Genomic DNA, 144179 nt, shown 5'->3' with positions numbered 1-144179 from the left:
AGTTGACTTTGAGACCCACCGCCCTGGCAGTGTCCTTGTTCTCAGGTTCCTAGAACAATTCCTTAGGAACTGAAAATGCATGGAAGTAACAGGAGGTTACACCTTCAGTGCTGCATGGGAAGCAGGTGGGGAAATCTGCAATTCAGATGATATGACCTCATTTTGCAGACCGGGGAACTTGGTACTAACTACATTTGTTTGATGTGAGAATATCAGTTATACACCTGCCCCAAGTTTTTTTCCCCTCGCAGACTCTATCATAACCCTGGTTATAGTTCACAAGAATCCATAGCTTGGTACATACACAGTGGGCCACAGATGCTGAAGGATGGTAATGAGGAAGTTGCTGACGGAAGCAGCCCACACCCTTCTTCATTGCCTTGTCCTTGGTGCTGACGTCGTAAGAAAAGCAGTGCCTCTTCATCTTGTTACTCCCTGTTTTGACTTCAGGAATTAATGGTATTTCTTTGCTTAACTTACAGAAATTAATGTTGTTTACACTGGTGGGAGAAAATGAATGCTGTTGCATTGTTATGAAACACAAAGAAAGGATAAGAAATTTGTGGTTTGTAATCAAGAACATATCTTCTGATGAGTTAGACTTACCCACTTTTAGCTAGTTTTCTGCGAGACTGATCAGTGGGTTACAGCTGAAGGAAAGGAACCAAAAATTATGGTCACTTGACTGAGGCATGGCAAAGCTGCAAACCGGGTGGAATGTACTGGTGAAACAAACCCATGGTGGGGTTTCTTTGTTCTCAGCATTCAGTCTGGGCCTCCCTTCATAATTTGCCTCTTAAGCATCTTAGAATCAGTTCTGTTTGTACCTAGACCTACTCTTATGACTCAGTTACTACGGTTTTACTATTTGATGTCTCTCTAATTGCCTCCCTTTCTGGGTTCAACCCTGATCTGTCTCAGGTACTTGCAACAGATTTTGCAACATCCGAAGCCTTCATTCTTGATGTTGTTGGGCCAGCACTCAGCAGGCAATGTCATAAAAAAATCCCTTAACAACACAGTCCTCTGTTTCAAATTACTAGAATATACACATCTTGTCTGTTCCTTACGCTGCTTCTTCCACCAGCCCACCCAAATGATGGCCTTTTTGAAGTGGCATTCTATCAGTCAAATCTCAGTGCCTTCACTGAACAAATGTTCACTTCACACTCGTGGTCCTTGCTGACTGTTGGTTGACTGGGCTCTGCTCTACTTTACTTCCAAACTCAGGGCATCAGAGCAGCCACTGTCTACAATATTGTCAGTAGCTGTGGCCAAGGGGAAAATAATGTAGAAAAGTATGGGCCAGCCCTGTCACCACCTGTCACATTTCTTTGGCCCAAGCATGTCATAAGATCATGCCTACTTCAAAGAGGCAGAGACATGTAATCACATCTCTGCCCAGAAGGAGAAATGGGAGATATTCGGGAAACACACAGGAAATCCTGTTTAGGGCATTATGATAATAGTTTATCCAAAAAAACACGAAGAATTACAAGAAAAATAGCTAAAAGGAGGAAGACACATTTCTGAAATGCAGCACTTGAAAGTGAGAGACCATCAAGCAACCCCAAAGATGATGTGAGGGGTAACTAGGTGAGTGTGCATGTGACCTTGGGATAGAGGGTTAAATACTTAGGGCCCCCGTTAGGACTTTGTCTGCATAATTAACACTTAAATTTAGAGCCAAAGAGTAACACTGCTGGATGCAATGAGAAGACAAGTTTGAAACTCCCACTAATAGATGGTTTAATGGGGGCCCAGAGAAGGGACGTTCCCCCCACCGCTCGCCAATATCACATTATGAGTAAGAAGCAGAACTAAAAACAGAACCCGGTTCTGTTTCTGGATCCAGTGGTCTTTATGTCACATAGTAGCAGTTGTCTGAATTTATTGATTCTAAGGAAAGTTTGAAAAAGTAGGTTCTCTTCTTTCCAACTTTAACAGCTGTGGACTCAGAATACGTGAACTTTAAACAGATTTACTTCCAAGTGTTCTTTCGGATGCTGCTCTTTGGCTGAGGACACTATCCAATTTCTAATAGGATTTAGAATTCCTTGCTCATGCCTTCTAAATGTTAATTGCTGGTGTAGGTTTTTTTCCCCTCTGTTTTGTTTAATGGATGAATTAGGTTTTATCAACATTCTAGTAATGTCTTGTAAAAATATAGGTTTAGGATACATAATCCGGCAGCTTGTGAGAAAATTATTTGCAGGGGAAATAAATTCTCTGCAATCAGAAGACAGGATTAGTCAGGCTTGATCTGCTAAATTGAATCAGGCAGTTATATAGCGTCAGATGTTCCCGGCATTGACCTTTTTAATGAGAAATGGGTCTATAAGATCTGTTTTACTCCTCCGTAAAATATTTTATGAATTTGAACAAAGCTTTCCATCACTTAGATCCTATCAGGAGCTGAAGATGGGTTAGGCTGAGACCAAGTAAAATGAGCTTCTGATGGCCTGGTCAGGTGAAACATGTCTAATTTGTTAACTTGCTGACCATCTTTCTTCCCTAAGCCAAAAGGATCAAAAGACCAGACACTGGTGAATAACTCTTATACAGAGAAGAAAAAGACCAAAGCAGCCCAGCCGAAGCTCTTTGGAGAAAATCTCATAAAGTATGCAGTCTCTCCTGCTGTGGGGGGAACAGAGCATCTGGGCCTCTTGGCTTTCAGGTCACATTGGCAACTCCATCCTTAAACGCAGCTCCGGGGCCTGACAACTGGGGTTGACTAGTTAAGTGGGTCTTAAGTTCCATCTTTAAAATCACCCAGCTGTTCTCTTCCCTCAAAAATAAAACCAACCCAGCTGGTAGGTGGGAGTTTCCCCACTGTGACCCGGGAAGCTGAGGTCCGGAGACAGGTGTGGATGGGAAAAGTGGAGGGGAAGAGGGAGCAGGGAGGGGGCAGCAGGGCCCTGAACCTTCTCCTGGTCTGCTGAAGCCCCGGGGTGGGGCTGTCCTGGAGCGGGCCATCCTGAGTTGTTATTTGGGAAGGAAGCTTCTTTCTTGCCATGCTCTGCAAATGGGTGGGAACGGAGGGACAGTGTGTAATAGGACCATTGAATGTTTGAGCTGGAAGAGGTCTTACGGGCTAATCATTTCTGAAATGATGAAGCCGAGGTCCACAGGGGGACATGCTTGGCCTATGGACACAACTGGAGTCTATTTATTCCAGCTCCACCGAGATCTCTTCTTTGTCAAGCAACACAAGAGACTTTGGGATAGATGCATATGATCTAGACCCTGGCATTAAAGACTGGCAGTATCTTCTGGGAGACAATATACTCATATACATGAGATATAATAAACACTGTTGATAAGCATGGAAGACCTTACTGCAATACCACAGAATATGCTGAATGCACCTGAATAAGTTACTTAACCTCTCTGTTTCTTTGGTGCAACTTCTATAAGAGATTAAACATTCACACACACACACACACACACACACACACACATACAGGTAGCAAACAACAGAATTAAATATAAAAATGTAATGTTCAGAGAACATCTGCTCCTGGCCCTGTGGGTGGGGAGAGGGAAAGACTGTGATGTGCTTTTGTCCTTTCCCAATGTGGCGGCTCACGGGTCAGAGACAGAACACTGAGGTTCTACTGAGGCATTTACTCTCCTCCTTTGTCCTCAAAACAGGGTCCTTCTTTGACCATCCATCTTTGGGGTCTTATCTTTGATGTAGCTTCAATGGATTCCCTTGGAATATACCCTCATCCTGCCTTTCCCCAAGACTTGATAAAGAAGTGTGTTGCTCTCGCTCTCTGAACGTCCAAGGTGACAGTGTAACTCCTCTGGCTCTTTGCAGCACTGATCACTCTGCTAAAGAAGACCTGGCTCCTCTGCCTTGTCCTCCCCGTCGGAGGCGTTTCTTGGTCTAGCATTGTACACAGTGAAATCAAACTCGGAGGATGACCACTGCCGCTTAGCACAGGAAAAACAGTTGCAGGGTATGGAAGAGAGGCGAAGCGCTTCTCTTCTCTTCCAGGCTGGACAGCGGAGAGAAGCTGATTATCCGTACATCCATGGGCTTCACATGCCTGAGCTCACTGATAACACTGTCTGTGCTGCCGGACCCAGGGAAGTCCCCCAGTTGGCTGAGTCCTAGGGATGGAGGTTTTTGCTGGCTTATAGACATCCCGATTGTCCTCTGGAGCAATTTCAAGGCATCACTTACAAGTTAGGCTTAATAGGATATGGCGAGAAGGGATTCCTGCTGGTCCACGCCCTGGTTGCAGGCAGCACCACACCCCAGGCCACGTCTCTCAGTGCACACAGCTCTGCAGACTTGTTGCTCTGAGAAGGAGCAGGAGGAACCCAGACAGCTGCTGAGTGTGATCCCCAGAGTGGGGACAAGAAGATCATTGTAGAGACCTGTGAACGCGTGATGTGTCTGTAGCCATCCTGCTTCAAAACTCCAACAGGAGCCAACCTGGCCGCACTCCAGAGCAAGGGGGAATGGGACGCAGAGATGTTCTTGATGAGCGGAGTCGGGAGGCACCCGTCTGTAGGTTCCATGTCCCGTGTCTGACCACTCTCATAGGTACTCGTTTCAATTCCAGAAACGTGATTTGGGACCAACTCTGTCCAAGAAACAGTGCTGGGGTGATGAACAGGACGTACTCCCCTGACAACAGGGGCCTATCGTCCATCACTTCCCTGCTTCTAGCTCAAAAAGTCCATATTCTGAGACTGATGTTTGTCCTAGAAAAACGTTCATGACAGTTTCCTCACTGGGAAGTCTCAGGTGGTCTCGGCACCGATGGAAGCTCTTTTGTCTCCTGCCAGTTCTTTTCTGCCCAACCTGCTTCTGTCCTTATTGTCACTTTTTCAACTTGTAATTTTTTCCCTGCCTAACCAATTTCTGTGATTAAAGAAAATATTTGTTTTACTGTCCAGCTGGAAATTTGACCACAAAGTTTTCCTTGCGTTTATACCTTGATTCATATTGCTTCAATTGTTTTTATTGCTGTTCTTAAATTTTTACTCAGGGCATTATTTCAATAATAAGGTAAAAAAATATTCCTGATTGACAGGAACATAGAACGACACATGTGTATCAAATATTAACGTTGACCATGTTTGCTTCAGCTGTTTTTATAAAAGATGGAATGTTACAGAGTCGAGACTCTCTACCTCCATCTAAAGTTTACACTATTTCTTGCCTTGAAATTGACCTGTAATTAATAGAGGAATAGCGGGGTGGGCCTTTGCCTCCTCAATAGAAGCACAAGAGGCTTTTTTCTGGTTAATCTGGAGGCTCTCGGGGAATTTCCCTCTTCTCCTTCAGTGGCCATGCCTTGAGAGGAACAAAGACAAGGACTCCAATTCTTTCTAAGAAAAAAAATTCATTTCTATAATAATGCTTCACTCCAAACAGGGGACTCCAGAGGGCAAACTGGTCGTTAAAAGGTCAATGCCTAACCCCTTTTAATAAAAGTTGAGCATTTAGTATGTGTTACTTTTCTAAGAGTTTAACAGGCGATCTCTCATTTAATCCTTACGATGGCTTTTTGAGAGAGTGAAGAAATTAGGGAGTACAGATGTTCTTTGCCCAGAGCTCCGCATGCAGGATGTGGTGGGCTGGAATTCAGTCCAGGCGTTCATCAGAAATGGGACTGTTAATGGCAGATTTCTGTGCGTCCCTGAATGTAGTCGTATGGGTAGTTCTCTTTACAGTGATGTGACTTGATGGGCCGTGTGAAGGTCACCTGCCCTTAGTTTTCTCCCTTCCACAAGGGTAGTGATGGTTCAAATCTACTCTACTGGTTTCCTAGGGCTCCCACACAGTAGCACAATCTTGGCAGCTTAAAACACATTTATTCTACCATGGTCCTGGAGGGTAGAGGTTTGAAATCAAGATATCAGCAGGACACACTTTTGAAGGCTCTGGGGACTTGCTTGCCTCTTCTGCCCTTTGATGACCCCTGGTTTTCTTTGACTTAGAGCAGCATCACTCAGTCTCTGTCTCTGTCTTCACATGACCATCTTCCCTGGATTCTTTCCTCTTATAAGATGTCAGTCATTGGATTTAGGGCCACCCTAAATCTAGGATGATTTTACCTTGAGGTACTTGGCTGATTGTATCTGCCAAGACCTAATTTCCAAATAAGGGCATAGGGTGTTACACTTATCACTTGAGATTTATTCTTTTGGGTTTAGAATGGCTCTGTCCATACTCCTATTTTAACAACCAAATTCTCCCTTTGTGTGGATGTGTTTTGGGGTTTGTTCTGGGACTACAGCAACTCAGGAGTCCTAGAAGAAGACAGGAAGTGAGGATGAGACACAGCAAGAGCAGATGAGAGGGAGGGAATTGAACACGAATTTCAGTTTATCTATAGTTTGGATAAAGGTTTTGTTGAGAGTATATTCTCCTGAGAAGCCTTCACAGAAGGAAATAGGAGAGGCAGTCAGCCACTTGGTGTAACCTCTGTCTACCAGTTTGCTAACATGAGTTCTAAATTGCACTGGATCCTGTGTAATTTTTTGAAACAGTATTCCAAAGTACAGATTGTAAATCTCACTTGCAATGATGAAAACGACTCCTAATTGCATAGAAAGCAAATTGCCAGCAGCAAAGCATTTCATAGTCGTCAAGTCCACTGCCCCCTCGTCTTATGGAACGTGTAAATTGTCTCTATTACTATTAAACCCAAAAGATGTCAATTTGTAGACTCCATCTGGCCCTCTCCATGAATATTTTTTGGAGCATTTGAGGAAAAGCACTGCTTAATGACTAAGAAAGGAAAGTATTGAACAGGAGACCAAAACCATATCCCACTGAGATCTCGGTGACTGAAGGCCAGTCTTTTATGTCTCATTGCCTCAGTCTCTCCATGAACCAATTTACCTCCCAGGGAGTCTGTGAATATTACAGACACACATTTAGACAAAAGCAGGCAACCTCAGGGCCAGGAACACGTAGGGAGCTCTGTGTGTAATTGTGTGCCTCGAAGTGCAGTGTGTGCTGTGCTGGGAGGTGTTACCTTCTTCCTGAACAGGCAGGGATTTGTACACGTCTAAGAAGCAGGCCTTTGGTACCAAAATCATCCCCCTGTTGTGTAAGAAGAGCCCCCAGAGCTGGCATTTGAAAGCGTCAAACTGGAAAAAGTACTGTACTAAGTCTGCAAGTGTTCTGAGCACCTCAATTTTAAATTGATGAAGATGATGCCGAGTTAAACGACTTGCCCAAGGTCAACAATTGCATTATGTGATTTAGATTAGAATGGAAAGCCTTGCATTAAATTGCTCATCTAGCACTCATTCTTGTATTCTACCTTCAAAATAAACCCCAAATCCAATCACTTCCCACCATCTGTATCACTACTGGCCTGTCCCAAGACATCATTCTTCTTGCCAGAGTTTTTACAATAGCCTTTTAGTAGTTCTCACCTTTTTTCTACCTTTGTTCACCCTCCAGCCTCTAATCAACCTAGCAGTCTGAGTTACCCCTTTAAACTGTTGGGTTATGGGCTTCTATGCTCAGAACCTTCAGTGGCTTTTCACCTTACCCAGAGCAAAAGCCAGAGTTTATTAAATGGTCTGCAATGCTTTACACAAGGCATTCCTTTTCTCTGCTTTGTTCACTTCAGTCCAGCCATCCAACCTCCTTTCTATTCTTCAAAAATGCCCCAAATGCTCTTATTTCAGGACCTGTGCATTTACCATTCCCTCTGCCTTTTTTTAAGGCAGCCTCAAGTCTTGCTCCATCATTTCCTGAAGGTCTCGGGTCTTCCTTCACAACCTTCATAAAATAGCACCTCTTATACCATTAATCCTTATCCCTCTTACCCTGAATCATTGCTATCTATAGTATTTATTGCTTCAGGATGTAATATGGTGTTATTTTTCATTGCCTGTATCTCTCTAAAAGATGTGAGTTTCATGAGGGAGAGTTTAGGACTGTTTTTCCAGCTCTGTATCCCCAGTTCCTAGAAAAGTGCCTACCATGTATTGGGAATTTAATAACCTGTTAGCTAACTGAATGACCCCAGTTTTTTGCACCTAATGGGAAATGATAGTAATGCCTCTGCCTTACTTTCCTTAGGGTTCTGTGTGTGGGGAGGGTGCACGGCCGGGTCATGGGAGCCCTAGAAATGAAAGTGCTGTGTAAACTATAAAGCACTGAACACCCATGTGAGATGTGTTATTATTTCCAGCCTGTGGTCTCAGGTGATTCTACAGCAGAACATGGCCTTGAATTCAAGAGAGTGGGGTGGCATTCCCCTGGATAACTTTGGAATACACTTTGTATTACGAGCTCATTTAAATCTTAGAATCTGTGGATTTGAAAAGAATTTAAAAGTTAAAATAAGTCTAACTTATTGGATATTTCAATTTGTTTCAGCACATTCCTGACAACTCACCTCTGACTGAATGCTCCAGGTGATTAGGGGGTTCGTCCGCTCTTCTTTAAGGTGACCCCTTCTGGTGATAAGTATTTTAGTTGCTAGAACGTTCTTATCTGTAATAAGTTGATACCTGCTTTTTTGTGACATCCACACAGTAATTCCCTTCCCCTTTAACCCCTGCTACTGAATCCATGTTGAAATCTTCTATTCTGACCCTCCCAGGTTTCTCTCTCAGCCGTCTTTATCCATTCAACTTAGGACATACCTCTCCCCCCACTAGAAATCTGGGGACCGCTGCTGTCTGAATACACCAGACCCTTATGACAAGAATGGCAATGATGATTTAAGCTACAGTTCAGGAAAAACGTCTGCCAGCTGCTTCCCACCAGGGTTCCCATTAGCTTGTCATTTCCTTGTGCTATTTTACTGCTTCCATGACAGGGACGTGCCACCTCTCAGACATTTCCTCCAGGTCCCCATTTTGTCTCTCCTCAAGTGCTCCCAGTTGTAAGCACTTACTTTCTTGCTGACTTCTTTGCCCTGATGCTCCCCCAGCCCCCCTCTCTTTATCTGCAGGAGGAGAAATTGTTGTTCACCTCCTGCCAAAGTGCCCTGGTCCCCCTGTGGTTGTCCTGGCTCTGACACTCTCTGACTGTGTGACCTTGAGCAAGTCATGGCTTCTTCCTGTGACTAACTGTTTCCTTAGGTTTTTCCCCAGATCTGAAATGTTGAAGATTCTGAGTGAACCCTTGTTCTAAAAATTAGAATGAAAAAAATGCTTAGACTCAAAGCTAGTTAAGAACTTAATTGAATAATTATTTATTGAGCACCCATCAGGGGCCATATATGGTTCTAGACACCAATGTGGGTACAGCACAGTCCTGGACCTGCTTTCATACCAATTAGTCTTCACAGTAAAATAGATAAGATGTGTGTGAAACAAGAAGCTCATTAATTTGGGAGTTAAATCCTACTTGGAGAGATCAAAAAGGGACAAGTGACAGAAAACTGTTGGTTGTCTATATTGGAAACTGGGATTTCGTATTCATTTGTTATGACAAGGCTTACTGGTGAAAGGCTTGGAATTTAGAAGTCAGTGTGCCCAGTTCTGAAACTTAGTCTCCTTTTCACTAGATGGTGGAAAAAGGCATATTATTTAATCTCTCTATTCCTCAGTTTCTTTATTTGAAGATAGACATGATGAGACTACTCTATAGATTAGTAGTGTATACAGCGTCCTGAGCCAAAAGCCTGTATGTGGTGTGTGTTCATTACGTGATTGTTCTTACCACTCCCATTGGTGTCCTTAATTTCTTACAGAGTCTGTGTTATGTTTCCTTTGATATTTGTTTCCCTTTTCTACTCATGTTCTCATGTTTCTAGTGTTTCAGCCAATCCTTACTATCTCAATGCCTTGAAGTTCTAAGATGCTTTCAGAATACTGAAAAAAAAAAGTTTCAGCACATGGCTTGACAATCTGGAAGATTTGTGGTAAAGTTGGTTGTGTCATGAGCTTGGGGATGGAGGTGTAAGTCCCAAGATATCATGGTATCTTAGGGTGATTTAAATGATATCAGTAGAAAAAAAGTCAATTCCCCATAAAAGTTATATCCTTTTGTTAAAAAAAATTGTATTAAACAGCAGCAGGAACTTCCTTTATATTTCAGGCAGAAACATTGAGTTGGATAACTGTGGTCAGGACTCTTTGGTGAGGAGTCAGAGATTTTTCTCCTTTTATGATTGATGATACATTACCAAAGAATATAATGAAAATGCCCTAATGCCAGGTGCATGTTACTTAAGGCCCTGAGTATGGCATCTACTGCTTTTGTTGAAGGAAGGAAAGAGTAACCAAAAAATTCAGACTTAGACACATGTAACAGCCTTCTAGTCAACGGTGTGTACACCAGAAATGAAACATCTGTTCCTGGCTGTTGGTCTTTCTTGTTTGAAGATCATAGTGCTTTCACCCAGCTTCTAGCCTTTCTTTGTCTCAGGGTGAGAAGAAAAAGCCTCATTGTTTAGTCTCCCCCACTTACCTATCCACAGTTACACTAGGAATGTGGGTTGATAACAGGGTTAAAACCTTCCTGAAAGAACTCTATACGTCCACTCATGTTGGTTGGGGGTTGGTGTGGAATCTCTTCCAGGTACCACTAAGTCCCTACTGATAATGATAATGATCAGTACTGCAGGCAAAGTAGTTTTCAGCACCGAGGAGCGCTCCCACTGAGGTAATTGCAATGAAACAAAACTTTATTCTTATCTTGAACAGTGTAGATCTATCCTATTGGAATCTACTTCTTGGGTTTATGTATTTGCTGGCTTATTCACCAAATATTTATTAAGTGCCTACTAATTGCCAGGAATAATGCTACACACTATAGATAGGATGGTTAACATGGCATGTGCCATCTTGTCCTGTGGTGCTCTGGACCTCAAAGGACAAGCACTCTCAAAGTAGTCTGTAATCTTTGAGGGTCAGGTGGCAAACAGTTCCTTAAAAGTGGAGTCATTTCAATACTTAATGGCTACTCATTTGAAGTCTCATAGAAAGGGTTTTTATATCTTTTGGCCACTTATCAATATAACCATTAAGTCTCTTACATGTTCAAACAGCTATGATGATGAATATGAAGAAGAGTGAAGTCATAAAAACCCAGGCAGAGGCTACTGTACAGTGTCACTTCCACCATATTCTATTGGCACAAGAAGCTCTCAACTCTGCTCAGAATCAAGAGACGGGGACAAAGACCTGACATATTGATGTGACCTTGAGTGGAAAGATCACATTATAGACAAGCATGTAGCATGGGGTGTATTGTGGCCATATTTTGAAAATATGTACTCTCTCAGTTCATTTTATCCTCCTATAATAGGTCCTAATGTATTTAAATTTACAAAAGATAAACCTGAGGCTGAGGCTACTCTAAATGGAAAGTATGTGCACCACAAAGTTGACAAATACTGTCTATAAATACAAGTTTATTTTTTGTTTTGATTTGTTTTAGTACTAGTTTACCAGAATGCCATTGGACCATGACGGGTAAGATTCTTTGCCTTATTGGGGTGACATGACTCCCACTTGAGAGAAGTATAGATAGAGCAGTATAAATATAAATGGTAAAGTATTACTGGATATATAGGAAAACTACAAATGGGGCGATAATAAATTGACTTTTAAGATGTTTGAAGACCTTTTTCTTTGGATCAATAATGTGGTTGGTTTTATACAAGTTAGTTACAATTGTGGTGAAGTTGGAAAAATATACAATAAAGCAATAGCTATGTCCTGAAAAATCTCAGGAAGGACTGAAAGTCCCTAGAGGGCAAGATTGGGATGTCAACTGAAGATGATGTTGACATTTTGTGAATCATCTAGACGCCGTGAAGGAAGATGAAGTGTCTCGGTATCCTGTCTGGGTTAGATCTAATACACGTTTCTCAAGCTTCCTGTAGAGTCAGCGTTCTTGGGGGCTGGCCCATACCAAGTGAACATGAGTAATATTTTGTTCAGAGTCTCAGGATACATCAAGATGTTTTCTAGGTACATAATTACGTAGTAGTCTAAAAGGTCAAAGAATGCATCATTCATGAAATGCTGAAATCTCTATACTGTATTACTGAAACTGTACACGATGTGGTGTATCTAAGGGGACCATACTGTCTACACATTTCTGTCTTCCTATAAGTTTCCTCCATTTTCTAAAACAGATTATACACTTTAAATATATTTAGGTGTAAATGATAGTTATTTTTTAAATACATTTTTTTTCTAGTACGTTGAGGATTAGGCTGTTGAATAGACTGAATATCCAGAAGTTGTTAGGAAAAAGTGAAGCTCTACACCATTTAAACAAATAAATTTAGACCTCTATGAAGAGAGATCATGTCCATAGTTAATATTTTTGCCTATGAAATCTCAACATGCCCTGGTCTTGACTCTTAGAATGAATACATATCTTTCTATAGGATACGCATTTTGGGGTACGAGGTCAGCAGTGTGCAGTGTGCACAGTGTGAGCAGCAGGTTCCTAGTCTAGAGGGGCTAAACATAGTCTTAAAGTCAACGGTACTTCTTGGGAAGGATTCGTGCAGTTTTTCATAATTGTTACCTCGTGTATCTAGAGTAGATTCAACAACTGCTAACATCAGTAATTAACATCTTCTCCTCCTCCATTTCCTCCATCTCTCCCTTTTCTGCACCCTCCTACCATTTATTCTTTTGCTGAAGCATTTAAAAATAAATTACAGACATTATGATACTTTATCCCTAAATATGTCTTACATGTCCTAAGAATAGGAACCTTACCCAACTAATTATATTACCATTACCACACCTTAAGGAAATTAATAACAACATCTCAGAATCATCTAATATCCAGTCCACACTCAAATTTCTCCAATTGTCTTTCTAGAAAAGTCTTAGAGTTTTTGAAAAATAAAATCTAATCAAGGACAGTAGAATTTGATGTCCTTGTTGATTATCACAGTTGAGAACATAGGATAAAAATTTAAGGACATGCAACCAATCATATATTGTGGGTTGGATTTAAACTGACTGGCTTCAAGGCCCTTATTCAGTTCATGCTGTTGTAGGAGACATCCAGGGTTTACAAGAGAGGGAGAGAGATTGAAAGAGGAGAGAGGGAGGTTGAGAGAGGGAGAGGTTGAGGGAGGGACAGACAGAGAGATTGAGAGAGGGAAAGGGAAAGAGATATTGAGAGAAGGAGGGAAGAGAGAAAGAGAAAGAGATTGATTGGCTGATCAATTGATTGATAGAGAGAGGGAAAGACAGACGGGCCAGCTATACCTGGAGGTCAAATCTTGGTTATACTTTTAGGAAAGCTTTGGGCAAGAGAAAATTAGTTGGCCATGATCTTCTATTGGTTCAGACAGAATATAGGCTATAGGTTTAGCCCATGTTGAAAGAAGACAAAAAGAGTTACAAACAAACAACATGAGTGAGGATCCCCAATTAGCTTCAGTCTTGCAGAGACATGAAGGAAACGCAAACGCTTGCTTTGGGTACTTCAGGACTTTCTCAGTTCTCTCTGTCCTAGGATGGCTCCTTCTTAGACCTTAAATGGCCAGAGTGTGTCATTGCCTTATAATCCGGAAGAAGGGATGACAGAGTTTTCTATCTGGGAGACCCCTGTTGGTGTCTGACTCACCAGTGAGGTCCCACTGGATAACTTGGGGCTTTCACCAGCTTTGTGGTGATGAATTTTTCTAATTTTACAGAGTCCTAGTTGTTGTCTATGTCTCCATAATTTGAGAGCCCTTAGGAGTACTTTCCAAATTCTGAATAATTAAGCTATTTTTCAGAGTTCTCGCATCTCTTAGGATACCCTTGTTGTGTTTCTTTGGTTTGAATAAGAGATATCGATCTTCTAAGTGATGTGGACTTGGTCCACCGTTTGTGCCAAGGCAGTTACTTGGTTATATGCCTACAAGTCAAACATGACTTAGGGTCTGACATGCATCACAGGGCAGCTTAAACTCCACTGGTGAAGCCGTACTTCCACCTACAGATTTTCAAAGCATGCAAATTAATTTCTTCCAGAATTAAGCCTGTTATCAAGCCCCAAAGTCCTGTCTCAGTATTCATCTCTCAGCGTATAATCTCAAAAAGATCGTCTTGATTCCTGAAACCGTCCATGAGAAATTATAGTATTTCACAGTGATTTGTATTTCATGCGAGCTTATTAATACAGATTATGTAAGAGGCAATGCCTTCATCACAGGCCTGTGATATTTAACATTCTGATTTTTAAGCCCTGACATCTGCCCTGTGATTGGATGAAGACTCAGAATTCCGTTGGTCTGAAGTGATGTTTTGGGGCAAACAGAATCTGGGTACTGTTGCTCCTCTGTGAAGTTAGAATTGACTCTCTTCATTGTGATGGTGACGCTGGTAATCTGCTATACTTCTCAATATTAGAGACTGAAGTGAGAAAATTGTGTTAGTAGTTCTGCAAAAATGAAGAGTATTTCACTCCCTACACCACAATATCAACCTCCCAAGATAATGCAAATGTAAAATTACGCCACAATTACTAAATAACAAATAACCTAATTTAGTTCTACTAGGCACAGAAATTTTGAGCTGTTAGTTGCTATGATGGAGCTCTGTGTTGATTTTGACCCCTCTAAGGCATATCTGTCCCTATTATTTGACAGTCCCATCAGTTTGTATTGAAAAGAGGTGTCAGCATTCAGATAACTGCAGTGATGAAAGAGTTAACAGAACTGGAAGTGGAGGAAGTGAGAGGCTGGCGGCAGATGGTGTTGTCAAATAGAGGTATAATTGCATTTTAAAAAATCCCTTCAAAATAGTTTCTCAAGCTTACTTAGATGACATTTAGCAGGCTCTGGAAATCACTTAAATGGGTACAGAAATAAAAGAATTACAGAGGAAAATGTCACCATCTGAATGTGTCTTGAGTCTTATTGAGTCAAGACATCTGAGACTCCTGTTAATACTTAGCAACTATTTACAGCCCACACAATAGAATGTGTCATGTGTATCATTGTTGCATTAAGTTGAGCTCATTTTGTGGGGAAGGTCTTTTGTGGCAGTCTAGAGAATGTAATGGAGTTAGTGCTCTAAAATATGAAGTCTGTGGGAAAAGAAAACATATAAATTATCTTAAATTCAAATAGAGAAAAAACTCACTGGAGTTTTTAGAGAAAGGTAATTAATGCCTCTGAAAACCACTGGAAAAATAGGATCCTTTTTAAAAATTTTTATAGTTTGTCACTACTACTGAATATGGCACAGTAAGAAGGAAGTGTAAAGTGCTTTTATAACATTTAGAAGCATTGCAAATATCAGTGGGGAATATGATTTTTTTTTGTCAGGTGAGGGTATTGGATAATGAGAGACCTGAGAAGTACACGAGAAAATTTAGAGCTGGGACAAATGTGCAATTATTAAATTTAACTTCTTGTTTTACAGGTAAGGAAAATGAAGCCCAAACAAGAGCCCGAGCTGAAACTCTTATCTGATTTCAAGGATATCAACCCTTTGTAGTCATTCAAAATCTGAAAGATGTCACGGTCGAATAGATCTATATGAACCAGTTATCTTGCTTCCAATCATGAATATAAGCCAACCCCAGCGAAATCCTTGGTGGTGCAGAAGGTGGTACTGATGGGGGCATAATTTGGCATCAAGTCCTGGCTCTATTCTTTATTCTTTATTAACTTAAATGAAGTTACTTGTCTGACCTTGTTTCTTTTGGTCAGGTGTACAATTATTACCATGGCCTAAAAGCTTTCTTGCAATGGCAGAATTACAGTAAATGCTGAAGAGGGCATGGTTTTACCTCCAAACTCTTGGGACCACATTTTTGATTCTCCAGTTGGAGCTTGTCACAGGTTACATACAGTATTCTCACTCATCACTAAAATGTTTTTTTAATATCCTGGATCAATTAGATCATAAATAGCACAGGTCCTTACATGAGCGCCTGAGCAAACTGAAGAACTTTTTCTCCTCTTATGACTTTGGTTCCCTAAATCTCATCCACTTGAAAATTTTACACGTGCGAATTATTGAGCCACATTCCAGACCTACTGGATCAGAAACCCTAAGGGTAGGGAGCATCAGAAACTGTTGAAACAAACTCTCCAGATGATTCTGATGTGTGCTAAAGTTTGAAAATCACTGTTCTAGAGCACAACGTTGTCAACTCTTGGTATCATCTGAAAAACAGATCAGAGAAACATGCCCAGATGTGTTAAATTTTGCAGCCATAACCCAAAGTGCTGTATTATAACTGTAGCATGTGCAGGGAGCCACTCGTCCTTCTCTTGAGAGTATATTTCTTGACATCGACCTGATCATCCCCCGAGAGAGTCTGGTGAAATGTCAGGCCCCTGTATTTTCGCTGGATCATCTCCTACCTGCTGGCATGTGTGTATTGGACCAAGTCACTTAGGGGACTGTTAGCTTCAGTTTATTGAGCATCTCTCAGCATGAATTTATCACATTATTGGACAAATCTAATGTCCTGTGGGGATGAAAAGATGATCGAGACCCCCACGAACTAAACTGTGGCACAGAATCAGGTAGCTGACATAACCCTGAAGATAGTAAGGGGGGGTACACCTTCTGTCTTTCCCATGGGAAGTCACCTGTGGTTACTTGCCGCGTTCTGTCACCCATTACATCATCCAACCTACCTTGCCCTTAGAAGATAAGTGATGGTACTTGGCCTTGATTGCACAGGGATTTCCTCTGAAATAAAAAAGCCAGCATTAATTGTGATGACTTCTCCCAGCATTCCTGGCATATAGGAAATCATTTTGAAGAGCCTTGTGGTCTCCACAATAAAGTATTTTTCAATGCATTGTTGGGAAAAAAATCCTTCTGGGTCCTCTTAGGGAATGTAAGAGAAACATGAGTGGCTTACACAGGATAAATTCACACCAACATTCCTATCTCTCTGAATTCTGCATTCTTCTTGTGTATTGTGTATTAAGGAATTTATGGCATTTCAACTTCATTTACCCTGGGCTACTACTAAATCCAGGTTTTGGTTAACCAACTAAGCAAATTATTAGAATCACTCCCAGTTATTTATGCCAACACGTCGAATCCAGCATCTGATAACTGCACCAATATTGCGGCGTTCACCTCAATTGCAAATCAACTTTCTACTACTTTGTCTTGTGTCTTCAGAATCTATTCCCATACATGTTCTCCAGGTTTTAAGTGATAATAGTCTACAAGTTTCTTTCTATGACTAAACCTTTCCTCTAGGGTCTGATTTTTGGCATATCCCTGTGTCTTCCTAATTGTCTGCAGCTATTATGGCGCATTTGGGTCGAGCCTGGTGAGAACTGCATCACTTCTGTAAGATGATGCCACAGCCTGGGTTGTTACAGGGTCTTCAAGGAAGAAACCCCTGAAATGGCAGGGGGAATAAAAGGCTTCTACCAAGGGGAGTCCTGGTAGCTGTGCAGTGTCAGAGTATATTGAGGGTCATCTGTATACTCCCATAGTCCCCCCTCCCAGTCTCTGTATTGCATTCTTTCCTACCAATATTTTAATTTCCTTAAAGAGACCTGATGAATTCATCTGACATTTTTCACCAACCTGCAGGATCAAACACTGAGAGATTTTTCAACTGTCTTAACCCTGCAGCTGTAAGAGATGTGAGATTATTTTAGTACAGCCATAGAGAGTTCCTGGGTTTGGGGGTTTTTGTTTTTTTTTTTTTTTTTTTTTGGCCTGTACCTTAAGTCAAGAATTTAATATTTTGCACTTTCATGATATTTAAGTTGTCCAATACGGTTAGCAACATACCTCTCCCCCACAATTCTACAGTCCTTGAATTTCTGAAGCTCTTCATTTTTTAAAAGCTAGAGGCCATGTGGTTTTTCTAAGCCTTGTCTTCAATGGACACATCATTCCAAGGGACCACAGGAGATAACTTCCTTTTCTGCACTGCATACCATGAGCAGCCAGCTTTACAGATCATTTCCCTGAGGCCCTATTTTCCCTTTTCCCTGAGGCCCTTTTGCCTGTATCGATCAGGTTTCTTAACTGCAAGCATCATAAGTCAATAATACGCTAACTTAAGCCTAACTAAATATATAACTAAAATATACTAGGCAATCCATAGAAACTCTCGAAGGTTCAGGAAACCAGGCTTGGCAGCCACAGTTAGGAATAGTGTAAAAATTATATTATTGTTCTGGATGCAGCACTTGCCCCGTAGTGTATAAGACAAGCGAAATCTGTACTATGAAAATCAGGTAACAGACAAGGATGCTGAATGCTGTCTTTATAAATGTTTTCAACATGGCTGCTTTGTGTTTTGGGAGCTTAATTAAAATCACCCCCTTTGGTTCACAAAGGCTACGTTGGCTGCATATCATGTCACTGTGCTATTTAGTCATTCAACAAATTGTGTGTTTGCTATTTCCTGTCTTTCTCCTTTAGACTCTCGTAAGGAATTGAGGGAGAAACACACAGGACAGTGCTCACTAGTTGCCCTGTAATCCAAAGTACAGAGGAAGAGGGACCCTAGCATTTACTGAGCATGCATTAGGAGCTTTGGGGACATTACAGACATTCCCATTTACTCCTCTCAGTAGCTCTACTGGATAGCTATTATCACCATTTGAAAGAAAATGGAGTCTCAAAGGGTTAAGTTAACTCGCTCGAGATCACAGTTAGGAAAGGGAAAAGTTCAGTTCTTGCCAGGCTTAGGTCATGATTTAAGGACGAGACAGATCTCAAGAGCTAGAAGAGCCAAGGCAGAGGAAATAACGTGGGATTTGAGAATTTGGCCCTAAATCAAAAGATTCTGACTTCAAAGGAGCTATTGGCAGAAAACCTGAGTAGATTGTGTTTAAGTTGTCAAGACTAGCATGAATCCAGACCTGGAATATTGGCTGCCCCTCTTATCACTGAACTTCCTAAAAGATGAAAACAACCCATGGCTCAGGAACCAAGGCCAGGCCAGCCATCTGGACATGTCCTCTTGTGAAATGAGCTGGCCACAGAATCCTGTCCTCACAGGTACCCCCAGATCCTTCTAGTCCAGAGTGGCTCATAATAGCCAACCATCTCACTATTTCTAGACCCAACTTGCTAGTGGTTTGATTGGTCTGGCTTAAGTGGATTTCCTCAGAGCTCTAGCATTGATCCTGCATGTGACTGAAAGCCCAGTGGACGACTGTGATGTGTCCTGCAAAAGCCAGGGTCTGGTAGGGGGCAGCAGCCCCATTTCTCATGAAAGAAACACAGGTGCTCTGGTCAGAGGTAGACAGTGTCAGTAGGTGGATTGGAGTGATTTGTGGGCTGAGCATCGCAGAGTCGTCGTGATGATGGTGGTTAGTGGTCACAGTCGTGCTGGTGGTCACGGCAGGGGTAGGGGTGGCATCTGGGAAGTGTGTATGAGAGGTCTTACCAGAGTGATGACTTTGATGCTGTAATAAAATCCCTAGAGAAAATTTCCTTAAATAATGACATCAGAGTGACTTAGCATTTACTGGACAGAGAACTCTCTTTTCTTTGGATTTAAGGGCTACGGTAATGAGAGCACACTTCCCTCTAGGACAATTATGAGTGAGAAAAATCCTGCTGTCTGTCTATGATAAATCAACTAAACAGCTTTAAAATTCTTACATCTTGTCAGCCAATCTGTGTCTTTCAAACAAACTTTTGTACTTTACAGGAGATAAAGTAAAACTCTTTATTGTATTATATTTCCTAATTTTAGTTATACATGCCTATAGGTTTATATTCATATTGATATATTCATATGTAGTCACAGGGCTGCAACCTTACACCCAGATTCGGGGTTCTTGGTCTGGGGTGCTGTTGCATTTGCCTGTGAAACACTGTGTAGGATTTAGTGCAGTGAGTGCATCTTCATTTGCATTTTGTGCCGCTATGACAGGCACATGGAATTTGAAAGAGAACATTCTTAGAGTCTTCAGTTTCCTCCCCCTATTCTGGGAATCGAACAACCAACAGTGCCATTGTTCTGAGATTGGAAGGGAACTGGGAAGCATGGGGTTTATAACTTAAATCTTGGCTTTGCCTTTTAGTAGCTGTGTCACCTTGAGTAAGAAATACAACCACATGGCTCAGTCTCTTCATCAGTAAAATGGGGTTAATAATCCTTCCTAAATGAGTCTGGATACTGCCTAGCATGGTGTCTGGCATGGAGCAAGGATTATGATAAAACACCTGAACAGGACGGAATCTTAGAGTCAATAATGGACCGACCTCATTCTGCAGGTGAAGAGTCTGAGGCCCAGAGGTATAAAACGACTTACCCAGAGTTTTTACCCAACTAGTGATCGAGCTTGGACTCAGCTACAAATAACTAGATTTCCATGAACCTCCAAGAAAAAGAAATCAGTGTTTTATTGTCAGGAGGTAGATGAAGTAAGGCAAAATGAAAGGTATTTCTCTTTACACATCCGGTGTTGGAAGAATATTCTGTAATATTAGCGAGCTTCCCAAGTCAGAAGTCCCCATCTGGATATTGGAGTATTTATTTATTACTTGATATCTGAGCTCTGCTCTAGAATTTTCAGTTAGCAATCAACTTAGGAATTTTAGAAAGCCCGAGTTGGCTTTTTTTTTTTTTAAATTTATTGAGGTGTAATTTACATACCATAAAATTCATCTCTTTTAAGTGTGCCATTCAAAGGTTTTTTAGGAAGTATATTAAGTTGTGCTATTCTCATCATAATCCAGTTTTAGGACATTTTCTTTAACCTGTTAAGATCCCTTGGACCTGCTGGTGGTTTACACTTCTCACCCCCAGCCCCAGGCAACTACTCATTTACTTTTCTGATCATTTCATGTAGATGAATTTATGTCACCTGTGGCCTTTTGTGTCCGGCTTCTTCTAGCATAATATTTTTGAGGTCGTCATGTTATGACAGGTACCATGTTTTGCTTCTCTTTGGTGAATCTGTGTTGACTTTCAATGTAAGTTCCACTGATAACATGGCAAATTTGGGGGGCTGGGGGCAAGAAATCATTTCCGCTCCCCAAATTCATCACCAGAGAAGCCCAATTCTTCAGAGTTACCTGAAGCGCAGTTTCCCACAGGGAATTCACCGAGGGTGAGTCCTCTGGCCCTCTTCCCAGGCTGCGGGGAGGAAATGTTTACATCCTTGTCTCTGATGATTATACCACTAAGTGGCTGGAAAATTGCCCAAGCAGGAGGCGGCAGCTCAGATTCCAGCAGGTTAATAACAGCCCTGAAGTACACATTAGTGAGCGGACAGTGATGCACCTGCCATTGAACTTGGGAGTTTGGGGGAAGGCGTGAACCCTCACGGGGATTGTGAGGGTTGTGAAATGGGTTGTGTGAGAGCCACAGCTAGGGGTGACCCTGGCAGGGGGAAGGTGTGTTTTCTGCCTTTTCTGGTTGTGGGCACAAATACTAGTGGAGAGTAGTTCCGCACACAGGTTTGGAAGTCAGGCAGAAACGGGCTGACCGTGTGGCTTTGGGCAGACGGTGAAGCCTCCTAGAGCCCGTGTTTCCTCATTTATAATGGAGTATATACTCTATACCTTATAGAGCTGTGAAAATCAAATACGATGATGAGACAAAATGCTCAGTAGGATTCTAGCCCCTTGAAAATATGAATTTTTAACTCCTTGACATCAGAGAGTCAAATCTATTCTAGTGTTTTGTCGGCTCCCTTTCTAAGTGTCTTGAAACTAAATTTATCTGGGATGAATCCAGTCCTACTCTTCTGAAATAATAAAAAAAAATATTCAGGAGTTTAATAGAAACAGTTTTACCTTAGAAATAATAAACTAGTCGGCTTTCTTCAATCCCTCCCTTTTCCTTGCCCTCACTCATCTTCCCTCTTTCCTTCCCTCCCTGCTGTCTTTCCCCATAATGTAACTGAAATCGTAAGTCAAATTCTAACTACTGATGTATTTATGGTATTCATTTTAGATTATTAAGTGTTTTTATAAGTTGACTGCATGTGATGCTCACAGCAGTGGGGGAGAGAGCCATCAGCATCGCCCCCATCTCAGCACGGGAGGTGACGGGGCTGCCCCAAGTCCCACCGCTCACAGATGGTGGGTCCCGCGGGTAGTAAGAGATGCTGGGAATTAGGTGTTGTATTCGTTTTCCTGGGCTAATGTAGCAAAGCACTACAAACCAGGTGGCTTAAAGCAACAAAAATTAATGGTCTCATATTTCTTGGAGGCTGGAGGTCTGTAATCAAAGTGTTGGCTGGGTTGATTCCTCCTAACCTGGGAGAGAATCTGTTCCATTTCTTTCTCCCACTTCTGACAGTTGCTGGCCATCCTTCATGTTCCTTGGTTGTAACTCCGTCCCTCCAGCCTCTGTCTTCCTTCCTGAGGCGTTCTTCGTGTGTGTGTGTGTGTGTGTGTGTGTGTGTGTGTGTGTGTGTGTGTGTGTGTGTGTGTCTTCTGTTTCTGTGTCTGAGCCACCCTTCGTCTTTGCCCTATAAAAACGCAAGTCATTAGATTTAGGGTCCACTTTATCCAGGATGGCCTCATCTTAACTAATTATATCTGCAAAGATATTATTTCCAAGTAAGGACACATTCTGAGGTTCCAGGTGGGCATGCATTTTTTGGGGAGGGAGGAGGGACACTATTCAATTCCCTACTGATTTGGAAATATAGTTCTCAGTCTAACATGAGAGATGAGCGTGTAAATGATGATCATTAATGTAAAGTTCAATCAGTATGTTAGAAAGTAAGAACGGCAAGGGAGGGGATTCTGGGCAGAGGCCACTGGGTCCTGAGTCGCTGCCTCCTTCAGGCCCCATAGAGAAACTGACAAGGAAGATGCAAAGAAAACACCAGATGCATTTTGAGAAATGGAAGACCTTATATGTTTACCAGAGGGGTAGAAAATAGTGGTACATTTTGGAAGATTTCAGTGACTTGACTAATAAACCATTGGGAGATGACCTTCTTTGACTTGTTCATTTACTCAAGAGCTGGGTGGAGTCAGGAAGAAAGGAGATTAAATGAACTCAGCTGGTTTACCCAGCAGAAGGGAGAGGGGAGGAGAGGGAGGGAAGGTGGGGCAGGGAAAGACAGGTTGTCACCTGAGACAATGGGTTTACACTTGACCTCCCTGAAGGAGAACACAATTTGACCTTCCAAAACAGAGAAGGTGGCGGCAGCTGTCAGATAGAATAGAGGTCATATGATAAAAGTCCCCAACAGGCGTATTATATAAAGGTAAAATTCCAATGAAATATCATCTAAAGATTTTCAATCACTGAGACCACAGAATGAGAGTGGGGAGAGGCTCATTAACCTGCAGGACTGTTCCCCTGGGGCCCAGCCTGGGTGTGCATTTGTCCGTTCTCTGCTCGCTGAGCCCAAGAGGTCAAACCCCAGAGCTCTTCCTGTCTCCAGCATTTCCTCCTGGCCCTTTGCATCTTCCTTGCGCCTTTTGGCACTTCATTCATTTCTATAGCACATGTGGAGCATCTGTTTGCTCACCACTTAAGAAAGTGAACTTAGACACAGTGCCTGGTTCCCAGATAGTTCACCGTATTTGGCACAAGGCAGACACGTCTCTCTCTCTTTCCTTCAGGTACCACTGGTCGCTATTTGGAAGGTCAGGAAAATTGCTTCTATTATAAAGCTCCCACCACCCAAACTCCATGACACTCACACACAGATTTTTATCATAATATTGGCATCTGTGTCCTTTTTTATCTTTTAATAAATTATAAATATGTAGTAAAAATACTTCGGCATCAGAGAAATCTCGTCAAGCCATAGACTCGATATTTATTAGCTGTGTGACCTTGACCTCTGTGATCCTTATTTCCCTTAAGGATAAGATGATAGGGCTGTTCTGAGGATTAAACTAGAACAGCACAATGCAGCAGTGAAAAAGGCGCCCATTCCTTCCTCTTTGTCCTCCTGGAGAGAGGGACATTTTGCCCATTTTCTTTCCTTTCCAGCGCCTTCATCTGAGCCTTACACATGAGAAGCTCAGAGCAAAAAAGTCCTTGTTGAGTAAAACAAATGAGTAAATTGAATGAATGAATGAGTCAGTGAAGGAATGAAAGCCTGTCTCCCTTTCTCAGGGGCAGAACAAACAGAGGAGCACAGTCAGACTTGGGAACTTGGGCAGAGAGCAGAGATAAAGAGGGCTTTCCACGGTGGGGTCTCGAAAGACACACTGCAGGTGAACCCAGGAGAGAGAGCTCGATCTGGAATGTGAGTTAGTGCCGTCCATCAGGCTACAAGAGCGCCATTGCCAGACCCGACTGGGACACAGTCTGTTGAAAGGTGAAATAGGCAGGTGGTCTGACTCTGTCTCCTTGTCTAGGGCTCCAGCTCCTTCCGGCTGCTTGGTGGGTGCCAAGCCTTCCCTTCTGGGTGAGCCTCACTGTTCCTCGCTCACACCAACCCCTCCTTCCAGTACCATCCTTCAGCTCAGGCCAAAGGGGCATCTGCCAAGGGCTCTCCACTTAAGAGAGCTCCACAAAAATACAAAATTAAAAAACAAAAACAAAACCAAAAAACAAGAAATAAAGAACGTTGTCATTACTGTCATTCAAGATCCAGCAAAACCCATAGTTCTAAACATCCATTCGCTGACAATCTTTGTTCAGGCTCCAGGGGAAAGTTTTCCCCATGTCTCTTGCACCCTATCTTCCAAACAAAAGGGGACCACAAAGGAATATTTGAAGGCTTATTGGTTGTGATGTGGCTGGTGTCATAGCCATTTTGGCAGGAAGGAGGATTTGAGCAGAGGTGTGTAGGTAAGAGAAAAGACAAATTAATTTGTCAAATCTTTCAGTGTGAATGCAACAAATTCTTGCATAATGAGCTCTCATTTCCAAGGAGTGCCAAGTGCTCTAATCCAGAGATCTAGAAGTACTTAAGGATTGCCACAGTATCCTTGACAGTTGCACACGATGGAGAAGAAAACGCTTTACAATAATGGGCAATTTATATTTTAAAGCTGTTTTAAAGTAGTTTTGGTGTAATGTGCATGAAGCACTGATCTTTACATTACTCTGTGGGCTGAGATATTGCTTTAAGTTACAGTGAAAATGATATGTCACAGTGAATTGTATATTGAAATTAAAATATTTTTGCCATAGGGGATTTATCCCTGTGATCTGTCCAACATTTAAATATGGTACGTCTGAGTCACTGTTCATTTCTGAATCCAAGTGTTGCTCTGAAACTGGCAAGGTCAGTAGCAGAAGGTCAGAAGCAGAGTTTGTACATGCGTGACCCTGGGAGCAAGTGCCTCCTTAAATTTTGCACCTATGAGTCTTATTTGTCTCATCCCAGTCCTGGCTCTGCTGAAAAGGGCTAGCTAGTGAGTATTTCCTGTGTTGCAGTCCATTCAGTCCAATCCCAAGTATTCACCTCTGCCAGCGTAGCATGAAAGCACCCCACACAGTGTGTAAATGGGGTATGGCTGTGTTCCCATAAAATCTTATTCACAAAAGCGTGCAACTGGCCTACCTTGGCCCATGAGTTATAGTTTTCTGATTCCTGGTTTAAACAACAGAACTTTCCTTTTTCATGCCACTTTGGGTCATTGGTTTCTTCCCCACATTTCCTTCCGAGACCCAGGTGGATGGAGCTGTGATCACCTTGAATAATTGGTTGCTACTCTGCTAGAGGAAAGGAAAGGGCTTTTTACTTGTCTTAGCAATTTGGGTGCTTAGGGCCAGAAGGGACACACACGTTATTTCAGCTCACAATTCATTGGCCAGACCTAGTTCTGGATCCTCACCCTCGATACCCCGAAGAGGCCATAGGAGATATGATAAAGGTTCAAATTGGGTATTGTAAGAGTACAGAAGGGGAGAGAAAATCTAATTAGTGAGTTTAGGGAAGGATTCAGAGAAGTTACATTTGTTCTGGGCTCCCAAGCTTAGGTGTGTTTCACAAACCTACCTTGAAATTAATATAGACAATAGAACATGTTTGGTGTATGTGTTTCAATTAGAGTTAATATAGTGTTCTCTCTTAGATGTATTTATATATGTGTGTATATGTATCCCCATATTTTATTTACAAACTATATATGTCTCTATATCTTAAGGGGTTTTTTGTAGGCGGTATGTATGTAGTTGGGTGCTGCATTTTTATTCATTCTGAAAATTTGTCTTTTAACTATGTTTCAACATTTAAAGTTATTATTGACATAGATGATAAATCATCTTGTTAGTTTTTTCCTATTTGTTCCATCTGATCTTTTTGTTGCCTTTTTATCTTTTTCTGTCTGCTTTTAATTAATAGATTTTTTTTGTAATTCTCCTATCTTTGATATTAGCCTATTACTGACACTTGTTTCAAAAATTTTTAGTAATTTCCCCGGGGTATATAGCATATGTCTTTAATTATCTACAGCCTGTCTTTAAATGATATTATACCACCTCACATGTAGTGTAATAACCTTGAATTATTTTACTTCCAATTGTCCATTTTCCTAATTTTTATTGCTCTGGTCATGTATTTCATTTCTGTACATTCTATATAAAATACATCATATGCCCCAGTACATTGCTGTTATTTTTTTACCATAAAAATCTTTTAAAGTGAATAAAAATATGAAAAATGGGTCTTTAATATTTACCTACTTTTGAAATATTTACAATAATTTTAATATTTTTCAGTAGACTCCTGTTTCTATAGTGCATTCTCCACGTAATAAATTCTCTAAAATTTTATTTGTGAAAATATCTTTAAAAACTTTTTTAAAAACTTAAGTGAATTTTGTAAAGATATTTTCACTGACCTAGGAATTCTGTCAGCAGTGGTGTAACGGTGTTACACCGTGGTCTTATAGCTTGCATACATTTTGACAAGAAGTCTACTCTATTCTAATTTTCACATTTATTTATTTTGTGCTTGAAATTCTCTTGGCTGCCTTTAAAGGTATCTTTTTATCTTTTATCTTTGGTTTTTAGTAGGTAGAATATGAAGCATTTTAAGTTTCTGTTTTTTGTTTGACTCGATATTTATCTGAATTGTGGTTCCCTGGGATTCTAGAAAACGTTTAACTATGATTCCTTCAAATATTTATTCACTTTCCTTCTCTCCTCTTGGAATTCCAATTATGCACGTGTTTGGTGTTGCCCTTCCCCACTTAGCTACTGGGCTCTGCTTTCCTCCCACACTCTATTTTCTCTTTCTTTTTCCTCAAAGAAGGTCTCTCTATGAGCCTGACCTTCCTCTGGCAGTAGACTGCTCTTTGTTGTTGCTTTGAACTTGTTAGCCTGGCGGTTGAAGCCAGGCATCTTCTTGGTTATCTTGGTTCAGCCTCCGCCTCAATTGGACCCTGTGTCTGGGTCTTAGGAGTGAGCCTTTCTCCATGATCCTACCTCTCCCCAAGAAGTAAGGGATCTGAGCTCAGGATGGCTTCTTACCTGTGTCCTACTCTTTACCTGCATCTGCAACTGGTCTTCAACTATCTTGGGGCCAAAGTGTTTGGTTCTCTTCCTCCAGCAGCTTAAAGCTTTTGTTTCTGAAGGGAGAAGGGTGCAAGCAGGGTTTTCTTTGACTTTACTAGAGCAATGGTTCTTCCCTTCCCTGAGGCTCCCACTGAGGCTAAGGTGTTCCTACTTTGCTTCCAGTCTTTTTCATGAGCCCCCAGTGGAGATCTGTAGAATAGAGCCTGAGAGTGAGTGACAACTCACATTGTGTTTGTGGCTTCCCAAACCCAGCATTTCTAAACCTTCACACTATTCCACATTCAGCATCTAACAGTTCATTAAAAATGTCAGCCAGTTTCTTTGTATCCACTTATATGCTGGCCCCATCTCCCTCTTAGGCTCTGCCACAGATAAACCACTGTCTGTCTTTCCTAGTATTCAGGCTAACTGGCTACCCTGCAATGCAAGCTATTTGATGGACTCAAGGAAATTTTTGACCTTACAGATTAAGTTGATCTTTCTTTTTGATATAGTAGGAATAATGTTTTTTCTAACTCTATAGATCCTAGTCAGAAATCTCTGTTTTGGAATGGCCTCTACTTTCTTTGGAGATTGTTTTCTGCTTTAAACATCTTGGGCAATATTGGTTGAGAATGAGATCACTTTCTACAGGTTCACGATAATATCTAGTTTATAACAAGAAACTGAGCTGTCATTATGCTGTGAATTTATATGAGGTTACTTTGTCAAATGATTTCTAAGCGTCTTTGATTGAGTGCTGTTAAAACAAAAACCTCTTTCTTAGATGTCTGAAGACTCAGGCATGATCCTGTCTCTGCCGTTTTTTGGCTTAGTGACTGTTGAGAGCAACACTGGACCTCTTTGGTTCTCAGCTTCCTCTCTGTAAGATGAAGATGCCGAGCTAGTGATTTCTACTCGAAGGCCAATGATGCTGTATTAATCTCCTTTATCCACGTAATTGTAGAACAGGTATTATTGTCCTCACTTAGAAAAGAAACAACTCAAGAAGCAGCCAATGTCAATGTGCTTTGGCACTGGGTTGTAAGGACAGCAAAGTACTGAATGGTGGAGCTTCCACTGGGTCTTGAAAGAGAGTGGGGTTAGACCAAAACAAGGAGTAAGTGCTATGTTTTCAGCTTACAGAATTCTAATCCAGAATTGCATCGTCTCTGTCTCTTGCAGAAAGCCCAATTTAACGACACTTAAATACGCTGTGTAAGTCACATGCTGTTGAGTATATAACTCAAGGTATTTTAGTAATCATTGTGTGTATGTGCATTCGAAGATGGAGAGGGAGACAGGCAGAACCCCAGATACACACACACACACATACACAGGTACTGGCTATTCAGGAGCTGTGGATTAGGGTACATCCAAGTGCCTAAAGATTTGGAATGAGATCTGAGGTCTCTCAGCTTAAGCACCAGTGTCCTTTACCGGGTCACACTCCTTCTGTAGGAGTTGCTGCTCCCATTGTGGAGTGGTTTTAAAGAATCAGTGCCTTCTGACTCAAGAACTTTTTCAAGGTTAGAGTTCATGTCCTCTAAAGCTATCTTTATTGCAGGGCAGGAAATTTAACATGAAAGCAACTCTCCTGTTTAGAATCATATTTCTTAGACTATGGACCTCTTTTATTTTTTAATCCACTGGTTCTGAATAAGAGAGGTCATCTCACTAGCCACATGGAAAATACAAGAAAGGATTTTTGACCAATGTTAGAATGTTAGTCCCATTTTGAAACTCCTGTAATACATACACATTACTCAAGTTGTTTAATTTGATAAATTAGTATAAATTGACTTAAGGTATAAATACATTTTTCATACTCCTACCTTTTGCATCCTCAGCAAATAAATGTTAGGAGCATACGCACTCAGTAAATATGTTTTAAAGCTTATTTTTCTTGAGATTTGTAACCTTCTTGAAGATAGGAACAATATTTTTACTTCATTTTAAAATAAATGTCTATGGACCAATGACTGTCCCAAGTATTTTTCTAGACACTGGGAAGCTGAATGAAATACACAGATTCCCTGTCCTCAAGGAGCTAAAGACAAGTGATAAACAAAAGCATTCAAATGGTGATATATTCTTTGAAGAAAAATAAAACAGGGCGAGGGTTCTAGACAGTGAGTGAAGAGGGGTGTGTCTTAAATAAGAAAGACTTCTCTGGACAAGTAACATTTGAACAGAGAACTGATGAACACAGAGGAGCAAGCCATGAAGATCTCTGCAAGTTAGTTTCCATGGTGCTGTTGTACAATTGCACATATAATATATGATAAAATACCGCATTGTGTTGAATTCATGAATATTAATGAGTTTGGGAAGTTTGAGGTGATTGTGCTCTTTCTGTTTGCTCTTAATTAGGGATTGGAGATCATGTGTGATAACAAAGAAACTCAAATTTCCTTTTTCCCGGAAACCAGAGATAATGAAGGTAGAGAATTTGCTTTTTAGGCGGCTGATCTTCTTACCCCAACTCCCAGTGAGCAAGTCTTTTCTTTCGGAAGGATGAGATTACCCAGGAGGTGGAAATACAGCTCCTGATACATTGAATTCAAACGGAAAAAGTAGTCAAATGAAAGAAAAGGGCACAGTCCCAGATAGCATATGAGGTGGGTAGTGTCAAGTGGAAAGTAAAGTCAACAGAAGACTCGCTTTAAAGATGCCCAACAGAAAAAACAGAAACAGCAGCAGCGGTCTCAAAGTTGTGACAGCTAATGTTATGAAAACCAGGATTCAAAGTTAGGGGAGTTATAGTTTAAAGCAGTTAAGGAGAACCAATCAGTGGGAAGGGGGTAATAAAATCAAAGGCATGGCCAGACCTGGCTCTCCGTGGCCCATGGACTGACAATTGCTGTGCTGGTTTCTGGAGTGAGGAGGGAAATTTTTCAATTGAAGTCTAGCAGATTTACAATGGTGTGTTAGTTTCCAGTGTACAGCAAAATGATTCTTTTATATGTATATATATATATATATATATATATGCATATATATTCTTTTTCATATTCCTTTCCATTATGGGTTATTACAAGATATTGAATATAGTTCCTTGTGCTATACAGTAGGACCTTGTTGTTTATCTGTTTTATGTATAGTAGTTAGTATCTGCTAATCCCAAATTCCTAATTTATCTCTTCCCTGACCTTCCCCCTTTGGTAAACATAAGTGTGTTTTCTGTCTGTGAGTCTGTGTCTGTTTTGTAAATAAATTCATTTGTACCATATTTTAGATTTCACACATAAGTGATATCATATGATACTTGTATTTCTTTCTCTGACTTACTTCATTTAGTATGATAATTCCTAGATCCATCTATGTTGCTGCAAATGGCGTTATTTCATTCTTTTTTATGGCTGATTAGTATTCCATTGTATGTATTGTGAGTACACACACACACACACACACACACACACACATCTTTCATATCTTCTTTATCCATTCCTCTTTACATAGACATTTAGGTTGCTTCCATGTCTTGGCTATTGTAAATAATGCTTGCTATGAACACTGGGGTGTAAGTATCTTTTCTAATTCATGTTTCCTCCAGATATATGCCCAGGAGTGGAATTGCTGGATCATATGGTAACTATTTTTATTTTTTTAAGGAACCCCAATACTGTTGTCCATAGTGGCTGCACTAATTTACTTTCCCACCAATGTGTAGGAGGGGTCCCTTTTCTCAACACCCTCTCTGGTGCTTATTGTTTGTGGACTTTTTAATTATGGCTATTCTGACCAGGGTGAGGTGATGCCTCATTATAGTTTTGTTTTGCATTTCTCTGATAATTAGTGATGTTGAGCATCTTTTAAATGTCTATTTAGATCTGCTCATTTTTTTTTATTGGGTTTTGTTGTTGTTGTTGTTAGTAAGCTATTTATATATTTTGGAAATTAAACCCTTACTGGTAGCGTTGTTTGCAAATATTTTCTCCCAGTCTGTAAGTTGTCTTTTCATTTTGTTTATAGTTTTCTTTGCTGTGCAAAAGCTTATAAGTTTGATTAGGTCCTGTTTGTTTATTTTTGCTTTTATTTCTATTGCCTTGAGAGACTGACCTAAGAAAACATTGCTATGATTTATGTCAGAGAATGTTTTGCCTCTGTTCTCCTCTAGGAGATGTATGGTGTACTATTAAAGTCTCTAAGGCATTTTGAGTTTATTTTTGTACATGGTGTGAAGAAGTGTTCTAACTTCATTGATTTACATGCAGCTGTCCAGCTTTCTCAACGCCACTTGCTAAAAGGCTGTCTTTTCTCCATTATACATTTTTGCTTCCTTTGTGGAAGATTAATTGAACATAGGTGTGTGGGTTTATTTCTGGGCTCTCTATTCTGTTCCATTGATCTATATGACTGTTTCTGTACCAATACCATGCTGTTTTGATTACGGTAGTTTTGTAGTATTGTCTGAAGTGTGGGAGGGTTGTGTCTCCAGCTTTTTTTCTTTTTCCTCATGATTGCTTTGGCAATTCTGAGTCTTTTGTGGGATACATTAATATACAAGCTCTTTTAGTTATGAATGTTTTATTTATGGTCATATTATATTAATTATCATTTCATGAAGGAAATAGAGAGTAGCTTAATGGTTAAGAGCACTGACTCAGGAGTCAGACTGCTTGGGTTAGAAGCCTGGCTCTGCCACATCTAGTTATGTGACCTTGGCTTAAGTTTCTCCATCTCTCTATGCCTCCATTTTCCCATCCATAAAACAGGATCGTAATAGCACACATCTCCTAAGATTATAATGAAGATGAAATTAATTAAAATACCTAACACATTTAGATAATATTGGCATTATTTATATTAATCCCTTTTGGTTATGTTCCTATTTAGGAAGCTTAGCATAATATTGGTTAGCAGGATACCTGAGTGTGCTTGGACCTTGTTATCCTTGTTCACTACTTTGACATCTGGGCTGAGAATGACAACTTGCCTGAATCTACCTGCATGTAGTGACTGGATACAAAAAGGGCCTGAGTATAAGCATTTTTTATTTTAAAGAGGGATGACAACAATTGCACAAATAGAATTTCACCATTAACCACTAAAACAGGTCAGTAGTCTCAGGCTACCTAAAGCTTGGAATGATAACGGTGTTACTAAAAATACAATGTAAGCTCTATCAGAAGAAATACTGTGTCTGTCTTGACTGTTGTAACTCAGCATGAGGTTCATTGCAGAACTCAGTAAAGACTGGTTAAAAGAATGAATATAGGTGTATTTTCACCAGTGTACCGAAATTTAGAAACCTTACAGTCACCTTTAACAGAAGCTATTTGTGGCTCCACTGATGTCAGAATGACCTTCAGATCCAGATCTCAAAACATAAGACAAAATCAGTCACATTTAGAACTCAAAATGATCTCAAAACATAAGACAAAATCAGTCACATTTAGAGCTCGAAATGCTATCACCCCAAAGTGCCAGAGGGCCATCACCTGGCTTTGGTCATTCACCTTATTTATCACACTTGGATTGTTACAATTGAATGAACGTTTTATTAAAAGTAGATTGCTCTTCAAATAGAAGAACTGGTCCACAGATGGGTTATTTAATATATTTTGGGCAGTGAAGAGCCTCTTCTAAACTAGGACTCAGATAGCTGTAATTTAAACACTAGGAACATGGGAATGAGGGTGCAGACTTCCAAAGGAGCCACTGGAAATGTGAGGACACTCCTTTGTATCTGCAATTTCTAGAATGTTTGTTAGGAAGTCTGTCATGTTATTACACCTTACACTGCATCTTTGAAAGAATTTTCAGTCCAAAATAGAACCAGAGGGTATAAAATGGAAAATTTCATGCATGTGCCCTCCTTCAGGAGAACAAAACTTAAGGACTGAAAGACTGACTTACAGAAAACTGATGATACTGGAATTTTCTTAGATAATAGGGAGTTGGTCAGGGGTTATCTCATTTCAACCTTGGGAAATTCTGCTATGCTTTCCAGAGGCAGGCACAAAATAATGACCCAGGTCTGACTGGCCCCAGAAAAGAAGCTGAATTGAATTTAGTTTGTATGGCTGGACGGGTTTACTCTGCTCGGGGAATTTCCAAAGCTGGTGACTGTTTGTTTTGAATTTAACGGACTCGAACTCTCCAATCTACATGCCCTGCCCATAAACACAGCCTCCTCCAACCCTCGATGGACCTGCTTGTAGCTTGTTACAATTTGCATGTCCGCAAATTGTAATTCCTCTGCTATTCCCAGGTGAACTCATCTTTTTTGACAATTTAGAGCACGCATCATTTTACCTTTTTATTTAGGTCAATACTCTGAAAAGAACAGATGAAAAAAGGTGTGAATTTGGAGTGAATGAGTGAATCACTGCAAAGCTCTGAGAAACTCTGGGGTTCTTAAGGGAATATTTGTGAATATTGGTGAATTAAACTTCCTTTCAGTGGATATATTACCCAGCTGGAATTATCTTTTAAGTTCCATCCTATGTATTATGTGAGAATGAAGAATTTTACTTCCAACTGAGTTTCCTGTTTCATGATTTAAATGATTTATGAATGAACAGTCTATGTTCAGTCATATTGGCCCTTGGCAGATTGATGGTCTGATCCATTCCCAGGAATTAGATGATCAATTCAATTTTGTAGATCTGATGACCTGATTGATTAGACAGTAAATGATCAGGCCAAGTAGAAATTACCATTTGGCATCAACTAATAAGACAATGGAATCGACCTGAAAATGTTTCATATAGTATTCAGTATAGAAGCTAGCATAATAGTTATTCTCGAGGGCAGCGGTCCTTAAACTCTGAGTGCATCAGGCCGTCTGGATGTCTGACTCAGTGTGACTCTGTAGGTCTGGGTGGTGCTGGAAAATTTGCATTTCTAACAAGTTCTCAGGTGCTGCTGCTGCTGGTTCAGAGATCAGACTTTGAGGACCACGGCTCTTAAAAAAAAAAAAACTCAACTAAAACATAACTTTTTAAAACTAATCAAACAGATAGAAATTACAACTATATTTTTCAAGCAGGAGAGACTTGAACTGGGATTGCATTTAGATATAGGCTGAGGGGTATGAAATATGTAATATTCACACTGCAAATCTTTTTTTAATAAAATATAGTTCGTTTACAATGTTGTGTTAATTTCTGTTGTACAGCAAAGTGATTCAGTCTTACATGTATATATTCCTTTTTTATCATAGGCTATTACATGATATTGAATATAGTTCCCTGTTCTGTACAGTATAAACTTGTTGTTGATCTATTTTATAGACAGTAGTTAATACCCACAAATCCTGTCAGTTTATCTGTCAGTTTAAACTCTCAGTTTATCCCTCCATCAACCCCCTTTCCCCCTCAGTAACCACAAGATTATTTTGTATGTCTGTGAGTCTATTTCTGTTTTGTAAGTAAGTTCATTTGTGTCTTTTTTTTTTTTTTAGATTCCACATATAAGTGATATATGCTATTTTTCTTTCTCTTTCTGGCTTACTTCACTTAATATGACAATCTCCAGGTCCATCTATTTTGCTGCAAATGGCATTATTTTGTTCTTTTTTATGGCTGAGTAGGATTCCATTGTATATATATACCACAACTTCTTTATCCAGTCATCTGTCATTGGACATTTAGTTTGCTTCTATGTCTTGGCTATTGTAAATAGTGCTTCTGTGAACATTGAGGTGCATGTATCTTTTCAAATTGGAGTTTTCCCTAGATATATGCCCAGGAATGGGATTGCTGGATCATATTTTAAGTCTGTTTTTAGTTTTAAAAATAATCTCCATACTGTTCTCCATAGTGGCTGCACCAAACTGCATTCCCACCAACAGTGTAGGAGGGTTCCCTTTTCTCCACACCCTCTCCAGCATTTATCATTTGTGGACTTTTGAATGATGGCCACTCTGACTGGTGTGAAGTGATACCTTGTTGTAGTTTTAATTTGCATTTCTCTATTAATTAGCAGTACTGAGTATTTTTTCATGTGCCTATTGGCCATTTGTATGTCTTCATTGGGGAATTGCTTGTTTAGGTCTTCTGCCTACTTTTTGATTGAGCTATTTTTTTTTTGTTTTGTTTTGTTATTGAGTTATATGAGCTGTGTGTATATTCTGGAAATTCAGCCCTTGTCAAACCACAAATCTTAAATATCAGGTAGCAAAATCTTTCAGCAATCATACCTCCAAACTCTTTCCATAACCAGAAATGCCTGTTGATTGAACATAGAGTACATTTCAAATGATGCCTTTTGGATATTGCAAATTATTAGTAAAGAGAGTTCACTTTTAATAACATAAAATGAGCAATAGTAAGTTTAAGCAATGACATCATGCTTAAATCATGATAATTTGCACACAGCACCCTGATGTGCCATGAGAGGATTTAAAAGGCTTATAAGCTGGTCCTCATTGTCTACAAATCCACAAATGAATGAGAGGAAAATGTTCCCAACATATGGAACAAACAGCAACACCAAGAAGCAGTGCATTATTGGGGCCGTATTGGGTGGCACTGGGAGCATCTATTTCACAGGATACAGAGGGAAGCAGATACTGGGGACTCAAGCGGCCGGGCTTCAGGGCGGAGCTGGCGTTGGCTTTCGCTTAGTGCCATACACCAGTGATACCAAATAAAACCCAGTGCTGAGGAGATCCTGCTGGTGCAACTTCTGCTGCCCCACATTTCTTCGGAGGAATATTCCCAGAGACACGAAGCAGGTTAATTAAGATGCCAACCGCTGCCACAATTTCTGAGCAGATCAACAGGATTTTGGTGTAACTGACTGGGGTTTGTTCCTGCTTGCAAAAGCTGTGTTGATACAACTGGGGCAAAAAGAGTCCAAAAAGACTGTCAGAAGTTAATTAGATCAATTGGCCAAGGCCTTGTCATCTGGGCCCATGACCAGGGAACGGGATAAACCCCATGAATATAAATCTGTACACATATGTAAAAGATGGTGGTTATGACTATGATTAATCATCCATTTTCACATTATCAAAGCATTGAATAAATGAATTATTAGCTGCAAATGGAACACAGGTCAGGAATGTTAGGATGGAAGGGAGAGGTGGGAAATGTTTATCCCAGTGTTAGCGGTTCCTTAGCCACAGCTCTGTCATCACCTGTGATGTTTAAAAAACAGTCCAGATTCCAGGCTCTCCTCCCTAGAGCCTGATTCAGAGTTTATGGAGTGTATCTTAGAAATCTGTCCCTTTCAACCAGTTCACCTAATGATTTGGCTTCGCAGTTGTATTTGGAGAATATTGGTTGAACCACACACACAAGATGTGTAGACAACCCTAGGCAATGCACTGAAAGGACTGAAAAGACTTGCAGGCTAGCCTCTGTCTAGAAGCCCGCAGTCTGGGGAAGGGAACACGCCCAAGTATAGGGAGTGATCAGCAACACTCTGAAGCAGTACATGACTGGGGCCATCCTGGGCGCTACTGAGTCTTGTCGGAGTGGGGACAGAGGAAGGTGCACTGTCCCAGGAACAGATTGTTGAGTAGAAGGTGACCAACTCACTCACTAGACACCACAGTCAAAGCATAGTGGACTGGGGATCTTTAGCCTTTTCTGCAGCAGGGCACAGTGGAACAGTCGCTAGGCTTAGTCTTCTGGATAGCATGTTTTTGATACTCAAGAGTGCCTAGGGGAGGGTCTGACGCAGAGAGGGAGCTCGACACAGATGTCAGGGATAATGAGCAGAGCCAGCCTCGCTGGTCATCAGGCGTTGCTGGGAGACCCAGTGACATCGGCTCATGAACGTGATTTGCACAGTTCCACTGCTTTTCACAACACAGATGGAATTGTCACTGATACTATCATTATTTATATTTTATTTTTAGCTAATTAGTTCTCTCTGGCCACCACAAATAGCACACTCAGTTGGTTTCTTTTCATCAGGCTGTAAGCTGATAAAAGAAAAACTAATACACCGTTAACAGTTTAATATAAAGTTCCACATCTTGTGTGACCAGGCAGCGAGTGGTTCCCCAGAGAAACGTAGTGAAGCAAACGCCTCTTGCCAGCACCTTAGCCACTGCTGTGGACCCACAGGCAAAGAGATGCGAACACATTATCAGGAGACCACTCCGTCCTCTCTGCTCACACCTCTGTGTGGCCGCTGCCCCACCAGATACTCGTAATGAAGTTACAGCTGCGATCTGTGCCTCCATTCATGTCATCTGGGGCTGGGTATTGGAGGCGTACTCTGAAGTCTGTGGGTGGGAGGCACCCTGAGGGCACAGCACATCTATTACCCTGGAGAACGGGGAACAAGAAAACAAATGATTATGGCAAAATGCTAATGCCTCAAATGAGCTGAAAATGATGATGACTTGGAGCATTCCGGTTCTCTTTGTGGTGAGGCCGGGCCTATCGTTAGCTTGATATACAAATGTGCCTTCGAAAAGTCTTACAGGGGTGTTTGTCTCTCAGTGATAGAGAGAGCTCATTAGCATATGGAGCCTTCTCCAGTGACAATTACCTGAGGATGCATGTGGACCGCCGTTGCACAGATAGTGCGATGTAATTGTGCTTACGGGGGCATTTTGACAAACAAGGCAAACCCATTATTTTTATCCATCTACAATAGCAAATTAATTGAACAATTAGTAGTAATAGCTTGAGTGTACATAACAAGGCATCTTGCATCCCAGAATACTACACTGACAAAATAGGACTGCTCCTGCCAGTGAGGAAGGGAGCAACCCTCCGCACTATTTCCAGGCAATAGAAAGAGAATGGCAGAACCAGGTGAAAAGGAAGAATTCGCCAAAGGAGGCTGAGCTGCAAGCTGTAACTGGCCCCACACGTGGCTGTGAGATTGCTACCAAGAAGGTAAACCTCAAGTCCCGTGTGTGCTGATCACAGAAAGAGACTGACAGCGCTAGTGAGATTAGACATAACTTAAAATATAGCAAAATAATTGAGTAGCAACTACTATCAGAGGCAAATTTCTGTGCCTCTGTATTTTCTAAATGGAATATTTTTGGGTGTTGGGGGGGCTGCAGAGGAAGGAGGAGAGAGTGAGGGGCAAAGAGAGGGGGGGGGCTTCGTTTTCATATTAAAGCATCTCCCTTCTCACAAGGATGCCTAATCAGATGTTTTGATTGCAAGTCACAATATGATTGCCAGCAGACCCGTGCTGTGATCGGAATAGCTCTTCAGGCCCCCGAGTCCTGCAGCAGGCCCTGCATCGTGCCTGCTTCCACCCTGCTGGTAGCACACAAACAGAGCTGTTAAACACATTAGCACATGTCCCCATTCTGGACAGACACTCCTGAGCACTACTGTTGAAGTACATAACTCATAGCACTCTGGACTTTGATAAGTCTAGAAAAGACACTTTTCCAATGATTGAATAACATGGTACTGTCTTTTTTTTTTAACCTATAGATTGATTCATATGCAATACCCCAGTTTTATAGACAGTTGGCTATTTTCCCGCAAAATGGGGAGTAAATAAGTTTCATTATTAACACCCACTTGATAGCACAGGAATAAATTCCTATCTGTTATGCAGAGAGTAGGGGGAAGCGGAGCTAAGCTTCTGAGGATCCTTATTTTAAGCTGACTCTTTGATAGACTCTTTTCTAGAGGAGCCCTAGGAAATAATGACTGTCCTCAACCTAAGGCATAAATGAAGGCACCTTCTTTGTTTTCTGTGACTTCCTTATTCTGTCTAAATGCTATCTAGCTCTTGTTAATGTCACATTTCCCAAACTCTCCATTTGGCTTTAGGAAATGTGAGGGGAAAAAAATGATAACATTAAAATGACCCTAATTCTTCCTCCCAGATTGTTCCGTCTTTAATATATTCCCTCAAGTATATTCCCTCATTTATAAAATGCACACATACACCACTTTTCTACACAAAATTGAAATTACATTGGATTGCAATTTTTTATGCCCCCAATTTTATTATGGACGTTTCCCCTTTCTACCTGATAAATCAAAAACATACATTTTAACGTCGTCACCATTTCCTAGCATCTAACTGTTGAGATTTTTATTTAGCCATTAACCAATGGTTGAATATTTAAGGTGTTTCTAAATTCAGGAGTATTATAAATAATGTTGCAATAAATATCCTTTTACATAAACATTACATATCCTTTTACATAATCAGAGGTTATGTAAATAATGTAGCAATAATTGTCCTTTCCTCATTAAAAAAAATGCTGATTATTTCCTTATGATAAACACTTAAAAATAGAACTACTTACCCAAGTACATGAATCACTTCAAACTTCTGGATTCATATCATCACAAACTTGCTTTCTATGAAGGTTAAATGAATAGTGATCTATTGGAGGACACAGTTGAATGGTGCAGAGAATACAGGATACAAAGGAAGGTGCAGGTCGGGGTGGGCTGGAGTGGGCAGAAAAGCCCTGTGCCTGAGCTTTCGCCCTCATGACTCTGGGGAATATCTACTGTACCACTTACCAGCGATGCGCAGTGGAACCAATAAATGAGGAAGAAGTACATTTCCCTACGATTCCTGCTGCTTCACGTTTCTTGCAAAGAACGCTTCCTAAGAACTGAAGCAGGTTAATTAGGACGCTAAGAAGCCTGGCACAGTGTCTTGGCGGATCAGCATCACTCAGGATGTTGGTGTAACAACATGGGCACCTGCAAAGGTGGTGGCGATGCCACTGGCACTGAGTCGAGCAATACAGAAGGGGAAAAGATAGGGACTGGTGCTGTTTGCTGCAGCTTCGACCCCTGGTGCAACCTAAAGGCTATATGAGCATGGTTATCAACATAACCCTTCATCACTTTATCATAGCTTCAAGTTTAAAAAAAAAATCTATTAGCTGCAAATAGGATACAAGTTGGAAAATTTATAATGGAGAATAAAAGATGGTTCCCAAACAGTGGTCTGTACACCAAGGCTTCCGAGTTACCTCCGGAGCTTTTTAAAACTCTTGCATCCCAGGCCTATTCAAAGAGATTCTGACACTTTTGATACAGAGTAGGGCCTGGAAAATCGTGCAGCTTTAACCCACTCTCCAGGGCATTTATTTAGATGCAGAACCAGGTTTGAAATGAGGAGATCTCGGCCTGGAAGGAGTACAACAGGCACCTTGACTATCTTACTTCACTCTACTGATCCTGGACTAGATATTTTGTGCATGTGTGTGTGTTTGTAGGGCAAATAAAGCCATCTTGACATAGTTGAAATTTGCATTTCTCTTGGTCTTAGAGAGAAGAAATCTTTTTATATAAATTTGGGGTGTATTTTTAAGTTGCCACCTCACATTTTATCTTTTTTTTTTCTACCAGGATATTTTAACTTTTTATCGGTTTTTAAGAGCTCTTGAAATATTCAGATTTGTTTTCCTTTTCCTAAGGATTTGGAAATGGCAAAAATAAAATGAGTCTCTGAGAGCTCAGTTTATGAATTAACACATAATGGAGTGGAGCAGAAATGTGAAGAGAAAAATGGCTTCTTGATTGTCAAGAATTGAATTACTGAATTTATTACTGTGTCTTAAAAAAGATCATGGCAAGAAAACCTACAGAAGTGAACAAAAATGTGGGTTCAAGTGTCAAATGTTAGGCAGGGCAGCCGGCATTGTAGTCTTGAGAGAAGACAGTCCTGTGAACACATTATTTTAGGTCAATGTTATTAAACATTCAAATCATGCCGCTAACTATTATTGATTAAACTTCATTCTCCCCAAGAAACTCCTTCATTTGCTCCCTCTCTGCCTACAGGAAGAACTGTGCTAGGCAGAGGGCTTGGTAGTTTGATGTCTCAGCAGTTTTGATTCTCATTACGAATTAATAAGCTAGCATCTTGATTATACTTTGCATACTGGGCAAGAGTGTGTTGGGTGGCATTTAAAACGGACTAGTTCCTCCTGCAGTTATATTTCTTATTAAGGAAAAAAAATTTGCCCTTCTGAATTTATACATCAGTCTCATGAGCTTGGTAAATAGGAGTCCAGCCCTGCTAGACCGATTAACTCATGGTCACTAAAAATGACTCTGAACGTAGGAAGAACGGACAGACTTAGGACTTGCGTTGTCATCCCGGGATTCTTTCTGGGAAAAGCTCCCTGCCGCTGCTTATACTAAATGAGCCTTTCTGAGTATCAGAAAAGATTTGCTCTAGAATTCAGACAGAATTTTTACAGTTTTTGTTTTGTTCATAGTGTTGAAGGATACTCACAGATGTCAAATGTGAATTATAATGATGTATTCATAAGTATATGAATGTGCGCATATTACATGTTTACCTTTGTAGTCTGTGGATGGCCCATTAACACTTCATAATGCCAAGAGACCTCTGGTGTCCGCATTTTTAAAGAGTCTTCCCACTGACTCTGATCTTCTCTAAGCAAGAAGGAAAGTGACAATGTAAACCTGTGAGGCGGGAAGCCCCATAAAAAGACCGGCAGGACTCCCAAGCAGGGCCACTACTTTCATGCGGGCACCACCTGGTTCCCTGGCCCAGAGGCTCTATCTCACTTTTTGCCTCTGAAACGGCTTACTCACCCCTAAAATTATATTGGTTCCCTGAGCTCACTTCTCATTGGTTATTTCCTGCACTCCTGATTGGTTATTACTCTCACTTCTGATCGGTCCACTTCCCTAACCTCTGATTGGTCCATTTGTAGTACTTCATTTGCATGGAGCTCACTCCTGATTGGTTATTTCTCTCACTCCTAATTGGTCTATTTCTACAAAGCTTGTTCCTGGTTGGCCAACTTTTGTTATACTTTATTTGCATATGATGTTGCAAAGTGTAAAATTGGCAGCATATAAAGCCCTGTGTAAACCTACAGACGGGGTCCAGAGCTTGGAGTGTTAACTCTTCCGGGCCTGCTGGTGTAATAAACCTGCGTTCTCCAACTCTGAGTGCTGCCGGGATCTGGGTTGCTGTCACAGCTGAGCTATAATGCTGAGCTGTAACACACTTTTCTGCAACACCTGAGCCCAGAGACTGGCCCCTGCTTCTACATGAACTTTGTACCCTCTCCATAATATTGTGGTATTCAATTTCTGTGAGTTTAGTGGCTCTGGTAGATTCAAGAATACAAGACTTGGCATGATGTGTGCAGGAAACTATAAGCACTTTGGTGCTGTTACAAATTCAATGTGAGGCACCTTAGCAGCGGGAGAAGAAGCCAGGGGGGTCAGCAGCAGCTGGAAGAGAAAGTCATTATGAAACACGTGAAGACACTGAGGGTGTATGCTGTAGGCAATTGGGACTATTGAAGGACCTTGGAGCAGAGAAATGGCAAAATGAGACTGGCGTTTTTCAGCTCAGTGCAGCAGAACTGGAGGGAAGAAGAGAGGTCAGTCAAGAGGAATGCAGTGGGGAGGAATACAGAAGCCGCAGTGGCCTTGACAAAATATTTTTGGAATGGATTAAAAATTAAACTCGTGGGAACGTCGCTTTGTTGTTGTTTTAATTGGAGGATGTTGTTTGAGAGGATGTACGGTAAGCCCAGATCAGTGGGAGTCTGAGCAGTTTCAATATTTTAGATAAACTCGAGCACCTTTCTTGTTATTTTTCTCCATCATTTACTCCCTTTCAAAACTGCTTCCTTCAGATCCCAAGTTCCCATTCTCATCTGTTGCCAGGTTCCTGATACTGGGAGGAAAAAAACCTCTGATCATTCAGTAACATACAAGTCAATTTGTATTCCAAGAATTGCCTTTGAGATAAGATTCCGGGAAAAGAATCTGGAAGAGTTAAACCCTGAGGGGTGGGAGTGCCAACATCGGCAGCTCAGTTGAGGGTACACACTGGGGATGGAAGGATATTCCCCTGGAATATCACCACATTGCATGGCAAACAGGGCCACCTGCTCATGCCCACCTCTCAAAAAGGGGATCGTGATCCAGCCTTTGCCATTCACTTTCTTTGCACACCTGAGGAAATGCAATGTTTGAGCAACTGATTTAAGCCTTTTATTTAGTTTGAAGCCACTGGGGCAAAGGAAGTAACTGGCATAATTAACTGGGTAGATGAAAAAACTGGTTAATTCAGAATCCCAAGTGACTCTCTGTCAAAGAACAAGATCCAATTTAACCGCTGAGACGAAATCCAACTCTTCCTAATTAAGGGTCTGCTTCTGCTCTCTTCAGGTCCATTCATCTGCACTGTTCTTGCTTTCAGCCCCTAGGCTCTGTTCTAGCAAGTTCCTTTGCCAATCTTGATCGAGTCATAGGTGAGTTCTGACAGGACTTCCTCTAGGTTGTGTGCCCATCAGTCTGGCTTCCCTGCAATGAGCAGCAGTCTGTCCTTCTATCCATCTAGTCTCAGCCTGCTGTGTGGGACAGTCTCTAGGATGGGTTTCATCTCTTTGTTTCTGCTTGGTACTTCAGTTCCGCTGCTGGATTTGGAGACTTGCCTTGAACTCCAGCCCAGTCGACGGGGATCTTGTCAGCATGCCTAGCCCTTGACATTGCTTGTAATTTGGCAGCTGGATGCTGTCTCCCTTAGTGCCAGCCACTGACAGAGGTCTTCTTCCAAATTAAATGGACCACCCAAAACTCTGAGGCTGCCATCCTCCCTGACTTCATGCATTGCCTTTGCCTGGTGACTCCTACTGTCCAGCAGAAGGGATCCTCAAAAACATCAGGGAAGCTTGGAACTAACAACACCCTTTTGGACCATGATGTAATCATCTTCTATTTCAGGTGACAAGGTACCTCTCAAGCCAGTCAGTGCTGTCCCTGTCCCCACCCTGATCCTACACACATTAAGGCTTATGTGCCTTGATAACTACCATATGAAACTAATAGATTAAGTTTCTGATCTGTCTAAACTAGCTTTATTGACATCAAATTTAATCTTAGCATGATTTACTATTTCTGCTGGATCTGTATTATGTTCAGCAAAGCATGTAAACTTATCAAATAAAGATTTGGGGGTTTATAGTTCAATGCCATATACCTGGAAGGCAGCAGTTGACCAGCCAGTATCATACTGTACTCCCTTCTAAAGTTCATGGTGCATCTCTTCCTCGGTGCTGCCTACAGAGGCGGCAGCCATCCCTCAGACCCCTTGTGAGGCCCAAGATTCTTAAAAAGAGGACCAAGTAGTTCACCAGTCAGACTGATATGTCAAAATTAACTTCCGGAAGTTTCTAGTTCACAGTGTCAGGGAGATTGAAGTGCTGCTAATGTGCAACAAAAATCTTACTGTGCTGAGATTGCTCACAACGTCTCTTCCAAGAACCGCAAAGCCATTGTGGAGAGCAGCCCACCTGGCCACCAGCGTCACCAATCTCAATGCCAGGCTGCACAGCAAAGAAAATGAATAGACAGCTTGTGTGCACATTGTATTTGTGTTAATAAAACCATGAAACTAAAAAAAAATAATAAAGTTCACGCTACAAATGCAGCCCAGATTGATGAACCTCTAAGAGAGAATTTGAAGGAGAGGATACCTAGCTGCTCTTGGTACGAGAGTAAAAATAAAAGAGATGCTTATGGCTTTTTGGTTTTTTTGTTGTTGTTGTTTCATTTCTAAAGGGGCTTTTCTTGTAGAGTTATTTGTGTGGAAAATAATGGTACATGGAAACTTGTTGTGATGAGTGGAGAGAGAAGAGAGGACATAACTGGCTATCATAAAGTGCACTGTTGATCAAAGCATTCGAGCCGTCCGTTAGCATGGCTTCTCAGTAGTCACAGAACCTGGTTAACTCAATATTATGCTTCGCTGAGAATTATATTGTTTTTCACAATGAGTTTCTAATTTGAAAGAAAAAATGCATTTGATGTTAAAAAAGAAAATTAAAGAGTATCTACTCTCTCCTTAATGAATCAAGTCTTTGTAGTTCCTTAAGATGAGTCAACAGTCAACTACAGAATATACCAAGTTTATCTTCAAGCCGTGTTATTCCTATTTAGGTTTTTAATTATGTCCACTCCTCCTCCTTTTCCCCCTCACTGGCCCCACCTTCCCCTCCCCCCATCTCAGATCCCAGTATCCGCACGCTTTTCCTTGTTATCCCCCTATATTTATTCATTTGACTAATACTTACTGAGCATTCTTGTCTACCTTCTCCCATCTGAGAAATGCTCACTACACTCTCTTGGGTGATGCCTCTGCTGGCTGGGACCCCGCCCAGGAAACTACCTCAATCTCAAGCAAAAGCCACAGATTTACGAGAGGGCTGCAGCTGAGATAAAAGAATTAAACTCTAATGCTTGAGTTGCAAGTGTCAAACAGCAAATCAGATTTGATCGTCAGAGAAACTGTACTGTCCCCGAAAAATTACTTCATATAGTGGGTAGATTCCTTTTGCCCTGAAGATCTGCAGAGCTGTGGACTAGGGCTCCATTAAGTGGGATACTGGCCAATCAGCTCTCACTGTTCTGTGTAGCTGCAGTAAAGTGTGCTAGACCTGAACTCAAGTGACCATGCTGATATGACACAAAGTGATGGGCTGATAGAATTAGGCAGTGATTAATTGTTTTACAATCAATTGGATAGTATCTTGATGATGGAGTAACAGCTGACTAATGTGGATGCTGGCATTGGCTCTCTGACAGTGAAATATTTGACCAGTCAGGCCGAATTCTACGACATTAGGTTATTTAACCACAATATATGTTTCTACAAAAATAGGCAACAAGGGGCAGACAAGATAATATTCTTGAAAGCCTGAATAAACATTTCTTATATATTGATTAAATACTCTGAAGATCACATCTTGGCTACTGAAAACATAGTTCCAGGCTTTGCAGGGGCATGGTTAAGAGCAACTTTGAAAGTCCTCTTCCTTCATTGAAAGTTGGAGTTGATACACTGCTGGTGGGAATTCAGTTTGGTGCAGCCACTATGGAAAACAGTATGGAGATTCCTCAAAAGACTAGGAATAGACTTACCATATGACCCAGTAATCCCACTCCTGGGCATATATCCAGAAGGAACCCTACTTCAAAATGACACCTGCACCCCAGTGTTCATAGCAGCACTATTTACAATAGCCAAGACATGGGAACAGCCTAAATGTCCATCAACAGATGACTGGATAAAGAAGATGTGGTTTATTTATACAATGGAATACTACTCAGCCATAAAAATGACAACATAGTGCCATTTGCAGCAACATGGATGTCCCTGGAGAATGTCATTCTAAGTGAAGTAAGCCAGAAAGAGAAAGAAAAATACCACATGAGATCGCTCATACGTGGAATCTAAAAAAAAAAAAAAGAACATAAATACAAAACAGAAACAGACTCATAGACATAGAATACAAACTTGTGATTGCCAAGGGGGAAGGGAGTGGGAAGGGACAGACTGGGATCTCAAAATTTGTAGATACTCACAGGCATATGTAGAATAGATAAACAAGATTATACGGTATAGCACAGGGAAATATATACGAGATCTTGTGGTAGCTCACAGAGAAAGAAAAATGTGACAATGAATATATTTATGTTCATGTATAACGGAAAAATTGTGCTCCACACTGGAATTTGACACAACATTGTAAAATCACTATAACTCAATAAAAAATGTTAAAAAATTAAAATAAAGTTAGAGTTGAGTAAAGAAAAAATTGCAATTGGGACATTGAAAAGCTGAGAGTATCTTTTTGGTTCAGAAGAATAATGGCCCATTTCATATACTTGGAAGAACTAGCAGGGGAATGAAAAATGATTTCCTTCCTTTTCCATATTTCATCCGGTTGGTCGAGAAACAACCATCTACAATGGTCAGAGTGCTGTGGGAGTGACCCAGTTTGTCTTTAGTAAGTTCATAGTACCTGTGTGTCGAGGCAGGTGCAGGGTAGAGGGGAAGACAGTCTGCTGGAGGACAGAGTAAGTGATGTAGCCATCTAGGACTGCTCCATGACTTCATGAAAAACTCAGTCTCAGGAGGACTGTTTGCTCTGGGAAAGAGGGTCAAGACTAAATGGCTTCAAGGCAGTTTACAAGTGCCCCTGGGAAGCTGGTATCTTGGCCACATGGGGTTACAAGAGGCAACGAAATGATTTTCCTGCAGGACAGCTGATCCTGAGGATGGGAGCAATGGAAAGCATTCCTGCAGATCTGGGTTTGCTAAGTGTAGATGAAACTGACAGCTTCACTCCACGCCCCTGGAAAACGTGAGCTAAGGACTGAATGTCACTGCTGAGCTCTGGGAGATGGCTTAGCTGGTTTTCATAAACCATGTCCCTGCAAATATTTTGAAGGCACAACCTTGGGTCATTAGTGACATGCTTCATTTGCTAGGGTGGCTCTGTTCATTGCTTTTCAGTATCTGGAAACAGACACCATATTGCACCCTGTTTCACCCAAAAGACAAAACAAAACGAAAAATGCCATTGCATAGTTGGATCAGGGGCGAGTGGGAGGGAGAGAAATTTGACTTCAGCAGAATGATCTGGTAAGGATAATTGTTTATGCATCATTGTTAAGTTGAGGGGTCAAACCAAAACCCAGATTTAAACAACGTCATTATATTGTTCAATTTTCTCCATCTGTTGTATTAATTTTAAAAAGGTCTCTAAAAATTACTTAACCCATGTCATATGTAATCATCATGCCTAAAATTCAAGGCATGTTAATTCAATGCCTTGAGAGAAAAATCAGGCCCATAGGAGACACAGAGAAAGAGGGAAACTATTCTGAACAGGAGAGATTAGCAGAGGTTTTATGGAAAAGGCAGTAATTGACTTTTACTTTGAAAAATAAAAAGGAATTTAAAAAAACTTTTTATGATGAATAACCTATATACAGAAATGTATACGAACCTCAAGTGTACAGGTGGATGAGTTATTCTGAAGTCAAATATTTCAAGCACCCAGCAGCCGTCACACCTCCCCACAATCACTATCCCTCCTCTTTCCCTAAAAGTAACCACTGTTCCGACATGTGACACCACAGACTCGTTTTATCTGTACTTGCACTTGATATAAATAGAATCACACAGTGGGTATTCTTTAATGTTGGGTTCTTTTACTGGACATTTTGTTTCTCAGCACAGTCAGCGTTGTTGCATATTGTAACTTTTCATTACTTGTCCTTGCTTTATGGTGTTCCATTCCATGTATATGCCAGTTTATCCACTTTCCTGTTGGTGAAAATTAATTCTTTCCACTAGTATTTGGCACTTGCAAATAATGATGCTATGAATATTTTTACATACTTCTGGGTTGACAAGTGTACACATTTTTCTTGAGTGACTATTTGAGGATGAAACTGTTGGGTCGGAAGGTATGCACATAATTCACTTTACTTGGTAATGTCAAGCTGTTCTCCAAAGTGTGGTTAAATAGGATTTAACAAAAGAAACCGTGAGGAAGAGAACTGGAGAGAGGAAAACATTCATGGTAAAGAGACAGAGATATGAACAAGCCTGTCATGATCCAGGAGAGTGTTTTAGGGTGTATGAAGAATGCATTAAGTAGACAAGCCAGGGGTAGGTAGGGATGAGAACATGGAAGATGCTCATGCCTTCCTTAGAATTGGGAACTTTATAGGTAATGGGAAATGATCAAAGAAGCTGAGGTAGGAGAGCAACGTGATCAGCTCTGTGCTGTAGGAAGAGGAGTCAGTGCTGCAGGGTAATGAGGTTCTGAATCAGGGTACCGAGACTGGAAATCAAGAGCCGTGGAGGAGATAGAAGAGCTGGAGTTCCTCTGGGAAAGTGCTGTCTCTCTGGCAACTCCAGGGCCCTTTTTCTGCTGAATTCTGGAACTCTAAAATCGCTGGGGTTTGATCTCTCTTCCCTTTCTTTAACAACCATGGCCATTGGCTTCTTTTAGAATTCCTTAATTTATTTCCTCTTGATAAGATTTTTAGTCTAATAATAAGAGCTTCTGTGTGGCTTTATGTAGAGATCAGGTGGTAAAAAACAGCTCGTGATGGACCATTTTATATCTATAATGGATGTCAGATACAAGCAAGAAGTTACCCAGGAGCTTTTAAGTTTAAAGATTGCCCTGTAAAAAAAAAAAAGATGCCTGTCAAAAAGATGCCAAAAGACTTTATGATCTCTAGTCCACACACCGAAATATTGGGAAAAGTCCCATGTTTATCCTTTTAACAGGAAAGGCTTCACAGTCTAAGAATAATTTGCATGAAACCATATTAACCATTGATCACCAGAAGACCCATTTAATCTGATTGTTTTATGACAGTATTAGCACATGGTTTAAGGGGACCAGATGGGTCAACAAAGAAGTAGATAATTATGTGGCAAAGAATGAATTCTGTCAATCAGGTTTTTCTTGCAGCACAGAAAAAAACGCATTAACCACCCTTCCTCCCCCCAGTGTCAAAGGCTTGACATTACCCTTGTGTTTCAATGCGGATCTGCCATCATTTAATAGCTTTGGGGTTTGGGCTCAATTTGTTTCAGTCTTTGTAGTATGTGCCTGAAACCTCAGTGGAGGCAATCACAATAAATATTTGGGAGACTCTAGAAGAATAATTGTATTCCCCAGCTACAAGCAATTAAGCACTAGATGTGTTCCTTGGAAACCTTTGCAAATGCAATAAAAAACACGTTTTAAAAGACAAATAATTAAATAGCTTCTTTCCTTTGGTAGCATTTAGGTAAAGGAAATGAAAGCTTGTTGTTTTACCTAGGAGGGAAAGATAGTTTCTACTATAAAAATCATATTGGTTTGTATATACCCTACTGATAATCTTTCAGAAATCATGGCAAGTGGAATAGGTGCCAGAAAACAGATGGGCAAAGGTCCCAAAATTCAGGAGAAAAAGAATGGCTTTCACCAACTGCTTGGGGAGAAGCTTAATTTCAATTCCCTCTTATCTTCCTGAATGCATTAATGAGAATTTTAGATTTAGAAGTGTTCTCCAATCCTCTCCCAACATGATAACCTCTTCTATACAATATCCCCAAAATACCCATTATCCATATGGAAAAAAATGACAACAAATACAATTCAAGTTGTGTGGAGTCATTAGGGCCTTATAAAATGGGAAGGCTATGGCAATTACCTAAAGAAAGAGAAGTTTTGTCACACTGTCTTGAAATTTTAGTGGATTAAAAGTAGGAGAGGAAAAAGAAACTATTAGTAGAAATGTAATTTGGTGCAGCCTCTATGGAAAACAGTATGGAGAGTTCTTAAAAAACTAAAAATAGACCTATCATATGATCCAGCAATCCCACTTCAGCTTATATATCTGGAGGGAACCCTAATTCAAAAAGATACATGCTGCACCCTAATGTTCATAGCAGAACAATATACAGTAGCCAAGACATGGAAACAACCTAAATGTCCATTGACAGATGACTGGATAAAGAAATTGTGGTATATTTATACAATGGAATACTACTCACCCATAAAAAAGAATAAAATAAAGTCATTTGCAGCAACAAGGATGGACCTAGAGATCGTCCTTCTAAGTGAAGTAAGCCAGAAAGAGTAAGAAAAATACCATATGTTATCACTTATACGTGGAATCTAAAAAAAAAGGGACACTAATGAACTCATCTACAAGACAGAAAGAGACTCCAGACATAGTAAACAATCTTATGGTTACTGGGGAAAGGGGGTGGGAAAGGATAAATTTGGGAGTTTGAGATTTACAAATGTTAGCCACTATATATAAAAATAGATTTTTTGAAAGTTTCTTCTGCATAGTACAGGGAACTATGTTCAATATCTTGTAATAACCTTTAATTTAAAAAAATAGGAAAATGAATATATATGTATATATATGCATGACTGGGACACTGTGCTGTACACCAGAAGTTGACACATGATAATTGACTGTACTTCAATTAAAAAAACATGGTGTTCAGAAACATGTATTTATAGAGTCAGACTTAAAGAAAATACATACAAAAGGACAAAAAAGAATCTTTGTAAAAAAAAACTATATAAGCCCCTGAGATCTCAGGGTTGCACAGTCATCATAGGCTGACTACCTAAGATAATACACCTAAATGCAGATTATCCCTAAGAATCAAAATACCTGGAAAGTTCCGTGTTCAGGCCAGAAGTAATTCCAGATGAGTAAGGGATGGCTTGATAGTAGTTTGTGTAAAAGGTTATGGGGAAAAGGGATGATTAAAAAGATACATTTCAACATACCTGTGGTCTTCAGGTATTTGAGAAGTTGTCATAAAGTTGTCAGCTTGTTCTGGGTTACAGAAGAGGGCAAAAACAAGACCAATATGAGAAAGTTTTAAGAGATATACGGGCTCAGTATAACAAAGAACAGGTCATCAGGTTGAGCTATCAAGATGGATAGAGAAACGTTTGAAATTGCAAAGCTTAGGAATACTTGAAATAGTCATATTGAGGCCAGGTGCCTAAGAATGCTCAATGACAAATTCCTTCACTACATAAAAGTTTGATCTATAAAATCTTTCCAGTGTTAAGATTCTATCACTTTTTATGACATTATTCATGGGAAGAATATCAATATATGCTTTTGAGATAGGGTACATTTTATTATTTACCCAAAAAGGGACTTGGCTTGTAATAACATATCTACAGTTTCATGCATCACTTTGTAATGAGGGTGTGGATGCTGTCAGCTGCTATAAAACAAAATTTTATCAGTGATGATTACGCTAGAGTAAGTTGGATAAGATTAGGAAACTAGAGCAGGGGTTCCCAATTTTGGTCCAAAGATAGTGCTGGCTGAGGAAGCATCATCTGAGGATTTTCATGCTGATTCATAGGCCTTATCCCTTGAAAGTTTCATTTATGAGTTGGTGTAGGAGTCTGGGAATATGTATTTAAGTTCCCTTCATTATTCTGGTGGGTGATATGACTGGGACTTGAGTTCTATAGAACTCACTTATCTCTGCTTCTGTGGGTATTTCATTCTTCCAGGTTCATTTTCTTTCCCATTTTATAGAAAAGATTCCCTTTGAAATCTCCAGGCCTGCATCAGCTGAACAAAGGGAAAGGGGGTTCTCTGTGCAGTGGTCCGTGTTTGTGCAGAGGGAACCGTGAGCTCGCTGGCTCTCTGAGCGCCGGTGGCAGAAGCAAGCACCCCACCTCCAGAATCTGAGCTGAGAGAAAAATCACCAAGGGTGAGAATCAGAACCTGCTGTGGCCACCAGACTCCTCGTCTCGTCCCCGTTTCCCCAGCATGTTGGGGTAGGCAGAGGAGCCCCCTTGGCTGCAACCAGAGCAACACTGGAAGCTGTTGTCTAGAATCTTTTTCCAGCCAAAATGTTAAGGGATTGATTCAAAGTGACCACAGTCAGGCAGATGAGACCAGGCTGCCATTCACAGAAGCGTCAGAGAGCCCCTCGGTTACCTCTGGATCTCGCGGCCCTCGTGGCATCTGGCTGGGACTGAGCTCCGGGCTGCCCGAGGCAGCGGCACAGAGGGTGCGCTTCCAGAGGAGGGGCTGGCCAGCCGCGCTTTCAGAAGAGCTGATCATCAGACCGCCAAGCCCATGCCAGAGAGCCCTCAGCAGAGTGAATCCTGGCTCTTAACGAAACCTTCTTCTCCAGCTTCCTTCCACATTCTGCTCTCTGCAAAATCGACCAGGCTCACTGTGCAGGCCGCCTCTCCGTGACAGGGTCTTTTCCCCCAGATGACAGTTATGTTTTAACACCTCGAGGTAACTGCATAGTCATTTGTATCTGGGGATAAGTGTTCTGGCCTATTTTCTGTTCAGTACATTTCTTTCTCTTCCTATAATTGTCACACTCTTTAATGAGGCTTGAAACGCTCAATTCCTGACCTCTGTCTCAAAGACTTTGATGTTCGATGCCTGACAAGACCGTGTGAACCCCCAAGAATGAAAGAATTCAGGTGGCCCCCCTCCCCACCCCCAAATATTGTGTCTCCCAGCTCTGGTGCTGCTGTTACATTTTCTTCAGCTAATAACCCTCTCCTTCGAATTCTTGTTGTAGCCCATGGTCAATGCCAACGTTTGGGCTAACCGATCTGTTGGGGAGGGTGAATCAAAGCCCTTAAGTGACTCTGGCAGCCTGAACTACTACGATCTATTTCTCTGTGTGTGTGTGTGTGTGTGTGTATGTGTGTGTGTTTTCCATTTGACAGACTTCCAATGCCTAGCACAAAGCTTTACACATAGAAAGGGCTTAGCTAAAAGGCATCTTACCTTAGAGCAGATGAATGGATAAATAAACCAACTATCTGGAATACTGTCAAGAGCCAGACTGGATTCAAAGAAGAAACTTGTTGGCACAAATATACATTTATACAATATAACTGTGAGCCCAGAGATAAAATATGTTGGACATTAAATACATGGTCATCATATTCATATGTGATCTTTTCAAGTCCTTTTTAAAGAACTGTTTACTCTTGTATTTAATTCAGGTAATCTTGGATATCTTTTATTTTTTCATTTTGCAGTAAAATAGCATATTTTAAGTGGCTAAGAGGGGTTAGAGGGGCTTACCCAACCTACCAATGGAGCCTCTTTAAAGCATCATGATTTTATAGCATAAGTGAAGCTTGTTCTACAGGGCAGGCAATTCGAGGATGCATTTGAAACAATGTTAGTCAAAATCATTGCAACTTGAAGAAGTGTTGGTGTTTCACTTGCTGAAAAAAATAACTTATCCTCATACACATCAGATAAATGTAGCATTGCTATAATAAGAGACATCTCTTCCCAGCTACTAGGCACGCCATGGGCTGTGGGTGGAGACAGAAAACAACGTAGAGGTCTTGACTTTTGAGGAGATTGTAAAATACAGTAAAGTCTTGATTAACCACACTCCAGCTTCTAAAGATCATAATTAACTATTTTTTTCTCTTTAACTGCCTTTCACGGCAATGAGACGTGTTACATGAAAATAAATCGGTAGCATAAATTTAGATTTAAAAAAAGAAGAGAACAGGGAAAAGCAATAGTCTCTCTGGGTTTCTTGAGATTGTCATAGACTCAGTTCTATATCTGTCCAGTTTCCTGTCATTTCTCTTTATCCATCTGCAGTGTGAGGTGATGAGACTTGATGCTCAAATGAATGATAAATGTAAGGACCTGTGGCTTCCTAGACCACCAAGAAAGGGTTCAGTTCCTTTCCCTAGCCTGTCCTTTGGGATGGAAGAGTGGACTTAATCATTACTTAAAAGATTTTCACTGTCAAGCATCGAACTTTGTTAACTCTGAGTTGAGTGGAAAATTCAGTTTATCAGACGCTCTGCTTCTAAATACCAACACCGGCCCCCAGTTCCCTAAGTGTCTGGGTCCAGCGTGACTTGCTACCACTGAAGATGCAGGTTGTACAGATAATAGAGAGCTAGCTTGTGGATGTGCAGATAATAGAGAGCTGTGTGGCTGGCCGTGGCCAAGCCTTCCTGGTGCGGGCAGGGATACGGGGATTTACCGCAGTGTGTCGGTTAGCGTGTGTGAATACCGCTTGGTAAAGCTTTGAATGGGGGGAAGACAGAGGACTTCCTTGGGGAATATGCTTCCCCCCTGCACATGGGGAAAATTGTATTTCCACCTTGTCCTCTGTAGCAAAAGAACTATTTGCACCTGGAGAAAACAAAACCCAAGGAGTAACTTATGGAATCCACTTGCAAGTCCCTGAGCAAAATGTCCATTTTCCTCCCCCAGGGCGGACACAGAGGCACCCCTGCCTCCTCTCAGCTTCTCTGAGTCTTACCCTCTTTCAAGGTCAAGCTCATGTTCTGAGACCCCCCGTCCTCAGCCTTCCCAGCCTGCACACGAAGCAGCATTATCAGGACTTCATCATCTTTTACTCATGTTTGGAGCAGAGGCTGTGGATTTTCTTTCTCACAACAGCCTTTAAAAATAGCATAGCGCCTCCTCCTCCGTAAAGTGGTTTAAACGGGACCCTACCCAGAGGCAGGCGACGCTGAACACGTCCCCTGGCCTCCTCCGGCCTAATGAGCCGTCGATTATTGTTTGACATTATTAAATGTCAACAATAGGAAGTCTCCCCTCTGGGAACTCAGTGAGAAAGGCAAGAAATATATGATTAGAATCGAGGAACCACACAAAATAGCTTTTGGTTATTGGCAGAGGGGAGAGAAAGCTGCTAAACCTCACCTGACGTTCCTCTTCATCCTTGCTCGTCCACTTCTTCTTTTTCCTCCTTGAGGGCAGCCGATCTGTCTTTGCACAAGGCGACACGTGAAGGCGACACATTTTATTTCAATGATGATACTAATACTGGAGTTAGAAAAACACTTATTTGCCAGTCATTGGAAGGAGATTTAAGCTGCATGGTTTCCGTCACGACTTCCCCTGACCTTGAGGCTGGACATGGCCGATCTCATGCTCTGGAGGTTTGTCTGGGGAGGTGGCTTGCGTTCACTGAGGGCTTCCTAAGTGCCAAGTGCAGAGACAGCCCTGTTTGGGGATTCCTCACTCTGCTGCTGGAAGACTGGGAGGCCCTGGGCATTTTCATAAGGGTGGGGAAGGATCCAGGTCAATGACTCTTCTGTCTACATGGTGATCTGGGATTTGCGAGAAGGGCCAGTCCTGCCCAGGAACCCAGAGACCTGGCCTCCCCTCTAGGCTCTGCCACTGGCTGTCCACGGGGCCTTGTTTCTTCACCTGTGAAATGGAGACAGCAGCCCGGGTCCTTCCCACCACACATGATTATAGTGAGACCTGCAGGCAGAGTGATGTCATTGGCACTCAAGGCCCGGCAGCATTTGGGTGGCATGGCTTTGAGACAACTTCCAACTCTGAGATTCCATATTAGAGATTCATTTCAAAAGTACTTTGGAAATCATCCACCTCTTTACAAATGCAAGGGATTATTAAGAGCAGGGAGGTGTGATACCAGCAGACTGGTAGAGGTGTCAGTTATACCTCCGTGATTTTCTGCTTCATCGGCCCCTTGCAAAGGATTTGGAAAAACCAGGAGATGTGTTTTCCTTTGCATTTCAATGGAGTATGTTGTTTTTATCTCCCAAGGGCCTGGAGCTGGTAGTGCGAGATTTGAGTAGCTCTTAGACGTGAAACAGGGTGCGATCCCGTATCTGGATGGGGTGAAGATAAATCCCATGACCGATTTGCAGACTCTCCATTGGGGCGGGCTGTCCTGGCACATGGCATTCAACAACTTCATTTGTTACATGAACATTTAAGTGCACCTCCGCAATGATGCAACAATAAAGGAACAATAAAAGGAAGTTGCTTTAACTTGTTTCTGGCTTTTTCTGGAAGTGACTGGCCACGTTGGCTAGATGTTGAGGTTATTTGAGCACTTGCTTTTTTACAGGTTGGTGTTAATGGTATTGGGCTATGGTAAATACGGTAATTCCAAGAAGATACATTGCATGAAGTACCTGGTGTATATTTCTTTGTACGGAAACAATGGCATTGAAAAAATCCATTGGGATGCATAAGATGAGAATTAATCTTTCTCTTATTTTCTTTCATGTGCAGTGAAAAATTAGAATCACCGGGAGAAATAACTAGGAGAAACCATCAATTATGTAATGTACAGCGGACCCAATGCTGTTTTGAGGTCATGAAATACGACCATTCAAACAGCCTTTTCTCATCTCAAGTAAATAGAGTTAAGGAACGCCTGACACCCTGTTTTCCCTTCCTTCCTTGGACTTTTGGTGCCCCATCCTTAGGGAGGGGAGAAGCCCCACGTCTAAGTGGCAACTCTGTTACTTGGGAGTAAGCAAAGCAAAGGTGGTCTTACTGTTTGAACACCTCCCTCAGATCTGGTCCTCTTTCATCCTTGGACCCAGATGGCCTGTCCCAAATTCAGTGGCGGTAGAGCCAGCCCCTTGGGGGTCACGGGGCCTATGGTGCACATCTCGGTAACTGACAAATGCTACGAGTCGGGGGTCCCTCATTTCCCCCAGGGGGGTGGTAGTTTAATATTTACCAACACACCACCACCCAAGTCCTTCCCAGCATGAGCTTTACAGAACTCAGACTTCCCCTATGATGGACCTGCCCCTGGAAGGTCATTCCTTTGATGTTCCCTCCAGACATGGCCCCTCTACGTGATGCTTCAGTTTGTTTTTCTCCTATTATCTTGTCAAAGAAGCACAGGTTTTATTATCTTGTAAAAGAAATACAAGGTTTTAGGATTTATATAGAGTTGTATTCTAATTGCTATCTGTAGAATTAGGAGTTATTTACTCTTTGATGCTTTCAGTAGTAAAATAGGGTAATAATTTGATAATACCTTTTGTACAGACTCATTGAGAGGACTGGATACCCAAAACCCCTGACCAACTAACAGCACAAAGTGTTCATTCTCCTCCCCGGTGGTCCCTAGTCTTCCAGGGGAGGTGGGAAGGTAACACAAGTGCTTCTGTGAATCTTCACTTATTCTTAAGTAATTTCTATTTTGTGTATGTTTTATAAGGTACAAAATGCAATCATGGAGTTGTATATAATTTATAAATCTGCATTGGTACATATGGGGTTGTAAGAAAACATTGCTGATGAATTACACAATCAAGATATTTTAATCTACCTGCTGTGGGATTTGTTATTCTTAAGTATGACTGACATATTTATATTGAGGCATTAATAATAATTATAGATTACCAAGCCATGTCCACATTTTAAAATGAAATAATTTGACTATTTCAATGTCTTATAATAGAAAACCAAATCTGTAAGCACTGAAGAAAATTACCATTCTTGACTGCTTAGGATTTGCTTTCTTATTTCCTTATTTCAGGCATCAGCTAACTCTGGCCCACAGAACCTAAAATACATACTGTTTAGCCTTTGCAGAAGAAGCTCCCTGTCCCCTGCCTTCTTATATTAATTCATTATAAGTGCTACACATTATTCAGATAGAGAACTGAGGGCTTTTAAAAATGTTATTTTTTAAAAATATATATACCACTATAAAGACAGAATTTAACCCTAGATCTGGTCATTCTAAAGCTGCATTTATCCTACTAAACTGCACTGCAATTTCCTATGTATTGTGTTATAGAAGAAAGTATAGCATAGGAGGAAGATTGGGCTCGGGGCATTGAGAAGGGGAGGCAGACAGGATTTTACTGCATAACCCTGGTGTATATATATATGACAATTCCTTGATCCTATACCCATGGCAGAGAGTGCAAGTCGGTTAAAGTACGATTGTTTGCTGAGCCAGGATGCAGCCAAAGTATCCTTCTGAACACAACTCTCCAGGCATCACATGTGAGACTTAATTGGCATTTCCGACGAGCATGAGTTTGGGAAGCGTGAGTACTTGTGTCTAATAGGAGGCTTTGAGGTTGAGATGGAGGGAATTACAAGAAAATCAGAGAAAACAGGGATTTTTCTTTGTTGGCAAGAATTTCATTCAAGAAGAACATATTCAAGAAATCCTCTTTGCCCAGCATGTGGCTGAGAGTGGAGTGGGAAGGGACACAGGAGGACAGGAAACGGTCTTGCATGGTGGTGAGGGTCATGGCCTCTAGAGTCAGAATGTCTGGGTCCAAGTTCTAGCCGTGCTATTGAACTGTGTGTGATCCTGGACAGGTCTTACTTATTCCCTTGTTTCTCTAGTTTCCTCATCTAGTAAAATGGGGCAGTAGCCAAACCTACTTGATGAGGTAATCGTGAAAAGTAACTGACTTAATTTCCATAAACATGTAAGGCTGTGCCCAGTGTAAGTCCTAGTATGACACGTTATGCTCCTATGACGTGGCCCTTAGTGTGCTTGAAATCTAGCTGCGAACTCAAGACAAACACACAGAGAAACTAAGAAAAAATAGAAGGTAATAAATAGTACCCCCTTATCCAAGGTTTTGCTTCCATGGTTCATTTACCTACAATCAACCACCATCCAAAAATATTAAATGGAAATTTCCAGAAATAAATAATTCATGCATTTTAAATATGCTGTTGAGAGTAGCCTGATGAAATCTCGCACCATCCCACCCTGGATGGAAGCCATCCCTTTGTCCACCATTTCCCATTGGTTAGTCACTTAGCAGTCATCTCGGTTATCAGATCGACTGTTGTGTGTTCACAGTGCTTGTGTTCAAGTAACCCTATTGTACTTAACAACAGCCCCAAAGCTCAAGAGCAGTGATGCTGGCAATTCAGATATGCCACAGAGAAGCCATGAAGTGCTTCCTTTCAGTGAAAAAGGTGAAAGTGTTCCACTTATAAAGCAAAGAAAAAAATCATATGCTGAGGTTACTGTGACCTAAGATAACTTTTATTACAGTATGCTGTTAAAATTATTCTGTTATTAGTTATTGTTAATCTCTGACTGTGCCTAATTTATTAATTAAACTCTATCATAAGTATGTAAGTATGGGAAAAAACATAGTATATTTAGAGTTCAACATTATCCTTCGTTTCAGGCATCCATGCGGGGTCTTAGAATGTATCCCCTATAGCTAAGGGAGGACTCTTATGTGGTACAAACCATGATGCAAGCTCTTCATTTCTCTGTTATGTGCTACTCAGCATTGTTTCTTGAATCTTTAAAAGTCAAAGATACAGCAGTGAGTCACCATTTTCTGCATTTATGCATCGTTACGTTCTGTCCCAGTGAATTTTATCCATCACCTTGGGGATTTGTCAATAGCTCCCAAGATAGTGCAGTCTCGTGGGAGAGCTTGCTGACCTGTCATTCGTACTCTTTTTTTTTTTTTTGTAGCCATAATCAAATAGAAATTCTTGCCATTGTGCCCATTTGGAAAATAATTCATGTCACTCTAGTACTTTTCAGTAATGTTAATTTACCACTGCATTTAATCAGGTAGAGTTAAGGTCTCATTATACCATAAAGCATCTGTAGTGAGGAGTTACCTTTAAATATTCAAAATAATTCATTCCAAGTTATGGGAACCATTTGTGTTATAATTCTCAACTACAATCCCCCAGGGATATCTGGGCAGTCACTAATGGGCTAAACTACCTTTGCAGCAACCCTCTAGGGAAAAAATCTTCTATAATATATAACTTTAAATATCCCTTACATATGCCCTCATGATCTGCAGTTTTAAATACTAAAATCTAGAGGTGTTTTGTAAAGTAGGTTCACAGGGGGAAAAAAATACTAAGTTTTAGTGCTGTCCCTCATGGAGCAAAGAATCAAACATGAAAAGATAATTTTTTGCTATTGAAATTTCAGAATTTTCTTACACCTTCTGTGTGTGTGTGAGAGAGAAAGAGAGAGAGAAAACAAAAGATAAAATGGCAGCATTATGTCCTCATCAATCAATAATCATCTCACACGTAAATGGACTGAATTCGCCAATCAAAAGACACAGAGTAGCTGGATGAGTTGGATACCAAGACCCAACTGTATGCTGCCTCAAGCAGACGCCTCTCAGTCCTAAGGACAAGCGCTGATTCCAAGCTGAAGGGACGGAAGACAATACTCCAGGGAGACGGCAGTCAGAAAGTGGGTGTAGCCATACTCGTATGAAACAAGATAGAACTTCAAGCCAAAACAGTGTAACAGGAGACAAAGATGGACATTAAATAATGATAAAGAAAGCAACCAAGAAGACATAAGACTTATTAATATTCATTCATATTCAAACTATATAAAAGTTCATACAACTCAACAACAACAAAAAAACCTGATGAAAAAATGGGCAGAGGAAAGGGGAGGGTATAGCTCAGTGGTAGAGCACATGCTTAGCATGCATAATGTCCTGGGTTCAATCTCCAATATCTCCATTTAAAAAAAAAACAGATAAATAAACCTAATTACCTCCCCCCACAAAATAAAAAAAATATTTTAAATGGGTGGAAGATCTGAATAAACATTTTTCCAAAGAAGACATACAAATGGCCAACAGGCACGTGAAAAGATATTCGACATCATTAATTATTAGGGAAACTCAAATCAAACCAAAATGAGATATCACCTATGCTGGCTAGAATTGTTACTACTTGTCTTTTTGAGAATAGCCAGTGTTGGAGAGGATGTGGAGAAAAGAGAGTCCTCATACACTGTTGGTGGGAATGTAAATTGGTGTAGCCACTATGGAAAACCGTATGGAGATTCCTCAGGGAATCAAGAATAGAGCTACCATATGATCTGTGATCCAGAGATTATGCTTCTGAGTATTTATCTGAAAAATATGAAAATGCTATATCAGAAAGATATGTGCACCCTTATGGTCATTGCAGCACTATTTACAATGGCCAAGAGATGAAAACAACCTAAGTGCTCTTTGATAGATGAATGGATAAAGATGTGTTATATATGTGTGCATTTATATATGTTATATATAAATATATAGAAATGAAATTCTACTCAGCATTAAGAAATATGAAATCTTATTACTGGCAACAACATGAATAGACCTTGAGGGTGTTATGCTAACTGAAATAAGTTAGACAAAGACAATATGCATGCTTTTGCTTCAAATGTGGAATATAAAAATTAAAAAAAAAATGAACAAACAAAACACATAGATACAGAGAATAAACTGATGGTTACCACAGGGGTGGTGGTGTGTGGGGAGAGTAAAATGGGTCAAAGGTGTCACCTGTGTGGTGACAGATAGAAACTAGACCCGAGGTGGTGAGCACGCTGTAGTGTATTCAGAAAATTGTAATGTTGTCCGTATGAAACATACAATGTTAATTACCAAAGTTATCTCAGAAAAATCAAAAAGTGCATTCTGTGTTCCATGGGTATAATTAAGTGAGGTCATGATTTTCTTCTACTTTGTCCTGATCAGACCACTCTGGTGGTAATTTCTGAACGTCATACATCAGAAAGAGAAATAGGCTTAAAAAGCACACACTCAGAGGAGAATATTGAGTAGAATGCCAAAAATCTCAGGTGTAAAATACTTGAAAGAAGGGGCGATAATTCCTGGATTGAGTAATAGCCCTGACAAAAAGAAATTTCGGGCCCAAAGGAACGAAATGGGAAAGCATGGACTTTTGTGCAAACCTCAATCTTTGGAATCTTAGCTCAGCCACTCCCTGCTAGCACAGGCCTGGAAAATTAAGCTTCTTGAGTCTTGTTTTCAATGTGTATTAAATGGAGATAATGATATCTAATTTACTATACTTTTGTGAGGATAATCTTGAGATAATATTAAGAGAGATAATAATAAGTCAGATACAAGATTATGTAGGGTATAACTCTAAGATAATCCAGGAAAATTTTAATTATAAAGCACTTTAGATCTGTGGGAGCTGTATAGAGATGGAATTGACTGCTTCTCTTTGGTTAGGAACTCACCTATATGTTGCGCGGAGGGTATTCAAATATCATCAGTATGGGGTTGGACTTTATGATATTTTAGGTCTTTTTCAACCTTCAGGTTGTATTTGGACAGTAGCAGTAAATAACACAATGCATCAATTTGCCAACTTCATTCTCATTATCATGCAGAATTTGCATGCATCTATACATAAGATGGAGTAGGTTTGAAGAAATCAGGACAGATTTATATACCAGCCTGGTCAGAGGAGCAAAGCAGATGAGAATATGGAGAGACCCAAACAAGCTCTCCTGCTGGACATCAATCAAAATGATGGTCCTTTGTCTCTAAGTGGCATAGGTTTTCATAGTAAGAACACGAGATCCTTAACATCAGAGCGGGAAAGCCCCATAGATGTCTACGGAAAGTGTAAAACACTTTGGTAAACATCAGATGAACTTTTGCAGCTGTCTAATACACACTAGGAGTTTTATATTCTTTAAGCTAAGAGGCAGGAAACACTGCTTTGTCATAACTCTGCAGACATTTTATTTATGAAAGAAACAGAACAAACAATGGCAGAGACACCTGCAGAGATGACTGGAAATTGTCAGACGGTGGACATGTTGTTCTTTGTCTCACGCTTTAATAATATGCAGAAGTCTGGCTTGAAGAAAAGGTCTACAGTTAGTATTGTATCAGCAACAATGACTGAACTACAAAGGAATGCATAAAAGAAATGCTCTTAATGGAACATCTGAGGGCTATTTGAGACACCTGCCTGGAGAAAGAAGATACATTCTGCCAAAAGAGATGTGTGATTGTTGTGGTCCTGCCAGGAGATGATTTTCCCTGGGAAGTCAATGTTTTTCTCTGACTGAGAGGTCCTAGTTTTGCATGTTGATTAAATTAGAATCTGCACTAAAGGGGTTTGTTATGATGACTTATTTTTACATGTCCTGATTTATTCATATTTTCTTTCCCGATTTGCAATTGCATGTATGCAGAGGAAATCAGCCTTAAATTTCAGGAGGATTCAGATTCTTACCCCTGGAGTCAAAGATTAATTTGAGGCCCTCTGTAGGCAAAACAGCTAATTACACGCATGAAAACTTTTCATCGATTTTTTTTTTCGCTACCTCTGTTAATTTCTCTATTCTCAAAAGTATCTTTTCCTCCCAACTCAAATCACCATGCTTTTAATTTATTTGTAACAGTTTTATTGAGATACAATTCATAAACCATGCAATTCACTCATGTAAAGTGTACAATTTAATGACTTTTACTGTTTTCAGAATGTTCATCTGTCACCACAATCAATTTACAACATTTTGTTACCCGAAAAAGAAGCCCACACCCCTGAGCAATTCCCCCAGGTCTCCCAGACTCCCGGCCTTAGGCAAACACCAATCTACTTTCTACTTATTTTTATCTTATTCTGGATGTTTCCTATGAATGAAATGATACAATAGGTGGTTTTTTGAGTCTGCTTTCACTTAGCATAATGTTTTCAATTTTCATCCACACTGTAGTATATGTTAGTACTTCAATTTTATAACTTAATAATATTCCATCATATGGATATACCACATTCATCCATTGAGAGGCATCTGGAGTTTTTCCACTTTTTAGCTATTATGAATAATTCTACTTATGAACATTTGTGTACAAGTTTTTGTAAGGACATAAGTTTTCACTTCTCTTGTGTATAAACGTAAGAGTGTAATTATTGGATCATGTAACTTTTTAATGTACTGCCAGACTGTTTTCCAAAGCAGCTACCTCATTTTACTTTCCCCCAACAATGTAGGAGGGTTTCGGGATCTCCACATCCTCACCAACACTTGTTATTCTCTTTCTCTCCTGGTGAGTATAACGTGATATCTCATTGTGGTTTCGATTTCCATTTCTCTGATGGTTCATAACCTTGGGCATCTTTTCATAAACTTATCGGCCACTTGTATATTTTTTTTGCAGAAATATCTGTTAAAATCTGCTCATTAGATTATTTATCTTTTTATAATTGGGTTGTAGTTATGAATTATATTTTCTAGATACAAATCCTTATCAGATACATGATTTGCAAACGTTTTCTCCCATCCTATGGGTTGTCTTAAATCATTGCTTTTTATCAGGCAGTTTTCTCTAACGTTTGCTCATTGGAATGGCCTTTAAGTTGTCATCACGATAGTTTTAATCATACAAGTGCCATTCTTCTTGCTATAAGCTATTACATTCACTTATCTGAGCACCTAATAGGTATCAGTCTTAATCACCAGGGATGCAATGCTCTCAGTATGCAGTGCTGTTTCTGCCTTCGTGGTGCTTAGAATCTGTGATGGGAGGAAGACTTGGTCAACCATCAAGATACTATCTTACTGCTGAAAATGACTATTTAGAGCATTCACTTTGTTTATTTTCTAACCCAGCACCATCTCTCTTGCTGTTTATAGTTTTGATAGGACACATTCTCCCTTCTTGTCAAGGGCTTGCATTTTTTTGTCTGAAGGGTGAACCGTTTTAAGAACAGTTCCATGGGTGAGAGAACATTTAAAAGTGGGGGTACAAGTTCAGCTCTGCACAAAGGATCAGAAATGTTGTTAAGATTGTTGTGAACTCCAGAAGTTATCTGGATAGCCTCCATGTGGTAAAGAAAAGGGGGTGGCTGCAGAGAATACACAGAGATAATACCGTCTGGCCCAAGTGCCGTAACGAGCCACACGTGCGGGACACAGCCCTCAGCGTAGGCAAGGACTGTATTTCTAACGAGGAAACTTGTACTTGGTCATCCTGACAGTCACCTTCTTACACTGGCTGTAGATTACCCTTAGATCCTATAAAGTGTTGCAGTAAAAGGAGAAAATCCAGGCGTTTGAGTCCTGAGAAAGTTGACACTGAATTCGGATTTCTCATTTCTTCTTAGAAAAGTGTAAATAGGTTAGAATCTTCTCTGATTTAGAAAGGTGACAAGTACTTGGGGTCATACTGTATTTGCATAGTATGTAAAGTAGGTGGTGATGATGGTGGTGATGATAATTCATTGGATTATTACCATATTGGCATTTTTCAAGGAATTTTTACATATATTGCTACCGGAACCTAACAAGAACCAAAGCAAGATTGGTAAAGAAGGCTTCACTATCCATGTTTCTTTAAACTTTTTAGTGAATAATATACATGCCAGAAATGTATAGATCATAAGTCTACAGCTACATCAACCCGTATGTAGTCACCATTCCATGTGAACAGCTCAAGGAACAGAGCATTGCTAGCATCTCACGTGCTCCTAGTTATGCGCACTTCAACAATAATTTCTTCACCATAACATTGAGGTAACCATGTTCCTGATTTCTAATACCATAGTTTAGTTTTGACCATTCTTAAACTGCATATAAATGATATTATACAGAATATACTCCCTTTTGTTTGAATTCTCTCACCAGACATTCTGTTTGTGAGATTTATCCTTAATGGTCATTGCTGCATAATATTCCCTTGTGTGAATGCACTGGAGTTGATTTATCTATTCTAGTGACATTTCGATTGATTCCAGTTCATTGTTTTTACAAATAGTGTTACTCAGAACCTTTCCTTTTACATGTTTTTGTTTGTTTCTGCTGAGTACACACCTAGGAGTAAGATCACTGGGTCATCATAGGGTATCTGCATATTTTGAGATAAAGAATAAGCTGCCAAACAGTTATCAAAAGTGGCTAATGCAATTATCACTTTCCACTAAGTCTATGATGAAACTGTGGGCTACCCCAAATCCTACCCAGACAGTTAGTATTTTCTGTATTATTAAGCCATTTCCCAGGATGATTATTCACATTGTAAAAATGGAGACCTAGATGTGCTTTCACAGTAGAAAAATCTAGAGCATAAATCTAGTCTTCTTTACACTAAGCCATATAATATAATGTGGCTTCCTTGACAAAAAAAGGCTAAGGTGTCACCAGCACAGACATGACAAAAAGATCAAAATGTATATCAAGACTTCAGTTTTTGCTGTGGCATATGAAGAGCCTGAAAGTTGTTTTTTCCATCTTTAAAACAAGGAAAAGACTGGACAAACTGAAAAGTCAATAACTTTTCTTGGACCCAATGGAGAGCTGAAATCTAGAGACACAGGTGAATCTGGAGACTCAAAGTTGAGATCTGTTTACCTGGAGCTGAAGCCACTGGAGCCAGAAACGGACAGGGGCACTTAAGCAGTGATTCTGATGAATAGTTGGAAGCTGAATGTGAAGTAGCATGCAGGTGAGAAACTCCTGCCTCCCTCTGCACTTCACATCCAGTTCTCATCCTGCTCCCCAAGGAAAAGGGTTTCGAGCCAGATGAATGCTTTATTATGAGGCAGGACCAAATTCTCTCTTCAAATTCAACCCCAGGTCCTAGGAAAGAATATTAAAGCATCCTAGTAGTCAACCTCTGTCAACTTCCCACCGCTCTGGGCGTACTTGCTCAGGACTGAGAAGACAGACCTTTGGCTGGAGGGAGAGTTTCACTTGAGACTCCGAATTTGTTAACTTCTAAACAGCCAGAGGATAGGCGATAGTGTGTTTCAGCTTCTCCTCACTCAAGACACCTTTCTCAAGCAGGTTTCTAATAACCCTAGCCATGGAAAAAAGCAATTACAGGCAATGCTCCTACAGCTGATAATGCAAATGGGGTAGAACACAATAGATTAATTAGGGAACATGATTTGAATGTGCATTATGCAGACAGCCGTTGGTTATAATGTGATCGAGTTCAGGAACTAGCATCTTGGGAGCAGGAAAGAAAGTCATTGGCAAGATGCATAAATGCACACCTTTCTAGCGTCTGAATGCCTGGCTGCTCAGTTGGCCCTCAGTCCATTCTTCCTCTGGGGCGTAGATCCAGGCGGAGCGGGACATGTTGAGGTGGTAGAGAACAGAGCTGCTGGACGGAGGTCTACATGGATCACAGAAGAGAAATGGGTTGTGGGCTCTGTTAAGCTCTTCTAGTCCCATACAGCTCTGTTCCAGGTGTTTATTCAGAGTCTTGGACTTAAGTTCTATTATGTTATACATAGTTTACAGGAATTTCAGGATTCTTAGTAAATAAATCAAGGGGGTTTGCAAATAAATCAAGAAACAAAACCAATACCTGCCTAGTGACTCAGGGAGGCAGCAGGGGTCAAAAGAAGTAGCTGGGGCCAAGCGGTACAGCCGCACAGATTTCAACATACATCATTCTTCCGCCCCCAACCAACTCCCAACTTCCTTCATCAAGAAAATATGAGCGCCACTAAGGCTGATGGCAGAAAATCTTTCCTTTTTGCAATTCCCAAATGGCATTATCAAAATTAATCCCAACAACAACAAAAAATTTAACTAATATTTATAGAAGAGGAGAACAGACTCCAACAGCTTTTCAGAAATTGCACGAAGTATATGCTCCTTTTAAGGTGTGGGGGTCAAGTAAACAAGGAGCAAAATGCATTTACCGAATTGGCCGCCATGTCTGTTACTAACTCAGTGCAGGGCATCACATTAATGCAAAACAGAACAGGAACGGTGTAGTCTGATCCTCTCTTTCCTCGGAGTGTCAGAGGAATGCATTTACCTGCTCTCATTTCTGGGTGTCTGGAATCAAGACTTAGGAATTGTTGTGGGTGGTTGACGAAGCCATTGGTGTGGACGAGCTCCGGAGTGTAGAAGACATGGCTGGGAACAGAGCCCTGGGCAACACTGGCATTTAGGGAGGACGAGAGGCTCATAAAGGACGTGTTGAAGGAGGGGTCAGAAAGGAACAAGCAAAACCAGAAAAAATACAATATCCCAGCAGTAATGGGAGGAGGGAGTTCCAAGAAGGGGCTGATGGGGCCTTTTAAATGCCAATAAGAGGTGATATTAGTCTGAGTCCCTCTCAGAAAGCAGAGCCTGAAAGGTAGGTGTGCACCCCAGTAGTTTATTTTGGGAAGTAATGCCAAGGAAGGAGGGCCCACGGTAGCAGGTGAACTATCGCTGACCCCCACTGGACAAGTGGGGCTGGACCCTCCCAGGAGCTGTGAAGAATATACCTCTCAATTGACTGTGGGATGGAAAAGGGAAGCGATAATCCACCAGCCCCAGCCTTCCACAGCTCAGGGCTCACCTCCACGAGATGGAAGATCCCTTATATTTCTAGGTTTGTGCTTGGTGGTTCCAAAAGCTAGGGAAACCCACAGCAGTGAGAGACTCATGGTGGAGGTGAAACTGTGCTTTCCAGATGCTCTGAGGTTTTACCTGCATAGAGCTGCTGACTACAGCAACAATAAATGTTTAGTGTAGATGATGTGAGGCCAAGCACAAGAGCTATTCAACGTGGAGGTGAAATAAAAATCAGAGCAATTTGGAAGAAAGTAGCAAATTAGTGTGAGCCATGCCGGCATATTTTAGCTTCAATAACCCAACAGTTTAGGACCTCATGAACTTTAGGTATAGCTGGATCCAGAGACTCAGCGGATATCTTCAGCTTCCTGGAATCTTCTCTGTTTTGCTTCCTTTTGTGTTGGCTTCATTTTCAACAAGATCTCTCCAGATTGAATGACATCTAGATGTTTCAGATTATGTGATATTTACAGGTCACGCTCTGATGAGAAAAGATATGTTTTGCTCTTTGATCATTAATGTACATCCCTTAAAAATAACCAATTTGTCTCCTTGGGTCATATGTCCAATCATGGTCCAATTGTTGTCTCCAAAGTGATGGGGTCTGTCTGTGCCACATACCTCTGCTGTGGCCTTTTAAGCAAGACTCCATCATTAATTGACCCAAGAGTAGGAGCCATAGAGGGGGAGAAATAGGAGAGCCTGCAGAGGGAGCAGGAAAAAAGCACAACACATGCCCTATATGTAAGGTACAGGAAAGAAAGTGTTCGGGAGATGGTTCCTATGGAATCGCCAAGTGACCTGAGTCCTAATTCTCTCTCTATTACTTACTATTTGTGGGACGTTGGACAAATTCCTTAATCGCTCTGAATCTCAACTGCTAATCTAAAGTTAAAGTGAGACCCATCAATTTCTTTTAAAAAACGTTTATTTAAGGATTTTCAACATTAAGAACTGTATAAAAAAAGCGTCCAGATCCAAAACTGAGAATTGCCACAGACAGCATTCTTGTGAGTGTCACGGTCATCAGAACTGCTTCCTTCCTTTGAGTCACATGCTTAGATCACTGGTGAACTCTTCTCCAAGCAACTGTAAACTCAGTCAGTATTCTCAATCTCATTCCTCCATCAGCATCAATTCACAAACCCCATCCATGTATCAAAAACAAGGCAATGTCTACTGTGCAGCAATCACAGGATCAGCAAGGGGTCACATAAGCGTCATTTCACTTAACACGTTTAACCCATTTAGCCACCCAGAAATCAAACTCAGCTGAAGTCTGATGTGGATGCCCCTTGAATGCAAAAACCATCCATGTATTATTTGCTATCATTGCTCTTTGCAGGCTCTCTCACCAAAGCCTTGGGTTTGAGAGACACACAACTGAACAAGCTTTTTTAAAAAATGTCTTTTTCATCATGTCTCTGAATATGCTCTCTGCTTTTGCTCACCGTAACAGCCTTTTTTCCCAGCAGCACCATCAATCCCCCCAAAGGCTTCATAAGTTCAAACAGCTTCTTTCTCCATATCATAGATTTGCATTCAAGGCTGATCAGACTCCATGGAATAAAGAGGGTCGGGTGAAAAGGGGACTCCATTGTCAAAGAAAAAGCGAGTACAGTTTGATGTTATAGTCTCAACTGAGAAAGTACGTCGACAGAAGGAAATTCTATGGCAGAATATTTACACCACCATGAATTGCTTCTTCCATAGAATTTGCAATAAGACCAACTACAGAGATTAAATGGAGGCTTTATATTGTATTTTATGATACGGAGCCAGACAATGTTAAACATATTATAAGCAAAAATAAAATACTCTACACTATCATTTCCAAAGAAGAGAATTTGCTACGGGAAAAAAAAAATCATGTGCTAGAGTTTACATTAAAATAAGGAGGAAATAGTATGATTTTAACCAATAACTTCTATTTTGAACATTAAAATCATATCCTCTCATGTTCTGTACCAGCATCTTTCGGCATCAATTATACTGCATTGGTTTGCCTATCTGCAAACATTTCATTTTCAGTGATTCAGTATTTCAATACTTCCTCTAACAGAACGTCAACATTCTTTTACTTCTCTTTGTCTAAGGAATCATGTCTAAAATGCTAATATATATATTTTACACTGAACACAGTAATTCTGAAAATATTAGTACAAAAGGATTCTTATAATAGACTTACCGTTAGTTTAGAAAACTTTGAATTTTCATCCATCTCTTCCAACCAGAACCCTAGTCTGCCTTCTCCAGCCAGAACATCATCTCTGAATCCCTGCCCAGTCTTGGTATCATGCCATCTGATCAGGAGAGTCAGAAAGGGGTAATAGCCAAGGGAGGGGCACCCATGAGAGATCAGAATAGAAACATCTAGTAAGAGACAACAGAGTAAGACGTGGAGTGGCCATGTGATTCCTCCTCACTCTACAGTAATTCCCTTTGGCTGCTTTTCCCTGATTAAAGAAAAGCTCCTTCCACTACCTTGCCCTGGTAAGGAGTTCAGTCTCATCAAGACAGGCTACTTGTGTTCACTCTTCCTGTAGGCACACCATAGCTTGAGTCATTAACATATCAACGTTTTTGCTTTTAGACAGAGTGGCACTGAGTTATCTTCAATCCATGAGCAGCTCAGGGCAAACCTTGATTCATCAGAATTCATTCATTCAACTTTTATTGAGAGCTGATGGTGGGCAAAGCCCAGGCAAGGACCCTTTAGGGATATGAAGGGGAGCAAGACATGATTCCTACCTTCAAGGAGTTTAGCATCTAGCATGGCAGACGGGATAGGTGCCAAATAGGTAAGTGTTGAATTCATGTTGAATAATGTAGATCAAAAAGGGTATTAAAGAAACCAAAAAATTCCATAAAAGAGACAAAAGTAGATGCTATTTAGGTTATAAAGTACAAAGCTTAATTCTAGCTGTCAGAACAGCAGATATTGGGTAGTGGCCCATGCCTTTGATTTCTTGAAAAGACACTTGGTGGGTCTTAACCATATGCTGGACACTGTGCTCGGCATTGAGGTTGGATTTTTGAGGAAGGTTATGAGTTTGGATCTACAGTAAATGGGATTGGGGGTTTGGGGGGTATGGTTGGTGGTAGTGTGCTGGAGCTAGCTCTTACTGGCTCATAAGAGCCAGTCATAAATGCTTAGGAATTTTACAAGCAGGTTGACCAATCCTTGGTTGAAGTCGTTGTTGTGGGAGTTGGCCATGGAAATTGGCAAACACTACAATTCCGAGTCACCTCCACCGCCAACTCCACTCTTGCCCAGAGCTACTTGTTAAACTTTTGCTGGCCAGGCAGAGGGAGTATGATAACCCACTCATCAGGCATGTGATTTCCAGCAATTCCCTTGCTGGTTCATGGGTTTGTTTTTTTTTCGTCTATGGGACGTTTGATAACGCGAGGTTTTCCTAGCTCTAACATCCTATTCTCCATAGAGGGGGAAGTGGAATGAAGCCCACTGATGAAAGGGTTAATGAGGATCAGGGCATTTGTCCAGCCTGCCTGCTTCCTGTTGGGCTGGTGCTCAGGGAGATGTGCTAGTAAGCATCACATCAATCTCCGGGCTGTGGGGAGGGGCTGCTGTAGTCGAGCCTCTCCACAGGAGGGCTGTTTTCCCTGCCAGGAGGTTGTCTGAAGTGGTGGAATAGAGCGCTGAACTGGAGAAATTGGGAGCCCTTCCTTCATCTCTGCTTCTCGCTGGGTCTCTGTGGGACCCCAGGGCAAGTCATTTAACCTCTCAGGTCCTGCTGGTCTCCACCTGCAAATTGGACTCCTTTTCTTTTCCTCCTGCTCCAGTGTGTGTAATATTTGAAGGATCTACACACCAAGATCAGGTTGCCGATGGGTGTCAGTAAGCAGTGTTATGAGAAAATAAACTGTCATTATTTGCCCAGGAGGGGAAGAAGGCCTTGGAGATCAAGCCAACCAGTGTAACATCACCAGGTGGCCCAGCCTTGAATGGTATCTGGATATAGAGATGATGTATGCTGCTTTGGTCCCACTGACATTTTCTACTAGCTCCTGCCTGGGGTCCTGACTACCACTTTTTGAGTCCTTTTTACCAACAGTCTCCTTTTTCTGCTCAGTGAACAAAAGCAGAACAGGATGTGGAAGGACGTGGAGGGCCCCGTGGAAAGGAATGGGTTTCCTTCCTGCTTCACTAGCATTTACTGCAGGTTTTGAGAGTATTTTCTTATTCATCAAGTCATAGCTTCCATTCCTCCATGGAGTTTCCAAGCAAGGCAGGTGAATTTGATTCCTTGGAAGGGCCTTTGATTCCTTCACCAAAGCAACTCTGTCCACACTGATGAGGACTGTGAACATTCATGGAACTGGCAACAGGGATGCTCAGAAAAGATTCGTCTTGAAGTCAGTGTTGGGTCCAAATATCAGCTCTACCACTTACTGAGTGATAGGGGTCAGGTCATCTTCATATATCTGCCCTTGAATTTCTCATCAGTAAAGGGAATTGGTGTCAGCGCTGGTCTCAGGTGCATTTCTGACCTTCTCCTGCTCTGCTTTGTACTGGAAGGGTTCACCCCGCAGGTGGCAGACTCCCAGGTGGTCAGGTCAGCTGGCTTCTGATTGGATTTGGCTACAGGGAGGCACTGGCAGGAGACGGGAGGTGGGAAGCCTGCTCTGTCCCTCTCTTTCTCAGATGCATTCTCTAGGGTGGCGGAATCTCCCTTGTGATTCTAAGTGCTTCAGAGAGTGTGACACTGGCCTCAGCTTCCCTTGTCTGTCCCTCGTAGCTCCCCTGCTTTGGCCAACATTTGTGCTGCCTCAGTTTCCTACTTTACATGTTCTTGGCTATAAGTACTGGAAACGCTCTGTTTTTCTGGCTGGATCCCAACTGATAAGAGAGTTGAGGATGGATCTGTTTTACAAGAATGTTGAGAGCTTTAAAGAAAACCCTGTGGAGTTCATTATTAGGGCAAATGCTCAGTAAACTTTCTTAGGATCCAACCTGTTACCGACCCCTTGCTTCCCAGCATCACCATCTTTCTGCCCTTTGAGATTCTAAACATCCTTTACAGCTCAGTGCAGATGCTCCTTACTTCATGAAGTCTGGCTCATCCCTTAGCAGATAGGATTTCTTCTTGATTTTCTCTCACAGCCCTTTGCATACGCCTCTCTAACAGAGCTTAGCATATTCTGCCAAACAGTGAATTACTTGTGAAATTGGCTGCTTCTACTAATCTGTAAAGTTCTTGCTGCCTCTTTCATCTCTGTGTCTTTCCCGAGCCCCCCAAACAGAAAAGGTGCTTAAAAATGTTTGCTGAACCAAATGGAATAGAAGTGTTTTCTTATCACTTTCCCCGGCAACTTGAGGCCCATAATCTGAGGGGCTATGGCGGACACTGGGACCACCCTCTCCAAATTAAGTGTTAGATGAATTCTTGATCTAGTCCATAATAATAAAAGCTTTTTGAAGAATGCAAACCATACTTGGGCTTATTTTTAATACTAAAAGCCCATCAGACATTTCATCCATCCTGAACTCAGTCAGTGTTCCATACGAAGGACATTCACATCAAAATGCATGAGATATGAGAAAATGTTTTTGTACACGAATAATAGAAAATCAGATGTTTGGTTTGTGTTATCATGAGGGATCCATGAGCATCTATATAAAACCATGTACCTAGGTCTAGAATTATGCTGTCATATTATAGGTGCTCAGTAAATATTTGTTGAATGCTTGACTGTATTTGGGATAAGATTTGAGAGAAAATTACCTGTTTGTGGTTACTCTTCAGACAACATTCTCTCATGTGAATTTCAAATAGATTTTTCCTCTTTTTTTTTCATAGTCTCACTTGTTTATTTTTAATTTTAAAGGAAACTCATCCTCAAGCTACCTCTTCTATTTTTCTTTTCTTTTCTTTTCTTTTCTTTTTAACTCAAACACATTATCCATTATTTGGCTCCTGAAAAGCTTCTTGAATACGTGATGTGGATCAGATTGTTTCTGAGACGTTGATGGTAGAAGAGAGTGTAACAGAAGGCTCCCAGGCCGTACAATGAGGACCATCTCTTTTCTTTTTCTTCATGCTTCCCCACCCAGATTTCCTCTCGACCCCTTCTCTGTTTCACTGTCCTCCTGCCCGTGTGTCCTGTCCCTCTTTGCTCAGCACCTGCTCACCAAACTACCCTGCAGCTCTGGTCTACGGGGAGGGAGCTGAGGGTGATTGATTACAGAACATTACGAATCCAAAGGGTCCCAGGGTTGAATCTAGTAGACATTTCTTGATTTATAGATTAGCAAACTGAGCCCAAGAGTGAAATGAACCCCTCAAGCTCACAAAAGCAGTTAGCAGAGGTGCCAGAATTGGGGGTTTTCTGATGCCCTGTGGAACAGCAAGCCGGGGCAGTAATTTAATTATTGCCCCTAACAGGATCCAACCTGTGGGTGTTGCCTGTCCAGTGCCGTCTTGCCCCAGCATCCTAGCTTAAGGAAATACACAGATTCTTGGTGACAGTCCAGATAGAGTAGCCATTCTAGTTTTTCCCACTCTGGCCCTTTCAGTCATCAAAACTTGTCTTATCCTTGAAGAGGAAATTCACTCAATGAATAAAGGGCTCCATTAGCTTACGCAGTATTTTTCTTAACCTCCCCAAGCCTTAGACGGTTGGGCTAGATTTCCCCGGAGACACGAGCAGGCTTCTGTCAGCTTGTTCCACCTTCCTGAGGGTCTCTGAGCCAGGGTTCCTCCAGGGGCTGTTCCTTCTCACTGAGTGTCCTTGCCAAGATTTATGATTCAGTAAAGAGGAAAAGAGCCACGTCAACTGTCTTGCAAGGCAAAATGAGATTCTGCTAAATTTAAGGAGTCTTTAAATGAATAAAATGATCACTAGGTTAAATGCTATGAAGTAGGGTAATAGATTAATTTTAGAAAATACAGAAGTCATCCTAATTACAGATGTCACCCTAATTGCAGTTACAATAGAGTAGAAAGCTAGATAAGTCCCCTATAGTCCTTTTATAGGCCATGACAGAATTAAACGACTGCTCATTTTCTAGATAAGACTGTGCCTTTGGCATAGATACAGTGTACTGGGAAATCATCCACGCCGGGCCCTTCACCTGACACATTCTTATTGAAAAAAAAAAAAAACACAAGACTATTCAGGCCAGCCCTAACTCCCTGAAAAAACAAATCATGAGCTTTGGGAAGGAAAGAGATTTCTGCATTTAAAAAACAAAAGTTCGTGGATGCTGGGGTATATCAGTAACAGTACAAAGCAGCTCACCCCAGACAAGTGGTGGTGGAGTCAGATGATAAATGAGGAAGATCCAGCCCCACTCTTGTAATATCCATCTGTCCCACTGCACGCCCCATTCTGCGTTCCAGCCGATGGATGACATTTTCTCAGTTTAGTGAAGCACAGTTTCAGGACTCTCTTCCTAGCTCTCCCTTTGATTCCCCATTGCCAAAACCCTAAGGAAATTCCAGTACCATTTCACGAGGTCTTTACGCAACCTTAAATCATTGCACGTGAAATAAAAGGCTGTTCTTTGGGCATTTCAGTACCTCTGACTGGATACCTTCTCCCTGGGCATCTTTTCAGAGATGTTACACAGACGTCTCCTAGCAGCTGCCCTCGTCCTGGGTCACCCTTCCTGGTCGCCCACGTGTCACTTGTGTCACTGCAGATTGTCTTCCCTTTTTATTATCTGTATTTTCTGTATTTCCTTGGGAGCTTAATCTGGTCTTGTTGGTTGTATTCCTGATGCCTAGAACAGCACCTGGCATGTAATAAGCATTCAGTAAATGCCCATTGGATGCATAAGTCAGTAACAAAAAGATTCTGATGCTAAACGCATTCAAAATTCAACCTACTAGACACATTACTTAACTGTTAATGCTTTCAGCAAGGTCTTCTCTTTTCACGTAGAATGATGTTTTCTTCCCATCCATCTTCCTTGTCGTTGCATTTTTAGTTACTATTAATTCACTAAAACTCAGCTAAATGACTTCCTTCAACACAGCCTTCAAGGAGCCTTCTTCTGACTTCCCATTATGTTGTGTGTTATCTCTATTCCAATGCTTCTGCCATGCTCTGTTATTTATCTTATATGCTCTTTACCAAATTACAAGGTCACAGGGACGAAGAATCTGGCATCATTCATATTTTCATTTTCGAATGTGTTCAACATGGTGTCTGCTAGGCAGTGGGAATCTAACGCTGAATTCTGTGGACTGGAGCTGAATTCCTCCAAATCTGTTTATGTCTCAAGAATCAGTTCAAGTTCTGGCTCCTTCATCAACCCTTTCATGACTAGTCCCACCTGCGGTGGCCGAGTATCTGTTCTGTGTATCCTTGCAGCCTTTCTAATGCTTATCCTTTAATTAGCATGTAAACATTTTATTCATGATTTTATCTCCTTCACAAATGTTTATGTTTTGCGATTGTGTGTAGGGAATTGTTACAGCTATCAGGGCAGATAATGAAGAATAAGAAAACGTCTGCTTCAGTAACTGTGCCATAGAATTTTCACTCTGCAGGATCTAGGAGTGCGTGCATGTGTGTGTGTGTGTATGTGTGTGGGGTTGTTGTTTTCCACAACTTGAATCCATACAGACATACTTACACGTACACATCCTGAGATCTTGAGGGCAGGAGTTATCCTGAGCCATCTACACAACATAGCTTAGCCTAATAGCAAATATTCAGTACAAATGGGATTAGTTGGTGTTCCACACACATCCATGGGTATATCTACACGGCACAAGCTTATTATCTCTTATTAGAAGGCAATTATCTGGCTTTGTAGTGAATTTGGATAACCACGTGGCCCTGATACCCCGGACCACTAACGCACGTGAGCCCTGACAATGTTGATATCTTCACCTGTAGAGAAGCCCGTAATAACCCATGCTCCATAGACCACTTCAATCTGGTGCCTCGAGAAATAATTAGATGCAAATAGAATGTGATAGGAAACATTTACCAGTCAGGTAGAGTAAAAACTTTGTTAATTTGAAATGCAAGGGACCAGAAAAATGAGCTCTGAATTAATTGGGTTTGGATTATCTGATATTGTTATTAAGGGCATTTAGTCATTAAGGCAATAACAGATGCTGTGTGAATTGTCCGACATTGGCCCTGGGTGGTTTTACTGTCAAGGCATGATTTCTTATGGTGGTGGTGTAATGAACGCATGTTAACTCTTAACCTTTGTGGCTGGACACACATATCTAGCTATTTGACCAGATTTTCACCAGCCCACCCCAGTTTCCATCTATCAGGTGTTTTAAAAAATTCATTCTTAGTTTTACTGGCTACCCCTATCCATGACTCCCTCCAACTTAATTCTTTTCTGAAAGCAGAGAGAATTGATGGGAGCCTTCCAAGCAGCCAGAGGAAAAGGCCATTTGACTGTCTGCAGCTCTACCTCAAGTCATCTTAATGTGTTTAATTGCATGGCTGATCCGTCTCTTAATTTGCATGATAAATATCACAGAAATCTACCCTTTAGAAAGTGTGAAGGGATGATCAGTCCCTGACCAAGACGAGAAGTTCTTTGGGGCTTTTCTAAATCAGTTTTGAAAGGCGATCGTCATAATCCAAAAGTCAAGGTTACCTGTGATGTTCTCTAAATAGACAGAACAACAACAAAAAAATTAGAATGTATTTGTGAGTCTTTCTAAAGACTTTGCTTTGAGGATTCTGTGAAGCAAGGAGAAGTGACAGCTCCCTGGCAGAATTTAAGGTTTGCTTATTCTGCTTAGCTAAATCTATCAACAGCCTACAGTTGAATAAAAAGAAACAAGATAACCACACATAAAAGGTAACAACACATAAATAGATCCAGAGCAATGTACTGTTAAGTACTGAGTTAATGCTGGAGACAATGCTTGTCAGAATTTAGGGCTGGGACCCTGGTTGCATGTGAGGACAGTCCTCATATTATGGAACTGAAGTTCAAATAGTGTTGAAAGTGCTTCACATAAAACGGGCGCCAAATACATGGTTACTGTACAATGGTGGGCTCTCCTAATACAGCAAGAGGGTTTCATTATTAATGTCAGCGTTCCATTTTACTTATTGAGATGCATCCACTTGTACTGAAAACATGTCTCACGTTCTTTATTTAAGTCCATGGAGTCTCATGGTCTTTCAAAGCTGGGAGGGATTCCCTGACACAGTTTGGTCATTGTATGAAGGTGTAGATGAGTGACTTGGCCTGCGTCCCAGAGCCAAGGGGGTGGCCTAACAGATCAGAGTCCCTGGACTCCCTCCCACTCGTAACTCCTGGAGTCTCCTTCATCTTCCTCCATCACCCTGTCCTGTTCACCTTTACAGAAGACAGGCACCTGCACTGTGCTAGGCAGAGCTGAACATAACCAGAGGGCACTCTTTTCCCTTTTTAGGCACTGCTTTTTATTTTTGTCCTGGTGCTTTTTATTTTATTTTTTCCTTTTCTCTTAAATGTTTTTAAATTAGTAATAGGCTTTATTTTTCAGAGCAGGTTTAGGTTTACAACAAAATTGAGTGGCAGGTACAGAGACTTCCCATATACTCCCGGGAAGCAGGCACTGCCTCCAGCCTCCCTCATTATCAACATCCCCTACCAGGTTGGTGCATTTGCCACAAGTGATGAACCACTGATTCATCACAGTCATCCCCCATCTGTAATTTACATTAGGGTCCGCTCGTGGTATTATATCATCCTATGTGTTTGGGCGAGTGTATAATGACATGTGTCTATCACTGTGATACCATACGGAGTATCTTCTCTGCCATAAAAATCACCTGTGCTCCATCTATTCATCCCTCTCTCCCTCCCAAATCCTGGTTTTTTTTAATAGTCTTCATAGTTTTGCTTTCTTTTCTTGGTTTTCTTTATTTCCTCCTCACAGAGGCTCTGTTTGTGGAATTGCTGTTGTATTCAATGAATAAATGAATGGATACAATATTCATTAGCCTTTAATGCGCGTTAGTACTAATTACTGAAAATACATTTTTGGCTCCCAAAGAAGACAGGATTTACAGGCTTCCCCTCAAAGAAGGCTGGCTTCAGACTAGTGACCTTGAGACGAAGGTCTCTGTAACTCGGACCCACTGAGCCATCCAATACCTGGTCCTTTTTAATAGGTTCAAATTATATTATTTATGAGATAAAGAGAGATTATTCAGCTGACCTGGCTCCATCCCCTGAATGAGTTAGTTTGCTTCCTCTTTGAGAATGTATAATCAGTTCAAACTTTCTTCTTTTAAAATGTTACATGGCACTGGTTTCAAAAGCAGTTTGGGAGCCCAGAGTTCTAGGGTTGGCAGTCACTTTAGCTGCCCCAGAGCAAATGCAGTCTTCTGGTCTCTTTGGTGATTGACTTGAGTGGTTTATCTGGGTCTTGTTTCTAAACAAGTTTTCCAAAGCGGTATTTTAAGGAGTTTGGTATGATAACGCTCAGAGTGCCGTAAAAGGACGTCCTCTTAATAAAGTCTTAGAGTTCCAGGGGAAGAGTGCTTGACCAAGTATATTGACGATTTCTCTGTCTTATGTTTTCTGAACTGAAAACTTCAGAAAAAGAGCTTGAGTTGATAATAACCAAATGTAGTTGAAGATTGTGAAATGAGAATGATGAAGAAGAAGGAAAGTCTAGGATGAGAGAAGAACAGTTGTCTTGTTTGGGCCAGACTGGGTGGCTTATAACGAGTGGAAACTTATTTCTCACAGTTCTGGAGGCTGAGAAGTCTAAGATCAAGGCACCAGCAGATCTGGTGTCTGCTGGGCCTGCTTCCTGGTCTTTGCTGTCTTCTCTCTGTGTCCTCACTTGGCAGAAGTGGTGAGGGAGCTCTCAGAGTCCTTTCTTTAAAGGGCACTAATCCCGTTTCTGAGGGCTCCACCCTCATGACCTAATCACCTTCTAAAGGCCCCACCTCCAACACCATCACATTGGGAAATAGGTTTCAATCTATAATTTGAGGAGGGGGGACACAGATACTCAGTCTCCAGCCACAGGGTAGGGGATCAATCAGGGAAGGGACTTGAATGGATATATTAGTTACATATTGCTTGCTCTGTCCTGTCACTGTGAACCCTTTATAGACACTGACCACCTTACCTTTGTCAGAACACTGTATGGTAGGTTATAACATTGGCCCCACTTCACAGATGAAGAAATTGAGACACAGATAGGTTATCTAACCTGCCCAGTGTGACTCACTGGGCAGTGACAGCACTAGGTCTGAAACCAGACAGGTAGGCAACACTCAGCCCTTTACCCCTGTTCTCAGGGAGGCGCGTTATAAAGCTAAGAGCTATAAAGCCAACAGTCAGGTTGAAGGAAAGAGGATTTGGTGACCTAATCAGAGGACATTTCAGGAGAGCGGTACTGGCTCCCTCAGCAGGTGGGGTAGGGGTCCGGGGAGATGGGGCAGTCAGGGAAGGAGCTGTGATTTCCGAGGGCAGGGAGGCGGTGAGCTGACCACTGGGCAGGCATCTCAGAAGCAAAACTGCAGGCACTCAAGCCCAACAGCGTTCGTGCAGAAGCCGTGGGAAGACCAGGCACCCACTTGAACTGTCCAGGGTTTGCTGAGAGTCCAGAAAGCAGGCTAGAGCATCCTACCGCAGAGAGAATTTTATTCTATAAACACGTATCCTCGCTGCTAGGCAAGGTTCTCGCTACTTCCTGCCGCTGTAGAATGGAATCACAGGACAAAGCAGCTCAGATCCCAGAGAACAGAGGAGATAACTGGGTCCCTGATGGGAAGAAGTAGGGGACTGCGAGTTCCCAACAATCAATTTAGAAACCCAAGACAATGACATAATTGTTATTTCGCCGTGACTTTCCCAATGGGTATTTCAAATCGATTTCTCTGGCTCTGTCTTGCTGTCTCTGCCTTGCTCTGGCTCTGTCTCTCTCCTGCATTCACACTGGAGACAGACAGTGTGTATCTGGAGGATTTTTTCCAGAATGAAAAGCCTCTGATGTTGCCATGCTCTGTCTCTGGATCGCCCCTCATCCTCCAGAGAAGATTCCGTTCAGCATGTCAGGGCTTCTAACTTCTACTGCTCCAGCGAAGAATAGCCATGTGGCAGCTGTCAGGGATTCCTGTTCACCCACGGCTTGTTTTCCTAACACTTCTCTGCCCTGCACAGACTTTCCGTACTTTGAGGCTGGTTCTGCCGAGCCTGTCAGCTGACGGGAGATCAAGCACACCTTTCACTTCTCTCCTGACCTCTCAGCTCCTCTTCTGCTTTGCCCAGAGCAGCGAGGTGTGGAAATGGCTGCACGGAGAGCCTGCTCTTCCCCGATGTTATCAGCGTCTCTCTGTCATGACCTTGCCCAGCTCAGAGAAGCTGCTGTCAAAGGCACCGAGCATTTCTTTCCCCTGGATTTCTTTAGTCCTGCAACCATGGCATTTAAACACACTACATGGCTGATGGACAGAACCACCAGTGGGGATTCCGGTGTAGGACAGACCCACAGTCAGCTCTCCAACCATCAGCCAAGAAAGCCCTCCTCCCTGGTCTGGTTATCTTGTTTTGCATGTGTTGTCCCTGTTGCTGTGTAGCAGGTGAAGCTGACCTGATTCCATTTCCAAAGATACTGACCTGGTGAATGAAATTCCTGAGTGATCACGTTACCCGCCTCTGCGAAACACAGGCTGAACCCTTGCCGTGTCTTGGTTTTCCGATCTGTAAAATTGGATTAGTTCATGTTAAACAGGAATTCTTTATACCTTAGATGGTCCTTAAACTGTGTTGCTACTTTTTTTTTTTTTGAACTATGCTGAAAATGAGAGAACATTTAGTTCCCAGACACTTCATGCTACGGCAAATCTCCAAGAGTCAGGATTCAAAGAAAGAGTCACAAGGCTTGTCACAGGCTCAGTTTGGCAGGATTATGAGATGAGAAGCATGCTTGCAAAAGCATTTATTGAGCTGATGCAAAAGTGCAGCCTGGGACCCAGCACATCCTTCGGGCAATTTGTTGCGGGTCCTTTGAACAGTGCAACTGAGGCCCTCAGCCACTTCAGCTCCTTCAAAATTCCACACCACCTGCCGGACGAAGAAAAGGGTCTGCGATCAGAGATAGGCCAACCACATAAAAACAGAAGGGACTTGATTAAGTGGAAATTTGCGACAACAATTAAACTTTAAAACAGAAAGTATCAGGAGTACCAAGCTCAGAAAAGGAGACCAATTAGACCAGGTTGTATTTTGCACACAAACTTCTTCAACATGTTTGTGCCCCACATGTTGTGTGTTTTCTTTTTTTCTCTCTCCCTGTGTCCTCTTCTTAAAAACTAAGTGGGAGCCAATGCATCAGATTGACGTGGACCATACCTCCGGAAGCATACATCGGTAGCTGCCTCAAATAACCCCACGGAACCGAGTCACTAATGTTGATCCGAACTCAGCAGATGGAGGTGAACTCTTGCCCTCTGAACCGGAAGTTCTCAAAAGTCATCAACAGATGAGCAGTAGCTGCGCTTCACGCTAGACCCGCAGACTCACAAACCGGGGGGGGGGGGCGTGAGCCCAATTCTCTGTGTTGACCAAGTCCTCCAGGCAATTCTGATGCGCCTCAACTTCAAGAATAAATTAACTTCAGCTGCACTTTGGAGTCAGCTGGTCGCGTATTTTTTTTTCTAAGTATGCAGAGTTTCCGCTTCCAGAGATGCTGAAGTAGTTGACCTGCATGGAGCACAGCCTCCAAGGACTTTAAGAGCACCCCAGGAGATTTTAAGGTGCAGTCAGGGTTGAAACCAAACTGTAATGTGCTTGAAACTCACCTGAGGATTCTGCTAAAAGGCAGATACAGTTTGGCCGGGCTGGAATGGGGCCCCAAAGCCTGAATTTCTAAGGAGCTCTCCAGTCACGCCCATCCTGAGGGGACCACAGTCTGAATCCCAGGCTTAAAGATGCACTGACCATTGGCCACACCCCCATGGATGCTCGAGGCCAGTAGAGGCCTGATCCTTGGATGCTTTTACTGATTGGGAGTCAGCTGTGTTAATTCCCAAACAGAACAACCTATTTACAACAGGTGTAACTTGTTTTAATTTAGTTAAATATTTTGAAAGCCAATCAAATATTACTATGAAAAGAAAGATGCCCCTCCTTGTTAGTTAGAAAATTTACATGAGAATTTTTCAAAAGCACAATAAAAGCAAAATGCCCTAGGGTTGAAAAAAAAAAGGTCTAAGTAAGTATGAGCAAGTCACCCAGTGTCATTAAAATCTAAATAGATTCTGCACTCAGAATACTTTGTCAGTGATTTTTAAATTTTGGTTCACTTTAAAAAATCTACACTGGAAGTACTGAGGGTGTGGCTTGTGCAATACAGGTGATATAAAATTCTCATCAGAGGACTAACACAGAAGAATTCCTGTATCAAAATTTTGCAGATAAATCGTTTCCCTGTTTCAGTTGAAAGGAAACAGTTGCTACCTGTATGTATCCCTTTAATGATTTCCTGTTTTAATGGACTTTATTGATTGACTACTAATTTGGATTGACAGGTGAAGAGGCTGTGCTGTAATTTTATTTTGTAAGAGCATTGCTAATAACTACCTTGGATGCACATTAGCTGCATATCAGACACTGTGAAAGGTGTTCAGCATTTATTTTTACTGATCCTCTCAAGAATCCCAGGAAATAGCCTTCATATTCTCATTTTAAAGCCAAGGAATGTAGTGTGTGTGGTTTCTTCTGTCCTCCCATCGTGCTGGCATTCTAACTTCCAGACAGTCTAAGAACGCTGAGATTCCTTATAGTCTAGTATAATCATTTAAGACAAAAGTTAGAAATATTCAAGGAATGTTGAATAACAAGGGCAGAATTATTCCCTGATAATTAAACTCAATCTACCTATAGGTAATACACCGTCGTGTTCTTAACTAACAAAGTGGTGTATCGTTACAGAAGGTGGGGGGATGCAAAAGGTAATGATTCCTCATACTCTAGCCCCAACCCATCAAGTGTCATCACCACCTCCACCCCAGCACACACACACACAGACACACACAAACACACACACACACAGACACACACACACACAGAGAGGCCCCGGTGCACGGGACTTCTTGGTCTTCCAGGTACTTTCCCGTCATGACTCGTCTCTTGCCATTCCCTTTGCCTGAAATGCCCTTTCACCTCTTTCCTTACTTAGAAAACTTTGACTTATCTTAAGGATTAAGTAACTCCTCCTCCAGCACCTCTAAGAGTTCCACCTAAAAAGGATGAACCGGGCAGAATGAGTCCATTCAACACATTCTTGCTAAGTCCCTACGTTGCACCAGCCATGACCGTGGATGACATGGCCCAGCCCTTATGGGACTTGCATGAATTTGTTTCCATGTTCCTCTTTCTGCCCCTGCAGTGCCTGAGTTTTTCATACTTAGCTCAGTGCTTGCATTTTAGCTACTGTCTTTTTGTACTGACAGCTTCTCTGTTTAACTTCCCAAGACCAGCCTTGCTCACTCAGTCTGCCATTTAGGAAAGGATTGCACCCAGCATATCGCTTGCTCATGAAAGAAGTCTTGCAATCACCTGATCTTTATCTCTTCTCAGCCCTAAATTATTCCAGAGAAGATGAGCCCCCTCCTTTGTTGCCCCTGAAACAGATGATCATGCTTTCCTCCCACTGTTACAGCTGTGTATGCGATCCTCTCCCTTTAGAGTGAAGTTTTCGGGCCAGCACTGCCTTGTATTTCTTTGTTTTCATATTTTATTTCCCTATTTTTTCCTATTGTAAAATATGCATAACAGAAAATTGACCAATTTACCCATTTTTAGGTGTTTTCTGTGGCATGAAGCACATTCACAGTGTGGTACAACCATCACCGCCATGCATCTTCAGAATTTTTCATCATGCCAAATGAAGTGCCACACCCTTTAGACAGTGATCCCTCATCCTCCCCTCCCCCCAGCCCTTGGTATCCTGTGTCCTCCTGGTGTCTCTGTGAGTTTGCCTAGTCTGGCTATCTCATATGGACTCATCCAGGACTGGATCTTTCGTGTCTGGTGCACTGCACTTAGCATAAGGTTTAAGGTTCGTCTACCTGGTAGCCTGTGTTAGGAGGAACAGTGCTCCGTTGCACGGATGTACTGCATTCTGTTTATTCATTCGTCAGTGGACATTTGGGTTGTTTCTCCCTCTCTGCTCCTGTGAACAGTGATGTGAACATTTGGTGAACAAACACTTGTTTGAATCCCTGCTTGTAACAGTTTTGGGTCACATTTTGCTTTCAAACTAGAGCCTCGCACGATGCTTAGTTAGATTATTACTAAATAAATTGAGGAACAATTTATTGAATGTGTGATAAGTAATATCTTGAAAAGTCTTGTATTCATTTCTATTTTTCCCAAATTCCCACTGCTTTCCACACCCCGCCTTTTCCTTTTTATTACTTCAAACCACCAACAAAAAAGGAAACAAAAAACATTGATGCTTTCCATTAATTTTTAATATAAATGTTACATTTTTCTGATCTACAATTTCCCAGAAATTAACCATTTCTAGTTGGGATGAGACAGAAGACTCCTTGGACCAAAAGCTCACGTGGATGATGATTGCCCCAAGCAACTCAAAATGCAGGAGCTGGAGGATGAATAGAAACTGCATCCCAACCAGGGTTCAAACTGCCAGAAGCCAAGGCAGTTGCCTGGGCCACACTAATAAAGCCAAGAAGAGAGAGAGTCAGGCATTTGTAACAACAGGGTATTGAGCAAGAGGGTCCAACTCAACTGCAGAGAAGGTGCCATGTAGCTGCGTGTCATCCCCGGCCAAGCAGAGCCTTGTGGTGCTCTAGTGAGTTCTGCCGAAGGCCATATGCCTGCTCCTCTGGTCACATGCTCCTCGGGTGCAATCTGACCATCTAAGAGAAAAAGTTAAGCTGGTAGAACAGGAAGGAATTTGAGGTCTTTCAAAGCACTGGTTTCTTTGCCAGGGCCGTTCTGCCCTCCTTGTCCCCAGGGGATCTTTGGCAACATCCAGAGGCCTGGGGATGTTCCTGGTGGTTGTAACTGGGTGGAGGGTTGCTAACAACGTCTGGTTGGTGGAGGCCAGGGGCGTAACTAAACACCCTCTGATGCCCAGGGCAGCCCCGCTACAACAAAGAGTTATCCAGCCCCAAATGTGAATAATGCCAAGGTTGAGAAACCTGCTCTAAAACAACCCCTTCAGTTTACAGAAAGATAAGGTGACTTAATTCGTGGCGCTATTGCCAGTTTGCACTGCAGCCGGAATACCTTGACCCCCACAACTGGCGCTTTTATTACTGGGATTCCCAGTGTGGATTTTGTAGCTTGGTGATTATTTCCAAAGTGCTTGCATGAACTTGAATAAAATGTGCTATTTTAAAAAAAAGAAAAAGAACTCCACATGTAGCCTTTCCTCTGCTGAATCTGTAAACGCTACAACCCAATCATTTCTTTCTTCTCCACTTCCGCCGAAAGTGTTCTTAGGAATAAGAAGTTGATATTTGCTAAGTGCTTTGAGCTCCTTTTGAAAGAAATGCTAAAACGTCTCTAAATTATTTTTATCACCTCCATAAAATTTAAAAGCAAAGTATCATCTCTTGTCAAAAGCAGGCCTTACCCTGATTTTTTAAAATTATAACCTCTGATTAGCTATTGAAACTCCCTGATTACAGGCTGACATTGTGTTATCTTGGGAATCATACCAGTTAAATCTATGAAATAATTGATCACAGCAGCCCGACAAGACTGTGAACTATTGTTGTAGTTGGGAACAGAGCTTCAAAATATTGTAAAAGATTTGCTGCTTAAGCTCTCCTGGTTTCAAACATGAGGTCAATGCTATGGCTCTATATTGATGAATACTGTCAATTTGATTTATCAACTTCTTAATTACTAAGAGGGCTTTCTAAGGATTTATTACTCTTCATGAAGAATCATTACTCTGGAAGGAGCCTTGAAGAGTCCTCAGAGTTTCTGAGCGTGCCTTCAGGGAGGACCACGACCTGATGAGTTCCACGTACCACTACCACCACTCCCCCCAGGAAAATTCTCCCACTTTCCTTGGAGCATCAAATTTCAGCCAATTTTTAAGTGACCTCCATCATGAGAGTTCATAATTCTCTCTAAACAGAGGAAGTGTGGAGCAATCAGAAGAACTGACTCAACTGGGGAGTTAGTGAAATTGGACCACAGATGACCTGTGTCCTGACCCCTGGTGGGAGAGAGATGATATAATTAATAGGGGTTCAATTGAGAGATGTGTTGCTCAGGGAAGGTGATCTTAGGGGTCTCTGGGGAAAGATGGTGAATGAGGCGTCTTACCCCTGTCAACTGTAGAGTGCACAGATCATTACCAGAGAGGGGTCGTTCCTCCTTATATCCCCCAGAGCCTGCTTGGCCTCACTGTGCTCCTGTGGGAGCTACTTACCAGACCAGCAGGAGTGGCGTTCGGGTGGGAACTGTGGTACCCAGGGGACTTTTTTTGGAAGTTGCACTTGCGTAGCGAATATGAGGTTTTGTTTAAATTGTATGCTTGCAGGAATGGGTCTGGGAAGGCCAGTGGTGATTACGGAGCAGCCCAGCATCCCAGATTGCCTCTTAGTTCAGCTCCTGTGGTTCCCCTGTTTGAACTTGCACTTGAGATCTGCTAAAATGTGAGCAGGAGGCAGGAGCTGGCAGCAGGGCAGGGGGCCGGGATATTAGAAGCTGTTCTTACTACAGGTTGTTAGAAACTGAAGATGATTGATCCAGGGCCTTGTTATAATTCTCTGAGCATCTGAGCTCTGTCTCTTCTGTTGCCTTTTCCCCTTCTTCCCAACAGTTCACCTTGGACATTCCTCATGATTCTGGGTTTCCTCTGCTCCATTCTCCCTACACTCACCTTGGTGATGTCATTTATCAGGCTACAGCATCTCAGATCAGGTGATCCTAAATCTATAGCTCTAGTCTTGCCCATCTATACAGCCCCAGCCTCTCCCTAAGCACATCCATTTGAATATTCTCTTGGCATCTTAATTAAACTCAACGTGTCTGAAGCCACATTTACATGTTTACTCCCCAAATCATCCCCTCTTTTAATTTTCCCCCAGTGAGATCTCTATTTTCCAAACCCCTGTGACCTGAAGCTTGAGTCATTTTGTATTCTCTCATTTTCTTGGCCCCCCAAATCTAATTTTATTGATGCTTTCCTTCCTGAATCTGTCAATCTGATCCTTCCTCACTTCCATTCTGTGATGAAGGGTCACATCACTTAATATCATGTGGTACTACAGCGTCTGTGCTTGCCTGACCTCAGGTTCTGTCCTCTTATCCAACCTACCTGACAGCCATGAGCAAGTTCCTAAAATGCACTTTGGAAGAATTGTTTTAGTAAATAGTCAAGGAATATTTATTGTGTCCCTGCATGCTCCCAGGGACCACACTGTGTGTTTGTTTTGGAAAGATAAACAAAAGAGACATTGCCTCTACTCCCACACATTGTGGTGTAAGGAAGAGGTAGATAATTAAAAGTAAAAAAAAAGATAAATTTATTATTAATAGTTTTAATTTCATGGATGCTATGAAAAACAAAACAAAACATGGTAGAATAAAAGAGAACTGGGACCAAAAGTGGTGACATCTAAGGAGAGACCAGACAGTAGAGAAGAACTCAGCTGTGATCTGTGACTCCGTTTCTTTCTTTCATGTTGAATTGAAATTTCTTGTCTAAAATAAAGTCATTATTTTCCAGGAATATTTCTCGTTGCTCCCTTTATAAGCCCCATATGCCAATCCAAATAGCCCATGTGTCGTTACTAAATTCTGCCTCCTGCTTTCCCATCTATACATCTTTGCCACACATTTCTCCTGGTGGGTCCCAGACCCCTCCCCATCTCTTTCTAGTAAGACTGTATCTATCTGTCAGTGGACAGCCAAAATTTCATTACTTCGTGAGGCATTCATTGGTCTTAGCTGGAAAGCACCTGTTCATCCTCTGAACTGCCATTGAATCATCGTCATCATCATCCTTATCATCATTATTATAATGTTGTTGTTATTATTACTGAATCTCTCACCTAACACTTAGGCTACACTCTGGGACATGGGAATTACTTGAGTGCATTCTTTGGATTCAAACAAGCTCATACTTCTTTGTCCCTTGATGTCCCTTAAGCATCCAATGATCAGTTGTTGAATTAATAAGGAAGCATCTTTAAAAAGAATACCAGACAGAATCACATCCAGTGACCGGTGTAGGAAAGGAAGACATTCTACTCTTTTGTAGATTCCTAGCATTTTGCATGTTGTCGAGCACATAAGAGGGGTTCAATAAGTATTTGTTGAACTAAGAGTCCAAGAACATACAGGAAGTCAGCATCCTCGAAGAGACTGGAGCCCGTATCTGCTAACCCTTGAGTTCCCTCAAGCCTCGACTAAGAATTTGCCAACCACAGAACTTCTTGACTCCAATAATCCCATTTCTTTGGAGCCTGACTTTTTTTCCCCATAACGTCAGCATCAACTTTCTCACTGCAAGGAAATAAACAGATGCCACAAATTTGCACTGACTTCCTTTTCATGTTGGCAATACTTTGTCTCCTGAATATTACAAAATACTTGGGAGTGTGTTTCACCCTTTTCTGAAGATCACCCATAGAAACATATTATTTTCAACACTTCTAAAGTTCTGTCTCTTTCAGTGGCATAGCTAGCCCCTGTGGCTTCTATGACTGTGTTCTTTCCTTTCTTCAAAGCCAAGCCAGTTAAAAATACACTCCACAAATGCTATTCTGAATTACGTTCATCAACATAGCTAGTATACAGAAGCAAAATGAGAAAAGAGGCAGCCCGCTGGAGGTAGTAATGACATCAGTGGCACTGTCTCCATAGGGCTCAAACATGAGATGTTAAGAAGCAGATCTTAAGGCGGAGGATCACAGGAGACAACACACTTCTCCACGGAAGGAACACCTAATGACCAAAGCAGCAGCAATGGAAGGCAGGAACAAAGGAAGGGAAGGAGGGAGACTTTCATTTGATTCTCACTTATAGTAACTCAAGCATAAAAGACACTCCCCCATTAAATTAGTCAAGATTGTAGACCTCATTATTAAGAGAGAAAATTGAGCCATTAAAATAATTATTCTAAAATGCATATGTTGATGATAATAAGATATGTTTTATTGCTTCTCTCTTTCAGGTTATTGAAATCCCTTAAGAACCATTATCTTATTAAGTCTTATTATATGGTTATAAGATTGGGGTTGGGAAAATTGCTCTATGAGATAAGGAGAGAGATTTGTGTGAATGATTGTGGGCCACCTTGCAATGAAAATTAACTGCAGAAATTATACTGGATTTCAAAGCTGTTCATTCTTGAACTAATAAATTTCCGTTTGTGGAAAGAGGAATCTTTATCTTGATTTATGTGTAAGCTTTTGGTTGATATGTTTGAATAAACCTAAAATGCCCCATTTAGAGTTCTTACGTCTCTGTTTATTTCTTTGTTCCGTGGAATTAAATAAGGCAAACTCTAAAGCTACAGCAACAACAGCAAAAATATTTTGCCTCAAATAAGCCAGAATCTGGCAAAGAAAAGTATAAGCCAGGTGGATTATTTCCCTTGAAAATCTTTAGTTCATGTTAAGAAGAATAATGATCTTCCTCCAAGGAGAATGTCTCCCTTAAATCTCATAACATAGTGTATTCTTACTTGCAAGAATTTCTGCTTTTTGTTTACCGGGATCTCTTTATTTTTGCCCTTTGGGAGGAGAGATGCTGGAAGCATTTGGTGACTTGGACTGTGGCCATGTTCTGTGCCTTAATTTTCATTTCTCATTTTTTCATTATATTCTTGCAGAAATATACCACTATGTTCTTTGTGGCTCCCTGTTTCTCCTTGTCTTATTAGAAAAGCTCTTCTGGGGGGTGGGGGAGAGTCTGTCCCTTGAAGTGGTTGAATTAATCAGTTACTCTCTGGTTCTGCCTTTTCAGAGTTAAAGAGATGTTGATTTGACATCTAAAACTTGGAAAAAGCCTTTGAGTTCAGATCGAAATCTTTTCCATATCAAGTGGGCTTTTTGCCTGTGAGATTCCTTGCTGTTTTCCTTTGAGGCTATTAACACAGAGATAGTATCTTTTATAGATAAAATCTCCTCTGGCTACCACTGCCTCTTTCCTACCTTAAATCCTAATCTTTCATTTTTCAATATCACAATCATTTTCAAGTAACAACCTGACATATTGTAACCACTTGACATGCTTGAAAAAGATGGAATATATTTTTAGCTACCTAATTTCGTACAGCATTTGGAGAAATAGGCTTGCTATGAAGACAGTTTATTTCTGCTCATAATCAACTATAGAACAATAAGGGGAGAAAAGCCCTTTTTGCAAGAGTGTTTTTTTTTTTGAATCCCTACACAATTTTAAAACTTCAAATTACAACTTGTTTATGAAAATTCACAATAGACTATACCCTCCAGATACCAGCATTCTTTGGAAATACAAGAAGGGATGCAAAAAGACGTGCCAATGAGATAGATGATGAAAGATACAAGATCTGACGTGGTTGGATGAAGAAGATTAGCCATGGTGCTTTCAGAGAATTACAGCTCTTTGGAGGCGACTTGTCCTCTCCACAGTTCAGCTCCATCTGCCTGCTGTCCATGACCTGCTGTGTGATGGTGGGGTTTATAAGAAATACATTTGGCTTTCATCCCATTTCTGGGACAGAGCTCCTAAAACCATTGGAAGTGATGAGAGTGGTCTAGTTGTCTTTTGTTATATTAATGAATGACTTTTGGGAAGTATCTAAGGATGGGAGCTTGTTGCCAGTGGAGCCAACCATGTGATTAGAAGGTTGGAACTTTCAGTCCCACTTCCAGTCTTAAAGGGTTGAACCCTTAACTTTTGGAATCTGATACTATTTCTAGTGGCAGAATTGAGTTGAGTTCTTGGACCCATGCTGGTGTCCAAAAATTGCTTTGTGGTTGTAAAGTACTCCCACCATCCCCTTCTCCCATCTCCAAGTTGGAACTGGGTCCAGGAACCCAAAAAGATACTGGCACCATTTCTCCTCTGCAGTTCTCTGGTTTCCACATCCATCCTTCTAACAAAACTACTTTTTAACACTATCTCCCTCTGTTCTTGTCTGATTGCTCTTCATGCATCCTCTTTGGTCTGTGGTCTTTGTAAAGTTTCTGAGTCACTGTCATTGCCAAGGGCAAATTTGGAAAAGCAATTTCCCTTGGTTCTCTGATGAATGTCATTGGCAATATGAATAAAAGAGTGTTTCATATGTTGCCCAGTGTGGAAGAGGACCAGATACCCAGACTCAGTCTCTGAATTGCAGAAGAAAGACTTTGGGCTCCTGGAAGAAAAAAATATTCCTTAAAAACTTACTAGAGGACTTTTAATTGAGTTCTCTGATAGTCTATGGGTGTTTTTAGCCACAGATAGTGATTCTCTCTCACAGTGCAGTATAGGCCAGGCAAAAATTTCCATGAAGAAATAAGACAGTGTCCTTGGAGACTCAACAGAGAGCCTCATGGTGCCATTTTTAAGAGACTTTCCAGTGTGGACCACCTACAGGATTGTGACTGGGCTGCCGTGTGTCTCTTGGTCTCTTGTCCCAGCCCCTGCTTCTCACTGGTGGTCAGTACACCCCTTATCCAAAATGTTAGCAGGAATAGGAATGTCATGAACCCTAAGCATGTATCATTTTCAGATGTTTTATTTATTCTTAAAATGTATTTCAGTAATGGGATTCTCTCTTCTCCTCTTATGATTTCATTGGTGATTTAAAGGAGTATATTGAGGTATCACATGGGGTCATCACATGGAATCACTTCCCAGTCTGTGGAACTCCTCCCCGAATTACCTCCAACCCATTGTGATTTCTCCCTGTTACGGGAGGTTTGAGAGGGTAATTCTCATTTTCTAACACCTCTCTTATGCTTCAGTTTGCTACCTGGAACTGCCACCAAGGACATGTTCTAAACTCTTTGAGGACAAAAACTATTTCTTTTCATCTTTCTATCCCCCCATAACATCTAGTAGCTAATATGATTCTCAGTAGATCCTTGTTTGATTACCAGAGCCCTCTACTGCAGTGGAAGACTTCCTCTGCTTCTGCACATTACCCTCAGGTCACATCATTGTGGACCACACTTGCCGCTTTTAGACATTATAGCATGGTTTCCAGCAGCATTTCTCGGCACTCCTGCAGTTATTCAGCAAAGCTATATCATCTTGACAAGAGAGTTGATTCGGTGGTTCAGGCTATTATTTAAACAGTCATTAATTGAACGCTGAAGTTTTCTGCTCACCTATGATTGTGTAGGGAACTATAAATATATGTGCAGTTGTGTAATTATCTCCACCAACGCTACCTTTCAAAATGGCTAATTATCACAAACATATGAAATGCAAATGCTATCTCTAGATGTTATTCCAAAGGACCCATGCAGGTACTATAATTCTATTAGAAATATCAGCTGTGATTTCATTTGTTCACATTTAAAGTACCAGACATGTTACTTTCCCAGTAAACTTGTGGTTCTGGCTTGCCCTCCAAGACCATGAGGATTGGGTCTATAATTCTGATAACTAATTCCTGCTTTAAATATTTGTTTCCAATAGCTGAGTTTCTTGGTCTGGAACCCCAGTCTTCTCAAGCCTCCATTCTGTACTACAGTATTCATTGCTTCAGAGCCTTGGATCTGACCCCTACCTACGTGACCTGGGAAAAATTACTTCTATCTTCTGTTCTATAAAATGTAGTTAATACCGAGTTTATGTGGATGGTGTGAGAATTAATGTAACATGGACAATGAACATTACACTTGCTCAGTATATGTCCTCTTCTTATTTCCTACTCCCATCCTGCCTGTCCTTTAACCCCCTGGCCTCGGTAGGCTGGACCCCAACTTCATTCTCCCTAGCTGTCCCTTTGTGCCTGCCCCTAGACCCAGTAGCAGGCACAGATGAGGTCACTGACCAAGGACACCTGAAATGTGGCAAATCACGTTAAGTAGTGATATTTTTTTTTAATAATGCTTTTTATGCTGTAAACCAACAAAATCATTTTGGAAAAGAAATGGTACTATTGTGACTAGAGCCTAGAAATCAAGATGAGAGGAAGATGTAAACTGAGGCTGGAAAGCTAAACCAGATCACTTGGAGCTTGGCTAGTGGGGGACATGATAAGAAGTTGAATTGCTTAAGATTCTGCCTTGATTCCTTTTCTCTGCTGCCTCCCTTTCTTGGAGGATTTATCCTCTCCCAGTACATCAAGTGCCGTCTCTGTGATGTACCAGTGAACCCAAACTGACTATAGGACTCTGGAAATGCATTTGCACCTGCTCTACGTATGTGCCAAGAACCAGACCCCTTACTATTGTCTCCCTCCCCATGCTTTTCTGTTCCCCATCCTCTTCGTCCCTGAGCCCCTACCCTGAATCTTCCTTTAGTTCAACATTTATTCATATGAAAAGTATTTATTTTTGAGTTTATACAGATATTGTGCTGGAAATCCACAAAGGAAGATATAACACAATCTCTGCTTCTTAAAGCTCACATTTTATTTGGAAAGTAATTGTAGAAAAATCACGCTTCTTGGGTTTTCTCCTACAGTTTCTTTTTACCGTTAATTCTCATCTCCTTGGCTGCTTCTGCCTCATCTGTGCAATTTTTTTTAATTTTGGAGTGTCTTGGGATGTGGTACATGGAGCTCTTTTCTGGCTCTCAAATTTACATGACTATCTTGGGTTTCTGCTCTGAATTCCAGACTGGCAAATATGAGCTTCTCCTTATTATCTCTACTTGGGAGTCTAATGGGTATCCTGCATGTCACGTTTGTAAGGGCTTGAAAATGTGTCCACGAAAGATTTGACACTCCTCCCCTCCCAAGTGGAACCAAAATGCCCCTTTCCTTGGAAGAGGACTGAACTTAGTGACTCACTTCTAGTGAATTTAATGTAGTTGAGGTGAAGCTGGTGGACTTCAGAGAATAGTGTAGAAAAGTTAGCAAGCTTAATAGGCTTCTGCCTGGCACTCTCTGTCTTAATATACACATCTTGGGAGTCCTGGGTAGACACGTAAGACGTCTGACTGCCCTGAAGCCGCAGTACCATGGAGATGTGCGGTGTGACCACACAAAGACAGAGATGTGTCAGGAGCTCCAGATTTTCTAGACCCCAGCTGTTGGAGCCTTCCCAGTGTCCACCATCAGACGCGTGGGGAGAGCAAGCCTTCAGATGATTCCAGCTCTGCCTTTAAGCCCCTTTAGCTGATGCCAAATGGGCCAAAGATGCGCTGTTCCCCAGAGCCCTGCTCAAACCACAGACTCGTGAGCAGTGTCCATGCGGTTGTTGTTTGAAGCCATTAAAGGTTGAGGTGGTTTGTTTCACAGCTCTCTTAGCTGCAGTAACGTCCAAAATGAACGTTCAAATATTCTCCTTCTCACCTGTTCATTGTTCAGTTTTTCCACCTCAATGAAGACCAAGTCTACCTTCCCACATTTTTAGGCCAAACTTTTGTCATTATGAATTTTTCTGTTTCTCTCATATCCTTCATCTAGAATCAGAATATTCTGTCAATCAGAATATTCTGTCAACTTGACCTCCATGGAGAGCCAGAAATTGACTATTTCCCACCACTCCCACCACCACCAAGACACCGTAATTCTTTGCATGGAATATGGTGAGAGTCTCTTTGGTAGCTGTGCTGTGTTAGGAGCCTTAGCTATTTACCCCTCCTTGTATCCATGCCCTTCACAGACAACTTTGTAGCTGCTCTCTTTCAGAGATGGAAAAGAGTTCCCTGCTCTTTGATTGTGAGTTCAGCCATGAGATTTGATTTGACAAATCTGAGGCAAGCAGAGAGATCTTGCCCATTTCTAGTTGCTTTATTGCTTTCATCTGATTGCCTTGAGTGCAGGCCACGGTGGGAGAATGAAAGACACATGGCACAGAGTCGAGTCATTCCAGTTACCCCAACTGAGTCCATTCTAGAGCAGCAAAGACGCCTAGCCAAGCTGCAGCTGGCCACGCACAGGGATGAGCTCGGCTATGACCAGACACCTGCCCAGCTGACCCACAGGTTCAATGAGCATTTACTTGATATTCTAAGTCAGTGTATTTTGTGGTCAATTATGTGATATTTTTTGTTTCAAAAGGTAGCTTTTACAGAAATTGATGCCAGGAGTGAGGCATTAAAACTTAAAATACGTGTCACTGGCTTTATCTCTGGAAATGAGCAAGAGGCTGGAAAATGTCAAGAAAGAGTGAAAACGGGAGCCACTTGATATAATTGTTAAATATTATGGAAAGCAGTCTCATCCAGTAACGTGGAAGATGAAAAAGGTAACTAGTAATTTTCTGGATGTGGGCAAAGAGATCTCCAGGGAAAACAGAGAGTCAGCTGACTTGGACTAGCTGTGTAAATTGTTATTACTTTCAGGAAGAAATGAACTCTATAAAAATCGGCTAATTTTAGAAAATAATTTAAAGGAATTATATATACCTAGTGCCTAGAATAGTGCTTGCCAGTGCTTGGCATTCTGTAGGTGCTCAATAAATGTTCATGGAGAGAATTACTTATTTACTTACAATTTCAGTAAGTGTTATGAAAAAGAAGCACAGTGCTCTGTGATAATCTCTAACAGAAAACAATTACATCCTTAATCTACTCTCAGGGGTATCTGAATTAGAACTGAGGCTTAATTCATCACCATTAAAACATGGTGATGCCCTGACATAAACCTTCATCATAGACTTTTCAGCTACTGTGAGATTGTCATGCTTCCGAAAGTCATTCACACGATGCTTCGTAGAAATCCACGTACGTGGCAGCTCCTGCTCATACAGTTTCTTTTGGGTCATATTTCTCAGCCATATCACCATGTCTGGTTTTTTAAATATTCTTCCAGGCAGATATTAGAATCCAGAAGTAAAAATTATGGCAAAATGATACCTGACTAGCTCTTGGTATAAAAGAATAATCTCCTTCCATTGTGATTCAGACAATGGGTTTTCTAGCTAAATATTGACCAAAGGTTTGTTACCTACGCTGATCCGTAGGTTTAATTGTAAGCAGTCCTTGACCTAGATTTTGGCCATTACCTTTTCCACATCTTAAGTGCCTCTCATACTTTCCCTCCTTCTGTTTGCTTTCCTTCTTTACCTTTTCAATTTAGTAACATAATTTGAATTCCCTTCTTGTCTCCAAAATGTTACTTCCTTCTTGACTGCTTCGTACATTGTGCACCCTCAACACGCCCGTCCTCTTGCAGGGGACAAGACATCATTAAGCAGCACTGGGCCCAGGACTGACCCTGGCCAGCATCAGCCAACATGTCCCTCAGGCTGGCCCTAATTCAACAGGAGGCCACCTGAGTCATCCCTAAGGCCAAAAGATAACTGTGAAATAAGTGTTTTCCCTGGTCCTTCAAATACGCATTTGTTTAGGGAAGACAATTTTTAACAAGCCTGGTCACTAGGGATATTGTTTGAAAACTGCTTATTATGTGGATTTTGCATTTGGCAGAAAGCTTTTGCAAGTGAACCCAAAGCTAGTGGGACCCCACCTACTGAGCAGGCTTCCTGACCTGCGAAAGAAGCCCTCGGCTTCAAAGCATTTCTTCAGTTTGTAAACAATTGCAGCTCCAACAGCCAGAATCAGCTCTGAAGCTTGCCTCCCAGTACCAGATTTCTCTGTCCAGGAAAGCCAAATAGAGGTTATACTCATCACCCTCTCAACCAATTTAGCAAATGTTCAGTGAGTGCTGAAGAGTCGGTAGGCAGCCCCTGAATTTAAGGTGTGAGGATACACCGTCCATCTAACTTTAGTCCACAGACAGAACTTGAACGCCACAAAGAGCCCGGCTCCCTGCAACACACCCACGATGGGAGACTTAGGTGTCGGTCCCAAAGGCTGAATTACTTTAACCTTACCTCTTCTCTCTCTCGCTCTCTAGTATTTTCTTCTTAAATCTCAAAAGTAACATTTGAGTATTGCAAAAAAATTTACTACATCTTGAGAAGTAAAGACCTCTCCCCACTCAGCCCTTTCATCCCCTCTCCAGGGACAAATACCATTCAGAGTTTCTTGTATCCTTTCCTGAAACTTCACATGCATTCACAAACACATTGCCTTGTTTTAACAAGATAAATGAGAGACTGTTTCCACAATCCTTCACCTCGCCTTTCTCTCTTAAACTTTCTGACATCGTGCCGTAATCAGTGCCTACTGCTGGACGTCATTCTCAGCAATGGCTAGCAAGGGTTTCACGGTCTGCACGAAACATCATTTAACTGATGGGCAGTTAATGCGTTTTAGTCTATTGCAACTAGAAAAAAATGCTATTACAGAAATCCTTGTACTTTCATATTTGCACACATGATATATTCTATATTTCTGAGAAATTCCTATCAGAAATTCCCATGGTTTAAAAGTCATACGTGCATTGAACAAATTGTTAGAAGCTGTTAAGACATTACAAGAATTCTCCTCAAAATGTGTGAGATTATCAGGGTCCTCATACTTTCAGCAACACTGTATATTATTAGACTTGTTTATATTTGTCAATATGATTGGTGAAAATGGCATTTCCGCTTCAAAAATGATCAGTTTGCATAAATACCTTCATTTATAATAATCTTATTTGTAATCAATAGTTTTCTTATTGGTAGAATGAGGATGATAATAGTACCAAGTTCAAAATGTTTCTGTGAATTTTAAATAAATTAATACACAGAAAACACTTAGACCAGTGTCTGACACAAGGTGGACACTTTGAAATTTATTGCTGCTTTTCATTATTAGTACTTTTTATTATTCTTGTTACCTTGTTCCATAGTTTTATTATTAATAGTCATGTTTTTAGTAATGTTAGTCGTAATACTTCTAGTAATAGGTTATGCTACTATGGGATGAAGCAAATATATTAAATATATTAATGTTATTACAAAGCAAAATTTTCAGTGTAAAACAGATGAGATAATTAAATAAAAGTAGTGAAAACTCCCTTTAATGGTAAATTTAATGAGAAATATAAATACAAACTCATAATTTTTCACGTACGTTTTCCCCACTCTGTGCACTGAAAAGGTTTGGAAGCGAAAGTACCCAGGAGCAATGAGCAACGCAGCATCCAGATTTTGTGTCTGCTACCATTTCCCACTAAAAGAAAACAGTACTCCTTTAAAAATTGATGGAGAGTAGATTGTTCTAGTTATCTACCACTGTGCAATAAACCACTCAAAACTTAGTGGCTTACAAAACAATGGCATCAATGTTGCTCATGAATCTACAATTCAGGCGAGATGCAGCAGGGTTAACTCATCTCTGCTCCACTCAGCCTCGGCTGGGAAAGATGGGAGCCTGAGAGCTGGAATCGCTTGGTTCCATGTCTGGTAAATTATGCTAGAACACCCAAGTAGCTGGCGGCTGGAAGAGCTTGGGGCTAGAACAGCGAGGGCTTCCTTGCACAGCTTCTTCGTCTCCACGTGGTCTCTGTACCTCGGTAGCATCAGGAAAACCAGACTTAGATTTTAGCTCAGGACTCCCAAGGAATATGTATCAAGAGACAGGAAGCCAGCAATAAGCTGCATCTCCTTCCATGACCCGGTCTTGGAAGCATCATTTCTGTTGCATTCTGTTTGTTAGAAGTGAATCATTAAGGCTAGCTCATATTCAAGAGGAAGGGAGCTGGAGTCCACCTTTTGATGGGAATGTGTCAAAGAGCTTGTGAGTATGTTACAAAACCACCACAGAGACCTACAGGACAATACAGTGTGAGCTGGGAGCTCTGCTTATGCTGAAAGTCAAGGAAGTGCTCAAACTAATGTAAATATGCCAATAAGACACAAGAGCTTATTTGAACATACTCTTACCAAACTTCGGGCTATTTAAGCATTGTACTGAGTAATAAGTGTAATTAACTGTCACATTTAAATAAATAAAAACCTCTGAGTCCATAGTGATATTCAAAAGATAGAAGGAGGGTAATTGAAGTTCTTCTTTTAGATGGATGCTGGCTGATAACACACAGAAAGAAATGATAGAATTTGAGTATCACTATTTTGGAAACTCCAGTGTAAGAACTGGTTCAGGCAAAGGGCAAACATGTATATTAAAATCATTAGGTAAAAGTTTGTTTGGAAACTCTTCACCTTGTACCAAAGAATGAATCCACAGACACTTAGTAATTGCAAAGAGGAAATATATTTCAACAGGGAGCCATCTGGTTGTCGCTATTTTGACCAAGTGATCGAATGTGGTATTGGCGGTGGTGAGACACATTGACCTTCTATGACCTTTTAAGCCTCGTGTTGTTATCTATACAAGGCAGCACTCATCTCCTGTGACATAGTCTTGCTTCCAATGATTAACCCAAATTCAATCAGGCTTCTAGTCTAAAGTTGGGTTTACAGAAAGGCAAGGTGGTAGGAAAGCAAATTAAAGGCAATCAAGACGAACAAGCCAGACAAATTCCAAATGTGAGACACCTATAACAGAACTGGCCTGGATTCTTCAAAAAGGAAAGTGTTAGGGGGAAAAAAGGTATATATGTGGTGGGGGTGTATCTGTTAAAAGTGTTTCAACTCCATAAAGAAGTGGAATTCATTAACCTCAATAGGATCTTGGATCAGTTATAGAGAGAGCAAGAAAGAGAGGGGGTGGGGAGAGAGGAGGAAGAAGAGGAAAATAGCCATAAAAGACATTCTTGCGGCAATTGGGGATCTTTAGATATGGATGGAATATTAAATTGTGCATGCCTGAAATCGTGTTTGAAAAGCAATAGATTGGACTGAACTAGATTTAAAGGGCCAATTAATTGTGTGATTTTCAAGTAGACTCAAGTCCATCCTCAAAGATGAAGAACAAAATTTATGGGGAACACCTGTGTTATTGAGATAGGTGTAGTAGCCACCAGGATGACTATTTTGGATATAACTCCATATAACTTGATAACAAAAACCACACATACACAATAGCTACAGTGGTTTTAAAAAAAATAATGTCATGTATAGCACAGGGAACTATATTCGGTATCTTGTAGTAGCTCACGGTGAAAAAAAAATGTGAAAACGAATATATGTATATTCATGTATGACTGAAGCATTATGCTGTACACCAGAAACTGACACAACATTGTAAACTGACTCTACTTCAATAAGAAAATAATAATGTCATGAGATTTATTAGTCACACTGTCTTCTCCTAGAGATTAACAAAAAGGATGGAACTTGGTAACTGTCAGGATGAGGGAAGGTTATGGGGCTCTGGTGAGCTGAGGTGTCAGCGCCCCCATTTGCTGCACTTACTCCTTAATAGAGACTCTGTCTCTGAGTTGGCTGTGTCCCAAGTAATAAAGAAAATAAATGTCGAAAGGCACAAGATGAAGAGTTAAAATTCAACCCCATTGTCCATGTTACCATGCTAGGATTCCAACCAATCATGTGAGCTCAGGCATAAAACAGAAGGAAATCTACTGACTACTTTTTAATCTCCTCGGACTTCAGAAACTGGGTCTCCTTGAAAGGAAGTCAAATTTTGTCTTCGGAAGAAATCTATCCTTTACTATACATTTATCAATAGGTTTCTCTCTCACTGCCCTGCTGTCTTTTAAATTGCAATGTTCTATTGAATTTTTAAATTAAATATGCAGGATTCATGTCTGAATTCAAAATTAGCATTACATAAAAATATCCAATATCACTTAACCAATGTCATTAAAAAAAGATTAGTGTGTTTTTAGTGCAACAGGAAGATCGCCATATTGTCCAGAGAGGGGAAGGATAAAAATCTTCATTGGGCCAATGTTTATGGGTAAAAATCTCTTCCTGGATTGTGGAACATATTTGGTCAAAAATCTTTGATAATGGACATAAAGAAACACATTAGAAAATTAAGTAATTCAGCAATAGTCCTAATTTCTGCCCTTATCCAATTCTTTAATTTGGAGAAAAAATGTATAGTTTGGCACAGAAATGTTTTGATCTCTGTCCCATATGGTCCATTTCCTCCCAGGACTACATCATCCCTGTAAGCTCCCTGTAGCTGCTCCAAGGGACTTAGGAGGTTCTGAGAAGGTCTTCAACTTAAGATCTCTTGTCAATTAGGCAAAATTTAATCATGATCATCTATTCTGGTGTCCTGGGAGATGTCTCAGCTGAGGTTAGCATTAGCGAACATGGTTAGCTATCATGTGTATAGTGTTGCCAGCTTGTAAAGTACTTTCCTATATATATCATCTTATCTAATCCTTACCTTAAACTTGTCAGTTATGGTCTTGCTATTATCCTTCCTAATTTACAGAAAAGGAGAGAGATACTGTTGAAACAATATTCTCTGCTTTTCTACCAAAGCAACTGTAAAACTTCCTATCACCTAAAGGGAATTCCTTCTTGGAACCACGGAACAATGCTTGGCACATAGTATAATATACTCTGTAAATTTTTGTTTTGCTTTTTTTAAAAATTAAAGTATAATTGGCTTAAAATATTACATTAGCTTTAGATGTGCTATGTGGTGATTTGGTATTTTTATTGATTACAACACCAGATAAAGTTATAAAATGTTGGCTCTGTCCCCTGTGCTATATATTAAGTCCTTGTAACATAGTTATTTAATAGCTAATTATCTGTACTTCTTAATCCCCTACACCTATCTGGCCCTTTTCAACTGTCTCATGTCTGGTAAGTACTAGTTTTTAATTTTTTTTTCCTGTATCTGTCCCTAAGTCTATTTCTGTTTTTTATATCTGTTCATTTGTTTTGTTGTTTAGATTCCACATGTAAGTGAAAGTGTACCATATTTGTCTTTCTCTGACCTACTTCACTGTGCATAAAACCCTCTGGTGCTTACATGTTGTCCCAAATGGCAAAATTTCATTCTTTTTTATGGCTGAGTGATTATCCATAGTGTACATATACACCTTCTTTACCCATTCATCTGTTGGTGGACACTTAGGTTGCTCCCATATATTGGCTATTGTAAATAATACTTCTATAAACATGAGGGTGCATATATCTTTTTGAATTACTGTTTTTGTTTCCTTCAGTTAAATACCCAGGAGTGAAACTGCTGGATCATATGGTAGTTAGATTTAAAAATTTTGAGGAACCTCCATTCTGTTTTCCATACTAGTTGTACCAATTTACATTCCCACTAACAATGTACTATGGTACACTTTTCTCCACAAATTCACCAGTACTTGTTATTTGTTCTATTTTTTACAATAGCCATTCTGACATGTGTAAGGTGATAGCTAATTATGGCTTTGATTTGCATTTCCCTGATGATTAGTGATTATGGGCACATTTTTATGTGTCTGTTGGCCACCTGTATGTCTTCTTTGGAAAAATGCCTATTCAAGTCTTCTGCCCACATTTTAATCTGGCATATGAGCTATATCATTTGCAAATATCTTCTCCCATACAGTAGATTGCCTTTATGTTTCGTTGGTGGTTTTATTTGCTGTGCAAGACTCTTAAGTTTGATTAGGTCCTATTTGTTTATTTTTGCTTCTGTTTCCCTTGCCTGAGAAGACAGACCTCCCAAAATATTACTAAGTCCACTGTCAAAGAGTGAGCAACCTATATTTTCTTCAAGGCGTTTTATGGCTTCAGGTCTTAACTTTAGATTTTTAATCCATTTTGAGTTTATTTTTGTATATGGTGTGATAAAGTAGTCCAGTTTGAATCTTTTACATGCATCTGTCCAGTTTTCCAAGCATTATTTGTTGAAGAGGCTGTCTTTTCCCCATTGTACATTATTGCCTCCTTTGTCATAGGTTAATTGACCATACAAATGTGGGATTACTTCTGGACTGTCTATTCTGTTCCACTGATCTATGTGTGTGTGCTTTTTGTGCCAGTACCATACTGTTTTGATGACTGTAGCTTTGTAGTACAGTCTGAAGTCAGGGAGTGTGATGCCTCCAGCTTTGTTGTTATTTTTTCTAAGTTTGCTTTTGGCCATTCTGTGTGTTTTGTGGTTTCATACAAGTTTTGGGATTATTTGTTCTAGTTCTATTAAAAATGTCATTGGTATTTTGATAGGGATTGCACGAAATCTGTAGCTTGTTATGGGTAGTGAGGACATTTTGACAATATTAATTCTTACAACCTATGGGCATGGGATATCTTTCCATTTATCTGTATCATCTTCAATTTTGTTCATCAGTGTTTTACAGTTTTCAGAGTACAGGTCTTTCACCTCCTTGGTTAAATTTATTTGTAGGTATTTCATTATTTTTGATGCAATTTTAAATGAGATTGTTTCCTTAGTTTATCTTATAATTAGTTACTAATGTACACAATGCAACGTATTTCTCTGCATAAATTATTTATCCTACAACTATACTGAATTTATTTGTTAGTTCTAATAAATTTTTGGTCAGTTCTTTAGGATTTTCTATATATAGTATCATGATATCTGCAAACAATGACAGTTTTACTTCTTTGCTTTCAATTTAGATACCTTTATTTCTTTTTCTTGTTTGATTGTTGTGGCGAGGACTTCCAACACCATCTTAAAAAGAAATGATGAGAATGATCATCCTTGTCATCTTACTGATGTTGAAAGGTTTCTTTTAGCTTTTCACCATTGAACATGATGTTAGCTGTGGGTTTGTCATAAACGGTCTTCATTATGTTGAGGTATGTCCCTCTATACCAACTTTGTCAAAGGTTCTTATCATGAGTAGATGTTGAATTCTGACAAAGGCTTTTTCTGCATCTATTGAGATGATCATGTGATTTTCATTCTTTAATTTGTTAATGTGGTATATCACATTGATTGATTATGGATATTCCACTGTCCTTGCAACACTGGAATAAATCCCACTTGATTATAATGCATGATCCTTTTTATGTATTGTTGAATTCAGGTTGCTAATATTTGTTGAGGATTTTTGCACCTATGTTCATCAGGGATATTGACCTGTAATACCCCCTTTTTCTTTTAAGTGTCTGCCTTACAAGGCACCTTCTTTCTGATGTAAAATCAAAGTTTGTGGGGGGAGAGAAATAGCTCAGTGGTAGAGCACATGCTTAGCATGCATGCAGGTTTAGTCCCCAGTTCCTCCACTAAAAAGAAGAAAAAAAGAAATCAAGATATGTACATCAGCCAGTTATTTGAGAGATGCTGATGGGATGATGAAGGGATCTCAGGAAGTTCCCCTGTCCCTGGATGTTGACCTAGCAAGCCTTCCAAGAGCCTTAAATTTTCAACATAATTATTAATTTTCAAAGCAGATTTCCAGAGAGAAATATTCCAATTTGCTAATTGCACAGATGAGGAATCTGAGGACCTCAGAAGTGGAGTACTTTGCTCAAGGACACATAGCAATATCAAAACATAATCCAAATGGATTTTAGTTTCTGAGTGCCTTGTCCAAAGCTATTTCCTCTTGGTTTATTTGAAAGTCAATGATGGTGCTACCTAGGAAGGAATCAGGGAAGACACATAGTAATAGCCAAAGCACAGAGGGGCCAGGAACAAAAGCATAAACAAATGGGCTCGTGCAAGGTCCATTTGTGGGAGTGGGGCATGGAACATGGGCAGATGTTCAGAAGACAGACCCTGCCCTACCCCCGCCAACCTCCCTCAGCAGCCTGGAAGTGCAGGATTGCCAGAGGGCGGTATTCCAAAGGGCTCTGGGTATCAGTAACTGTGATAACGAAGAGTAATGCTGAGAGGGGAAGGCCAGTCAGAAGGGCAGAGGAAGACAAAGTCAACTTTCTACAACTTTCATATGGAGTGGCGAACTGCACATGGTCAGAGCCCCTGCCTCTATCTGTGAAACTCCCCAGGGCCTCAAACTCAATGCCTCCCCAGCTACTTTGCAAAACTAAAGCAGACGCACTGAGCATTGTTTACCAGAAGCAGCCAACAATGCCCCAAGGAGCAGTATCCCTGAACTTGTAACTTTGTCAGCAGAGAAAATGCTGATGAAGTATTTGAAACCCAGAGTTCAGGGGAGAGAGCAATTGGGCCAGAAAACACATTAAAAGGTGCATGGTATTTCAAGGTGTGTCCCTTTAAATGCCCCTCAGCAAGGAGAGCATGTTCCAACATCACCCTGAGATCAGTAATTAGAACTGACATCTAAGGCTCGCTGTCTCCAAATCTCCCTAAAGTGATAAAATAGCCCAAGGTGACCGTGTATTCTGGTCCTGGTTTCCAACTCTTTGGACTGAGTTGATGGGCTTTTCTGGAAACCTACTGCTGTGACTCATGATGGCAGCCATATGTGTTTACCCTGTACCAGGACTTGTTCTGAAGCTTTTACGTTCATTTCACAAAGCCTGACCACACGCTCATGAGAGAGCGTGTTATTATTTTCATTACACAAATAAAACATTGAAGTTCAGAGAATATAAATATCTTGCCCAAAGCTTGGGGGCTGGTAAGGAGTAGGACTGAGACTCCAACTCCAAAGTCTGCGTTCTTAACCTGCACCTTCTAGGCAGGAGACCAGGCGGCAGGGAATCAGTGGGAGCTGTACAGAGTGTCGTGGGAACAAGAGGCAAAGCCTAAATGGGCAAGGGAGTCAGGGAAGAGTGTCCGTGCAAAGATGCCCACTGAGTCATCTGAGTTAGCAAGAACTAGGCTGACGATGAGGGGGCCCTGGAGAGGGAACAGAAGGTACCGTGACCTGCGGGGGTTTGGTGGGGAGTCTGGAGCATTTTCAGGTAAGTGAGTCTATTTCAATATGACTGGAGTGTAGAATTTGAAAGGAAAAAGGGACACTGTGAGGCTGAACCAGTAAATGGGATCCAGTGCCCAAGGGGCCTTAAGTTGCCTTAACAGGTGGGGTGTGGGTGGGGCCTGGAGAGGGCACGTGCTCTCACCATTTCTTTAGTTAGATTGAATGGGTGATGCTGGATGATTTTGCTTTCTTTTGGATCTAACGTACAGAGATGGCATTGTTGACAAATTTGTTTAGCGTTGGTAAGCAATTTATCAGCCTATTGGCATGCTAGACTTTTGTCTCATTCCAGTGTTGCCTTTAGAAAAACTTCAAAGGAGAAGAATGTTTTCTCCAGCCACCCTCTATTTTTCTTAATGATTATTTCTGCAATGTCAGGATTACTTCTCTTTTAGGTTCTGCTTCAACCATAACAGCCCACGACATAATTCTAAGAGTTGCAATGGATTAATTCTCGAAAATGTAGTGCAGAGAAGAATGCCAGCTGGACATAGTTAAGCACATAGGACCAACAAGGCCTGTCCTCAGACCTTGGTTGTAACACTTCCCAGCTGGAGAACCTTAGGCTAATGCTTTTGTTTTATCATCTATAAAAGGAAGGAATAATGGCATCTCCTTCTTAGCCTTGCACAGATGAGTAAATGGTTTATTATATGCCAAATACTTGGAACGGAGCTTTGTGCAGAACAGGTGTTTAATAAACATTAGCCATGATTAGTATTTGTCCTAGATAAATCCAGGTCGTGGTATGAGCAAAGAGCTACGGGAACATAGATTAAGGAGCAGTTTACTGGTGTTGAGAAGTTTTCAGCAAAGTTACCATAGATGATTTGGCATTTTCTATTTTGGAGAAAAGACAGTGATGATACCATCTTTTTTCCTCCTCAGCATCAGAGCAACTAATCATTGTCTCTAGAGGTACCATTTATTGTAGACTTCCTGAAAGTCAGTTCTAACCTGTAGACCACCAGCTCAAGCTGTCTCTGGTGCGGAAGGACCAGGACGTCATTTGTTTGAACCATGTCCTAAAAAAGTTGATGTGTGCTCTTATTTTGAGAAAATCTCACTTACAAAAACCTAAACTTGAACAATAAGCCACTGGCCATATTTTAGCAGAATTATTTACTTTATAAATGAGTTGTCACAGGGTTATTTTTAAAAAAATAACAGACTCTCCTTGAATGTTAATTTCCAACATCTTGATTTGTACTTTCCATTCAACTGAAAAGACATTAGCTGCGGAATTTGAATAGCTCAGCTGTGTGGCACTCAGCAAACTGACATTATTTCTAATTTTTACAACAGCTGTGAGATGCGTGATGCAAGTATTATTATCCACATCTCCAAGTCTCGGAGAAGTTTAGTTAGTTGTCTTAGTTTACAAAACCAGTAAGTGAAAGAGCCTAGATTAAAAACCAGGTTCCAGTGCCCACATTCTTCTCTGTGTGATGCAGCTTCTAAACATGTAGGTTTCAACACTCTCAAGTAGGAATCATCATTTATCTGTTATTATAATCTCTCCACTGAGACAACGACAGGTCTTTAAATCAGAAGAGGCTTTCGGGTTCTGATTTGAGCTGCCTTGCTACTTCTGGCATCTCTCTTAACTTCGGCAGGAACGCGACCACCAGCTTAGCTTTCTGCTCCTACCTGACTCAGCTTTCCACCTCATTTAACCAAACGCCAGCTTGATGATGGAATTCTCCACTTTCCAAAACATAGGATAGTGAGGGGAAATGTTACTCAGCAACCCAATCCTTTTAACTTTAATTAAGCCTATTTCAAGCCTCTGCCTAAATTTGGAACTGACAACTTAATGGGTTGTCCAAGTAGAGGAGGGGAGAGAATGTTCTCTCTGACTAGGTTAGGACTAGGACGAATAACCCTTCTAACATTGGCAGGAAAGACAAATCTCTAAAGTATAAACTGTTCCAATTTAGTAAAATTTTTCCATGATGCTCTCCGTTTTTTGTGACCCTTTCTGGAGATCCTATTTTAGCCATTCGTAGGTTAGTCCAAATCATTTTTTTTTCTTTGTGGTTGATGTTGCTGACCCCTCGCCTTGAATCCATTCAACAAACCATTACCTTAACTGCTACCCCAAAGGGAATAAATTCCCAAGATTTTTATGAGCCGTATCTCTTTTTCCAGATAATGCTGTTCTCAATCTGTCCAACTAAGATGAAGTTACTTCCATACTGCCTAACAGATTACCTAGAGTTGGAATACTGTCCGGCAAGATTTAACTATCAGATTCCAGGTTTCCTTAAGGCAATAGACTCCTGAAAAGCAGTGTGTGTGTGTGTGTTTGCAAATGTACATATATTTATTTGACTTCAGCCCAATGGGTTAAGAGGTCTACTTGGACCTCAACAACACAGGTTTGTAAGAAGGGACAAAGAAAACGATGGAAAGCAAGCCTAAGGATCAATATAAACGCCCAATCTTGACAACGTGTAAAATAATCAAGAAATTTTTAACCTCCTCTCCAAATTGGTCTTCCTAATGGTGAAGCTCGTATGGAGGGAACACTGACAAAGATAAACAAAAATGCCAAACTGAAAGGGGGCCTCAGAGATTACCTAACCCACCTACCTTCCTTTATTGGTGATTTTGCTGAGATTCAGAGAGATGAGGTCATAGAAGGAGTCAGTAAACCAGGTCTCTGATACTAAGCCTACGGCTCTCTCCAGCGGGATCCAGGTCACTGGTTCATTTCCTGTGTGCATTTTTTGTGGTCTAAATCTGTCATAAATTACTACAATACTCTTCGCTTCTTATAGTCACAGAAGTTAGAAAATACAGTCAGGCATAAAGCCAGAGAGAGGCATGAATTCATCAACACAGGAGAAAGATAAGTTGTGCAGACTGGGGGATGATATTCTGGAAATTAGAGTGCTTCCTTATCCTTTAAACTTCCCATATACTTAGATTGGATGTTTAGGAGCTTTTATAACACAGTTTTATGGGCTGGTTTTAGTTTGAATGCATGACACGTTCCCTAGAAGTGAGAAAACTAGCATGGTGGAGTTGAGACTGGGTTTCACCCAGGGACCTGCACGGTTCCTCTGTTCACTGGGAGCACCAAGATTTTTCACTTTTGCTTTCTGCCTGTCTTGCCATCCATTTATCACATCCCCTATGGGAGAGACCTATAGTTTGTCAGTGGCTTATAATTGCTATCTTTTCCCCCTCATCTAGGTCCATGTTTCTTACAGGGAAGAGATAATAGCATCATAGGTGTTGGAGTCAGTGTTGACGGTGGGTCTTCCTCAGCGAGCTGTGCTGAGTAGCCTGCTGCCGTCAGTGTCTGCATCTTTATGTGTATTTTGTGCCACCCCTGGTCCATTAAATATGGATCTGGTATCCCAGTTCCCCTTGGGTTTGCTTTAGCCTGTCAGAGCTTTTAACATCTGTGTTTCCAAGGTTGGAAAACTGAGGCTTGACTTGTATCTCCTCTTTCTATGTTTTCTTCATTCTTGACTTTCCTCCGTCACATCTCTGTGGAACAGGATCCCTAGTGAGGTATGAATTTATATATAAAGCGTTCTTCGTTCATTCCATTCAGCCAAGAGTTTTTTATTGAGCACTACTATGTTCAAGGCATGAGTTATTTGTCTCATATATTCATAATTGCTTTCATAGGCTTATATTCCTGTATGCATTTTTTGGCCATATCACCTCAAAAATAACTTAATATTTTTCACTGTAACCAATTCACTGTTTACTTAAATTTATGTCAAAAGTAGATTGTGGTGTTCGTGTTTCTCATCAAGAAGGCGAACTGAGCACTGGCTGTTCTGTCTTCCACATTGGACCTAGCAGGTGCTAGAGAAGTTGTAGTCCATGTGAGGAATGTGGAGATTTTCTTAGCAAGTGGAACAAATCTGTGAAAATACTTCAAGTGGCTTAAAGTCTCTCAGTTTCTTTCATTTTAATTGGAAGAAATGGCAACCTAGAGCCACAGGGGAAGACTTGGGTGGAGGGTCTCATTATCTCTCTCTGACTCTGTCTCTGTCTTTCTCTTTCTCTGAGGTTGCTTTGGGAAGCCTAGGCTAGAAGTCATGACCTGGCAGGGCATTCCCTTGGATGTAGCTGAGTGCAATTCCAAGATAATAAGGCAAAATTTGGCTGGCACTCACTATGTTCCCAGAGCCCTAAAAAGAAAGGGATTGAAATTGACAACTACATGCTGCCTCAAAGTCCTACTTTGGATCATTAGATTTACCCCATGTGTAGCATGATCAAGAAGGCTGTAATAAAATCTAGACAAGAACGAGTCACAGTAAGTCAGCCCAGAGCCCTGATGGGATAGGTGTCTGACTGCTACGTTTATCCGTCCAACAGATATTTATGGAATTGCTGCTCTATGCTAGGCATTGTTCTAAGTGCTCAGAATAGTAATAAACAATACAAATTTCCCACCCCAAGGAACTGACATTCTAAAGGGAGAAAATAGACATTAAACATGTAGGAATTGGATAATTTACCATGAGCACTTCCCCTCATATTCTCTCATCAGCATGAACCAGACAAATGCCAGAAAAGGTGAATGTCTCTGGATAAAAGAGAGCCTGGGAGAGTGTGACAAATGATGTCATGGGGGAGAACACAGGACCAGAAAAAGAGTGGAAATGGCTAAGCAGATTCTATCAGTAGACAATCCACCTACAATATAGCTCCCTTCCTTCCAAATCACAGCTAGAAGAACAAGGCTGGGTTTACACCTCACCTTTTGTAGATACAGAGATTATAACTCGAGGGAGCCGAGCTAATAAAAGGAGTATCAGTCAGATAACAGTAAAATTAAAAGATCACGAAACATCTGATGAGTATGAGAACAATATAAGGGAATAACAACAACAAGATACAGTAGAGAGCGCTAATGGAGCAGAAACTTTGAATAAGCATACCACATATCCTTAGGGAAGTAAGGAATCTTATTGCAAATATGAAAAAAGGGCAGATGTTTCCAAAGAAGAACCAGTGAGAGGTACTGGATGTGAAACAATGTAATGGTTTAACTAAAGGATTTGATAGAAAATTTAAATAGCAGAATAGCTACAAAGAATTGATTAATGGGCTGGAAAATCATGTTGAGAAGATTGTCCAGATTAAGGCAATGACATAGATAGTCAGAATCTATTGGAAAAAAAACTCAGAGAGATAGGAAATCAAATTACAATGCAAATGTTGTGGAAAGAAAAACTAAAAAGACAATGTGGGAAGGTGATCTTTGAAGAATAAGTGAAGTGTTTTCCAGAACTAAAGAAAGACACTGGACCTTAGATTAAAAACAGTTTCAGAGAGCAAAGAGGCACACAACACACAGATAAAGAAATAAAACCACACATCTGGACACAGCAGAGTGAAATTTAACAAATAGCTTCCAGGGTGGACAGCAAATCACCTATAAAGCCACAGGCATGAGATAGGACATCAGATTCCTCAAAAGCAGCAAGACAGTGAGATCGTGTGTTGTTGGGGGTCAGGAGGAACAGATTCTAGATTATCCAGAAAATACGTAGTTTAAATGATAGAGTAAAATAAAAATCTTTTCAGCTCATCACTCATTGACCTCAACTAAAGTATTCTGTAAGCATCTTCCCTAACAAGTGTATAAATTAGTCCACGAGGAAGCAGCAGTTGTGGAAAGCAGGAAAACAAAAGGCATTGATAAATATTATATGTTTTAATTAACAGTGATTTAAAGGAAATACATATCCACAACACTTTGTCTACAATTTAATGTCACATCAAAACTGGTGAGGTGAATTGTGGTAGAGAACAAAGTGGGTTAAAAGTTGGCCAAGTTTCTTATTATATGAGAAATGGAGACAGTATTAAAGAACTTGAGGCATTGGACAGAAAAAGAGAACTATTTGCTGTAATAAAAGAATTGTAACCATCAGAAAATGCAATGAAATGCCTAAGTTTAAACATCCATGGGGAATAAAAGGAGAGAAGGATGAAAGGGAAAAAAAAAAGAAAGATTGATTGATCAAAGTGAACAAACCAAAAAGATAGTGGAAATAAATCCAAATCCATTGGTATTATAATAAATAAAAATGGATTAAAGGCACAACTTTAGAAACATAGAAAATATTTGAAAATCTAGTTTTTTTTAACTTAAAATTAGATAGAAAAGGTTGAAAGTAAAGATATGGGAAAAGGGTAGTCAAATATGAAACAAAATAAAACTGGGACAATTGTACTTTTATTATCAAATAAAATGGAATTAAAAAGTATACACACACACATATATTATACACACCCAAATATACTATGCCTACATCTGAGTTAGGAAACAGCATAGAGCAGAACTTGGCACAGCTCAGTAGAAAAGCTAGTTGTCATCATCATTAATATTTTTGTTACAAGGCAAATTATAGATAAATCTCTTATGTAGAATAATTACAAATGATTTGTGTAAATATTCTGCCTTTGAGGAGATGGTTTATAACTCCCTGCTTTTAAGTGTGAAAACTCATAATGACTTCCAAAGAGTACAGTTTGGAGAAGGGGAAAAAAATGGAACTTGACAGGGAAGAAACCTGACAAATACTAACTACCTCAATCAGGTGACCAAGATTCATATCAACAGATGAAAATGGCACTTTACCCTTGAGGTCTTCCTTCCCCAAGTCTATAACCTCAGTCTAATCATGAGCAAAACATCAGGCAACTCCCAAGTGAGCAACATTCTACAAAATACGACTAGTACCTTTCAAAACTGGTCAAAGTAACCAGAAATAATGAAAGTCTGAGAAACTGTCACAGCCAAGGGAAGCCCGAGGGAACTTGATGGCTAAATGCAATATAGTATTCTGGATAGGATCCTGGAATAGAAAAATGGACATTGGATAAAGATTAAGGAAATCTAAATAGTGTATGAACTTTATTTAATCATAATGTATGAATACTGGTTCATTAATTTTAAGAAATGTCATATGCCCATGTAAGACGTTAATAATAGGGACTCTGGTTGTTGGGTATATTCAATCTCCCCATATTATCTTCACAATTTTTCTGTAAATATTAAACTCTTAAAATTGTTCAAAAATTTTATTTTAGAAGTGCTGGCTAACAGGTTTTTTTTTTTTTTAAAGGATCATAGTTCAAAAGTAAGAGCTAAGTCTATAAACTCTTAGAAGAAAACAGGAGCAATTCTTGGCTTAGACAATGGTTTCTAGATATGACACCAAAGCATTAGCTACAAAGGAAAAAAAATACATCAAAATGAAAAACTCTTGTGCCACAAAGAATATATAAAGTGAAGAAACAACTCACAAAATGGGAGAAAATATTAACAAATGATAAATCTGATAAGGGAATTGGATCCAGAATATATAAAGAACTCATACAACTCAATAATAAAAAGAAAACCCAAATGAAAAAATGAGTCAAAATTCTAAATAGACATTTCTTTAAAGAAATATACAAGCAGCCAACATTTGTATCATTAGTCATTAGAAATGCAAATCAAAACCACAATGAGCTATAACTTCACACCCACTAGAAGGCTAAAATAAAACTTTGTCTAGGATGGGGAGAAATTGGAAACCCATATGTTGTGGATGGGATTGTAAAATGGTGCAGCTGCTTTGAAAGTTCCTCAGTTTGGCTGTTCATCAAAATGTCAAACATAGAGTTATCATATAATCCAGCGGTTCCATTCTCTCATATATACCTAAGAGAAATGAAAAAACATGTCCACACAAAACTTGTATGTGATCGTTCATAGTCATAAGAGCTAAAATGCAGAACCAAGAACACCCAATGTCTACCAACTGATGAAAGGATTAAATAAATGTGGCATATCCATTCAATGGAATATTAATTGGCAGTAAAAAAAGAAATACTCCCATAATGCTACAACATAGATAAATCCTTTTTAAACTTTTTTTTTTTAATTTTTGGAGGGGAGATAATTCAGTTTAGTTATTTTTGGAGGAGGTACTGGGGATTGAACCGTGGACCCTGTGTGTGCTAAACAAGTGCTCTACCACCTGAGCTACACCCTCCATTTTGGATAGTCTTGAAAGCATTACCCTAAGTGAAAGAAGCCAAATGTGAAAAACAACATATTGTATGATTTCATTTATATGAAATCTCCAGAAGAGGAAAATTCATAGACACTTAAAGTAGATTTAAGTGTTTGCCAGAGATTGGAGGTAGGAAGGAAGGAGGAGTGTCTGCTAATGGGTACAGGATTTTTGGGGGTAAGTTAAACGTTCTAACTCTAGAGAGTGGTATTGCTTGCACAACTTTGTGAATAAACTAAAAACCTAGAACTGTGTTACTTTTAAAGACTGGATTTTATGGTTTGTAATTCTATCTCAATAAAGCTGTTTTTTTATATATATATATATATTTTTTTTTTTTAAAGCAAGCATTTAGAAAATTTGAAGACCATAAGTACCACACTTGTTTGAGTAAACAGAGCACATTTCTTCTTGGGCACAAGAACCATTCTTCAAAACCAATTATGTATCAGGCCACTGAGGACTTTCAATGAATTCAAAGAATCAGTACCACATATGATGGTCTTTGACCACCATGCCATAAAATTAGAAATTAATAACTAAACAACACATTTAGCATCCCCATGTGAATGAGAACTGTAATCATCATGCCTGTGCCTAACTCGTGGGTTAAAAAGGAAATAAACAGTGAAATTGTAAACTGTTATATCCAAATGAAATGAAAGCAGTGTATTTCAAAGTGTGTGGTGTTCTCCTAGAGAGTACCAATAAGGAAATACAGTTTTGACTGTAATTATGGGGAAATAAGAGAGGCTGGAGACACACAAGGTTCAATTCAATAGGCCAGAGAAATAGAAACGGAACACATTTAAAGAAGCAAAAAGAAATGTAGTGACAAAAATGAGGCCAGAAATCAGTGAAGTAGAGTACAGGAAAACAGAATAATATTTTTTAAGATATGTTCTTTGAAAACCCAAATGTAACAGACAAACATGTGGCTAAACAGAAGAAATATATAATAAGCAGATTAAAAAGAAAAATGTGAAAATCTCTAAAGTATAGCAGATTGTGAAAAAGCACACAATATAACAAACGATTCTATGGTAACAGACTAGAAAACCTAGATTAAGTAATACATTTTTAGAAATACACAGTGTCAAAATACAAGATGTGGAAAAATGTGAAAGAACAATAACCATCAAAAAAATTGAAACAGCAGTAAAAAAAACAAGTGCTTCCCTGGACACATCCTTCCTCCCCCTCCATCACATATTTTCTTGCTCAGTTCTTGGGCTGCTGGTTCTTGCCCTCTAGTCCACTTGCCAGATTTCTCAACTGATCTTTTTTTAATAGCAAATATGATCACAACATACCTTGCTTATTGCTATGACCTGACTTCCTGCAGGTGTAGGTAAAGTTCATAACCTTGGGCTTATTCTTTGCCCTAAGTATTTTATTTTATTTTATATTTTAAACATTTTTTATTGAGTTATAGTCATTTTACAATGTTGTGTCAAATTCCAATGTACAGCACAATTTTCCAGTTATGCATAAACATACATATATTCATTGTCACCTTTTTTTTTCACTGTGAGCTACCACAAGATCTTGTATATATTTCCCTGTGCTATACAGTATAATCTTGTTTATCTATTCTGCATATGCCTGTCAGTATCTACAAATTTTGAACTCCCAGTCTGTCCCTGCCCACCCCCCCAACCCTTGGCAACCACAAGTTTGTATTCTATGGCTATGGGTCTGTTTCTGTTCTGTATTTATGTTCTTTTTTTTTTTTTTAGATTCCACATATGAGCAATCTCATATGGTATTTTTCTTTCTCTTTCTGGCTTACTTCACTTAGAATGACATTCTCCAGGAGCATCCATGTTGCTGCAAATGGTGTTACATTGTCTTTTTTATGGCTGAATAGTATTCCATTGTATAAATATACCACATCTTCTTTATCCAGTCATCTGTTGATGGACATTTAGGCTGTTTCCATGTCTTGGCTACTGTAAATAGTGCTGCTGTGAACACTGGGGTGCAGGTGTCTTTTTGAAGTAGGTTTCAGATGGGCGTTCCGGTATAGGATATGTATCTCCATCTCTTGGAGCCTTTGCCCATGCTTTTCTCTCTCCCTGAAATGCCTCTTTTCACTTTTCCTTCATTTTCTATTTCTTATCTCTTAGAACTCAGCTCCAGTGTTATCTTTTCCTGGGAGAGAGAACTCACCCTCAGGACTGCCTGAGCTTTATTCATTCTGCAATCCTGATACAATCTACGTATCAGGAAGTACCATGTTCTCTCACAAATGCAAATTAGTATCACTTGCCATAGAGACAAGGTAGGTGAAAACCTAAATTTTTAGCATCGTATTTTAAGCAGGTGCTGTCACCTACCCTTGACTCTCGCCTGAGATCTGTTTTCAATTGATTAAAAAGGATAAGAAATTGACACAACATTGTAAACTGACAATGCTTCTATTAAAAATTTTAAAAATAAATTTTAAAAAAGTGAAAAAAACTTTAAAATGGATATTACTATATTACAAAGGATATTTTTACTAGCTCTCATTTTATGTCACTTACATAGGAGAATAGAGATTTGCCGAAGATGTGATTTCTGCCCTCAGGGAGTTCATGATGTAAGGTACCAGCTTTGTCCTGGCATTTGTGTTCACATGTGAGGCTCTTAAAGACCAAAAAAAAAAAAAAAAAAAGAAAGAAAGAAAGGAAGGAAAGAAACTAAACACCAGCAACAATAGGGACTGCCCAAAAAATCATGGGCAAATTTCAAACTGAAGGGAGCTAGTTGAGGTCAAATGATGCCATTTAATTGATACCTTGTGCCCACTCCTGCATTTGACGACAGCTGTTGATTCATGATTGTGGAGAGTGAAGTATCTCCAAAGGCACAATGTGAGAGTGAACTTGTGGCAAGTTCATCCTGAGCAGTGGTGAAGGTGGCTGATCTGCCCAGGCAGACACTGTCCTTACTTCACCCTTCTGGACTCCACGCACGTCTCTCATGAAGTTGAACACTTGCTGAAGACAGTTACCATTTCCAGTAAATGGTGTGTGTGTTTACATATGGGTGCGTGGGTGTGTGTATATCTATATATCTATATATAGAGAGAGATACATAATTTAAGATAGTTATAGATTTATAAAGCTCTAGAAAATTTAAACTTAAGTATGCGTTCCTTTTTGAGGTTCCTAAGTTTCTTTTGATGGTATAAAGATGCACTATGCAAATATTAATTAAAAACTCAGCAATGGTGAAATATCTGAAAAAGTAGGGAAGACAAAGGAATAATACAAATTTAGGACAAAGACAATTACTAGAGAAAAAGAGGGTTATTACATAATGACAGAAAGACAACTCAGCAGAATGATGTAACTATCCTAAATGTGTACACATCAAACAACTGAGTCTCCAAATACGTCAAACAAAACTTGATAGAGCTGACAGACAGCCTTTCTGGCTTTATCTCTAGCTACTCCACTCAACTCTACATCAAGGAGCTCTCCTTTTTTGCCTTCTGAAGTTGCCCACCATGACTAGCCAGGCAGGGACCTCTTTGGAGGTGCTCTGGTGGCAGCCGAGGGCACCTGCTGTGACTGGTGGGACAGAGGGCTATTTGAAGGGGCATGTTAGCTGTGGCAGATCCACAGGTGAATCTGGGGGGAGTAAGTATTAATAGTAGATTAGATGGGGAGAGTCAGACATGGTGTTTGCCAGTGCAAGGCCAGCTATGTAGAGAGTGAGCCACACACATACAAACAAATTAACAAAACTGGTGCCCACCAGCCTCTCTGTACCCAGAGAAAGGTCCAACAGATCCCTGCCTCTCAGGTCTATGCTCTAAAATTATTCAGTGACTCTCCTTCACATAAGCTCCAGGTACTTTTCGGGCTTCTACCTTTGTGCTGAGACTTAGAGAGAGTGAATTTCTGCATACATCCTTTAAGACAGGAGTCTCGGTTTCCTACATCCCTCTGGCCCTCCCAGACGTAAGCCCTGCGAGTTTTCACAGTCAGATGTTATGGCGGCTCATCTTCCCAGTGCAGACCTGCCAGGCTGGGGAGCCCAACCTGGGGTTCAGAATCCTCAGGGGGAGCCTCTGAGGCTATGATTTGCCTCCTGCTCATGAATCACAGAGCTGGGACGTGGATCCTACCTGTCTCAATGTGGTTTTTCCTTTTTGTTCTTTCCTTCTGGTTGTGGAAAATCCTTTTTGCTAGTCTTTAGGTCATTCTCAGAGATGGTTTCTTGATATGTAGTTGTAATTTGGGTGTGTTTGTGGGAGGATACAAGCCCAGAATCTTTCCATTCTGCGATCTTGTCCCACCATTGCTCTGCTCCATTTTGAACACCCTTCCTCACTTGCCTCACAGAACTTTGCTTCATCTTTCAAGATCCAAATCAAATAAAAATTTAACATTTCTCTAAATCAATTACTAATACTAGCAGTGTGTTAATTTGCTTTGTTGTGAAGGCACTTTACGTGGGACCCTTTTGAGTGATTAATAATTAGTCTGCTATGTTACAGGCATCTGCCTTGGGAGGGATGTTTTTTGCTTGACTACGAGCAGATCCTGAAGAAATGGGAGCTGTGTCTTATTTTTCTTTGTATCCCCTAGGACATAATACCAATATTATTTGTTAAATTTAATAATCTTGATTTTGTTATTTTGCAATATCCGTGAATGTTCTCTAAAGTCTTGAACATAAAGATTATATTCAGTGCTGTTCATCAATGTGGCAGGTTGTTTGGTCTTGGAAGCAGATGCTGACAGGGCATCTTTGGCAGGTGTTTCTTACTAACTGTTCACCAACTCCTAGACTCCTTAACCTCTAAGCCAGTGTTTCTTAACCAAGTTTATCCTAAGCCCCCTAGGGTCAGTCTACAGTTGGTTCCCTGCTACTGCTTATAAGCCAAATTATTTTGTTTACTTTGACTTTTACAGAGTTTGTATTGTGAAATCAATGGGTATTTTGAATGTGCTTTTTCAAACTGCATGCAGCTTCCCCATCACATCCCCAACTTACCTCATCCTGTCTTGAGAATCATAGCTCTGAACCAGTATTCTCAACTTTGGCAGCTCACAGATCTCATAGGAAATGTTTAGCAAATCTGTGAAGGTTCTGAAGACCCAATTTGAGAAACTCCACATGCAAAGTTAAGCATGGTTGGTTTTCACTTGCTGCAGGCATCAGAATGACAAGTTCAGATGCTGTGATCATGTGGCAGCCCTCTGTTATATAAGATGCTCATCTGGGTAGTCTTAAACAAGTGTATATTAATTTGGTTTAGATTATCAACAAAAGTAAAACACAAAACTTAAAGCACTCATAGAAAACTTGCAGCTCTCCCCCAAGAATATGTCTGTGAAAGGAGCCAAATTTGAGAAACATGTCCCAAATAATTTTCTTTCCTTTTTCCTTTACTCTTTGAAAACTTAAGAATCCCTGAACATGAAGTTTGTATGTTCTAGAATTGCAAGATTAAGTAAATTTTTTTCTGCGATCTTTAGTGTGAATGTTTCATTTCTTTCCTAATAAAGAAGTGCACGTATATGAAAGGAAAGAAAAAGGAGTTTGACATGCAAGATATGTATTGGGAATCAATAACCTTGGGTGTGAGAGGGATGGGGAGATGCAATGCTGTCTAACCAGAATCTTAGCTAACCTGAAAGTGCTCACTTCAGAAGTGTCCCGCGTTGGGCTGAAATGCTTGGGTCTTCTGCTCAACTTGGATGTGGGCTGCTTCCGGAAGGGCATGGCTAGGGTGACTCTGCAGCTGAAGGAAATCCTACAGAAGTTGACAGCTGGAGGCTGTCTGCCCTCAGGCAGAGGGACAGGTCTTTCCTTGAAGGGGGCTGTGGGTGGCAAATCTCCAGGTCGGCTACCATTGGTAACAGTAGCTAACATTTATTGTTCACCATGTGCCAGAATACTACAAAAAGCCTTTTATACATAGCATTTCATTAAGTCTCACCTTCTACCCCTAATTATTCTATTGCACAGATGAGATGACAGACTAAGAGGGGGCAACTGGCTTGTTCCAAGTCACACAATGACTTTAAGTGGTAGAACCTCAGTTATAATGCTGGCAGTCTGGCTCCATAGCTATAGTATTGAACCACAGTGCTCCTGTGAGACAGACACTGACCTTAACTGCAATCCTTGAAGCCTGATCACCCACATACAATGAATACTTTTCTGCTAAGAAGAAAAAGAAGACCCATTTGCCTCCCTTCCCCAGAACATGTGGGTATATTTTATTTAGCAGTCTTTTTGTGTGTTTGTTGACACCAAGTGTGGTGTAGCCAGCTAGAAGAAGAATTTCCTTTTTGGTCTCCTGCAAATTCCATAGACAGACATGTCACTGGGTCAGCATCTGAGGTAAGTCATGACTTAGCCCCACCTGCCTGCCATGTTTGTGTTAATGGAACACACTGATTGAAGTGCTGAGAAGCTGCAGGAAGCCAGGGTCTGGCCATCAGCATTTCCAGGCTGTCCAATTTATAATCTTCTCGGGAGTCAGATAAAAGTACAGCAGTCACAAAGTTGCTTTCAGCAGAGGAGCTTTTCAAGATAATAGTTCACCTTTAGATTTCTATGCAGCTGGAGGTAACAGCATCAATTAGCACTGGCAAATTCAGTGGTGGACCTCATTCTCCCTCAATTATCTTTTGATAGATCTTTATTAAATAACCAAATGAACTTTGAACAGGTGTGATTTAAAAAAAAATTCCTTGTCCTTCTCAATCTTAGGCATCTATTGACAAGATAATAAAATATATGTGTAATTTTTTATCTTAGAGATTTCCAGTGATTTGATAGGCATTATCTTTTTCTATGGATAACTTGGATAAAATAAAGATAGACTGTCCTAGTTATTATTAGAGGTGATAATTTGCAGCCTAAGTGTGTTGCCATGGATACCTAAGAACCCCCCAAAGACTCAGGCCTGGGAGTCAGGCCCTAATCCTGAGGTGCTTTTCAATAGGACCAGCTGTCCGGAGCCTGAAAGGCGTGGCAAATTACACCATTATTAGAGTGAAATGGTATGGCTAAGCTAATTATTTGTGGGCTTTAGACACAGGTGTTCATAAAAGACTGAACGTGCACTCCTAATCAAGTCTGATTGGGCCCGAACAACAGCCCAGCATGGGACTATCAAAGAATTGTTTATAGTGTTTTTCATTTAAATAATAAAAGAGGCCACTGTAGGCCTTCTGTTCGGTAGAGTTCTTTACGTTGCGCTGAGTTTGTCATTACAGGTAATCAGATTTGGTGTTTCCCTTTGACTTCGTCCAGTTGTGGAGATCTGCTTTCTAATAATAACTTACTTGACAGCCACACAGCAATTTGATGAATTAGAACCCTTCCATGACAATTTCCAGTTCATGCTGCTTTTAGCGCATGCAACTTAGATTTTACAGAACTGAAGACTAGAATTTTATCACAAACATTATATTTTGGCTATTTACTCATTTAGAGAGTTGTTAATTTCCTAAATATTTCCATTTTGCTACTTGTGACACTTCTCTGATACTTTTTTGTGCTTGTATCATAGAAGCAAGTTGACTCAAAAATACACTTTAAAATTTCCCCTCATTTAATAATATTTGATTCATTTAATATTTGAGTATCACCAGCTGCCAATATGCATGTTTAGTGGGAAATGTTATATGAAGTAATCATAGCTTGATATTATACTAAGTATGATAAATTAGTCTGCTTAACAAAGCAGACCTGAATTTCCCTATCTTTGCTTTCTTAAAACAATGAAAAGTATGCCTCTTTGATGCCTATAGGCCATAAGGAAGTTGACATTCAATAGTTACAAAACATTTGTACAAGTAACATTTAGCTTCCAAATAAGAATGATGTAGTAGATTCATTACCCTGGCGCTACTTAAGGAATTGGTTTGCTTGTTTTAGGTTACTAGTGCTAACACATCCCATGGGTATTTTAGAAAGTGATATGATTCGCCCTGCTATGTAACAGTGCTGGGGTATCTAGATGTTTTGCTTTACTCTTTTTTTCACTCCACATTCTCACAAATGCTTGTAAATTCATAAAATGGGAATGCATATATCTTTAGAGAAGTAGCTTCCGCTATCACAATTGGATGAAAATGTGCTTACCCACTCTCTGGAGGCAGAGAGGGAACTGCTAAGAGAGACAGATGATCTCATAAATGTGTCTATGTGCAGATCGATATGATAGAGCCGACCATGAGTATAGATAGGGTTTTGGATGTTTAAGAGCCCTGAGCTTTATCTCTAAATCCATTCAGTGTTCTTCCTCCCTGTGTGGGAGGAAAGTGGGAGTTGGTAGTTTCTAGAAATGATTATGTATCTTTCAAAAACAGTGATTGGTGGGTTGTATAATATCTCATGCAAAGGCCCAAGACTTCCCACATACAGGTAGAAGGCAAATATATTACCTGCCTACTCAGATCAGTAAGCACTGCACACAGGGAAGAGTACTCTCTGAGGCCATTAGAGGGAAAGCTGGGCTGTGGCCACCTTGAACATGCAATGGTTGTATGAATTATCACTCAGTTAAAATTCAACAGTTGCCTACCACATACCCACCATGCCTGGAACTCTTCAAGAAGAACCGGCCTTAGACACAATTTGGTGGCTACCAGCACTAGTTGCTCTTACACTTTCTTCTAATGAAATATATTTTTCTGCTTTCATCTCTCATCATCCAGAGCCATAGCTGGTCAACCATTTCTGGGGAACAAAACTGTATGTTGACTGTGACCCTGGTGAGGTGGTGGGAAGCCTACTCATTTTTTGTGAGAGTGACACCCCTCGTGTAGGGGGATTCAAGACCTCTAACTCTGAGAAGGAGTTACTTGAGCACATGTAGCAAACTCCCAAAGTCTTAGGGACAAACCATGGAAGTTTATTTCTGCCTGTGTAACGTGCTCAGACAAGGTGAGCAGGTGATTCTGCTCATTTTAGTCACTAGGGGCCCAGGCTGATGGATGCTGCATCTTGATTCCTACTTCTCTCATCCCCATAACACAAGGAAGGTGAATCATGACTAGCTTTTAAGGTTTATGCACTAGTGACACAAGATACTTCTGCTTACATTATATTAGCCCAACAAATCACATGGGCACGTTTAAATTTAAAAGGCAGTACTCAGAAAGCAGACAGCAGAGAAATATTTAGTGAGTAGAAATAACTCCTGCGAGAGCACCCTCTAAATCACTTGGTGCAAGTGAATTCTTTACAGACTAAACTAGCATAAAAGCTACGCACCTAACTAGTTCCTAGTTAAAATGGGAATTCATAAAAAGAAAATAGAAGAAATTGTATCACTATGTCACACATACAGCATCTACCCTTTCTTCATCACCTGGGATGAAAGAAATACAGAAAGAAATACTACATGTTGAACAGGGAGAAAGGTTTTCCAGAATATTCTTAATAGTAAATTGTAATCAATATTAGAAACAAGAAAGTTTAAAATTTAATTAATTAAACCTTCAACTAAAGAAATGAGAAAGAAAATTATAAAACACAAAGAGTCTGGAGGAAAGCAATATATTTAGAATAGTAATAATGAAACTGAAAATATTTAATCAGTAAATGTGATCTGTTTAGAAATCTTGTTCATTTAACACATCAATAAAATAGAAAAGCCACTGATAAATCTGATCAAGTAAAAAAGGAAAGAATACACAATAAACGTGATTAACATGAGAAAAAGTGCATACATAGACATAAACACAGAGAGAAAATTTAAAATTATTGGAGAACAATACATACACCTCTTTGCCTTTAAAAAGTGTTAGTTATTTAACTCTTGTAAAGAGAGAAAAAGTAAGACCATGGAGAAAAAAATTAAATGGTGGTCAAAACTTCCACCTAAAAAAGACACTAGGTCAAATAATTTTGTGATGAGTATTACCAAACATTAATAAAGAAAAGAAATCTACATTCTATGTACTGTTCCACAGCATAGAAAAATGCCTTAAAGCTTCCTGATTTTCCCCAAGGTCAGGAGAGCATATACCCACAGAAAGAAGAGGAATCCAGAACCAAAACTAACTTACGTACAAAAAAATAAATAATCCTATTTAGAAGGTCAGTAACTCAAAACTAGGATTCTGTCAAAGAGAATTACATTGTGATCAATTAGGGCTGAAGTATAAATGCAAACATAACTTACATCAAAAACTCAAATAGGTTAAATGGTAAATTTTGATAAGGTACCCAAATTATAAATTTTGGCATTATATATATATATATTTTCCTTTTTTAGTTTTATTAGGTAGAATTATTACAGTTTGACTGCACATATACATCATATTACATGTAAATATGTATATACAGTGTACTGCACATTTTTTTTAGTTTACATATATGTCCTGATCATTGTTTCTAAGGACAGATTGGAGCTTTAGCTTTTTAAATTTACATAGTTGTCAAAGGAATAAAGCCAACTACAAAATAAGAATCAACAGAATGAGGTAATCCAATCATAAAGGACAGTCAAATGTGCTCACACATATTCAAGAAATCAATCATATAATTTATAAAAAGTAGTTCATTTGTGTCCTCCTTCTTATTATTTTAGATTCCTCATATAAATGATGTCATATGGCATTTTTCTTTCTCTTTCTGGCCCACATCACTTAGAATGACGATCTTCAGGTCCATCCGTATTGCTGCAAATGGTATTATTCGTTCTTATGGCTGAGTAGTGTTCTGTTGTATGTATGTACCACATCTTCTTTACCCAGTCATTTGTTGATGGACATTTGGGTTGTTTCCATGTCTTTTAAAAATAACTTAATAAGTTAAGAGTAGAGGGAAACTTCATCAATCTGATACAGCATAACTACCAATAAAATGTAGTACACATTATACTTAATGGTGAAACATTAGAATAATTCTACTAAACTTGAGAAAAAGATAAGAATGCTCACTATCATTTCTATAAAACATGCTGAAGATCTTAACCTGAGTAATGAGAAAAAGAAATAAAATAATTTAGGTAGCAAGAAATAATTTAAACCTCCATCAACTTGGTTAAGAAACATTAATGGCTAGACCTATGTTAGGAATCCCTATCAGCGTGCTGCGACTGGACACAGGAACCTTTTCATGAGAATGAAGGACCAGAAGGATCCTGAGGATCTAAGGTCCTATCTGCTGGGTCATCACAACATCACTAAATATTTAACACTGGTCAAAACCAACTTTTACCTTCTTCCCACATTTATGTGGGGAGCACTGAGGGACTTGCTCTGTGGGAGTTTCCTGTGCTAGTAATTTACATGTGTTTTCTCATTTAATACTTACAACAACCCTCTGAGCTCCATTTTTAGAAGAAAAACTTCAGTTTATAAAAGGGAACTATTTTAAAAAAATAAAAAGACAAGCTTCAGATTAGGAGATTTTTGTAACCCATAGGGCTATCCAGAATATGTAAGGTACTACAAAGCAACTAGAGAAAGATGTACAACTCAACAGAAATGTGGGCATTTTAAATTCCTCTAAGAAAACTTACTTACTAAGCAAATCTGAATATAGTAAACTTAAAGCTGCAAGGAGGAACGTCACCCTGACAAAGTCTTCATGGTACTGCAAAAGAGGAAGTTAGGAAAAGGTATTTGCAGGGCTTTGAAGGCTGGGCTTAGCGGTTGAGGTGGGTTTTTCACAGTAGGAAAGTGGTTGGCATTGGGCTAGATTTGATGCAGAGTAATTGAGAACTACCAGACAGAGGGCAAGGGTCTGAAGACAAGTCCTTTTGAGTAAACCATCATCCTGATAAGAGAGTTGTTTTTGCAGATAAACAAACTGTTGGCTCAGATAACTTGGCATGCAAGAAGTCCCTGAAGCTGACAGTGAAATTTGGCTGACTCAGGCCACCTCATCTTTGTGTTACTCAGGGCCATCTCAACAGTTTTGTATTGGGAGATCTCAGTTTCAGCTCCACCCTTGTGGTCATTCTCCAGTCTAAGCTAGGGGATAGATTATTACCCTCTCTGGACATGCTTAATTGAGATCCATGCCATTGACTGCAGTGCTGTGATCACATATCACATTTCTGGTCATGGCCATTTCTACTTTTGTAAATACTAGGTATTTCTATGCCTTCTGTTGGGTGATCCTGGTGGGTTCACTAGACAAGGGAAGGGCTAAGCCATTTGAAACGGTGCAGATTTGAGCAACCCAGATGAAACACAAAGAGAAAGATTTTGATCACTTTGCAGTTAATTTCTAAGCCATTAGTTAAAGCTGCTCAAATTTAACCAGATTCTGTGTCCAATCTGAAACCTCCCTTCTTTCCCTCCCTCGTTCTGTCTCTTTTTCATGGATCCTTTTAATAATATTAGAGATATCAGGATGTCAACACAGTATTCATCCCCTTACATGGCGTATGTTCTACCCTGAGAGGCCAAAACCATTTCTAGGACTGTGCTGTTTTGAATTCTCGTGTGTTCCATGTCATGACCTCTTCAAGTGAGGTGTCCTTTGTCCCTAAAGGCATTGGCTAGCTCCTAGGTTAACATGCGAACCAGATATAAAGAGGATGCTCCCTATTATTCAGTTTTCCTATAAATTATGAAATGAAGATACTTGAGAAGAAATCAGCTCGGAAATCAGTCTCAGGGGTGGAGGTTTTACATCCCAAATTAGGAATCAATTTTTCTCCTTCTTAAATTGTTACCTAAAAAGCTCATCTGCTGAAAGGGCAAACAATTGAGCCAAAATGGACCACAGGTGCTGTCGAACTAACAAGAAAGACAAGTGTCTGTTTCCCAAGGTAACAAATCCCTGTCCCTGTTGCAGGTAGTAGAAAACAGACTGTTTGCTTAAATTGCTATGTTTAGAATTCTCTTAACTGCAGGTATTCTTAATTGATACATTGTTCTCTGGTAAAGTGACAACGTGCATCACAGTTAAGAGGGAAAAATATTTGATGTAATCCTACTATATTCTAAGGTAAGTCAAGGATGTCCACTGTCACCTCTACTAATAATACTAATAACTAGTATTTATTGAGTATTCACTAGGTGCCATGAACTGTACTAATCACTTTTTTTTTTACTCCTTTAACCTTCACATCAATCATTTGAGAAGGAGACTACAGTCCGCAGGCTCTGCATCCACTGATTCACCCAGCCACGATGGAAAACACTCCCCCCCACCCAAAAAAAGTCCAGAAAGTTCCAAAAAGCAGAACTCCAATTCACAAAGCCCAGGCAACTATTTACATAGCATTTACACTGTATTTACAACCCCATTTACATTGTAGTACATATTATAGGTAATTTAGAGATGTTTTAAAGCATACGGGAGGATGTGCATAGGTTATATGCAAATACCTTGCCATTTTGAATTAGGGACTTTAGCATCTTCAGGTGGATTTTAGTATGGTGTGTGTGTAGGGGGGGTTGTTGGGGGGTAGGTCCTGGAGTCAGCCTCCCGGCCCCTCCCCTCCCACAGAGCTGCCGTAGTTTACCCAGGCTGGCGAGCAGCGCCCCAGCGCCCGGGCGCGCGCTCTCCGCACGTGGGCAGCGCTGCGTCGTGCACGGCGCGCGGAGCGCGGGCGGCGCCGGGACCGACGTGCACACTGCTTCTGCGCGGTGCGGCAGCTCGCGGTACGCGACAGCCTCCCCGGCTTCACCGGCTCGGCCTTGGGGGGCCAGTGACGGGGTCCAGAAGCTGGGCAGCCCTTCGTCCTTGTGCTTGCTTGCAGGGGCGGCACTTGCCCAGGTCAGGCCTTATTGGAGCAGGTCCCCGAGGCAGCCCTGGGCCTGGAGGGCTGGCGGGGTCAGCTCGCGCCAGCCACCTCCTCCGGGAAGCCGCGCGCCTGTCTTGCTCCGCGGCCTCTTTCTGCTCCTCGCGTCGCAGGACGCCCAGCTGCTTCTGCCAGGCCTTCCTCTGCTCGGTAATCTCCTTCTTCTGGTGCAGAATGTACTCCAGGGTTACTTCACTCATTCAGGAGGCCGGCCAGGGCTGCAGAGAGAGGAGGCAGCAGTGGAAGTCCGCGACGGCGTCCCCGCCCAGTCGAATGTTCTGGGTCCCGCAGCCTGAGGCGTCTGAGTTTTCCTCCTCCTCGTGGTAAGTGTGCACGGATTCTGCCCTGCTGTTTTTGTGGGGCTGCATAATTCTCATAAACAGTTCCTCCTTTCTTCCCGGCTTCTTCAGATATGTCCTTAAACGTGAAAGGAACGGGCGAATTGTGTCATATTAATTTAGCCAGCTCTCTTTTGATTGGTGTTTTCATGCTCCTTTCCCATTCTTTTATTGTTAACTTAATTATTCTTTATACTGAAAGTTGGTGTTTTGTGGATGACGGTTGTTGCTTTTTATCTTATTTGACCAGCTCTGCTCTTTACATTTAGACAGTTTACATTTAATGTTATTACTGACAGGCTTGGATGTAAATCTGCCATCTTGCTGGTTGTTTTCTGTTTGTCTCCTCTTGGCTTGGAACCTCTTTCTCTCTTTTCTTGCCTTCTTTTGGGTCAATAGACTAACTTTTAAAATGCCTTTGTTCTGATAAACTTACCTTGTGTCCAGAAGCTCAGACTCCTGCACTTATAAAAGAGTTGTTTTTTCAAATGAGAAAATTATTTACCCGGGTAAAGTGAATTGCAAGAACTTCCTGAAGGCAATAGTGAAGCTGTTTACTAGGTTGTAGTCTTATCTTTTTGCATGAGCAGAACAAACCAGAACTTGTGGAATGAACAGCTACGTGATGTTGATGCAGGGCGTCCTATCTCTCAACCCAAATAGCTATGTTTAATTTATTGACAGAATAGAAATAGCTGTGTTTAATTTATCCACAGAATGGGAGAATGAATAAGGTACGGCAGTGTTATACAACTGAATATTATACAGCAGTGAAAATTAATGTAAGAGTGTGAATTGGCATGAACATGATAAATCTCAAAAACAGTGAAAAAAAAAGTTGTTAATGAATACAGACAGTATAAAATCATTCATGTTAAATCAAGAACCTGTTAAGTGGTCACATTACCAGAGAGTAGGTTCTTGTCCCATCATAGAAAGAAATCAGAGACAAAACACAGAGGTCAAGGAGGTAAAAGAGGATTTATTAAGCGATGGTGTGCTCTCAAGGGGCGAGGGGACAGACTCATGGGAGTAGCTACACGGGAGTTTCTTTGGCAAGCTGGTTATATGGGGGATAAAAATGAATGAGTGGAATATCCATTGGGGAGAGAGGGGCTTGGGGGTCATATCTCTGATTTTCATCCCAACTCCACCTTCCTAAAAGGAGGAGGCGTTTTTGTCCTTATTTAATCTTGATCAGAAGTGTCATGGCATCAGTCCATGATGGGTACCTCTAATCTGCAAGGCTAATTTTATTGTAATGAGGGCATATGAGCAAAAGGTTACATTGGGATGCCAGAGAGCCCTGCCTTATCCCACCTTTCTTTGCCTCCAGGATGCTTGTCAACCCTGAATGTGTGGTTTCTTATCAGTCTGGAGGTTCCTACTTTTCTTTGTCTGCCCAAGGACCCTTGTTCAGAAGATGTGTAGTTTCCTGCCGTTTGGCCCGTGCCCCTCTTTCTCTACTCACATCTAGCTATCTGCCTGCTCTAACAGTAAAACTACAAAAAAAAAAAAGAGAGGAATAATGGAAACAGAATTCAGAATAGTTCCTTGCTCCTTCTTCCACAAGGCAAAAAAAGAGAAGGTGTGAACAGGGAGGGTCATAGTGAGAACTTCCGAAGTGCTGTCCGTTTATTTAGGTGAGGGGACTAGTCATGGTTCTTCAACTTTTGCTTGTTTAGTCTCCGTATACATTATATATTTTTGATTTTCAAAAATACTCATTAAGAGGGCAAAAATGCTAAACTTGAGTATAGTACTCAAAACATACTCTGTCACCTTCCCTTTTCTATTCAAGTGTCAGCTGGCGTTCAGTCCCAGCAAATCTGGATGTTTTCAAATTGGGTCCACAATTTAGCCCTCAGTTTCATTCTACAAGATAAAAAGAAACATTGTGACTACTAACGGTCCTTACGGAAGTAGAATGTTTTGATTTTATAACTATATTTGAACCGCCAAATGCAGGCTTCTTGGTTGTAATTCATTGGGATGTGCTCATTACTTATTTTTGACCTGAAGACTTCAGTTAGGGAGAATCTTAAATAGATTTGGTCTGATTTTCCAGTAGACAGGAGGATTAAAGTTCAGGAAACATCTATGTTTTAGTGACTGACCTTTCTTCCTATAACAAACTTTCTCTTGAATCTAAAGATTTTCCACGTGTGTAATATTTGGTGTTCTTTGTTGAAGATTTGCCTTCGTAAAGATTACAGGTTTCAGAATACTGGGAGCTGGATTAATTCTCTTTTGTTCAGTGCAGGAATTAATTCATCTTCGATTTCTCTCTGTGTCGTCAACATTAATATTTGACAGGGGAAAGTTGCTTGCAGATATCTTTTTGGCAAACCCAGTTTCTCTGAGTTTTCTGCAAGCTGGCATTTCCCATCACAGAGATACTGTCGCAGCTTTGAATCAAGGGCAGCATGTGCGATATAGGAAATCATGTACACACAGCCGTGGGGAGCTGGAAATAATTATTAATGAACTTCAGTCCCTCTGCCAGAGTGACACAGACTCTGACATTCTGCTTTGCGTCCGTGTACCCTCTCATCCCCCTTAACCTAAAACCTCAACCGGACCCTTTTCGGTCTTCAGGCCATGGGGCCCAGACTGCTCATTTCCTAAAGATTTGTATTTGCTGGCAAGGAGACTTAGAGGCAGAGCTATTGCATCTGACTATAGCCGCAAGTCCCCAAAGGCACAAGGCCTCCTGAAACCCTCTTCAGATGCTAATATTCACACAGAGTGCCTCTGGCCCCAGCTGGCCTTCACCTGCAGCTTTGACAGGCGGGAGCCTCAGAAGGAGGTCCTGGTTTCCATAAAAATAGGAAGGGCACACATGGTAGCCGGCAGAGATCTCCCACAAGCTATAAAATTATTGCAAGTCAGCTTCCAGACAGTTAAAACTAATTGCTGTGAACACAAAGCCCAGGCAGGAGCCTCCTTTCTCCTTTCTCCTTTGTAATTCACTCGAGATAGGGTAACTTGAATCCTCTGCTCATGCCCACACCTAAAATTAAACGACGCCACTAAATTTAAGATGCGGCCATCGTCGTTAGTATTCGAGTGTGTTTTAAGCACAGGAGAAATGTGCTGTGCGGTAGTGCAGAAATATTAAGGGGTCATTTAGAATTGTCCCTGAGTTTCCTGGGTTTTATGGGGGTACCGTGATTAAATGCAGCATTATTGTTACTATGGGCGATCTTAAGGCTGAATTTTTGTTACTGCTGCATATAGTTTGCAGCCCATTTATTCTTTCTGTAAAACAGATCTGTAAAGGAAAAGTTACTCATTTCACCAATGTATTTCATTGATCTGTAAACTGAACGCAAGCCAGGAGGACTCTGTCCCCCATACCCTTTTTTTGGGATTAGTGGGGAGAATGGCTGTATAGTCCTGTCCATTTCTTCTTTCCCCAGGGGGTAGTACACAGCGTATGGGTGGGAGCAGAATGTGAACTGGGCTTCCCTTCCAGACCTCAGAATTCTGCTTCTGTTTCTCCCAAGTTCATAGCTAATTCATGAGTGCCATTATTTAAAGAACATTGTGATTTAAAGCATTGATTCCTTCGCTTTTTGAGTCCAGAGACCCTATTTGACATTAAAAAAAAATGTATTCATTTAAGATTTTAGGTGCCTTTTAGTTCTTATTACCTTTGCAGGGAAGCAGAATTTGCCGCCCTAAAGTATGTCTCTTTAGCATATTCGTTATTTTAAGTGCTTATTTTCTAAGAAACAGCGGACATGGGAAAAATTCAAAACCAAATACGAGTTACCTTTTTCTAAAGAACATTTATATTTGTCAGGAAAATCTCCATTTGTAAGAGCGTCTTCCTTGCTGTACCTGGAAGAGGGGGATGACCAAATCTCTAGAAACTCTTTTTATCAGTGAAGTCAATGACTTAAATCTGCATGACATTCTTACCCTGTTTACTGGCCTTTTCCTGGTAACCTCCCATAACTGACTTACCCCCCCACCCCGCACCTTCCTCTTTCCTCTTTCGCTGAGGATGGCATTAAAGATGAAGGCTTCAGCTATATTGGTGTGTTGCTCAGTTTTCCTGAATCTCTCGCACTTGCGCATGTTATTAAACTCTTGTTTCATTTTCTCCTGTTGAGCTGTCTCAGTTCAATTTAATTGTTAGACCTGCCAGAAGGACCTCGAAGGGCAGAGGAAGTTTTCTTCCTCCCCAGCACCTTGGAATATACATGGATAACATGAATTTAGTAACATTGTAAAGTGAACTTGTATTTAGCTAATTGTAAATGCATCTTTATATATATGTGAGAATGGCTGTGCATAAATGTGCATGGCATGTGTTAGGTTTGCAGGCAGTGATTAGTATAGTTTATTTATATTATATATATATGGATTCCAAGATGCCTCTCAGAATCCTTATGACCTTTCCAGGAGTCCTCTATCTCTTCTCTCAGAGAACTGAGAAACTAGAGGGAGAAATTTCAAGGTAAGGAGTCAGGAGGCTGGGGTTTGGTCTGTATTCAGTCACTTGTACTGTTTTTGGCATTTTAACCTCTCCCTGCTTGTCTCCTCGCTGTAAATTAAGGGTGGCTTATCCCTGTCATGTTTATCTCAGAGGTGAGGGTAAAAGCGACATCCAGTACTAATGGCTAAAAATATGCTCTGCAGAACATAAACCCACAATTCAGGGTGCTGTTAACTTCTTAATTAAGGTTTCCTACTTTGACAGAAGGTGAGATACTATATATATATCCTTATACTGAACCAGATAAGGAAAGCTTTGGGATTCTTGAAAAGAAAAGAAAGGGAAATGTTAAAATCAAGAATTAGAGGAAATCTCAAAATGCCTTAAATGTAGTAATATTACTTTTCCTGAAATTCATCCGACCTCAGGAGAAAGACATTTTGGAGAAGAGGAGCCGAAATTACTTAAAAATTTTTTAAATCCATACTCCAAAAAAAAAAAAAGGTCTGTTGAATGTGTGCTTCCTGGGACTCAGACACAGTTGGATTTGAATCTGCTGGTAGACTAGATAATTCCTACACCAATATTTTCTCTTCGTTCTTCCTCTCATTTCCTCCTTTCCTTTTTGGCTCCCATATTTTTCTCAGGGAACAGCTTAACATTTATGAAGTATTAAGTATTAAATATGGCTACTTATTATTTGAAGATCCAGGTTTTATAATTTCCAGGAATAATAATGTTCTTGTTAGTGTAGGTTAACCTTGAACTTTTTATTGTTTGGCATTTTAGATCAGCATCGTCCTCTAGAAGGAGAATATGTTACTCTGCATGTTAAAATGAAGTTGTTTCCTTATTAATGTCAATTTTACTAAGTAAATAAATAGAGAAATAAATAGGAAAAATCCATATCTTCCAGCAGATCCAGTTTAAATTGACTCTTAAATATCACCAAAAAATAATTTTGGCATCAATTAATGCCTATCTGAAACCAAAAATGTTACCTTTGTATGTTTTCTAAAGAATGCCTTTTATTTTAACTGTTAGTCTTTAATCCAGTGTGCCATTATTAATGATAACCTCACTTTATTAAAAAATGAGGGATTCTATAAAATTTTAAGTAGATTTTCTTGTTGGTTGGTTGGTAAATGTTCTTTTCCCTTTGAGATTCTAAAGTTGTTTCACTGCATTTAAGATTGATCTTTTATCAGCTTCTTTCTCCCAAGTGTTTGTGTTTCTGCAGTGGGCAGACTGCAAAAGGAGGCAAGCCACTCTGATTTTCTGTAATAATTAAGTTGCCAGTGGTTTGGGGGAGAAAGGGAAAAATATTAGAGGGTTAAGTAGATAGTTAACACAGCACTGGCCCAAAGGAGTAACTTTTACTATAAACAAGGGTCAAGATTTGGTAGACACAGACAGTAATACCATTTGCTGGGAGGGAGAAAGCGGTTGGGCTCTATCAAGATGCTCTAGGGGGAGGGTAGAGCTCAGTGGTAGAGCATATGCTTAGCATGCACAAGGTCCTGGGTTCAATCCCAGTACGTTCATTACAAATTCTTTTTAAAAATAAATACTTTTTTGTTTGAAAAAAAGATGCTCTGTGGCATACTTATGCAAAGGCTAAAACTTGTTTAGCAAATACGTGGCTAAATTATAAAGACCACTTGCACTTCCAGCAAGATAGAGTAGACATTCTTTTCCCTATCCTCATGTGAAATACAGCTAAAATCCCTAGGCAGTATTGTGGTGTAAGGCCTGAAATTAAGATTCAGTATTATCTGCCTCAACACCTGAAATCAGAGAGGACCTCCAGCTTATGAAAGAAATCAAACAGCCGAAAAAATGGAGAGACATACCATGTTGATTGGAAAAACCCAACATAGTGAAGATTCCCATTCTTCCCAAATTGATATACAGGTTTAATATACTTTCTTTTAAAATCCTAGCAAGATTTTTTGGGGGGACATAGAAATAAAATATTCTGAAATTTAAATGGAAAGATACAGAGCTAGAATGTTTAAAAAAAGTTTTGAAAAAGAAAAAGGGGAAGGAATGTCTGCTCAGTTAAATGATAGCTTAGTGTTCAAGGCTACTTGGAGAAGGGATAGACAAGTAAGTCATTGAAGTAGAATAAAAGAACTAAAAAATAAATTGAGACAAATAGGCCCAACTGATTTTGAACAAAGTTGCAAAAGCAGTTCAAGGGGGAAGGATAGCCTTTTCAACAAATGGTACTAAAAAATTGGATATCCATAAGCAAGAAAAAATAATAAAGCTTCAACGTGGTACCTTATAAAAATTGAACTCAAAGTGTATCATAAATGTGTCATATAAAATGTAAAACTATAAAAGCTCTTTTCAAAGACAGAAGAAAATCTTTAGGATCTAGGGTGAAGCAGGATCCTTAGACTTGACACCAGTGGCATTACCCATAAAAAGAAAAATTGGTATATTGGACTTCATGAAATTAACAACTTTTGCTCGATGAAACATGTTAAAAGGATGAAAAGAAGGTGAAAATACTTGCAAACCACTATCCAATAAAGGATGAGTATCTAGAATGTATAAAGGACTCAAACTTCAATACTAAAACAAATAAATGTTTTAAATAGTAAATGGGCAATAGGCGTGAAGAGACATTTCTACAAAGAGGATGTGCACATGACAAAAAAGCACAAGAAAATATATTTGATATCATTATCCATCAAGCAAATGCAAATTAAAGCTATAGTAAGATATAACTCTACCTGTTAAAATTACTGTATTAAAAATACTGACTGTACTTCAATTAAAAATAAATAAATTAATTTAAAAAATAGTAGCAACAGCAGATCCTACAAGGCTGTAGAGAAATTGTATCATTGATACATTACTGGGGGGGAATGTAAAATGGTGTAGCCGTTCTGGAGGACAAGTTGACAATTTCTTAACAAAACTAAACATGCGATTACCGTATGATATTTATTCAAAAGAAATGAGAAATATGTTTACACAAACAACTGATAAAAATTTTCATAGCTTTTTGGGTTATAGCCAGAATTGAAAACAACCAGCTGCCTGTCACTGAATGAACGATTAAACTGTGGTACATCCATACCATGAAACTCTTCTCAGCAGTAAAAAGCAACACACCATTGATACACACAACTTGGATCAGTCTCCAGAGAAGAGTATGCACAAGGATTCTCCACAGAGAATCATTCTTGGGCAAAAAAAAAAAAAAAATCAATCCTGCAGGATGACACTGGGTATGATTCCCTTTATATAACTTTTTAGAATTGGCAAAGATATTGAAATGGAGGTCAGATCCATGGTTGCCAGGGATTCAATCAAGACCAGGCGGAGGAGAATAAAATGTAGAGGCGAATGTGAGGGCAGTGAGTGTGCTGTAAAAGGCAAGATGAGGAATCCTTGCTGTGATGGAAATGTTCTGTATCTTGACTGCCATAATGTTGATACCCTGACTGATATGGTACTGCAGATTTGGAAGATGCCATCTTTGGAAGCATCAGGGTAAAGGGGCCATGGATCTCTACCTCCCAACTGCACAGGGAGATACAATTGTCTCAAAAGTTTTAATAACTATAAATAGCTTACTGTATTCTCCTATAATTTTTACATAAGCCGATGTATGATTCCACAAAGAAACCAGTGAAATTGGAGAATGATTTTTATTATGTCAAATTAATCTGAGGTGTAGAATTTCTTCATGATCCCAGTTTATCATTCTCTTGGGTACATTTTTAAAAATTCATGTTTCTTCTGGTTCTCTAAGGTTGATGCTGTCTTTCTTAAAAGATGATAAGCTTTCAATGAGTCAGCAGTGCTTTCATGGGACACCACACACATTAGAGAAAAAGCCAGCAAGGTTCCCACAGGCTAGGTGGCCTTTTCACCTACTTGTCACTGGAATGAGTCTCACTGGGAAGGAATGAGACTCATTTGAAGCCATCATTTAATAATAATAGTAAAAGGAGAGCTCAGAGGAATGGAACTTCTAGCCCATTCATCATATCAGAAAACAACATTCGCATTTAAAAGGGCCCTCCTGATTTTTGCCCAGTAAGTGCACACAAGAGGTTCCGGTAGCTTTTGATTTATCACCTCACATTTTCGGCCTTCCCTTTTCTTTAAATATATAGCATGGACAAATCCCAAATCAATATGCGTGCTGTTGTATTGAATTTAAGGCGAGAGGCAAAGAGAAAAAAAAATAGTCATGAGACACAATTTTATAATCTTTCACTGAATGACAGTCTTAGTAAAAGGCTAGAGGTAACAAGGTACAAGTTTTCCTATTTTCTTTCTCCTCTAAAGTTTAACACTAAGAGTTTCAAAGTCAATCTCATAAAGAAGACCACAAACCTTTGGTACAGTGAACTATGATATAATTTCATACCTCTATGACTTTGTTTCTTTCTTCCTGCTTCCTTCGCTTGGATGACTGGAGTTTTCTTCCCTGGCTAACTCCAGCTTATTTTTGTCTCAGTTAAATTATCTCCAATTAATCATTCACCTCTTCCTCCACGAAGTCTTCCTAGATTGCTTGGAGATGGAGTCGATGCCTTCCTAGTCTTTTTGTATCCCGGTTACCATATAACATCAGAGCGTTTATATTGTGTAGAAATTACCTCCACTAGGTTAAGCATCTTGAAAAGAGGACCTGTGGTTCACCAGTTTTCCCCGGCACTTTACGCAGTGTGCTCAGGCAGTGTTGGTGGAGTCAGGGCAGCGGTGACGCATTTACACAGTAGAGTTGACGGAAAACTGGGAGTAGATCACACAAGGAAATCGAATGAGTTTATTAGACATTTTGGACAGGGAATCCAGTTCAGACCGAATAGGAACAGATGCGGTGGAGTGGATGCTTTCCATGCCTGAGCTTCCCTAAATGAGGAGAGCGACTTTCCTCTGTTCATCATTTCTGCAAGGTTGCGAGTGCCAGGGGACAGGAACTCTATTGCTCCTCTTAGAAAGGGGCCCCTCAAACAATGTGTCTTTACTTCCAACTTTATTTCCCTAAAATAGATTACTGCAGGTAGAACTGGTGACTCAAAGAGTATGCACAAGGAATTTTTTTAGATATGCATGATTTAAATACCTTCTAGAAGGCTTTTAAGAATTTACCTCCACCATCCATCAGATTGCATTCTTTTGTAAATGCTGGCATTGCAGCTAAAAAAAAATGGGTGAAAATTATCATTTTTATGCATATTTAACTAATACGGTTTGGAGGTTAGTACATGTCTTGGAGTTAGACACACCTGGGTTTGAAACCCAACTCCACGATGGCAAGCTGTGTGACCTCGGGTAGCTTACTGAATATATCTCAGCCTCATCTCTGAAGTGGGATTAATAAACAATACTCATCTTGTAGGAAGATTGGGGAAACATTCAGATAAGGTGTATAAATTATAAGTACAATGTCTGACACAATGTAATTATTCAGTAAGTATTAGCTTTTTTTTTTTATAAGTACTGTATCAGTCTTTAGTGAGGTTGAGCATTTGGCCATATCTATTGAAAAATTCTCTCTCTGCTTTTCAGTGCTATTTTCCATGCCCTTTAGTCATTCATATATTGGAAGAAATGCTCCCTTTTTTTTTTCTTTTTTTACTGAGTCTTAAAGGTCTGCCATGCATTGGTGATACGTGTATTTTGAGTATTTTTAACCTAATTTGTCCTTTTGTATTTAATGTTATCTATAGTATTTTGTTTTTTACCCAGAAAGGTAACAGTTTTGTCCCCAAACATTTTTAGCTCTGTGCACTTTCCTGCCCCTTTTAAAATCAAACAGTCACGTGACTTGCTCTGGCAGTAACTTTAGAAATAATGATTATGTTGCTTTGGGACAAATGCTTCAGCAGCCAGCACACAGTTTCCTCTTCTGTGCTGATTGTGGCAGCATCTGACCACAGCAGAGACAGACACTGTGTCAGTCTACATCCCCAAGTGACAAAAATCAGTGATACCCCATCCCCCCTACTTACAAAATGTGGGAACAAAATAAACCTTTGTTGTACTGAACCACTAAGATATGAGGGCTGTTGATTACTAGCCTATCCTTACAGGTGCAAGGATTTTTTGTTTGATTTATTATTATTTTTAAATGTAGTCCCACTTAGCTGTTTTCTCCTTGAAAGTCTTGCCTTTGGTATTATGGGTGTTATGCTCAGAAAGTCCAGAAATGCTGTTGCAGTCCTTGGAGTGCCCAAACGTGGACTGAATGGCTTTTTGAGGTAGTAAGTTTCTTCTTCATGAATGTTTTCAAGCAGAGTCATGGCTGTGTCAGGAGTGCTGTGTGGCTATTATATATTACATGAAAAATCGCAGTAGTTGACCTTTAAGTTTCCTCCAGCTGTTTGCTTATCAAGTGTAATGCATGGTTACTGCTCTCAAGGACCTGGCAGTGCACCTTAGTATTTGCAAAGAGAAGGGAGACTCTGGGGAGAAGAGTCTTCCATCTTTTCCCAAATAATCAATGATAAATATGCAGATAAAATAATCCCCAATTTTTAGAATTGGTGTACATTTCCTTGAGTGTATATTAAAGTTCTGTGTCTTAATGTGGCCCAAACAATAGAAAATAAAATGTAATGCCTTCTTATAGAACAAGATTCTTTATTGAGACCGTATTTTCACTGTTGTTCTTTGGGTTGTTCTATAGGCTGAACTAATAAGTTAAGACAGGTATAAGGGATGTAGACCCCTACTGGATCCCTGCAAGGGGATTACCTCACAGCGCCACTAATTAGAGTGAGCAGTATTTCCCCCAGCTGCGTCCAGGGCAGCACTTTAAGAAGTTGACACGGAGGGTAGGGCAGCATCTGAAACATTAAAGTATCTCACGTCAGCAGCTTCCTTTCTTCTCCACCAAGTGACCCTTGAAGAAAGAGCAGACTCTTCCATTCAGGTAGGCTCCTGGAAGCTATTGTCCACCTGTGATTGCCCCTCCCCCCCTTTATTCCTCAAGGTTCTTGAGTTCAGATGGAAAAGATCCATTAAGTTCAAGGCTAAACAAAAATATTTTGAGAAAATGTGTAAAAGTACTCTTCCAAACTATGCGTTTCGGTGCTTTGAAGAGAAGCACCGGGGTGTGCTGTACAAATGCTGTAACCGCCGTACCCTGGCTATGGTGAATGGTGCTGTAGTGAACGTGGGGGTGCACGTGGCTTTTCAAATTCGTGTTTTCCTGTTCTTGAGATAAATACCCAGAAGTGGAATTGCTGGATCGGATGGTAGTTCTGTTTTCAGTTTTTTGAAGAACCTGCATACTGTTTTCCATAGTGGCTGAACCAGTTTACATTCCCACCATCAGTGTTGGGGGTTCCCTTTTCTCCACAGCCTCACCAGCCCTTGTTGTTCCTTGTGTCTTTGACGACAGCCATTCTGACAGGTGTGAAGTGATCTCTCATTCTAGTTTTGATTTGGACTTCCTTGATTATTAGTGGTATTGAGCACCTCTTTAATGTACCTGTTGGCTAACTATGTCTTCTTTGGAAAAATGTCTACCCTCTACCCGTTTTTAAATTGGGTTATTTGGTTTTTTGAATACTGAGTTGTAGGAATTGTTTATATAGTTTGTAAATCAAACCCTTATCAAATACATCATTTGCAAATATTTCCTCCCATTCAGTAGGTTGCGTTTTCACTTTGTTGATAATTTTCTTCGCTGTGCAAAAGCTTTTTAGTTTGTTGTTGTCCCATTTGTTTACTTTTTCTTTTGTTGCCCTTGCCTGAGGTGACAGATCCAAAGAAATACTGCTAAGGCAAGTGTCAGAGAGGTTACTGCCGGTGTTTTTTTCTAAGATTTTTGTGCTTTCAGGTGTTACATTCATGTCTTTAATCTGTTTTGAATTTCAATTTGTATATAGTGAAGGGAGTGGTACATTTTCATTCTTTTGCATGTAGCTGTCCAGTTTTCACAAAACCACTTGTTGAAGAGACTATTATTTCCCGGTTGTATATTCTTGCCTCCTTTGTTATAGATTAATTGACCGTATAAGTGTGGGTTTTTTCCTGGACTCTGTATGTATTATGTTCTGTTGATCTATGTATCTGCTTTTGTGCCAGCATCATACTGCTTTCATTGCTGTACCTTTGTAGTATAGCTTGAAATCTGGGTGCATGCCTGATGTCTAAACATACTCTATCACTATGTTTTACACCTGAAACTAATATAAAAATGATAAAAATAAAATAAATAAATACAGGCATTTATAGCTATAAATTTCCCTCGAGCGCTTCTTTAGCTGCATCCCATTATGTTCTGACTTGTTGAATTTTGTTTTTATTCATCTGAAAGTATTTTCTAATTTCCTTCGTGGTTTCTCCCTGGATTCATTTAGGAGTATATTGTTCCATATACATTTGTGAGTTTTTTCTCATTTCCTCTTATTACTGATTTCTAATTCCATTCTGTTTTGGTAATAGAATACGTGGTGTGATTAAATTATTTGAAATATTTATTTAAAAAGCCCTAACCTCATTAAATCATTAAATTTTAGTTAGGAAAATTTGTTTTTATTAATATCATGTATAATTTTTAAATGATTTTTTCCCTTTATTGTAGTATCTTTTTTGTTTCACCTCTCAGCTTTCTCACCTTTGGCACCTAAGTGTATGTGGGTGTCTGTTGCACAGAGAAGGGTGTGTTGGAGAAAGCGGGAAAGAAGTGCAATTGAGTCATTTGCTACTGTCGATGTTACGAATATGTGAACTTGTAGCTTTTATTAAAATTACCCTCTAACTTCTACCTTTTAACAGAGATGTTGTGTGGCTAATTTTATGCACTGGTTTTAAAATCCTAGGAGGAAACATTCTAAAATATGCAACATGTTCTTTAAAATCAACCTTGACTCCCATTCTAAGTGCAATTATTGAAATTTAGGTGTGAAGAATTTGCTTAGCCCCTCCTCTCTGTCTCCTCTCCCATTTTGCTCAGTCTCCCAGCTGGGTCTAGTGTGCCCTGTCCGCGGGCCCTCTGATTACCTTCTTCAGAAATTAAGTGTCCTATGTTCTGTTGGTGTCGCAAGATCTAATTCCCAACTGATGAAGGGATCTAAAGATGCAACTGCTCTGTGAACAGCCTTTAACTCCCTCCTACCAGGGAGGTAGCAGGTGCCGCTGTTTCTGGAAGAAATGAATCAGGTTGGTTATTGATTGGCTTTTTCCATTGCTGGCCTAGAATTCTGCTGTCTGGGGTTTGTATCTTAAATATTTATCTCTTTGCTATAGTTTAGCAGTGTTTTATGAGGAAGAAAAGTGACATATGTGAGTTTAAACAGTCTCCTCACAGACATTCTCTAGATTTCATTTTAACTACAGTGATAAATGGTTATATAACCTTTCATTTTGAGACTATGATGCTTGTGTTCCTGTTTATTCTAGTGAATAATACGTGTTATAGGAAATCAGGCTTGAGTTTACATCAAACTTGTAATGTTGAATCAGGTGGTTGTAACTTCTCTTCTTATTAACTCAGCAAATATAAAAATGATCAGTTGGTTCATCGATTGTATCAAATATGTCACACTGATGAAGGATGTGTGGGTGGGGAGGGCTATGTGCAAACTTTCTGTATTTTCTGCTCAATTCTGCTGTGAACCTGAAACTGCTCTAAAAAAATAAAGTCTATTAATTAAAAATAAATAAACAAACAAATCAATAAATAAAAACTGATCAGATTCTCTTGAACTGAGGAAACAACACCTGTTCTCTCCCTTTCTTCAAGCGCAGTGAAAGTTACTCTAAGTGTTGATTTTCACAGCAACATTTAAAAACGCTGAAGAATCCCAACTCCATCCTCAGTGCAGGGATGTTTTAGCTAACTCCTAATGCTGAATGACTATAGTTTGCTCTTCTTTGGAAGATGCGAGGAAGGAGACTATCTAAGTTTTGTCCTTCGTAAGTTTGTATTCTGATTCAAAAAATAAAAATTAATAATTATGGAATGTGTATATGCATTTAGGAATGAATTGGATAGTGCAGAAAATAAAAATAATAGCTTCTCATTTATCTGTAATATCCCTAGAACTAAGATTGTGTATACTTCATTTGTATTTCTATGTCCATATTTTTATGGTTTTATTATGTAAATTTAGATGTACACAAACTATATTTTTAAGTTATTTTCTTTAGGTTGCAAGTCTCTCAAGACAGGGCTATTATCTTTTGTGTTTTTAATCTTCACCCTGTGCCTGTCCTTGCACAGTGGTAAGAATGGTACCAATTCCTGTACGTTGAGTGAAGTTATGGCTACATTTTTATTGCCTGGAACCGACCAGGTAAAACATTTAGTTATCCAAAGAGATAAACCAAATTTAAGAGAAATAGGCAAAAATCAATAAAATAACTTTTACTTAAACATTTTCTTTAAAGAAAAATGACCCGCTTTCATCTGGTTTCCTAGGAGTTAGTTCAAGGCCCCAAAATCTCTTTCACATCCACACCAGGTGTCCCAGTGTATAAGGGATTTATTCTCAAGACGGAGGCCGTGAGGCACAGTCCCACACATGAAATAAAGTTCCTGTTTTACTCATGGGCTCTAC

At 40.4% G+C, this 144179-nt stretch overlaps 1 pseudogene; it reads right to left on the bottom strand.

Moving 5' to 3' along the window:
• Nucleotides 1-52268: 52268 nt before the first annotated feature.
• Nucleotides 52269-129215, bottom strand: LOC116286090 (uncharacterized; annotated as a pseudogene).
• Between the last annotated feature and the right edge of the window lie 14964 nt (nucleotides 129216-144179).

The sequence above is a fragment of the Vicugna pacos genome, chromosome 30 (assembly GCF_048564905.1).
Source record: "Vicugna pacos chromosome 30, VicPac4, whole genome shotgun sequence".
In the NCBI taxonomy this organism is placed as follows: Eukaryota; Metazoa; Chordata; class Mammalia; order Artiodactyla; family Camelidae; genus Vicugna; species Vicugna pacos.
The sequence above is the reverse complement of the archived record's forward strand: the minus strand, read 5'-3'. Positions and strand labels throughout refer to the sequence as shown.